This window comes from the organism of the source record quoted next, unplaced genomic scaffold (assembly GCF_019419815.1).
Source record: "Pyrus x bretschneideri cultivar Hongxiangsu unplaced genomic scaffold, Pyrus_bretschneideri_v1 Contig1, whole genome shotgun sequence".
Lineage (NCBI taxonomy): Eukaryota > Viridiplantae > Streptophyta > Magnoliopsida > Rosales > Rosaceae > Pyrus > Pyrus x bretschneideri.
In genome coordinates, this window is record NW_025999390.1 from 2,148,452 (window position 1) to 2,288,756 (window position 140,305).

Below are 140,305 nucleotides of genomic sequence, written 5' to 3' on the forward strand. Positions count from 1 at the left end.
TTACATAGTTCACAACACGTCAGGTGGATTACCCAAGAATAAAGAAACTCATGCAAGAAATAAAACTTAAAAGCTGAAACTTCAAGTAACCAACTCCACAATGAATTGAATACACCAAACAGCAGTACGACATATAAAGTGATACCGAAAGGCCAAGTACTGAAAATGCACACATGAGATTCTCATTGAGAAAGCAATTTAATGAAAAAAAACCCTCCGTGTGTCAAAACAGCAAACAACCCTACAAGTCCAAATTCACAAACCACATGAGGGTTTCTTGGACAGAAAAAATTCAAAATTCCTCATGACCACTTCTTGGTCACTTAGTGGAGTGATATATTTAAAACAAAATTTAAATCACATTAGACAAACAGATAAATAAAAAATAAAAAAATAAAAAAGAGAACCCTAAAAGACCAAAATTTACAACCCATTTGAAGGGTTCCTAGTGCAAAGAATAATTAGAATTTCCCACCACTTCTCGGTCACTCAGTGGAGTGATGTGTTTTCGACAAAGATAAAAACAAAAAAGCCATTTGTAAAAACAGCAAACCAACCCTAACAGGGTAAAATTCACAACTCATCTGAAGGGTTTCTTGTGCAGAAAAATTAAAATTTTCCCACCAATTCTGGTCACCCAGTGAAGTTATATGTTTAAGCTAAACCCACTACGAAAAGCACAAAACCTGTTGGTAAAAACAGCAAAACAACCCTAGAATCCTGAAATTACAACACATCTGAAGGGTTTCCTGAACAGAAAAAATCAGAATTTTCCCACCATTTCTTAGTTACAACTTAGTTAACTGATTGGTGTCTGATTGATGAACGCAAAGTGAAAACACACACAAAACCCTCTTAGCAAAAACAGAAAAAGAACCCTAGAAAGCTCAAAATTCTTTGAAGGGTTTCTTGGACATCAAAATTCAGTAAAATTCACAAACCATCTCTTTGCACTTAGTGAAGTGATATGTGAGTGTTTAATTAAGAATATATTAGCGTAATTAAAATGTGTTAAGAGAAGAGAGGGCGTTACCGGAGCTCAGTGGATCTGGGGGACCAATTATTTCGAAGGTGTGCCGGAAGCCCCCTGAATCCAAAACGCCCGAGTTTGGAGCGGGTTAGAGAAAGATGAAACGAAATACAATAAAATAAAAAATAAATGGAAAATAAAAAAGAAAAGCAGCGGTGAGTAGAGAGGGAGAGAAAGATGGGAAATGATTTTCTTACCCCTCGGACACTGTAGAGGATTTTCGGCGTGGAAACTCTGTTTACCTTGGGGGGACTTTATAAAGCTCTAATTTTGGGTTGCATGGAAATATTAAGGTTGTCGAAGGATCGTAAGGTCTTTTCACGTTACATATTATGGGCGAGGTTTCGAAATTTGTTTTATTTCGGGGACTTGAATATAATTTGGTTGAAGCTCGGGGACGTGGATTATTGTTTCATTATAATCATAGTAAATGTATTTTCAACACCATTAGAGGGTGTATTTTGTAATTATATTGCAAGTGTAGTTCTCTCTTTGTTAATGATTGTAGCTAGGTTTTCTTATTGTTTAATTTCTTGGTCATGAAGTATTATAGGTTTTGTTGCAATTTGAGCGCCAAATGGTGTACGTACAAACCAATATATCTGATTGAATTGAAAAATGAAAAGAGTTAATGCGGTTTTATCTTATTTTAGTAATGAATGTTGCAGTTGTTACGTGATAGTATACAAGTTAATGATCAGGGAATCATAAGATAATTTTGTATGTTCTATTTAAGCGAAGCGCTATGTTGTTTATATCATTAACTTTACCTTTTCAGTATGACGGCGTTGATTTCCAAATAATAGATATTATAGGATGCAACAATCACTCATTAATGTTTCACTTTCAAAAACACGTGATTTAGATACAGTTTGTATCAAACATGATACTAGTGGCATCGACAAAACACAATTGACACGTATTGAACGAATAAAGCTCATGTCAGTGATGACCGTTTTCAAAAAATATCTCAACAAAGCACATTTGACACATCTAAGTTGAGGTTAGAAGTTAACAATTATTTGAAATGATTTGACAACTAAGTAGTGTTACACCGATATCATGTCGTTATCAAGTTTGCTTATCCAACTGGAAAGTTAAATCGTTACTTTCTAATTGGTGAAATCAATGTATCATTGTCAACAAAATTTGAAGAATCTATGTAAATGTGGTGAGTAATAGAACATTAGACTTCACATCCAAGAAAGAACTTGGTCATGGGAATTTAACTCACAGCCCAAATAAAACAAGTACAAAAATGACAGAGAAAAAGTAAAGTACGACCCCTTGGTAACAAAAGCTGAAACATTGTGGACACATGCAAATTACTTAAAGCTTAAAGGACCATCTCGCAAATGTCCTTAAATTGTTTGTATTTATCTTCGAATTGCCCATCCGATGCAGAGGCGTTACATGTTGAGACACGAAGGACAACCGGGATTCCGCAATGCTCACAAATCTAGTTAAGATTTGGTTATTCATTTTGACAAGTGGATTTCACGCAGTGCATTCACAAACCTGAAACGTATTTAATTGGGAAAATATGAAAAAAGGGGACGCACTTACTCTTTTTCTACTTTTATTTCATGACCAATTTGAAATACTGTTTTTGTAACAAATAATTCAAATTGTAAACAAGCGTTCAATGCATATAACCGTTATAGTAAAATAAAATTTCTTTTCTTTTTATTTCCTGTAAATGGTCAGATTTTTATTTAAATTCCAATTAGGACAAAAGTACATGAATTTGGTAAATTGGGACGCATTTATAATATATACTTTCTATTTTCTTCTATGAGATAAATAGAAAATTAATATTCGAAATTGACTAAAATAAGTAATTAAGAAATTAAAATCTAAAAAGGTTGAAAGCCCAGGTCCAAACGTAGAAGCCCATATGAAGATGTCTGACTAAAATAAGCAAGCAAGGCCCCACGTGAATATAAAGTGGAATTAAAAAAGATGAAAAAACGGAATTATGCGGTGAAGGTGGATCGAACACCTGACCTTCAGATCTTCAGTCTGACGCTCTCCCAACTGAGCTATCCCCGCAAGTGTGATCTTACACCTTAGAAGTTACTTATTTCATTGTTCTCCAAAGGACGATGAGAAGACAAACACTTGTTTGGTTTAGATAAGTTCATGGTTCGATTTCCTGTAACATAACTGGTAAGAGCGGAACCACCTTTAGACCTGGTTCCACTCCAACCCAATTTTGAATTTAGATAAGTCATAGTTCAACTTCAGGTAAGAGTGGAACCACCTTTTGACCAAGGTCGACTCCAACTCATTTTTGAATTTAGATCAGTTCATAGTTCCAGTTTTGTGTAGTGTAACTGGTAAGGACGGAACCACCTTTAGACCAGGGTCGACTCCAACCCAATGCAAACATTGAATTAAATTGGCTTGGTGCTCATCCTTCAAATAAAATGTCTCCAAAATCTGCCAAAGATGCACTTCAAATTTCAACTCGGGGTGGAATCCGTTAGGTTTCGTTTTGGTCAGTTTCAGTGCAAAAAATTCCAATCCCATGCAACCAAAACGAATCATGTCCAGCAAATGAAACAAACTAAGAAGTAAGACGGAGGAAACAGCATAATATGAAAAACATCTGATGTATGTTGGAATTGTACAACTTAAAAAGTAAGTGAAAAACACTAGTTGAACGACACTTTACAAGGAAAAAAAAATATACCACTTCCATTTTTTCCTAAAGCAACTCTTCTTTGTTCTTTCAAAAGCATAAAAAATACTACCACAAATCTACACTAGAAGTCCTAAGCTACTGTCCGACGCCGCAACCCGACCCTGCTCTTGGTTTGATAAGAAGGCGGCAGCAGAATAAAATGACAGTCATGATATAACTTTCCAAGGTGTTTACGTATCAAGTATACAAACTGCATTCCATGGGGTAAATAGTCTCTTCAGGATGAATGCTTGGAGCTGATTAAGATTATCTGCGCAAAAACAGGCCTTCGATTCCCCATATGATGCGAGAAAACTCCCAAAACTGGTGAAAAGCAGAAATTCATTATAAAGACTAACACTATCTACCTATCTATCTGTTCAGAGGCTCTAACTGGACTTCCATTCTTCCTGACGATTGCGATTCTTTCTCTGAGTGTATTCCGTTCGGACTCAACAGATCAACAGAGTCATCTTCCTCAAGGTTCCCCAGCACCCAATTGCTTCTTCCAAAACTCCTATCCCTCCTCTGTTGTTTTTCACGGTATTCCAGATACATTACCATCAATGCACCCATCAAGAACCAAATTATCAATGCCCAATTAAGTCCGTGAACATTTTCACCGTCATATCTATCTCCTAAATGCTTCATTCCGCTGAAAAGTGCTGCAATTCCTACAACAAGGGCGCATCTCCCACTGATCACATGAAAGTACTCCCAGAGAATCCTTTTAGAGGAAACCTCCTCTCCATGACCTGGTCTTTTGGGCCTTAGGTATGCATTCACCGGTTGTACACAGACCAAAAGTAATGCAGCCATCCCAAACTTAACATGTAATGAGCTGACAAAGAAACCCCGAAGCTCAGCAACAGCAAAAAGAACGGCAAGTAGGATGATTGCCAAACCTGAGCACTGCAAGTAAACATGAATCTTGAACCAACCGTCACCCTTAACATGTTTCAAGTATCTAGCCGACAGTATTCCACCGGGAAGCAAGATACCCCAAGCGAGAAACATCATAAATCCATGTACAGCTAATACCGGCTGTAAATCCTGCTCCGCCTCTGCTGAACCACGTATAAGCATCACCCTAATAGGCCTACTGCTTGTAACGAAATGCATATTTTGTTCACTTAGATTCTCATCGGTCCACGTAGCACCCATTGCCCAAACAACTTTAAGTGGAGTAGTGGGATCTATTCTGTTTTTACACTCCGGTTTATCACTCTTACCACATGACGGTTTCAAAGGACGAGTGAACTCGAATGTAATGATGCCATTTTCTGACTTGCACCTCACATGAGTCAAATTCTCAGTTGTTGGATGTATACTCGAAGCATCCTTTCCATCAATCCAGTAAGTGTTTACCCGCCCTTTACCAATATTATCAATCCAACCCACATAGGAATAGCTGTTCACCATTCCTCTGCCAAACCCTATTGCTAAAAAACCGCTCTTCTTCTCACCACGAACAGCAATAGATATTGAGTGTTCTGACAATGTCCAGAACAAGGTAACTTGCTGATCATCCAAAACAGCACTGTTGTTAAACATATCAGGCAGACCCCCATCAACCACCTGCACTTTCCAACCCATTTTCTGCTCGTAAAGAGAATGATAATATACTTGGTCCGGGGTATTCCTATCCGGCGCCCAAACCAATTCCTTAGGACTTGCTTGAACTCCTTGAGCTTCAGGGCCTCCTGCATAAATAGTCTCGGTAGTATTCCTTAGTGTAGCATTCCCACCAAGCGGGTCGGAAGTAATGTACATCGCAACATCATGCCCTGCTTGTATCGAGAACTTGACGGGCACCCCTCTTTCCACTCTCAACACCGGAGCCTCTTTCTTGTTAATGTACAAAACTTTTGAAGGGTTTGGCGGGTCTGGATAATTTAACGCCGGGCTGGAAGTAACAACTAGCGAGGCCTTGGCATCAGCGATAATGAGATGCTGATCCTCCTTTTCATCTGCATCTAAAGGACCCAAACAGTCATTCACATTTTCAGAAACATTCAGCACCAAATGCCCAAAAACCACACTCTTCGGTCCACCATGGTTCTGGGGAAGATAGTAAGGCTGAAGAAGATCCGGTGGCCTAATCGGCCCTAATGCCCAAATGACCGTCATCTTCTCCGTATAATTCACCGCCAAATCGTACTTCTTGTCGTCGGAAACCAACGGCCTCTGGTACCTAATAAACGACACGGCGTCCCTCCTCTGCCCGTAAACCAATTTGGTATTGTTCACCTCTCTGCCATTCGGGCCGGACCCTTCGTATCTGGTATCGGGGCAAACCCCTTTCACCTCGCCATCCTTGGACAACGTACACTCACTGTACTTTGTGATGTAGAAATCGTTAGCAAACGGCATGCGGTCCTCTTTAAACCCGGCGACAGCGACATCAGCTCCGAGCATGAGCTCGGAAGTTGAATTCGGGTTGGCCCAGCCGAAAGCCATGTAATTCATGGTCCCTGTGGCGGCCTCCAATCCGATATCGATCGTATTCTCCTCAGCACTCAACGTCCATCGAACCCTATAATTCTTCGACAAAACCTTGCAATTCTCCAGCATCGTCGGCTCGGTATGAACCCGAACCCGATCCTTTCCGTTCCCTGAATTGGTTCCACTCGACGGCGACGGAGAAGGAGCCGATTCGGACGACGCGTTTCTGAAATCCCCGAGAATTACGTGCCCGAAGTCGGAAGCGGTGGGGACGTCCCACACGGCGAGGACCTGGATCCGTTCCCAGGTGACATTTTCCCTCAAGCGCACGATAAAGCTGGCGCTTTTGTACGTCTCGTTGAGCTTCTGATCGGAGACGACGAAGCCGGCGGTAAGGTTAGTGAAATCGGGAGCGGCAGCGCCCCACCAGTGAACGTCGGAGCCAGGGAGCATGTCGAAATCGGAGACCTTGAAGGAGCAATCATCGATTATCTGAATCGAGCCGCGGAGCTGATGCTGGAGCATTTTGAATTCGGATTCAGAGTTGACGAGGGGGCTGGTCTTGGGGCAACCCGGATCGGCATGGCTGAATGCGAGGAGGAGGAGGAGGACGGAGAGAAACCCTAGGAAATTGGGTTTGCGAGGCATGAGCGGTGCGAGATCCGGATCTGATCGGATCTTTGATGGGTTCGTGGGTTTCGATCCGAATCACTGGTTCTAATGTGTAATGCGAATTCAGAAAATTAAAGATAGTGAGTGAGCGAAGGGGATGATAAAATCACCTGGTGGCGGACGGTGGTGATGCTCGTCGTCGATGAGCTGTGCTGTGCTGTTTGGGAATTGGGAGTAGAGAGAGCGAGGAAAGCGGGGTGACTGAGAAGGAAGAGGAGGCCCAGATCGACGTGCGCGTACCTTTTTGAAAAAGCGGTCCGCCACGTTGCTCGATTGGAATTTTTTGGATTTTGGGGAAGAAACAATTTTGATTTAGTGATTTTTTTTTTTTTTTTTTGGTTATTTATTAGGCTTATTTTTTCTATGACCCGAAACTCTATTTTGATTTTGACTTCACTCGTAAAACTTAATTTTTGAGTCATTTTATTTCTTCAAGATGCTAGCATGTAATAATTGAGGCCCACGTATATTTGTGTGGAGATATTTTTTATTGTGTCAGGAACGTATAGAAAGTTATACAAGTATAGGAAGATTTTATTTTTAAGTGTTTTTTTATTTGTACATGAATATATAATGTATATGCACCGTGTTTTTGGAAAATCTCTCGTTTGTGTGATTTTATGTCATTGTCATTTCCAAGTGTATATAATAACATTAATTTTTTTTAACAAACAATATTATTTACATTAAAAAAAGATAGAAGTATCGATTAAGAAATATCATATTTATAAACCAAATAATGTATTACTAATAAAACAAACAAGCATGTTAATGGATATTTAATTAATACCTAATGATACACAACCATATCATTTAACTTAAAATTTTAATATAAAATTTTGATCTTACTACTCTTAAAAAATACATCACATGGCGCAGCCATATTTTGAATTCGATTGCAAAATTTCAAGTAAGTCATTTTTTATTTCTTTTTTCTTTTTTGGACCCAAAAACAAGCAGCAGAAAATAGGGTACAGCCAGGGTGTTTTTCTTCTTTTGCGTATTTTATGGTAATGTTAGGTGGTTATCTGGTTCCCAAGAGGATCCTCTCTGGATCTTATTAGTGAGTATCACGAGAATTTATGAATTGTATCCGTTCATTGTATATAGTTAGTTTTTATTTAGTACTATTTGTGTTTATTTTTAAATAAAAATATTTAAATAATTTCTGACCACACGATATACAATTTATTTGGTACTATTTGTGTTTATTTTTAAATAAAAATATTTAAAATAATTTCTGACCGTATAATGTACAATGAACCGATATAATTCATAGTTCCTCGGAATCATCACAAAGAGGATCCGAATTCATCTGTTTCCTACATGTATTCAACCTACAGTGGCACCAAATTTAATTAAGGAGATAATTTTTTGTGACAATTTAAAAAAAGTGTACGGAACTAAATTCAAGACTAGCGACTGATGATTTTGTTTGTGCTGAGTTAGCGGTTGATGTGGTTTGGCTTTTGAGCAACGACTTGATGTGGCATCGCTTTTGAGCGATAGTTTGATATGGTATCGTCTTCAAGTAATTATGTGTGATCTCGTTCTCTAACGATGACTTTGTGTGGCCTCCTCATCAGTGATGATTGATGTGTGCACATATATAAGTTTGTTGCATCTACTGTTCTTGTGACAAACTTGTGTTGGTGCACTTGTGCTTGTGATAGTCGTGTAAAGGTTTTAGATATTGCTTGTTTGTGCAAATTCATTCCAGATTAATATATTAATCACTGGAGCAATCTAACTAATTGGCACCCATATATTTGTTTGTTATGCTCAATGAAATACTACGAAAATGGAAAAACTAATTTCCAACAAATTGGAACCAAATTAATTATGTCGATGGTTGTGTCATAGCTGAAAATTGGTTTGAACATGCATTTGAGGATCTTGTCGTACTTCAGAATTTCTCAATAAAATGCGATATGACTAGCATTAGATATAGTACTGGATTTAAGAATATTTCGATAAAATGTGATACGTCTAGTATTATTAAAAACAAAGAAATATCAAGTTGCAGGAAGTTAAGATGCCAATTTCTAAGCCTTCGGCATGATGTTAAAATAATGCAGCCCATCTTTTATCATCGTCAACGCCACCCGCCCAGCTTAAGACTAGAGAGACCCAAATCAAATTTGTATTCTCAATTTCTTATGTGAACCGGATTTTGCACCGAAATTGTAGGAATGGAAATATGTCATCTGGAAAACGCACCAACACTTCTGAGAAATTTCAACTTTTGAGTCTCTCACAGTCGAGAATTTTCAAATCAAATTCAACATATGAACCAAATCAGCACTCTGCAAATTACTTAGATCATAGTACATAAAACCAGGAAATAAAATGACGACGAGAGTTGATGTTCGAGATTATTCCTTTACAAAACTGATACCCTGCAGGCTGCTGTGCTGCTTCTGCCGGTTTAATCCCGTTCCTGCCTGCCGTCGAAGGAGATGCAAAACCAGTGATGATTAGTTAAAAAATAACAAGAACAAGAATTCAACAATCTGGTCCCGAGATAGAGCTCTGAGGAGGAAAACACATTGAAGGGAAATTTCATAATCTTTTATTGAAACACTGACTTCAATAATATACAAGAAACTCAAAGCTACAGAGAACCAGTTAAGGTTTCCAGTTACAACAAAGCAAAGAGGAAAAGTTAAAACTAAAACAACAATTCTTTTGCGAACGGTGTACAGCGAGAACTACACATCTCTCACACTTAAATAGTCTACAAATGTTCATCAATCTTTCGACAATTACTTTCTTTCAATTAGTTACTCTGTCCATTCTCAACGCCAAGACCATACAGCACACCGGAATACTTCTCCGCTGAGCCACTGAAGAAGGTATCCCTCAACTTCCTAAAGGTACACGCTGTAAGCAAACTGTCGGAGCCTGCTTGATGGCACACACCAACTCTTTCCACTTCCAACAGTTCTGCAAGCTTGTTTAACCCACCGTGAAGGCTGTTGCAGAACTTCATCAGATGCTTGATATCATACAACACCGGGAAGTAAATCTTGATCAGATTAAAAAACTCCATTTGGTTCTCAGGCAAACTCCGACAAGTCAATAACTTAAGCAAGTATCCGAAGTCGTATCCACTATGGAAAGTAACCCAATGCACATTGTCGCTCAATACAAGCCCTGAAGACATCAAAGCCTCACCAAACCGATTCACATCAATCCCCTTCTCATTGTTCTTCTTAAAATCAATCCCACACTGGCGCAACAAGTCAATCGAATCGCTTGCAAATATGTCTTCGCTCACATTGAACTCGCGAAAGTTAAATTGCCAAATGTAATGGTTCTCGGTCCCCAAAGTGGGAAGGTTCCCGTTCTCATCAGAGAAAGTGAGACCCAACTGAATCAATTTCAACATATCAACATTGTCCTTCAGAGTCTTGTAGTGAAACTCATTAATGTTCTTAAAAGCCCCCACCGGGCGAAGAACCACGCCCGGGAACTCAGTGTCCATAGCCACATACGGATACTTCAAAACAATATCACGTATTAGAGCAAACTCTTCATCGAGATTATCGTCCCACACCTCTCGGATTTGAATCGAATCCCCTTTCGGTAAAAGCGACATTTCCAATTTACCAAATCGAGCAACAGAAGGACAAATACTAGTAAACCCAGATCTATAAACAGTGACCAAAGCGTTCGAGAACCCCCGAAAACCAAAACCCCCAACAGGATGCAATAAATAATTAGCAAATCAATCAAAAACCCCAGAACCTGAACTGGATCTTCTGGATTTTGAATTCCCAAAACGACAGCGAGTCGGGACTCTGCGATTCGACTCAGATCTGAAACAAAAACAACAAGAAAACCATCAAACGACGACGAACTAACAGTATTTAACTGCAGATAACAGTACGAGTAAGAACCCTAGAAACAAAATCGATTGGGGAAGAAAGTGCGACTGGGGGTTAAAGATCTGACCTTTGACTTGGAAAATTGGGACTGGAGGCGAACGGATCTGGGACTTGGAGAGAGTTATTCGGTGCTCTCCGGCAGAGGTTCTAGGTCAACGGAGCGGGAGAGGAGAGAGAGAGGGAGGAGAGAGAAGGGGGGAAAGAACGTGGTTTGGAGAGCTTTACTAGGTGGGTTCTTAACGACTGTGCGTAAGGAGAGAGCCGGAAGGAGAAAGTGACGTCGCCAAGGAATGGATGACGGTCGCCAACGCTGTCGTTTCGACTCTCAATAATTACCTTATGTCAATTAAATCCTTTACTTTGGAAACAAGACATATGAAGGCAATATTATAGGGCCCATAATCATATTACTATTTAAAATACAATTATTTGTAGCACAAATCTTGTCATGTATTTATACCACATGTTTAATATATTAGTGGATAAAGTGTTGAGTTTTTATACTTGCGTCACGAGTTTGAAACTCTCACTCTTCTAAAATTATTATAATAGTTTCAAATTTTTCTCCTCACCCTAATAATTTCAACAACAAAAAAAATCATAATTTGACGTTAATAATTCACTCATATTATATCACGTATATTATTGTACAAAACATTCTTGACCCACCACGAAGGTGGCCTCACACAAAAACTTGTCTGTCATGTAATCAATCAAACTTGATAGGCCACCGGCCGCCGGAAATGACGGAGTCTGCGGTCAACTCGTTAAGTCCTATCTCATTCATCTTCAACCAATGTATTTTGGACCGCCAAATTTTACTACGGCGACAACGAAATGACTCAAATCCTAATGAAAGTTGTGTGTGTAAACTGCAAAACTAATTTTGGGGTTTTGTTCTTTGGGTTTTTGTTAAAGATGTCCTAAACTGGACAGTATGATCAGGTTGAAAGACAGGCACCCGATGAAGCTCATCCTAACGTGGGTCCATGGAGCCAACCCAATAATGTACAAGCCACAACTTGTAACCTTTTCATTATTTTACCACTTTGTTAATTAATATATATGATGGAATATTAAGGCGATGTTAACTTTACATATAATATGAATTGTTTTTTTTTTTTAACAAACGATATTATCTACATTAATGAAGAGAAGGTGGGCTTAGTCTCATAATAGGCTAACAATAATGTGGTTCAAATTCGTCTTTGGCGAGAATTAAACCTTAGACATTTCACTTACAAATTAAGAGGAATTTCACTAGACTGTAGTACTAAGTGACGAATTGAAAACATTTTAATTACTGAGTTTTGTGCGTTTATTAAAATATGTGTAAAGGAATTTTTTAGTTCTTAATTTTTCTATGCGTTTATTTACATGTAAGTAATTGAAAAAGTGTAAATTTAAAAAAAAAAAATCTATAATCAAATACTTAAAATTTTAAATCATATTGACTAAGAAACTATTTTCATAAATCATAGATTCGCTTTCAAATATATTATAAAAATTTCCTTAATGCTCACTGTAAGATATTTAGAAAATAAAAATGTGCATTTTTTACAAAAAACATGGATTAACACCCATGGCTTTTAGTTGGTTTTGCAAATTCTTACGTAAATCACCATTCAATTGATTTATTTTCACATTCGCCGTCACTGTGAAGTTTTGAAAATTAAGGTAAGACTTTCCGTTGGGATTCTTGAGTGTATAACCCATTTGACAATGTTATGGGCCTCACAACTATGTCTTTCACTTAATTTTTTAGTGCTCAGTTTAAATATTCAACTAAATATATATATATATATATATATATATATATGTTGCTCAATAAATTGTAAAATTGCTTCCAAATTTCTTAAAAAGTATAACTTAATTCTCAGGAAAAATATCTAGTGAAAATAAAAAGTTTGCATTTTTGTCAAAAAATATGAGTGTTAGGCGGGCTTGACGCATGCAACACGAGGCGGACTTAGCTCACAGAACGAGGTGAACCAAGCACACCGAATAAGGCAGGCTCTGCTCCAAGAAAATGGTGTGGCCTTCAGGCACATAAAAGGAGACGAGCTTCATGCACATAAAACGAGGAGGGATACATTGCACACGTCGATGCTAGCCATGCGCAAGTAAAATGAGGTTGCCTTTATGTACGCCAAAATGATGCGGGCTCTGTGGATGCAAAAGGGGGCGGGCTTCTGCCACGAAAAATGATGCAAACACCTTACATGGAGAATGAGGCGAACCAGGCACATAAAATGAGGTGGTATTCGCGCATGCATAATGAGGCAAATTCCCGGGTGCTCATAAAATAAGTTGGGCTTCACGTCTGAAAAAATATATTTTGAAGAACAAGAATATGATATTTTGTTGTAGTGGTAAGAGAGAAAAGAAAAATGTTCAAAAATTATTATTCAAACTCATGACTCTCTGGCACCCAAAAAATTTGAATATCTTTTTGAATTTTTGTTAATTTTTCTTACCACTGCAACAAAATATTATATTCATGTTCTTCAAAATATATTTTTCCATGCAAAATCTAATATAATTCGTATTTAAGCACTTGTAATCAACGATTAAAAACCTTAGTTTAAAGACAGCAGTCCAATTTAGTGCGTCAAATGCAATTCGTTTACACAGTGGATTGAGAACAAGAAGAATGAGATCCTACGTGTATCTCTCGTTGTCCGCATGGCAGGTTTTGATACTAACTCGTCAAATTTTGGGAAAATGGATCATATCCGGATCCCTTTTAATCCAAAAAATCAGTCCGGACTATTAAAATTGGATCTAACGGCTATAAACAAGAGCTTACTTTAAAAGTTATAATAACTTTAGCTGTTAGATCAAATTTCAATGGTTTGGATCCCTTAATTTAATGGATTAGGAGAAAGTGATATGGAGATTGATCCTTTTCCAAATTTTGGGAACAAGTGTTTAAAAGGTGAACAAATCGTCAAGTACGAGAAATTTTTAGGTGTGCCGGGAACACCATGCCACGTGGTGTTCCCTCACACATAAAAATTCAAATTTATTTATTTATTGAAATAAAAATTGAAGTATATTCAAAATTTGAATTTTTATGTGTGAGGGAACACCACGTGGCATGGTGTTCCCGGCACACTGAAAAATTACTCGTCAAGTACAATTCTTTTACACGGTGGACTGGGAAGAAGAAGAAAGAGATCCTACGTGTATATCTCTGTGTCCACGTGCCAGATTTTGATAGGAAGAATGATGTCAAGACAGTGAGACGTCACAGTAACAGTTCAATCGTCTAAAACTGAAAAAAAAAAAAAAATTGAAAGAAATCCCAAAATTCCAAAATGTCGGAGACGAAGGCCGAGAGCAAGAACAAAAACCCTAAGAAGGTCAATCTCTCAGATCACAGCTCCATCAAGCATCTCCTCGACGAGTCCGTCTCCGAGGTCGGTCGATTTTTCCACAATTTTTTCATACATTTAATTTCACCAATTTACTGATTGCGCTTAAAATCTCACGTTTTCTTCAATTACCGAAAGATTCGACTATATGATTATCAGAATTTTTGCGATGTTTGATTTATTGTGTGATTTGTGGACTATGAGGCTGCTTGGAGTGATCAGTGATTGGATTAATTTAGTTAAATTGGTTTTGTAGATTGTTAAGAGTCGCGGGTATGTGGAGAATACGAGGCTGAGCAACTTGAAGTTGTTGATTGGAACCGTTGTAATAATCATTGCTCTGTTTGCTCAGTTCTACAACAAGAAATTTCCGGAAAACCGAGATTTCCTGCTTGGATGCATTGCATTATATCCTTTTTCCTTGGTGTTAATCTGACATTTTTTTAAAAAAAAAAATTAGGTACCAAATGGGCTCTGCTGTTTGTTTTTAACATGGTTTTATCGTGATTTCGCTTCGTAATTAGCATACTCGGTTAGTTCGTGTGTTTTTATAGGTACTTTTTTTTTATCTGAAAATTTGAGTTGAGACACATTTGATGTCATATTTATGTGCTATATCAGCAAACAAATGCTATTTGAACTATTTGGTTCTGAAGAATTGATGAATGAATTTTCAGAAGGGACCATGTGAGTCTGATTGAATAGTATATCTTTGTTTGAATGATTATTCCCGCAAGTTTGTTTCATCTTTGACTCTGGCAAGTATGTCATCGTTAATGGGATACTACAGGTGGTCTCATACACGAAGGATAAAAATGCAATCTTGTTCACTCATCCTCCTGCGGTAAGCTCATTTCTGTATCCTTGGTGAACATTTTCATATTTTTGTCGTTTAATGTTTGTATATATTTTTTAGTATTACCACCACATGGTCAATTAATGACACGGTTAAAGATAGTTTTGGGCTTAGTTAAGATGAGTTCTGCAGACATTTTGTTTAAGCTTTTAATACTACACGGGGTGTGAGGAAGAAGAGTTGAAGTCATTAGCAATGTGGTCTTATCTTTGATGCTTGAATTTTCAAATGTTGTTTTGGCATAGACTGTAGTTTGTAGATCCAGATACTTTAAACAAAGGTGTCATTCGTTTTCTTCGCTAATAACAAGGTACATCAGTTGCTGGAAATTTGGATTCTGCCAAATATGTCTGTCATAAAAAATTTCAGTATGATGGGGTCAGTCAATCTTGCAAATTTGGATTATCAAGTCGGTTTAATTTCAACTTTAACCAACTAAAAGAAACATAATATTTTTAGTTTTAAGGGCCACTGTATAATCACTTGGAATTTGGGGTAGCAGTTGATCATATCACCTGAAATGGATGCCCGTTAAGTTGATTCATGAAGAGAAATCGTATATGGCATTTTTGTCTAACATAGAAAATTGGTGGTGTTCATTTCTCATTAGTGATTCATATGTGCAGGGAGCCTTTAGCACTGGGCTGGTCGTGTCTTCCAAGTTACCAAGATTTTCTGACTTGTACACGCTTACAGTAGCCAGTGCAGATCCAGAATCAATATCTGCAAACAAACCGGTGGAATTCACAAAGAGCGTTACTCAATGGTCTGTCTCTTCCCCTCCCTTGTTCTTTCATGCGTGCACAGAGTTGCTAACACTGCTCACAAGCGTCTGTATTTGCTTACTGGAGTTTCGAATTGCGCTAATTCAAATTTCATGCTCTCTGTAACTGTTTCAGGTTTACTAAGGATGGATTGTTGGTGGAAGGCCTTTTCTGGAAGGAAGTAGACGGACTGATAAACGATTACGCAAAAGAACCTAAGAAGAGCAAGTGAATTCTGGCTTTTCGGGGAACCCCATCTGGTTCAGTTTTTACACAGAATGAACATTTTAAAGTTTTGTGATTTTAGTATGAACTTCTGAACTTGGTTGGATTATGGAAGTTTGGTAAAATTGTTTTTTCGCATCTTGGTTCGTAGCTACGTTTGGTAGAAAAAGTATAAAAGTGCTTATTCATGAAGCGCCACTTGGATTTGCAATTTTGGGCCCGTTTGGTGCATAAAATCACACCCTAAACCCGAAATAGAATTTTATAACTGATGCCTATGTTATTCCCACAAATCCTTTGTGTGTTAACAAATATGCTTATGCCAAAAGTGCTTTTAAGTTCTCTTAACATAAGCATTCTCAAGCGGAGTGCTTTCCAAAAGATTGACTCTTGTACAAAGAAAATGTCATTGTGACATGATTGTGTCCCTTTGCAAGTAAGTTTCTCTTGTATTTGGCAGCATTTCCAAGTGGGTCTTCATATACGTATATATCACTACATGACTAGTCAAATATTGTGACTTAGTACTACGGTTTAATGATATTTCTCTTTACTTGTAAGTGAGAGGTTTTGGATTCGATTCAGGTTCGATTCTTGCTAAAGACGAATTTGTAAGTGAGAGGTCATAGGTTCAATTCTCACCAAAGGACGAACTTGAAATACATTATTGCTAACCTATTGTGAGGTTAAGTCCATCTCCTTTCTTAGTGTGATATTAATAATTTAATATCATTTATTAAAAAAATTAAAAAAAAAAAAAAACTAGTCGAATACCGGATAGGCCCAAAATAATTGGGTCAGTTGGGCTCTGGTACAAAAAAAACGCGGGAAAAAAAAAACAGAAAGGAATAAATATTATTTGTCTCTTCTGGAACATTCTACAAGCTTCTATTGCCCCTTCCTCAAGTTTCTCCACACACTCTCTCTCGCTCACTGAATCCGAATATATTACATAAACCCTAAACAATCTCATACTCTGTTGAAATTGTTTGCCTTCATTTCATGGTCAAATGGCGAGCAGGAGAGTCACCACGACACTCACCAAGTCGGCCCTAATTCTGGCGTCCCTGAACGCCACTGAATCCTCGAGAATCCCTCTCTCTCGGAGTCGGGCAATCGCCGTCGCCGCATCCGCCCGGACCTTCGGCAGCTCTGCCGTTCCCTTCTCTCGCCCCAGCTTTGTTCCCGAGAGCAGAAATGTCGCTTCGGCCAAGTATTTGGTAAGCGCCTTCACTCGCAGCTTCCACTCTACGACTCCCAATTTCTCCTCCGCCACGAGCTCCTCTCAGGTCACGAAATCTCTGAAAATTTTCATATTTGATTGGAATTTAAAGAATACAAAAATCGGAGGCTAATTTTTGAATTTTTGTTCTGGATTGGAAATATCAGGCCAATCAAAATGAGTTCACTGAGATGGCGTGGGAGGACATTGTTGGTGCCGTTGACGCCGCCCGAAATAGCAAGCAGCAGGTGGTGGAGTCTGAGCACTTGATGAAAGCGCTTTTGGAGCAGAAAGATGGTTTGGCCCGGAGAATTTTCACGTAGGCTGGGCTCGACAACACTACGGTTCTTCAAGCACCCGACAACTTCATTGATAAGCAACCCAAGGTGCGTTTAATCGAAACCCGTTTCATTTTTCATCATAGATGTAATGGCAAAAACATATTTCGTTTCTCTAGAGTGCTTTTATTAGAAAATCGTCAAATTGCTTCATGGAAAAGCACTTGGAAGTAGGGTTTAGGGTTTTGGGGCAGAAGAACATTTTAAAGCTTTGCTGCCAAACGTAGTCATAGGGGCTTATGATTGTCAGAAAGCGCTTTTAGCTTCCCCAGAAGCAGTCCCAGACTCTACTTGAGATGACATTGTGAATAATTGAACATTGTGTTGTGGCAGGTGACGGGTGGCACCAGTGGCCCTATTATGGGTTCACATCTGGTTGGCTTGTTGGACAATGCTCGGCGGCAGAAGAAAGATATGAAAGATGATTTCGTTTCGGTGGAGCACCTTGTGTTGGCGTTTCAGGCTGATACGTGGTTTGGGCAGCAATTGTTCAGAAACCTCCAGCTTAGTGATAAGGATTTGAAGGAGGCTGTTAAAGATGTTCGTGGCAACCAGAGAGTCACTGATCAAAGTATGCTGTGCTTTACCTTGATTTGCCATTTTATAAGTTGTTTTATGTGTTGGACATTCTCTTATGCATTAAATAATGAATCCATAATGTATTTGCACATAGATCCTGAAGGAAAATATGAGGCCTTGGATAAGTACGGGAATGATTTGACTGAACTCACTAGGCGTGGCAAACTTGATCCTGTCATAGGCCGAGATGATGAAATACGGCGGTGTATCCAGATATTGTCTAGGAGAACGAAGAATAATCCTGTTATTATTGGTGAGCCTGGTGTGTGAAAAACAGCAATCGCTGAAGGGTATGTTTATTTGGGTGCATTGCAGGTTTCTGCTTTATCATGTTGTTTCAAAAAGTAACAAATATTGTAACCTAAAGCAATTTGATTTATTGGTGTACTTTGTCTTGACTTGATGCATTCATTCACCATTGACTAGATTAGGCATTGTTCATCCTATGCATTTTCTGCTTAAATATTTCATTTTAACTTTTATACTATCTGCAGATTAGCTCAACGAATTGTGCGTGCTGATGTTCCAGAACCGCTATTGAATAGAAAGGTAGGCGTTCATTTTAGTTTTATCTATCCATTCTAAAAGTTAATATATTTTTTTCCCGTAGGTAATAAGACTATTTCTTGGTGGAAAAATAGAAACCCTTAGGTATAGAAATCATTTTCTTGTTTGAAGATTGAATCCAGATTTGGCATTGTTATTCAAATCAGACCCAGGTTCAGTTTCTTTTACTTGGATCTCAATTCAAATTTGGCCATATCCACGCTGAAGTTAACTCATTGTAGAAGTATACTGCATTAATTGTGTGTTATGTTTCAAATGCAACAGGCTCTTCTTTGACATTCAAAATTGTGCATTAATTTCACATTTTCTCCTGTATTACACAGTTGATTTCTTTAGATATGGGATCGTTGGTTGCTGGTGCCAAATTTCGTGGGGATTTTGAGGAAAGATTGAAAGCTGTTCTGAAGGAAGTTACTGCTTCCAATGGGCAGATTATTTTATTTATTGATGAAATTCATACTGTTGTAGGAGCTGGTTTGTGCTCTTTTTTCTGATCAATCTATTGTGTTTTTGTAGTGTATCAGTCGTATTATCTCCTGATGTCCTTGTTAATGATTCTGTTAGGGGCTACAACTGGTGCGATGGATGCTGGGAACTTGTTGAAACCAATGCTTGGGCGAGGTGAGCTTCGGTGTATAGGAGCAACTACATTGAATGAGTACAGAAAAACATTGAGAAGGATGCTGCACTTGAGCGTAGATTTCAAGAAGTGCAGCAGTTCTCTCAGACAGATACATTACAGAACGTTTTTTGCCTGACAAAGGTAATAACACTTCCGTCTTACAGGAATTTTCTTGGTGGTGATGGGGGGCTGGTAGAAATGGGGTTTTCTTGTAAAAAATTCTTCATATTCTGTATTGGACTATCTGATTTTACAAAAATGAATCTGCTGCAGCCATTGATCTGGTTGATGAAGCTGATGCAAAGCTGAAGATGGAGATCACATCTAAGCCAACCGAGTTGGATGAGGTAGACCCAGCTGTGTTGAAGTTGGAGATGGAGAAGCTATCAGTGCAAAATGACACTGATAAATCATCGAAACAAAGGTTAAGCAAGTTGGAAAGTGACCTGGCAGTGCTGAAACAGAAACAGAAAGAACTAAATGAACAATGGGATCATGAGAAGGCTCTCATGACTCGCATACGATCAATTAAAGAAGAGGTACTCCTCCATATACTATGCACCTTTAACTTTGGAAAATTCCCTCATCTCTTGATTGGTTGATTCATATGTTTTTAAACTTTGTAGATTTGAGTAAATCAAGAGATGGAAGCTGCTGAACGAGACTACAACCTAAATCGTGCTGCTTACAATGCCAGTTAGACGAGGCTGAGAACAACCTGCCGAGTATCGGAAGTCTGGAAACTCTTTGCTTCGTGAAGAAGTCACAGATCTTGATATTGCTGAAATTGTAAGCAAATGGACTGGCATACCGTTGTCAAACCTTCAACAGTCAGAAAGAGACAAGCTCGTTATGCTGGAACAGGTTCTTCATAAGAGGGTGATTGGTCAAGATATAGCTGTGAAATCAGTAGCTGATGCAATTCGACGTTCAAGGGCAGGTCTATCTGACCCAAATCGACCAATAGCTAGTTTTATGTTTACGGGTCCTACTGGTGTGGGAAAAACCGAGCTTGCAAAGGCCTTGGCTAGCTATCTCTTTAACACTGAAAATGCTCGTCAGAATTGATATGAGTGAGTACATGGAAAAAACATGCGGTTTCACGCTTGGTTGGGGCACCACCTGGTTACGTCGGTTATGAAGAAGTTGGGCAGCTAACAGAAGTGGTTCGTCGAAGACCTTATTGTGTAGTGCTATTCGATTAAATTGAGAAAGCGCATCATGATGTCTTCAACATTTTGTTACAACTGTTGGATGATGGGAACTTTGGCGCAAGGCCGGTGAAGCGGGTGATACAACAGTTGGTTGAGAATGAAATTGCAATGGGAGTCCTGAGAGGAGATTTCAACGAGAAAGACTCGCTTATTGTCGATGCTGAGGCGTCCCCGTCCGCCAAACACCTTCCTCCCCAGAAGAGGTTGCGTATCAAGAAATTGGAGAGCACTTCTGCTGCAGATGCCATGGTTGTGAACGACTGATCCTTTTCGGTTCTTCGAATTGTAAATAAGTTTTAAGAAAAAGGTCAGTGCTTGTTTGTCTTAATTTGTGGGGTTACAGTTACAAGGAAATAGAACAAAGTTATCTTCGTATTTGGCTGTTAGATTCTTGATCAAATATTCAAGAGTAAATTCAAAAGAAAACTACCGAAAAAGCTTTGAAAATTTTGGATTTTAACAATGAGGATAAAATTAAGGGTACAGTGAATAGTATTATGATTGATTTTTTAATGTAAAAATATGATTTTTCGTTAAAGTAAACAACATCGAAAGTTTTTTTTGTTAAAGTTCTCTCAATTGTCAAAAGTTTGTGTAAGGGACACTGGAGCGTAATAGAATATTTTGACAATATTGACCTTAACGAAATGAAACCAAATCTAGCAAATCTTTAACTAGTGATGTGAACCTCATGTTGAAAATCGAACGGTCAGATTAGTCTGTGTGTGTACACGAAAGACGAAATAAACAGATGCAGGGTCGCAGGTCACATGGCAATTTCTCCACCTTAGCCTGCATGATCTGTATACGTACTTACAATCTATGAAACGAATCTAAGCTTACTTATGAATTGTAGACCCCACGTAAAAAATGTGTCACGCTTTCCACCTCCCCCCAGCCGGTTAGCGGATGGACATATTTGCATGGCCAACTATGGATCTGATTGTCGTTGTCGTACCAATTACTACTTTTTCAGATCTAATTAGTATTATGGTTTAGTATAATTTACCTTCACTTATAAATTAGGATTTTAAATTTTATTTACGTAGATAGCAAGTTTGATACCAAATTTCTCACATATGAGATACTCTTTTGGTAATTATGAATGCTAATCTTCCTCGTATTAGGCGATCTCCTGTCATATGTGAGAAATCTTTGATCGAATTCAAATATTTGTAGGCTGAAAGGTGGTGATGGATAAGACCATTAGGTCTTATTTGGTGTATAGATCGAATTAGAAAGTATAACTCATTAGATTCATAAGGGTGTGAAGTTATGTGACCGTGTCCTGTTCTTTATAAAGGTAATGTTTGGTGCGTCAGGACAAAAGCTTACGTAAAGGCACTCGGACTATGTCATCCGTAAGAAATTTAGACTTTCAAGGTATTTGGTTTTGCTCCTAATTCCGTTCATATTAAAGCTCGTCAATAAGTGTACTATAACCATTGAAACAATACTTAAGTTATCACAAAAATATGAGACTTGATATATTTTAATCTTATCTGACTCTACGCTAATTTCTCTCAATGTAAGAATTATCCTAATTAGACAAATGTACCCAATTTTTTAGTTACTGTATTTTCTGTCACGAGATTAATGTTTGACATGTTTTTAGGTTATTGTATGTTTTGGGCGTTTTCAATGGCTAATCAAGTATTAACCTTAATCAACTATTTTTTTAGCTCGCTATGTGACAATATTATCATCACGGAACAATACGCATGCAGCCCTAACATCCAGTCATTGTGCTCGATAGCCTTTCTACCCTAATCAGTCTACCTAACAACCATGCATCAATGTGTAAACTTAATAATAATAAAAAAGTACTTTGTGAGTCTGATTTTGTTTTACGTCGTTGACAATATTTGAAGTCATAATTTTTTCGATAAAAGTGGAAATAATATATAATTGATGATGCGACCATGGTGGGGATTAAATACGTACCAAGATACGTAAGTATGCTTGTTTTTTATCATTAAAATAAAACGTCATTTATACCCGAAGTTATAAGGAGCAATTTAGTTGATTTAGAGCACCCAAATTTACATTCAAGATTACAAATACCTTGTAGCTCAATTTATTAAAAGAATTAGTCGATACACAGACATTCTGCGTTCAATATTCTTTTTCATTTATTTTGTATGAACATACCAAACACCAAGCCCAAACTAAGATTTCACAAAAACAAATTTTTTTTTTATATATTTTAGTCTTATCTGACTTCACGCTAGTTTCATTCCATATAAAAATTGTCCTTATGAGACAAACGCACACAATTCTTTTGGATTACTGTATTTTTCGTCACGAATAATGTTTGACCTGCTTTTAAGTTATTGCATTTTTTGGGTGTATTCAATGGCTAATCAAGTACTAGCCTTAACCCACTATTATTTTTACTCGCTATGTGACAATATTATCATCACGGAACAATATGCATGCAACCCCAACAACCAATCATTGTGCCCCATAGCCTTTCTAGCCTAATCAATCTACCTAAGAACCATGCATCAATAATTTATGATGTGTAAACTTGATGAAAAACTACCATGTCAATTTGATTTTCTTTTAAGTCGTTGATAAAATTTGAACTCATAATTTTTTCGATAAAGTAGATACAATACATAATTGATGAAGTCAACTCATGTTATAGATCTCGACGAATATGAAATTAGGTTATGTGTATATTATGTTCTGAAATTGTCTTTAAAATAGAAATGACATCGTTACATCTTTTTAACAAGTAATAAGAGAGGGTATTCATATAAGTTGCGCGATATAATTGAAACCCAAAATAAATGTATTTTTAAGTAGACCGATAGCATTAGTTGATTAAATAGTTATTTGTTAGAAGCGAGGAAAATCAGTGAATATCAAATATGTACCATAGTATATAGACATGATTTTTTTTTGCTATTATGGTCATCTGTAAGCAACGTTATAGAGAACAATTCAGTTGATTTAGAGCACCCAAATTTACAATCAAGATTACAAATACCTTGTAACTCAATTTGTTAAAAACATTAGTCGGTACACTAACGTTTTGTGTTCGATTTTCCTTTTTATTTATTTTATATGAACATACCAAACACCAAGCCCAATTTAGAAACTTTACAAAATCCATCTAATCACCTAATTCCTTTAAAATTTATAATAACATTAACTGTTGGATTAAATTTTAAGATTTCGAATTAATTAATTTAATGAATTTAATAGAAGAAATCCAAAAACGATCCGTTTCCGAAATTTAGAACCCTTGAATAGTGCAACTCCCACCTCGAGAGAGAACTAGAGAAGCTTTGCACGCACTTCGATACCAAATACTCCTTCGCAGTTGCACCCTACTCTCTCCCCCACCCGACTTATCTTGCACCCCCGAATCAAACACTCCTCTGGGCCGCAACGAAACGACACGGAGGGCCCCGCGCGAAGCTTCTCTTATAGCTGGGAAGCATGATAAGTTATAGGACGGTAGCGACGGTGTTAGTACTATACACTGTAGCGAATAGTACCAATTACGCATTTCCCCATGCAAAAAACAAATGGCTTGCTTTGGAAGCCCCTTTATCTTTTTATTTATTTATTTTTTCTTGTATTTATCTCCCCAACACAAATTAGAATTATGACTTTTCCTTTTTTCAATAAGACTTTCTCTTTCTGTATTTATATTTATTTATTTTTGCAGCAAATGAGGATTTAGGAAGAAAATAAGCGTTAAATGTGGTAAAATTGCACGTTCTCTTGTTTTAAAAGGAACAAAAGGGACTGTTTGTGTTCCATGCTCGGCTCTCCTAGACTTTTCATAATTTTTTTTTACAAATTTTTGATATGACAAGATAACGTTCATTATAATAGATTTGAGGTTTTAGATTGTGGACGAAATTTGCAATGTTGGTTGTCCGTTCGTTGAAATAATGTGTTTATTTTATTGCGTTCGGATTTTCAAATCCGTAAAAATTATTGTAGCACAAATAGTCGGTCATTCATAATATTTAGTAGATTATGCTTTCAAAGTTCAAAACATATGAAGTGAATTTGGCCGTGTTATAATCCGTAGTACGTTATGCATTTAACGTGTGAAACTAACTTCTGATACGTGGAGTAAAATGTATGGAGTTCATAATGTGACATGGATTTTATGGTCAAAATCATAAACACGATTTTGTTGGTGGCATAAAAATCGATAATTTGTAATCCAAAATAGATTTCATTTTAAAAACGCAGAGTAAAAGTTTAAGACGTTACGTAAAAAGTCGACTATTGAAATCTTGTAATTCCAAAAGTGAAAAATTATTAGATTTGTCTAAAGATTTTATTGGTTACCCAATTAAATAAAAATATTTTTTGGTTAATCCTTTTTCAAATGATTTATAAAAAAAAAAGTATAATTTATAATTCTAAAAAAACAAAAATAACGAATACAAACAGGGACTTCAATATATATCACTCCTCCCTCTTTCTCAAATGTCAGTAGGAAAGAAGCGGAGTCTCTGCGACTGAGATTGAACTTTCTCACTATATAAACAAACAACCATACAAAAATTAACAAAAATCCAAAAGTTTTCAGAAACCTCTGCATCTGATCCCCTCTCTCTCTCTCTCTCTCTCTCTCGCATTTTTCTGGTTTTTCGGTGCAATGTAGGTGCTCCCCACTCGAGAAGAAGCAGAGAAGAATCGAAGAATAATGGCTAAGTTCCACCGAAACGATGTCGGATCCGTCGTCCTAGACCGCCCAACCACCACCTCCTCCGGCCATTCCCGGCCCTGGACCTCCTTCTCCGGCGCCTCATTCCGCCGGAAAATATTCGACGCCATCAGCTGCGGCGGCAGCTCCCGATACCGCCACCGCGACGGCGATAACAAAGCTGCTCCGATCAGTCTTCCGACTCTTCCGGCCACCGGAGCCACCACCATTAGATCGGTGACGATAGAAACGGCGACGACGCATTCGCAGCAGAAAGTTAAGGAGGCCGAGAAGGCTGAGAAGCCGAAAGTGAAGTCCGAGAAGCTCTCGGATCTTCTGAACCTCGCGGAGTTTTCGGAAGCGGAAAACGACGCCGCGACGAAGAAGAAGGTGGAGGAGCTGGAGGAGCTCAAGCGAGTGGCGAAGGACCTGCAGGCGGAAGACGACACGGTGAAGAGGAAGGAGGCGGCGAGCAAGGTGAGATTGCACGCCAAGGATGAATCGGAGGCCAGAGCCACGCTCGCGATGCTCGGCGTCATTCCTCCGCTTGTCGCCTTGCTCGACTCCGACGACGTCGTTTCTCAGATCGCGTCGCTCTACGCTCTGCTCAATCTCGGGATCGGAAACGACGTGTGAGTTGAAACAAACAGGATTAATTGGATTTCGATCTAATTTTGTTTTTATGTAATTTAATCGTCTTAATATCTCTTTCCAATTGTTCTTCGTGCATGCAAATTTTGGTTTAATCAGCTTATTAACCTTTAATTAATTGAGGAAAAATTGGGCTATTTTTTGTTTAATTCGTGTTTTTGTTCTCCGTCATTTTCATGCCATTATGTTTTATTCTCCATCATTTTCAATGCCTGCTTTTTCTTAAACGAAATTATTTTAATAATTATCCAAACTGTTGTTATCTTGGAGCTGTTGACAGTCTTGCATGTTGTGAAATGATGAACTCTGCTTTCTGCAGAAGCGCTTCTGTTGAGAGTGCTTTTCTTGGAAAACATGGAAATTTTTAGAGCTAAAATCCAAGTGCTTCACTGCTTTTTGAAGAAGCACTTAGGTGCTTCCCGACTCGTAACGGTTTTGAGTTTTTCTATCAAATGAAATCAGAAGTGCTTCTGGTTGTCATAAAGCACTTTTACCCTTTCAAAGAAGCACTCCCAATAGTTCAATTTTTTTTTTTTTTTTTGTGTGGTTATTTTCGCATTCTGGTGAAAAAAAATTCACGTTTGAGTTGTTTTAATCAGTTTGATTTATTTTTTATTTCTGAATGTGTAACCTTGTAAATGCCTTTTTGGACCACCTCTTTTTCTGCAGGAACAAAGCTGCTGTTCTCCAAGCAGGGGCTGTGCATAAAATGCTGAAGCTAATTGAATCCCCAAATCCTCCAGACCCATCAGTCTCAGAAGCAATAATTGCGAATTTCCTCGGCTTAAGCGCGTTGGACTCGAATAAACCGATCATTGGAGCTTCGGGCGCCATACCCTTCTTGGTTAAAACCCTCAAGAATTCTGACAATGCAAGTAGCTGCCAAGCCAAGCAAGACGCCTTGAGAGCGCTCTATAATCTCTCGATCTTCCCGTCCAATATTTCGTTCATATTGGAAACGGATTTGATCCCCTTTTTCTTGAAATCGCTCGGAGACATGGAAGTGAGCGAAAGAATCCTTGCAATTCTAAGCAACCTGGTTTCTGTCCCGAAGGTCGAAAGGCAATTAGCAGTGTAAAGGATGCATTTCCAATATTGGTAGATGCCTTGAATTGGAACGACTCGCCGGGATGCCAAGAGAAGGCATCGTACATTTTGATGGTAATGGCACACAAGGCGTTCGGGGATAGGCAAGCCATGATCGAGGCTGGAATGGTTTCAGCACTGCTCGAATTGACGCTTTTGGGTAGTACATTGGCGCAGAAGAGAGCCTCGAGGATCTTGGAGTGTTTGAGAGTAGATAAAGGAAAGCAGGTTTCGCAGAGCTTCGGCGGGAGTAGTATGGGGGCGGCAGTTTCTGCTCCCATTTGCGGGCCTTCCTCGTCTTCTTCAAACCCGAATGTGGGTTCCAAGGAGCGTATGGAGGAGGAGGAGGAGGACATGATGAGTGAGGAGAAGAAAGCCGTGAAGCAATTAGTCCAACAGAGTTTGCAAAACAACATGAGAAGGATTGTGAAGAGGGCGAATCTGCCCCAAGATTTTGTGCCGTCGGATCATTTCAAGTCGCTCACCTCGATGTCAACTTCGAAGAGCTTGCCGTTTTGAGGAAATTAGGGATGCCGATGAAGATTTGGAGATCGAAAGTGGCTGAAGTTAGTGGTCTTCTTTTCGTACTTCAATTCCAGCTTCGCTTTTGTACCTTTTGTTAGTGTATGAACTTGTTCAAATCTATATAGTGATCGTAATTATAATCTTAGTAGAAGTTTTCTTTGGGTATCTTCAATATGGATGAGAGAAACTTCGACAAGATCGTTTTACTAATTAATTGGTCCGATCATTAAATATTAGTATTAGTCAAAACCAACGCATATTAATGCATTTTTTCAACGATAACGATATTCATTGATGCGAGAAATCACGATAGCATACTACTTAAATTGAATCCGACGATCTTTATTAATTAATTTTCTTGATTTATCTTGTATAAATTAAAAGCTCTAATATCTCTTTCATACAAATCAATGACTCGAATTTTCTAAACCTTAATCTTCAGACAGTAAAGTTTAGAGAGGATCCAAATTTGTGGATATGCTTGTCACAAAAGTTTACGTAGCAAGCAATCATGCGATTTGACTCGAGTTTTCCCATAACATGATGAGAGCACTCTCCATAGAGATTTTTCTCTCAGTGGCAAAGAATGCAAAACGAAGAAAATCCGAGGGGTGATTTAGTCATAAAATAATTTTTTTCTGAGTATCCCTACAATCATGGGGTCAGTTTTCAACTCAGAGTACAGTTTTGTCCAACCCGGTGTCCCTACCCAAAAATTAAAATTTGCTAATTTAACACACAGCAATCGGAAGGGGTGTCAGTCATTTTCCAATGCATATGAAATAGTGACTGCTCAGGAACCTTTAACTTGAAGCATCTGAGAATCTTTCCCTTACTGTTTTTTGTAATTTTACGTCTGGAAAACCCATTAATTTATTAAACAGTGAGAACGTGGATTAGTAATGTTAATCCATCTTCTTCACTTCTCTCATTAGTTTAATGTTCTCTTAATTACCTTTTTAATTACAAACGCTTTGACCTTGTTTACTGAATTTTTTTATTAACAATTTGTTTAGAGTTCTGAAGAGAAGAACGAGAAGGTTTTTTTAGCCAAAATGTTTTCTAATATTTGAAATTAAAAAAATTCGGATTTAAACTTCTGGTATGTAATCCTTTAGTAGATTTAGTCTAGAAGTATTTATTCTGTTAAATGTTAGTTAAATACAAGGGTAAAATTTAGTCCAAAAGGAAGCAGCAGCTATTCCTCCTCAAAGCTAGATTCTTTTTCTTCTTTTAAATTTCAGCATAATCAACAAATAAAACTAAAATCCCCACAATAAAAATGATGGATGAATTGGAATAAAGGAATGAGATCCTTTTCGAACCCTTTTCTTCTAATCCATCAAATCAGAAAATTCATGTCATTGATATTTGATTCAACGATTACAAATAGGGGCTTACTTTAAAAGTTATAATAACTTCAACCATTAGATCAAATTTCAATAGCACGGATCCCCTGATGTGGTAGATTAGGAGGAAGGGATCTAGAGAGGATCCCTTTCCTGGAATAAAAATGTATAATTGGTACTAAAATATTGCTTTTCACTATACAACGTCAAAGTACAATTTTACTCATGCATTTAACGGGCATTTAAAGAAAAAATCATTTTTGGACTAAATTTTGCTAACAGACTACACCACAAGGATTTAAATCCTAATTTTTTTACTACATGGGCTATCTTCCGAATAATTTATAACCACAGGGACCATTTACCCGATTTGTCCTTCTTTGTTACAAGTGTATATTTAGTTATTGATGTGGAAGTGGGTGGGTTGAGCACTAGCCCCTCTGCAGTTTCTGAATTGTCTAGATATAAAATTACTGATATTTATTTAGTACCAATGTACAATGTTCATATTATACTAACAGATGATCACACATTCTGTGTGTGTAAACAACCGCCCACCTCCTTCCACGTTTTCCTCAAGTACAATTGCTTCAGTTCATTCAAATTATCCAAAAAATATCATGATTTCACTTACGTTTATGAAAAAATGATGGTGGGATATTTCTCTAAATAAATGCATATTTTTTATCTTATGTAAATATTTCGATATAAAATTACTATTTTGCTCATCTTATCTAAATATTGTGCATAAAAAATGAGAGTAAAATAGGAACAAAAGGGAAAAAGTTCAAAAATACAAAATTACTATTTTTCTCTCTTCATATGAACATCATACATTCAAAAGTGAGGACAAAATTCAAAGAAAATGGGGTAAAAATTTGACAAGCCCTCTTCTCTTAATATAATAGAATAGATTTAGCTAATGATGTGGAAGTGGGTAGGTTGAGCACTAGGCTCTCTGCAGCTTCTGAATTGTCCAGCAAAGTATGGTCTGATTTGAATTGTTTATAAATAAGCACATAAGCTCCAAACGCACGCGTAGCCGTATGTGTGGGTGCTTTCTCTCAAGGTAGGTCAAGACTTTAAATGCCATTACGTTTCTTAGTGAAGGATCTCCGCATCACCTTCGTAACGAAGCGGGACGTTAAGTTTAATCGATTTGCAGAGAATCGTGCGCCAACCATCACATAAAAAACGTGTTAACCGCTTAAACTAGAGTTCCAGAAAATTGACCTCATATGATGCGGATTAAATGCGGTTGTCTACAATGTACTTGCTATTATAATTGAACGAGACAAAATATCTGTATCTACAGGGGCTTTGGGTATATATTGTGGCTGTTTCCTCCACCGACTCGGAAAATATTGCAGACGCTGCAATTCACAAAATTTATTGAATATCAAGGACAGCTCACAGAGCAAAGCGCAAATGTAATGACCTTTTTGGGGTTTTCTCAAAAGGTCTGAAAAGGCGATTTGTGGCGCGGAGGGTTTCCTTATTATTTATGGGATTAAACCTTAAACCAAAAACTCTTTTGACAGGAAGTACTTTTTTTTACCGGAACTACAGTACGATGCATTTAGTGTTATACAATAATTAGTTGAAAGTATTATTTTTAATACACTAAAAAAAGAGAAATTTCAATATTCATTTCAACCACTCAACTAATCAAAATTAAACCTTTTTAATATGGCTCCCACCAAAGATGTGCCGTACTGCTGGTCTATATGCGAATTCGGTTGATTTTGCCAATATATTAGTTGGGAATTGAAATATCGTTTGGAAGTGTGTTAATGTTGGAGGGGTTAGTTTTATAGTCGCTATCCGCCATTATTTTCCTTCTCAATGAGTACACTTTTAGTTTGATCTTAATTAAGTTGTTCGTTATATTCTGCGAAACTTCGATAGAGCTGCACGCTTAGTTTAGCTTTTATTTTGGTGTGGGATCAAGGCCAAAACATGTGGTTGATATTTTTGTGAAAAGTGTCTTACAATTGACTTGACTAGGAAACTTACCTAAGTTTTCTTCGACGACAGATTTGGCAAGACCAAAATAAAGACAATTCATATTTTTGTAAGAGATGCTATACGAATGACGTTGTGAGACAGCCAAACTCATGTCCAAGTTTTTTTCATATCACATCACGCTTTTCCAATCTTTAACAACGATGGCTTTTTCTTAAAAATTGAGAATTAATATATAACTTTGAGGCCCGGTTAGTTAAAAACATTAAATCTTAAAGATTCCATGTTGGGTTCACCCACACTACCAACTATAACTATCATTCATACAAAAGAATTAAGTGAGGACCACCGGAACATGTAAAACACAAACGTTAGCCATGTACATGGAAAGGGACCGTGTGATTAGAGCAATGGATAGCTTTACGACAAGAAGGTAACTTGCTAATGTTATATAGGCTTCTAAGTCAAAACGGTTCTTAAGATTATCATGACTCTTCACTTTGATTTCTAAGATTTGAAATCAATAAAACTGGTTCCTGAGTTTGTCCACCATCAATCATTAAAATCTTCGTTAGATAAGGTAAAATGACAAAAATGCACTTAATTTTTGTCAAATCATTTTGGACCACTGTTTATTAAGTTGAGAGTATTTCTATAATTTTGATCCTTATTTAACATAGATTTTTTTTCTTCGGAATGACTCAAATGATTAACAATGGATAAACTCAGACATCACTCCTATTGATTTCAAATCTGAATGACTAAATTAAGGAGGTAACTATTACTTGATGTTGATACATGCTCGTGGGCATAATAAGCCGTTCCCTCTTCGTGTGAAGGTCTTTGTAACTTGACTTGGTGGAAAGTTCATAAAACAGGGAGAATCTATGAGCTGTATAAAAGGTCAAGAGGACATAAGATTTTTAGGCTTTTTCCTCAAATCAAACTACGCACTATGATTTGTGCATGAAAAGGTAAATCTTTCAATTATGTGATGAGCACTCATCCAAAGTCACCGTATTGGCGATGCCGCTTCTGCAACAACTAAAAATGCTTTCAGATGACCAACAACGTTTATATGAACATTTAATAGGAAAGCTAAAAACAACTTATGAATTATAAAAGCAGTATGCGGCTTTTAGTGCTTTAAGATAAAACACTTGGATCTTTGATAAATACAATGAGCGATCAATCAAGGTGGTGATTTTCAAACTCTTTTTTCGTGTAGTTGCTTCATGTTTTTCCAAATTTAGATTGAACAAATCAAAGAATAATCAACGGTACAAAAAATAAACCGAAAAATGCAAATGGAGAAAAAAGTAGAATGAAAATCACCACCCCCAACAAGTTGCACGGTAATGCATTTTCTTGGTGGAAAAGAAACAGTGTTGCATGCAAAGGACCACAATAATGCAGCATAATTGCTCTAACTTTTGAGCCCTAAAGTCGTTGGGTGCCCCGACAAAGGTCGAGTAAGGTCATCTCCAACCGAAAGATGGTCAGAGAACTCGTTTCAACTTTTTGATCCTCTAAGAAATTAATATTGTAATAAACAATGTAAGACCATATTTCTTATCATCTCCAACCGAGGGTTAAATCTAGCCGTTGGATTTGAATTTTTTTGAGCTATAAATAGGATGGATGTTGTATAATTTTTATGTTATTTAATGTTGTTTCATTTCATGTTACTTAATGTTATGTAATGTTTAATGGTTTGGGAAGCTGTAGGACCAAAAAAAGAATTTTACAATTTTTAAAACAAATTTTGTATAAAAATAAAAAATAATAAAAAAATAAAACCAACTGGCTAACGTCAACTAGTTACAGTTGGTTTTCAAATTTTGGCCCGGCCCAAGGCCAGCTAGCTCCTTTGGGCTGGCTAATTGGCCCTTTGACCCTTTTTATCTTGTGAGCCCACAAGCCTTTTAGCCTGACCCTCAGTCGAAGACAGTTTTCAGGCTATTTTCAACCCACTGTACCCTTCAGTTGGAAATGACCTAAGGTACTAATGGTCAGTGGAATATGATCACACAGTTATGACCCAAAAAGGTAAAGAGACCACACCATAAATCCTTGCAAACGGGCTTTCGACTCTGAAAGTAAAATTTACCCATTTGGACCGCGAGAGCCCTCAAGTGGGCCGGAAAAGCAGTCTAGTTTCAACCCATAACAGCATAAACTCTCATAAAATCACGAGTCCAAAAACCCCAATAAAATGACCAGTGTTCTGCTCATTGCAACTGTTAGACCATCTTCAAGAACGGCTAAAAGTTTCGATTACTAGCAACATAACACAAATACAGGGATTTATGAGGAAAACAGTATTAACAATATTAGCTAACAGATCGTAAATTGTAAAACATATTTTTCTTCATTGGAACATCCTACTATAACTGTTATGGGACCAGGTGTCAATTACCAAAACTTCCAAAACCCGTATACCTGTTTTCATAAGAGTGATTCATCCTAATGACCAACTTCTACTTAGTTTCAGTGACTGGAAGGTACACGCCTTCTGCTGCCAACCAAACATTGTCAGCGCGTTTATCTCTCACACCACAAACCTGCATTACGGCGAATGGATGGTATTTAGCATAATGTTAATAAATCAATGATGATAGCAAAAACATCAGCACGTAAAGTTCACCCGACACATTTCCGTACAAGAAACACATTTGTCTAAAACTTGCATAGATATGAAGTGTACCTAAAATATAATTTCTTGCACAGCTTAACTTCCAGAAAGACTGTCACTAACGACTTTCAAGAAGATCAGCGTTTGTTTATACTTAAGTTAATACCAAGATTCATATTCCATTAAACTGCAGAACCTTGTATAGTTGCTGCAATGATGAATACATACACCACCAGAAGATTTCATTATCAACAATAAGCTAATCCTCATCAGGACAATGGCTATAGTTCAAGTTATTAGACAAGATTTCTTAATTCCAAGCAATTGAATTCAATACAATCAATTAAACGTATACGGTATCTACAGACTCTACCAACTTATTATTCCACCAAATGAACAAAACGTGAAAATGCAAAACATCTAACTATCGAGTTTTGGACATAATCAATAATCAGCACCATTATCTAACAGTTCAGGATCAATACACACTTACAAATGAAACAAGTTACCAACAAATCTGTTGTTTCATTCTCAATTTCATAGATATGTAGTCGAGTTTTAAGTTATCTCACCTCCTGCTGTCCCCCAGCTATGCGGGTGTACTTCTTGTCATGACTATGTAAATAAACACCAGTGTCAATATGCTGAAGTCGAACCCTTTGATCTTGCTTCCAAGTCTTCCCGCTCCCTTCAATTGTAAGCCTACGAAATTCCATACAAACACAATGCATCAGAAACACTGATGACCAAGACAGGAAATTTTTTTTGAGAACATATCAATTTGCTACTCACCTCCAGTGATCACCAGTATCAGATTCATTTTCTCCCCCGAAGCAGCTGACCTACACCCACGTCAAATTGTACAAGTCATTAAACCTAATAATGATCCCAATTATACTTGGAACGAAAGACATTAAACTGTCAACCAATAATACCAAAACTTCGTACACAAAATCAGGTCAAGAAACTTTAAGCCATTCAGTGTCACGGTGTGTCACCAATTCACAATTACAAATCAATAACTAATTACAAACACAACCACAAACAAAAGATACAATAAAATTACTGCATGATAACAAAAATATAATGCATTGTGAAAATTTGGTACGATAAAGAAAGATTTGCCAAACCTCTTGGTTGCCAGTAATTGGGGATGCATGCAAATGGCTGTGCAGCCATTTCCTGGTCCTCATGTGCTGCAACCTGATGATTGTCCCGCTCGGAATGCTATCGCCTTGCTTGGCAGCTGTTTCCAGCTCAGGTTTAATAATCTGCCAAAAAACCCAGTTCAATATCTGCAACGAAACAACACCAAAGATAGAGAGACTGCGAGAAAGAGAAGAAAACGACATACCCAGTAGCTATTAGCGTCGTCGACATTGGGAAAACCAGTGACCGACTGCTGGCCACTACCAGAGCCATACGGCACGTCGTGTGAATGCAAGCGAAACTTGGTCTTCTCGTGCATCAGCTTCAGTACGGTGCCGTATGTGATCTGCCCACCCAATTCATTGTATCAAAATCTCTATCAAAATTTCCAAACAAAACATTAATCGGAAATGAGCGGCGGAGACGAACCTCGACGCCCTCGGATGTGGGAGCGGTGGCGGCGTAGCTGGTGTCGAGATCGAGGCTGTAGATGAGGAACATAGCTAAGCAGAAAAAGCCGATCGCCATAACGAAGAGTAATCCTATGAACCAGTTCTGCTGCCAGAAGGGGAACTCAGGCTCTGAAGCCCGCCTGGGTATTGTGAAACGCCCCACGACCCGACCTGGCTCGGCGGACGACGACGGCGTGGATGAATTGAAGTGTTTTCTTCGCGTCAAACTCGGCGAGCCCGAAGACGCCACCGTGAGACTTCCCTAAAAAGGGAAATGGAATTCTGGATTTGGGAATTAGGGATTTGGATTGCGAATTTATGAATTGTGGGTTTCTCTCTCTCTGGTCGTCTGTGACCGGCTATGTTTTTCTGTACGGCAGGCACTCTTACTGTGACGTGTATACTCGAATCGGAGGTTGACACGTAACCGTCGGAATGACGTGGAGTGTTGTCAATGGTCGGGTAGTGTAAAGCCACGTCGCGGCTTAAAGACTTCCAACTTCTTGATTCTTCAGAGTAGTTCCACCAAAGGTGGACTTGCCCAGCACTCTGTCCAAAACCTCCAGCCCGCAAAACAGCCTGGCGCCCAACCCAAGCTAGGCAACAAACCAGCCCATTTCAGACAGACCCATAAGCCAGCTTATTTGGCTGGCGCGTGCACAACACTCGCGACTGGGCGCGAGTAGGAGACAAGGTTGCAGGCGGCGGGGCCCGCGCATCAGGCCACTTGCATTTACCCGGCTGAGGGCTACGTGGCCCTCCTCGGAGTCGTTGGATTTCCAACGGCTAGTTTTTGTAGGCCGTTGGATTTCCAACGGTAAAAAAAATTTAAATTTGACTTTTAAAATAGACCGTCCGATCACAGATCAACCGTCCACGTTTTTTTCACCAAAAATAGAAATAAAACAAAAAAAAAAAGGCAACGGTCATAATTTTGACCGTTGGCCACGTGGCAGCTGGTTGGCTGTTGGATTTGATTATTTTTCAAATCCAACGGTCCAAATTAATTATAACATTAAAATTAATTAAAAATTATGAAATTTTTTAAAAAATACAGAAAATTTTAAAAAAATTAATTAATTTTTTTCTATAAATACCTAACCCTCATCTTCCACCTTACACCACATTTCAATTTTTTCTACACTTTCTACATTTGAATATTTTGTACACTTTGAAAGAAAAAAATGACTTCGTGGAAACTTATTGAAGATGTTACGTTGTGTGAATGTTGGGTTCACACTACTCATGACCCGATTAGGGATAATGAGATGGATAAGCGAGAAATGTGGAGTAAAATTACGAAATCCTTTTGTGATGTACATGGAAAAGATGCCAGATCTAGTCAAGGTCTTCAAGGTCGTTGGAAAAAACTCAACGCATCCTTTACTTGTTGGAAAAATGTCATCTCTCATGCTTCTGGTAATCTGCATAGTGGGACAAGTTTAGCGGATTAGGTAACAATATTTTATTTATATGCATTCCACCCACATCAATATTTTAATTTATTTAATTTCTTATGTAATTTTTATGTAATTTATATGCATTCCACGCCAATCAATATTTTAATTTATTTATATGCATTCCACCCACATCAATATTTTAATTTTTTTAATTTCTTATGTAATTTATATGCATTCCACGCCCATCAATATTTTAATTTATTTATTTGTGTTACACCCGTATTTTTTAATACCATCTTATCCCACATTTTTATAGACACTACAAGCACAAGCATTCTACAATGCAAAGAACCGTAACAAAACATTCAACAAATGGGAATGTTGGCAAATTGTCAAAGATTGCCCTAGATACAAAATTGTGGCAACCGGTCCAGAAGTTGTCATGCACGGTGTGGGTCTACACAGTTCGCCAGAAGCAAACACAGCCGAACAAGAAGCCAACACATTTGAAGACACAGAAGGGATACCTGAAGAAGTGCAGGAGACCCAACCGACTTGTCAGTCCCTTAGGCCTCAAGGTAAAAAAGCATCAAAGAAAAAAGGTAGTTCTTCCAAAAATGACTACACTAAATATATGGAGGAACTTGCTCGCCAAGGTGAACTGAACATGGCATGAGAAAAGGCTAGAGATGAGAAAAAAGCTACTGATATGACAGCAATAATAGCAACTACTGAGGCTCGTGGTGCGGTGGCTAAAAGACAAAGAGAAATAGTTAATCGAGAGAACGAGATGATTAGAGAAGCACTTCATCGAGAGAATAAGATGCTTAGAGAAGAAAGGATGGCTCAAGCAGATCGTGACACTATGAACAAGTCTCTAGTAGGACAATCTCCGAATTCAAAATATTTTTGGACATCAGAAAAAAGAGATGTCGTGCGAATGAGGCGTGCAAGAGATGCCGAAACAAGTCAAAGGAGTTCCAGCTACAGAAATCCTAGCAACCAAGATCCTAGCACCACATATCCTAACTCCAGAGACTTTGAATAATTTCGTATTTATTTGTACTACTTTATTTAATTTGTTATGTAATTTCTTAACATTTTTAGAACTTTATTTAATTTCTTATTTATTTTTAGAACTTTATTTAATTTCTTATGTAATTTTTGTACTTTATTTAAATATTTGAATAAGATTACATAAACTCACCAAATAAACATTTAAAAAAACACCAAATAAAATTACATAACCTCACCATATAAACTTAAAAAAAAAAAAAAAACACACTAAATAAGATTACTTAAAAAACAATACACTTTATTCTTCAACCACAAGACTTATTTTAATTATCTTCGCCTTCGTGCAATCCCTACTGGTGGTCAATCAAGTCATTCTGGCGGGTTATGTGCTAGTATGGCTCTTGCAATGAAGTGTACCGTTGAACGATCAATTCATTGTAACGTCCATCCCATTCTAACGACTCGTGTTGCACAAGACCTTCGATTCGGTCATGAGCATAGTAGATTTATGTTCTTGAGTTGTTCATCGAATCCGGCTCGTATTCATCGACGACATCATAATCATACTCGTCTTCAACAATCATGTTGTGGAGAATAATACACGTCATTATGATGGATCGAAGAGCCTTGACATCAAACATTCTAGCTGCAGCCCTGACAATCGCCCAACGAGCTTGCAGGATACCAAAACAACGCTCGACATCCTTCCTACACCCTTCTTGACACTTTGCGAAGTGTTTTTCTTTTTCACTCTGTGGATGTGGCACTGTTTTGACAAATGTTGACCACCTTGGGTAAATACCATCTGCAAGGTAGTATGGTCCATCGTATTTATTACCATTAACCCAATATGTGCATCTCGGCCCATTTCCTTGTAGCAGTTCGTCAAACACTGGAGATTGGGCAAGGACATTTAGGTCATTCTGAGCTCTTGGAACACCAAAAAAAGCATGCCAAATCCATGTATCAAAAGAAGCCACCGCTTCCAAAATGATTATTTTGGCTCATTTTCTATTGCCATAAGCTCATTGCCACGCATTTGGACAGTTTTTCCATGTCCAGTGCATGCATTCGATACTTCCAATCATGCCAGGGAAGCCTCGCATCTCACCCTTCCTCAGAAGCCTTCACATGTCCCTTGACGTGGGTTTCCAAAGGTACTCATTGGTGTAGAGGGCTTCAATTGCAGAGCAAAACCGCATCAGGGACTCCAGAACTGTTGTTTTTCCCATCCTTGCGATCTCATCCACTTGATCTACAGATGCTCCATATGCAAGCATTCACAAGGCAGTCAGTAATTTTTTGCTTAGGAAGAAAACCTATAACATGAAAAGCATCATCTTTTTGCACAAAATATGGATCATGGTTGCAAACAGCACTCATGATTTTATCGAACAAACTTCGTTGCATTCTAAAACGACGTCTAAAAACATGATCAGGGAAAACGCTGTTGGGAATAAAATAATCTTCCAAGAGGTCTTTACCTCGTTTTTCCCTTCTTTTATCGATGTTTGCCGCACGTCTGGGTTTAGCTATCTGACCCACAAGCTTCCATGATACGGCAGGAATATAAGGCCCTCTGCCTTCTATGGTGATCATCCTCATCCTTCTTCATTGCGAAAGCCTTATCTCCACCTCCACCTTCGTCAAGATTGACCAATTCTTCTTGTTGTGCCAACAACTTTTTCTTCTGCTTTTGCAACTGTTTATACACTCTCCTTGAAGAAGACATTGTAAGAACTCAAGATTTGAAAACGATAAAGAAGAATTTTGAGCAAAAAAAAAAATTTGAGTTTAGTGTGAGGATGAATGTAGGGTTTATATGGACAAAAAAATAGAATATGAGGTTCTGGACAATGCCACGTGGCACTACGTGATTGGTTGAAAATCTTATCGAAATCTTGGCTAAACTATTGTAAATAGGAAGTGACACGTGGCGTGTCGGGATTGGTTGAAAATCTTATCCGAAATTAAAACTATTTTTTAAATTTATTATTTTATAAAAAAAATTATTTAATATTTTAAATGGACTGGGTGCCAGCGCATTTTGTAAGGGTGGAGATCGTTTATGCCAACGCATTTTTAGACTGGGTGCCAGCACATTTTTTTTTGGGGTGGAGATGCTTTGGCCTATTATTGTTCATTAGGGTCTATTACTGTTCACTGAAGTGGATAAATGGGCTAGGTGTTGGCACAAAGTCTTTAGGGGTGGAGTTGCTCTCAACTTCTTTATGAAATCTCGTGCAAAAAGATTGGACTGCCTTGTTGGGCCTATTGATGGACTGGGTTAGACCCAAGCCCATTATCTTCGAACTAGGTTAGACAACGAGGATCTAATCAACTTCAATTACTTTTACTTTTCAAGTTTAGGGTTAACGTTTGGGATCTAATCAACTTTTATGGCTTTATTTGTATGTTATTAAATTGATTTTAATATTATTCTTGGAGCGAAAATAATCATTTCTAGAAAATTTAGTCGATATATGAGCGAACTCAATATATCCATAAATTTTTAACAAATAACGAACCGTGTACATGCATAGTTTGAAAATGCACATAAGTAATAGCATTTATTAATACACTCGAGGTGTTGCATAACTTGTGTTGATATGACTCCTCACAATATAATTTGTTTCTTAAATTAAGTAATAGTTCCTAACTTTCTATTATTCGCCACCGAATAGACAGGCGGTACCATAAATGTCACATCCCCGCCTGGGGAAAACACTTCCCGGGCCCGCTTCACCACCGTAGCACGATATTGTCCGCTTTGGGCTTACCATTCCTTACGGTTTTGTTTTTGGGAACTCACGAGCAACTTCCCAGTGGGTCACCCATCATGGGATTGCTTTAGCCTCCTTCTCGCTTAACTTCGGAGTTCCCATAGAACTTGAAGTCAGTGAGCTCCCAAAAGGCCTCGTGCTAGGTAGAGATGGGAATATACATATAAGGATCACTCCCCTGGGCGATGTGGGAGGCGGATCACTTCCCGGGCCCGCTCCACCACCATAACACGATATTGTCCGCTTTGGGCTTACCATTCCCTCACAATTTTGTTTTTGGGAACTCACGAGCAACTTCCCAGTGGGTCATCCATCATGGGATTGCTCTAGCCCCTTTCTCGCTTAACTTCTGAGTTCCTACGAAACCCGAAGCCAATGAGATCCCAAAAAGCCTCGTGCTAGGTCGGATGAGAATATACATATAAGGATCACTCCCCCTGGGCGATGTGGGATGTCACAATCCACCCCCCTTAGGGGCTCCACGTCCTCGTCGGCACACTCGCGACCAGGGTTAGGCTCTGATACCAAATTGTCACATCTCCGCCCGGAGGAAACACTTCCCGGCCCCGCTCATTCACCATAGTATAATATTGTCCGCTTTGGGCTTACCATTCCCTCACGGTTTTGTTTTTGGGAACTCACGAGCAACTTCCCAATAGATCACCCATCATGGGATTGCTCTAGTCTCTTTCTCACTTAACTTCGGGGTTCCTATGGAACTCGAAGCCAGTGAGCTCCCAAAAGGCCTCGCGCTAGGTAGAGATGGGAATATACATATAAGGATTACTCCCTTAGGCGATGTGGGATGTTACAATAAACGTTACATGACTATTGTCATGTTGCGATGTAACATACACATAATATTCAAGAAATTATAATTAAATTGAAGTATAATAATTAATAGCTCTCGTTTTACGTTATCCTACAAACATTAGAAAAAGAAAAATCGAAAGAATTTCCAATTTTATAAAGAAGTTTTTCCTAATAATAGTTTTGGTAATAAAAGTTTTCACAATTGATAGATATCCCTCCTCCTTAAATACACATGGATTTGACTATTCATTCCTTTTCCCGCCCAAAATTTCATACTTTCTTCTTTACTTAGAAATTAGAAATTTAGAATTTGGTTAATATGCTAACATACCGTTGGGCTATGGATATAATTCCAATCTTTATCTTGATTTTATATACTTATCGACAAAAAATTTCTAAATGCATTTGAATAATTGTAAGAAATCGCACCACATTATATTCTATTTTAAATTAGTTTAAATGGTAAGAAAAAAATTGAACTTGGTTTCACAGCGGAGAGCGCATTTATTTGAACCAATGCAGCTACACTCTTTTGCGTGATGCAAAATTTGATCACACATATACAGGACTATGACATGACATGGCATTTACCACGTATTTGTAACAATATGTTTGATACAACCGATATTAAATGAGGTGGATAATTCAAACAAAAAACCTTCAATATAACAGTAAACGTTGTTGATCACCTCAACTATAAATCTTCTTGCATAAGAGCTCAACAAATCTATTATAATAATATATGTTTCAAATGTGCATTCGTTATAAGTAAATTACATTTTACCACTCCAACTTCGGGTCACATAATAAACTCATGCCTCGTGTTTTAAACATTGTAATGATATATATCAACTAACCAATTCATTGCAATATCATATTTCTATATTGCGAGCTTCGCCTCCCTTGTTGTCCACTCCTTCCTCCCAACGCCAACCTTGTTGACTCTTTCCCCACCATCATTTGCCGCCTCCCCAACCTCACCCACCTTTCACTACAACAACTTCATCAATTCCATACTTCCTCCATCTTCACGTGTCAAACTCTCGAGCACATCGACCTCGCCCGTAACCTTCTCATAGGCCCTTTCCCCGCCAACCTCCCCAACCTCATATACCTCGACCTCACCGGAAACGTCACAACCTCGTTGGTACATCACTAATGTCACCGACAAAGCTCCCAACAAGTTTTGTAAAATTTAGTTTGTGAAGTTGTTGATCCTGGTCCAATTCGATGGATCATAGTGCAACGAGTCCAAATCGATGAGGAAATCTACAAGGCGTTTAAAGGGATGCTGGTGAGAAAAAGCGCAAGGATAATCGCAACGATTAGAGTCGAGGTTGACGAGATCGAGAGGTGGATTTGAAGATACAGACGGTGAATTGATGATCACGATGATCAAATTCAGAAAAGGCATAGAGGTGAGTGTCATGAAAATTATATATATATATATATTAATTTTTTTCAGAGAAGGGGGGACTAAAGCTACCCTACACATGGGTACAAGATGTGAAAGAACCACTGTACTGTATTATGAGGACAAGGGTGGTAAAAAATTCTTAATTTAGTAATATTTAATTAATTTTTCATCTTAAGCGAGGGAGTAAGCTCTACGCATGCCACGTAAGCAGTTAACTTGAAAAAGTAACGAACGAGAAGTTAAAGGTTAGATGTTGCAAGATTAACAAAATGAGGTATGTATGTGATGTTAGTGACTCACATCAAAACGAGGTATGTATGTGTGTTAGTGGCCCATCAATTTATCCATTGGTTTTTCTGTATGTTTCAAATTTCAGTGGGGCACAATTAAAAAAAAAAATAGAAAATTCATCGATTTCAAAAATTTAGTCGCCTAACAAAAAAAAAAAAAATCTTCCCAAGAAAAAGGAAAAGCAGCATTAAACCTACGGATCAAATACGCCAGGTGGTCCCCAAGGGAAAGATCCAAAGGCGGATTTGAAATCCGAAATTGAACTCGAATTCACAATCCCGCGGATTCCGAGCGCTGCTCCGTTGGATTCTCTTTTAAAAGCGCACAAAAAAAATACTCGAGATGTGAGAGCGAGCGAAAATATAAAATACCAGAGCGATCCATCGATTGACAAATTATTATTATTTTTATTAGCAAAAATAAAATCGAGCAACTCTCTCTCTATCTCTCTCACTCACTTTCTCTCTCCAAAAAGAAAACCCTAACTTTCTCTCTCCAAACATTTTTTTTTTCCGCTTTCTCTCTCTTGGATTCGTGTGGTTCTGGGCCTTCAATGGTGTGAGATTAGGGCTAGACCTGCGAGATTGTCAAGGATCTAGAGCAAAGAAACAGGAGAGGGGAGGAACAATGGCGTCGGCAGAGAAAGAGCTCGAAGCACAGCTTACGGAAGCTGGGAATCAGCTCTTGGAACCTCCGTCTTCCGTCCCTGACCTCCTTGATGTTCTCGACGTAAGCCCTAATTCCTCTTCGAATTGTTGGGTTTTCTTCTTCTTTTCGTATTGTGCGTCTCAGTTGCTTTCGTTCCGTGTTTAATTTCAGAGGTTCTGTTAATTAAACTGTTTTTTGTGTGGTTATTTGTTAATTTAGTGAATTGGGGTTTGAATGTTGTTGTTGTGAAAGCTTCTGATGTGAGATTCAAGTGGGTTTTAACATTTCCGTGTTATTTTTTTTGTGATTTGTGCCAAGTTTTTTTCCCCATTTAAATCCTGATGCTTGTATTAAGGGGCAGTACTTTCATATGCCATGCATGAAGTTCTAGCTATCCTTTCAATGCTGGAATTTTGTGTTTTAATGAGGTTGGGGACGAAGGGTTGAGTCTCTATGTCGCTTTCCTTTCTAGCTTCTTAGCTACGGGATTCGTTATTAATTATATCTCTCATTGTGCGCACAGCACACGGGTTAAGTCAGTTATGACTGGGCATAAAAAGCAAGACAAGAATGCATATCTTCGTGAGTTCTGTGTTGGTTTGTAAATGGTATTCTGCATTTAACAATTACCGTATAAGTTATAATTTGTAAGAATGATGAAAGGTTTTAGGTGTTTTAAGGTTAGTCTTTGTTATATACAACAAAGGAAGTTCAAATGATCTCCTGATATGCATATGAAGGTAAATTATTAATGTTCACCGTGACTAAGAATTCAAATTGAAGGATGGTCATTTCAAATTCAATTATATTTCATTAATGCTCTTGAAGCTGGGCATTTAAGATAGTGGAAAGTCATTTCATATGTGATTTTTTTCCCTGCTTGCTCAAGCCGAGATTTGGAAAGAGTATAATGGAATTTTTTTTGGATGCTTGGAATTACATTTTCCTTAAAAAGGATATTTGATATACACAAGCTTGGCATAACAGTTTCCCAAAAAGGTTTTCCTTGCTCTTCATTCCTTCATATCTTCATGAAATCAAGTTTATGTGTCAATAAATTTATTATCTGTACCTTTCCAAAAACTAAGAGTATTTATTTATTTTTCTTATATTAAAGTTTGTTACTGATGCGTGTTTTCTTTTCCATGTTCTGGTGACTGTAGATTTTTTTTTTTTAATTTTAATTTAAAAAAAATATAAACTCACCTGTCATGTTGATCTCTTTTCCCTCTGGTTTCTGATCTAGCTAATTCAATTTTGTCTGCACAGTTTTGGCATAGATTGAATCATAAAATTCTTCTTGTGCCAGTGTATTGTTCTTTCCCTAATATTTTATTGTTCGTTTCCTAATATTGAATTGTTCTTTACCTGGTGATATATTAGAGAGTTGAGAATTTTCTATCGAAGGTAGAACAATCACCTACAAGGTCAATGCAAACTGCACTTTCCCCATCACAGAATGCATTGGTTGCTGAGGAACTTTTTAGGCACTCAAATCCTGATGTCAAAGTTGGAGTTGCAGCTTGCATCAGTGAGATAACAAGAATAACTGCACCTGATGCACCTTATGATGATGAGCAAATGAAGGTACCTGGGATTTGGATCACTAAACTGATTTTTTTTTTTTTTTTTTTGGTAGAGTCTGCTCATGTTATATTAGAAAAAAATTCAATAAACCTTCTAAATCTTATGCATGCAGGAAGTCTTTCATCTTATTGTATCATCCTTTGAAAATCTACATGACAAGTCGAGCCGATCATACGCAAAGAGGGCTTCCATTCTTGAAACTGTTGCGAAGGTCAGATCGTGTGTGGTGATGTTGGACCTTGAATGTGATGCATTGATCGTTGAAATGTTTCAACATTTTCTTAAGGCGATAAGGTACAAAGTCATGAGTAGAGTTGGAGTCACCACTTTATGTGTGTCTAGACTATAGATACTATATTTATTATTTGTTTCTACTGGTGGAGTAAGACTTGGAAGCTGATTTGTTCTAGAAAACACAACACTATATATTTTCATTTTTATATATTTCAGGGATTATCACCCAGAGAACGTTTTTTCATCCATGGAGACTATTATGACTCTTGTTTTAGAAGAAAGTGAAGAAGTATCTACTGAGCTCCTATCTACCTTATTAGCTAGTGTGAAAAACGACAATGAGGTGAACAATTGTTTTTGATTGACAATTAGTACCTTCTACATGCTGTTTTATTTTTCATTTTCGAACTAATTTTTTTCTTGTAGGACATTCTACCAATTGGACGGAAGTTGGGGGAGAGAGTACTTGAAAGCTGTGCTACTAAACTTAAGGATTACCTGATAGATGAAGTAAAAAGCTTGGGCATTGTTTTTAATGATTATAGTAAAGTTCTAGCATCAATATGCCAAAAGGCAGGTGACGATGCTGAGCAGAATGAAGGCCGTGATGCTGAGCAGAATGAAGTCCGTGATTCTGATGAAAATGTGGTATGATGTCCAGAGTTGCAAGATTAAGACATTTTCTATGCATTCTTCTATTCATAATGATAATTATGTAAAGCTTCATAGTTTTCTCTTTTCTCAGCAAAGGTTATCTTTTTTTATCTTTATCCTCTCTCTCATTCAGTAACTTGTTCAATAACATTGGTGTTTATAAAAGACTCCATTTTTTTCCCATTTTCTTCTCTGGGGGCTGGGGTTGGTTTGGTTACTTTGGTATGACCAGTTTGGTTGTTCCTTCATGCACGGCGTCAAACAGCCTGTTGTTGGCTGGTGATAATATTACATTGATTTGTCTTTGCAAGCCAAGTCGGCAACTTGGGATTCTTCTCCTCTGTTGTATTAACTATTGCTACTGCAGGCTGCCGAGGAGAAGTCAGCAATTAGGGAATCTTCCAATGAGGTGGCCCAGGTGAGTTTCTTCTGTGAATTTTTTTTTTCCCTTTCTATGTTTTATGTCCTTTATGCTTCTATTAGTAAAAAAAATTATTTGATTGAAGTGGGTTATTTCACCAGTTCTATTTGTCCTTGCAGGTAGATAAAGAAAAGGCAGAAGCACCAGTTTCTCCTGAACGAGATGATCCAGCTGTTGACAGATCTTCAAAGTTAGTTGTGAACAATGGTAATGCAGAGACTGGAGAAGATGACTCTGTTGCTGAGTCAAATGCCTTGAAGAAGGAAGAGGAGGGCAACGATACTGAGGATCAGAAAGATCCAAATGCATCAAGCAATGCTGAACCTGATAGTTTGGAGACTGAGAAAGCTGCTGAGGCAGAGCAAATTCCAGAAATATCTACCAAAGAAAGAGCTGGGAATTCTGATTTGTCAACAAAATCAACACAACCTTCAGACAATTGTCAAGCTGATAATGAGGAAGATACTGAGATACAGCCAGAACATAAGCGTGAAACAGAAGATATTCCCAGCTCACCTTGTGAGGATCCTTCTGTGGAGGCAGCTGTGCAATCGAAAAATGAGAAAGTATCTGATGTTAACATCTCTTCCAAGCCATTGGAAAAGGAACCTGCTGCTGTTGCCTCTCCATCTCCAAGTGAGAGCCTTCCTGGTGAAAGTCTCTCCAAAATGGCTGGACGGAATAAGAAGAAAGATAGTTCTAATAAAGGAGCAGCACCATTGCCAGATGATGAACCCAAAAAGGTAACTGACGGAACCAGTGATTCAGAATTAAAACCAAGTAGACGCTCTGGGAAAAAGGCGTCTGCTGGAGTTTCTAATGAGAATAAAAGTCCAATTGTGGTGGAGGCATCTAGAAAGGAAAGTGGCACCACAAGCGATTCAGAAGCAAAACAGAAGTCAGTTAAGAAGGTAGATGGGAACACTAAAACTAGCGGTGGGTCTTCTATAAAGCAAGCAGAAGATAAGAAAAAGCGGGGTCGAGGAAAAGTTACTCCGGCAAAGGCTGCAACAAAACCTTCAGCTAAGGATGATGACAAAGTACTTTCCTATTGGCTTTGCAGCTATTTCTTTGATGCTGTCACTTGTTTCTGTTGTTAAATACATTTTTAATAAAATTACTGTTGTTATTTAGGAGATGGTGTCAACACCAAAGTCAGCCCCAAAATTAACTAAGGATGAATCTCCCCAAGAGGCGACCCCTAAGACAAATTCAAAAAGGAAGCGTGCTTCAGGAAAAGAGAAGGTATGCATGCTTTGTTCTATGCTAAAATTTGTATTTTTCGTTAAAAGAATTGTGTGCTTTCCCCTTGATATTAGCATTTTCTGTTTATGGATGCTAGTGCCTCGCATTTTGCAAGATTTTGGATTATTATTGTTAGTTTTGTTTGTTGTGTTGTAGTGGACTTATGGTGATTAGATATCTATGACTATGCGGTCTCTTATGTTAGTGCTCCTTATTATTATTTTTATTGTTGTTCTGCGATCCGAACCAATAATTTCTTCATGCCTTTTTTTGGAGATGAAGATTAATTTATGCCATTAACAATCATGTTATGAACTTATCTTGACTTATTCCATCACCTGCTGTTGGCCTTTCATTTTTAGGCTCTTTCAGGGTTCCATTCTGTTCTTGAAGTCATGCTTGTATTCAACTTTTGATTTTACCTCCTTTTGTATACATTCTCACTGTTTTTTTTTCTATTAAGGAATCTGATGACAAAGATTATGGCGAGGATATGGTTGGATCAAAGATTAAAGTTTGGTGGCCAAAAGATCGTACGTAAGTACTGACCTTGCGTTCGGTATATCCTCAATGCATTTCTTGCAATGCTGCAGGAGTTTACACATGAATGTTTGGCTTTCAAATTTGGTTCTCTTTTGCACTGACCTTTCCTTTTATTCTCATATATTTTTTCATTTTCTATGGGGGGTGGGGATACAGATATCCTGCTAAAGTTTCATTTTAGATGGATTATTAAACTACTACTAGAAAACTCTTTGAATTTTTCCAGAACTTTTTTTTTTTTTTTAAAGAACTAGATTAAGGAATTTGTTTATGGTTGTAACGTTCGAAATTTTAGTTTGTCATTTAATATTTTATTGACAAATTTTACAGGTTTTATGAAGGTGTTGTCGCATCTTTTGATTCTGCTAAAAAGAAGCATAAGGTGAGATGCCAACTTTGGAAGTCTCCATCCTTATTTCAAGCACTTTATTCTTTCATTTTTAATTGAATTAATCGCCAAAAAGAATCATCGTTGATTTTCCTTTTTCATTTTAAAATGAAACTTGATATACTTAAATTCTTTGTACTTGTTCGATTATTTCGTAGGTATCATATACTGATGGTGATAAAGAAACACTAAATCTTAAAAAAGAGAGGTGGGAGTTTGTAGCAGATGACCCTGACTCAGATGAGGTTAGTCGCTGCCATTCTTTTACTACTTTAAATCATTCTATGCTCAATTTTTGTGCTGAAACATTTCTGTTGACAGGAGCAAGGAAATGATCAATCGAGTCATGATGCTTCTTCTGACGTGTATGTATTATTTACTTTTGATGTGTACTTTATACATACGACTTTAAGACTAGTCCTTAAACTTCATAGTTTCTGGATTATTGTCTGCACCATGCTGTAGGTTGAATGTGATATCAAGATTATGTTCTAAAATCTTTGTATTCTATTGAATTTCTGATGACTGTCACCCTTGTGTACTTAGTTTGTTCACGTGTCGTTGACTTGTCTTGAAAATGGTGCTAGTTGATGATTAATCATTGTTTAGGATTTAACTTAAAATCCACAATACCGGAGTTTTGAATTCCTGAGTTGTCTGTAAAGTTTTGCTACAATTATTTTGCATGTTTGTTTTTTGTGAGTTGTGATCATATCCTCTTTAATGTTTTGCTGTTGCAACCAGGCCTTTGAAGAAGAAAGTGAAAAAAAATCCTGATGACCCAACTAAGAAGGAAAAGATGGACACTTCACCCAAATCGTGAGTGTAATTTATGTTACTTAAATGTTGATGTCATTATTTCTGTAGTTGTCTAAATTCAAGTCAATTTTCTAGGGGTGGAGGAGCTTCCTCCAGCAAATTGAAGGTGCAAGAACTAAATTTGGTCGCAAATCGAAAGAAAGCAGTAAATCTGATGGCAGATCCAAAGGTGCTTCTGGCAAAATGGATGACGAAAGTATTGGAAAATTAAAGGATCACACTCCCAAAAGTAGTGGTAAATCGGTTGATATTGCTCGGAAGACATCCAGCAAATTGAAGAACAATGATACCCAGACGCCTAAAAGCACCAAATCCAAGGAAGATGACAGCAGCGCACAAAAAGCTTCCACCAAGTCCAAGCAAGACGCACAGAAGGCTGGGAAGTCGAATCAGAGCACATCAAAGACGGCCTCCGTATCCAAGGTTAAATCGTCTGCTAGCGGCAGCAAAGCAAATGCCAATGGTACGGGCAAGGCAAAATCTGCATCAAAGCCGACAAAAGAAGATGAGGATATGAAGGAAGCCTCAAGTGATACTGAGAAAGCACCAGAAAGTACACCAAAGGGGAAGTCCCCAACTTTAGCCAAGGCACTGGCAAGTGAGACCAAGTCTGGTAAGAAACGGCGAAGAGGAAGCAAAAGTTAATCATCTAGTCTCGCTGGTGACCGAGCATTAGTTTTTCCGTCAATATTGGAATGATCCCCAGATTTGTGGCTAGAATTGTTATCTTTAAGTTCGGTAGTCTAGCGTATGCCAGTTTGTAGGGGTTACCTAGTTAGCTATTTATGTCGATATTCTAGATGGAATTAATGTTATTTTGGGGGTCAGACGGTCGACAACCTTTCGAGTTAGCTAAGCCTTATGTTGAAGAGATGTTTTTATAGATAATGTCATAATTTTCGCAAAACATGCTGCCGTGCCATCTTTCAGGCTGCCGCTGGTTAATGATAACTTTGATATGAGGTTTTGTGGTTTTGTTTGTTAGTTGCGATGGCCAATCGATTTCCGTTATTGTATCCAGTGTAGATTAGTTGGCCTAGGTTTTGTGGTTCTGTTTGGCACTTAAGTTTGAATCTCTTGTATTTAGAGTATATAACATCTTATGGGAGATGTATAAGTTCGGGTGCCTACACAGCGTGTGTTGGTTTGTCATCATTAAGCTTTAGAGACTAGTGTAGTTCTGTGCTTGTTATCATAGGGATTAGTTTTAAAGAAAAACTAATGCAAAGGGTTTGAAAATTTTGAGTTTTAACGATAAAGACAAAATAAAGGGTAAAGTGAATAGTATCATGATTGATTTTTTATTGTAAAAATATAGTTTTTCATTAGAGTGAATAATACTAAGAGATTTTCGTTAAAGTTCTCTAGTTTTAATAGAATTGCGTCACTTGCCTTGATTAAATGGCTCGCTAGACGGTCTTAACAAGACCTCTCCCCCCCCCCCCCCCCCCCTCCCGAAAAGTAGAGGACCACAAAGACCATCGTTAGTAGTCTCGTCTGCTTCGCTTCACCAAAACTTGGTAGCGTGGATCGATTGGCTGTGCTCTTCTTCGAGCGAATATAAATGTATGATTGAAGTTTCGAACAATGTCAATGTTTTATGTGCTAATGCGAATATAAAGGCAAGTCCACATATTGAGTCAAAGTTGAAGAAATGAGAAGAAGAAAAAAAAACATATAGTTTAGTTCTTGACATGATGAACACAAGTGAGTTTGTATCGAGTGATTTCAAAAACTGCATTGAAGTTGGCAGTGATGAAACATGACAAGCTTATGTGCAAGTTCAAATCCTATTTTATTTACTAATTAGTTGTATTATTCTCAATATTGACACATGCTAAATTTTTGTATTGCTTTGTTGATTTAATCTTAGGAATATAAAGATGCGGAGGGATGGAGAAGCAAACATTTTCCACTTTATGATAGATTTGCATATATTTGAAAAGGATTGTGTTACGAGTAATGTAGCTGAAATCCATGCTGAAATGATGGAGGAGCAAAGCCATAATAAGGTTAATGCAAATGCTGTTGGAGTTGAAAATGATGTTTCTCCAACGAACCAGCAAAGTCAATAAAGCAACCAATCTACAAGTAGTCAAAGAAAGAGGAAAAGATTTTATGTTGAAAGTGGGAAAATGATGCAAATGGTAACAAAAGTTATAGTTCGAGGTACTGCAGATCATAATGTATCTAAAGAACTTAAAGCAATGAGTCTTTCTCCTATGGATTAAATTAAAGGATTGAGTCGTATTTTGGAAAGCCACAAAATGTGGGGGTTTCAAGCCATTAGATGCCGAATTCAAAAATGCGTTCATCCAAAAGCTTCAAAGCAATAAAGCAAGCAATGATTATATTATAGGGGTGTGCCTTTTTACTTCTCACACATCCCTTATTAATTTATGTCCGTTGATCTTCTTCAATTCATCCGATCCAACGGCCGAAAACTAAAAAGGTGTGGGAGAAGTAAAAAGGGGTATGTGGATATCACATCCCATATTATATGGTGTCTTTTGATATAGATTGCATTTTGTTAATTGTACAACACTAGGTCGATGCTTCCAACTTAGTCTTGCAATGCGAAATACTTTGGCTAATGTTAACTTATTTTTGTGAATTATGAGGATTTACTTTTGAATGATAATAATAATATTGTAGCTATCTATTATGTTATCTGTTTACTCTTGAATTATGATATTTCTTTTGTTGGAAGAAATTAGGATTCTATTTTAATTTCTTTTTATTATTGATAATATCTTTAATAGATCTTAATAGAAAAGAAATTAAAATAGAACAATGATTTAGTCGATGTTTGAGCAAACATCAAATTGAGGACAATACTATTTTCATTGTCTTGTTTTTTAGTCTAACACTGCACAAACACCTCACTAAGTCAGTCCATCTTAATCTATTTTAAACCAGTTAAACTTTGCTCATAAAACTAGTCAAATTTGAGATAATTCAGTGTAACAAATGCACGTACAAGACTTACACGTGCGATTGGATGACTCGTGGTTCTGCTGCTAGTTACATCTAATAATTTCTGAGTCTTTTTAAGGTTGGACTGCATCTGAATTTCATTGCATAATAAAACATATTACAGTTGCAATATCAAAGCGGAAAGATGAACAAGTTTGGGCCTCCAACGGTGGTCGCGTCTAATTTATATATTGCAGGATTGGACTTTCCATGCTGTAAATAAAATCAACATTACATTTTTTGAAGGAAACAAAAATCTAACCCTCTTTTGGTCTCCATCGGTCCATCCAATTTTGTAAAATAATTAAGGATTTTGACCTTTCATGCTCCACCCTACAAAACCAAATAAAAAAAAGAAAGAAAGAAGAGAAATTGACTTTTGTGGCATTGCATCTTCTTGTCAAAGCCGCATGTCAAGTTGCCATACTATTTGCCCACTTTATCAAAGTTTATGCCACTAGCACCTTCAAGAAAACTTTCTCCATCTATATAGGTCAAATATTGAGAATATTTGCTCCATCTTTATGTACTAGTTTACGTAGTGAGAGTGAATTTGCTCTTAAGATTGAGAATATATTCTCATGTGTTTGTGACACTTGATTTCTTCATATGTTAACTTATCTATAGGGAGAGAATCAACTCTTCAATTGAGAGTATATCCCCTTGTGTTTAGTATTGAGATAAAACCAGCTCTTTGATCGTGCGTGTATCCCCTTGTCCTTGTTTTTACATCACATGATTTCTTCATATCTTAGTTTGCATGTTGTGTTAACTTACGTATTGAGAGAGAATCTGCTCTTCAATCAGAGTATATCCTCTTGTATTTACTCTTTGGTTTCTTCATATTTAATCCTACATATGAAAAAAAAAAAATATGCTATTCAATCAAGAGTACATACCTATCCGCACACGCGCACGACATCTACTGGTCATCTATTTGTCCCCCACTTTAGGTAGTAGTTTTTGGGAAATTAGTGGCTTGCAAATTGTTGGTGGTGGTTGAAACTTAAACTCTCAATTCCCTTTCGCCAAATGCTGCCTGCCCTTATTGTTTATATATTTCTGGCTCTTTTCCCTGCACCTTACAATTTTGGTCAAATGTTACTGCAAAGGTGCAATTTCATGTCGTGTTTTGTAATCTTTAAAGAAAGAACCACAAAACACTTGAAGATATGGTTCATGTAGCGAAAGTGGCTTTCCTTGTCATCTAGCAAAAATACTTATTATGTTTTAATTCAAAAGCATTTGTATATATAGCACGGATACATTGTTTCTATAACTTTTCGTGACATGAAATTGTTAAACTCTTTACAATACTGTACATACATCTCTCTCTAGTTCCAAACGAAGAAAGTTGAGTTTCCACCATAAAATCAATTGACAATATAGGGAGTAACCCATTTTCTTATAAGAACATGCAAAGTCCTTACTTTCTCCGATGTGGTATTGATACCCTCACCACACCCCCTTATAAGGAATCTTCAAGCCTAGCACGTAGACAACACAAATTGGGTGACTTGGAGCACGTGTGGGCGTTAGAATTCACAGGAGGGATAACTTGCTCTGATACTATGAAAAAAATTGAAAGTCCATAAAATCAATTGACAATATAAAAAGTAGCTCAATTACTAAAAAAGTATATGTAAGGTCCCTACTTTTTCCGATAGATTGATACACTCGACTTATTGGCTTATATGTTTTCCCAACTAGTTTCCTTTCCAAAATATGATTACTGTTAGGTATAGTTATCCGCATGTATTATACATATCAAATTTCTATGTATAAAGATAATCCGTACCCAAAAAATGAAATGTATTTTACTCATTTAAATCTGAATCCCTTCTACAACTTTGTGATACATAATTGTTTGAAAAAATAGCAGTATCGTGTGTATAGAAAGAGATCAAGCAAACTTTGTTGGGTGCATACCTGTGTCATTATTTAATAATTAAGCTTAGAAATGTATTAAGGGTGATCAATAGAGATCATTAGAAGCATGTCACAAACAAAAAGAGAAATTTTATCTGCTCAACAATTCTCTTTCTACACTCAACAAAAATAAAATTGTTTCGAAAATAAAATAAAATAAAGTAAATAAATAATTATCCAGCAATAGGTAACTCTAGCCACCCCATCTCTCTAAAACCCCAATCACTCCAATTTCTACCCTCCCTAACCCCTACCGTCACCTCCCCTACCATCCACAATTTGAAAATTAGGAGTACCTTATCCCTCTCCAAGGTTCTAAAAGACGCTAGGTGCTAGTCGGGCGGCAAGTTGGGGCTAGTGCCTAGGCGGCTAGACAAGGCCTAGGCGGATTTAAGCAAATATATTATATTACGTGTAAATAAGTGTTAGTTTATACATAATATATATATATATATATAATTTCATCATAAACTACAAAATAGAATGACATATATATTATGAAGTATTGGAACATAATGAAAACATAGGGAACAAGCATATAATGTGTGTTCATTTTAGGGTTCAACAAGATCTTACAATTGATTGAAAAAAATAAAATGCAAAATAAAAGTTATCTATTTCCTATCTAAGTGAGTCGTAGCCCAGGTGGGTGCTTAGGCAGGTCTAGCAGGCTAGACAGGTACCTAGGCGGTCTAGGCGGGTGCCTCAGCATGTCTAGGCGGGTACCTCAACAGGTCTAGGTGCCATTTCTTAATTTTCAAATGCCTAAGCATTAATCGAGGCGGCTGGCCACCGCTTAGCGCCTAGGCGGCGCTAGGCGGATATTTTTAGAACAGTGTACCTCTAACAACCCACCATTAAAAATCCCAAAAGAAATTCATGAAAATATTTTATTTTATTTTTGGAAAAATTCATGATAATATTAAAATTGTGATTCTACACATTTATTGTACACTAAATGCTAACACAGTTAGATTAGACTGGTCGATAGTTTTCGGCTAAGTTCAGACATGTTAAAAGGATTGCATGAGAGAGAGAGTTGTTGTGCCGCAGGGGAAAGGTAGAGACATAGATAGTGATGGCTGAGATCTTGGAGTTTTCATTGTGGGTGGTAGGGGAGGTGGCAGTGGTGGAGCCAAAAATTTACAACGTTGGGGTCAGAAATTTACCCTCGGTCAGTGACATCATCATCGAAGTACTGGACACCGACATCTGGCCTAAGAGCAAGAGCTTCAATGACACTGGATTTGGACTCATGCCCATGTATTTGCTTCCCCCAATAACTAGATTCGCACCCACCCAAATTAGCACAGGAAGAAAGCACACTAACATAAGTAGCTTCATTTGACTTCATAAAACAACCCATCACATTCTCATGATTCATCATCATCTGAAAAAACTGAATTCCCTTGCTAAAACACCAATTTCTCCCAAACCCGTTTATAACGCTTGTCCATGAAACCACGTCCCTTTTTGGCATGCTTTCAAATAGCAAAACAGCAGAACCCATATCCCTATTCTTCACAAACTCATCAATCATCGCATTCCACGCAACCACACATGGTTCAAATTCCTCAAACACCTTACGCGTCTTGCACAACTTAGTAAGCTCAGCATAGAAGCTCACAAACGAGGTCTGTATAAAAGGGTCGCACAAAGTGTATGAGACCCATCGATGAGTCCAAAGAATCCAAATCCCCGCGTTACAACGACGGAGTGCCGGTCGATTCGACGCCCTAGACCTGGGCAGGCCGAAAACGCTAGGTCTAACGATTTGGAGGCTGCCAGGTGGTAGATTCACGGTGGTGGGAAGATTTAGCAGGGGGAGAAGAGATGCTGATGGAGTGATCGCTAACAAATGGAGCAATATCTCCTTTTTCTTCTTCTTGTTTGGGGCTGTCGGCACAAGGTTATTGGGGTCAAGGAATCCCATTGCCCCCACCTTGGCTTCGCTACTGGGTTAGGAAGTGTAGAAATTGGGGTGGTTAGGGTTTTGGAGAGATAGGGTGGCTGGAGTTTCTTACTGCGAAATTTTATTTTTGGTTTTAGTTGGGTGTAAAAAGAGAATAAATGGATTTGAATAAAATTTCCCTATCAAAATAAGTACGTAAAAAAAGCCTCTCACACTGCTTGCATGTGTCTAAACTACTTCACATTTGATCAATATGTTGTTTATTATAAAATAATGTAAAAAAGTCAATTACCACACACGTGAAAATGCATAGCTATTATCTCTATTAATTAATGACGCTCTCTTTGTGAACCAAAAAGAGGGTGAAAAAACTACTTAGTCTTCTATTACACAAAAAAATGATGGGCAATAATGTAATTTCACAGGTCCAAATTTTACTGTTTTTTATTGAAGCCTCACCTAGATGTGATGTTAAAATACCTCCAATATTAAAATAAAAAAAAATAAAAAACCTCCCACTCCCTCCATGTTCTCTCTTTCTCTCCCTTTCTCTCCTTCTCATTTTCTAAAAAAAATTTGTTCATATACATAAAGTGTGTAGGCAAATACTAGTATATATAAAAGAAACATTAGAAGATGATGGATATGTTCTTAGGGAAATGAAACAAACACATTATTCTTTTTCTTTTGCACGCTTTTCCTATTCTCTCCCGACCCTCCTTTGTTTAAAAAAAAAAAAATCCAAAAATAAGGAGAGGTGTGTGGAGAAAGAAATAAAGGTGTAAAATTAAACAAAGATTAAACCCTAAGTAATCGGGGTCATGGTCAAATTTTAATAATTTCACGTACGTACGAATTGGAGGAAGCATTAGAACTAAACAAAGATTAAGGATTCCATTTGTAACTGAAAATGAAGATCAAGGGTTATCAAGGGTTCCACTTGCATATGCACATTGCATTTCTGACAGTTGACACATGGCGTTGGGTGCATTTCGCACTTCGTAAAGATTCCTAGACAAAATAATATCCCCATTAGCCTTCAATTGTGGGGATGGGAATTGGGAAACAAAAGATTCCTTAATTATATTTTAACTGTCTTGTGTATACATGAAATTAGGAAATTAATATTTTTGTGGCTCTCATTCTGTAACTTCTTTTAAGGATCTGAATTATTTATATTTTAATTCATCATTCATAGATCATTTTTGCAAATAATTAGATAATTCAAAACTATTAAGATATTTAATTGCAATGAAGGAAAGTAATGAATACGGCTACACAAAGAAATACTAAACTTAACCTAATGATTGTATGACTTTGGATCTGAGTTATTTTTTTAGAGAAAATATCTGAGAAAGGACATAAAAGATGAGCGGTTGAATTATTAAAATACATTACAGGATGATCCTCACATAATATGTATCAAAATGTGTGTTAAAAGTTTGTGTCTCCGGATCTTATCTCGTATATAAGTTTTAAGTGTTCAGAGTTGACTTGAATGATATTTGAAGGTGGGGTGGGTAGTGATAGGTTATGCTATACGTCCTCTCACATGTTACAAGTCACAACACATCAATAATGGTTATTGTTTTTCCATGTTCAATAATGGTTATCTTTAGGACTGAAGTAGAAATTCATCTTATCGACATCTCACATTTTTTAGGAAAATGATCTCCACACTTTTTTTTTTCTCTTCAACGTATTTTTATTTTAAAATGTCCAATTCTTTAATTCTTCTTTGATTTTGCGTTTATAATAACCTTATTAATTCCTTATTATTTTCTTGTTTAATTTTATACGAGTGTTAATATGATTGACACAATAGAGTGGACACAGACTTAATCACCACAAAGAAGACTATTATTGACGTAATAGAGTAGAAAAATAAAAAGAGGGAGCAGAGGGGAGGAGGAAAAGCAGAAGTGCTTCTCTGTTCTCCTCTTCCTACGACAACTTTTCTCTGGAGGCTAGTTAAAAAATATAATGAATTACCAAAAAAAAAAATTGTTAGGAAAGGCTCGAATTTTTTTTCTAGATTTCATATTTGATAATTGATATATTTTTTAGCAATCCGACATTTTACTACTTGAGGAATACAATTTGAACTCCATTGCAAATACTAACCTAGCACTGCAATAATTGATCACTCAAGAAAAAGATCTAGACCGTAGTAACTTACCTGAATTGCTGTGAGCTTAATCTTTTTTTGAGGTAGCTAAGAGCTTAGTTTTATATAAGGACAAGATTGAATGAAAATGATCTTTGAAATTTTGGATGGGGACACCTTGAAGTTATGAGTGGTCCAAGAATGATGAGTGATGACCCCCTAAATATGTGATTAAGCTAATACTAGTATTTAAATGGAAAGAAAAGGAAGTTAGATGGTTCATGGTTGGGAACTTGGGAGGACATTAGTCATTAGCCATTAGAGGGGCTTTAAGGGCGTGGTCTCTCCTTCCCATAAATCTATACACCAATTATTTCCTGCATGCTGTGACTACCTTTAGTTTTTCAACATTCATAGTAATTGCAAAACTAGCTAGATCATTACTTAATATCATTTTTCTTAGGTAATATATTTAAGGAATTGTTATTAGGCACTCCAAAAATCTCATTCTACACTCCAAACTTTCCATATTGGGAAAGAAAAATACACTTGTGAGGAGTGTATAATAAGATTTTTTGAGTGCCAATAACACTTCCCTATGTTTAATGGATACATAAGATGGTTAGAGCCGTGTGCTCCGTTCTTTGCATTCAACTTCAAATTCCCTTGTTCTTACTTTAGATGAAGGGTAGTGCTAGGGAGACTAAATTTGTGGACGAAATTTGCAACTAAATAATGTATTACCAATAGGAATGAACATGTTTATCAACACTTAAGTAATAATTCATTCATAAACTTTTATGTCATTTAATTTACAAAATTTTATCTACAAATTTAGTTTCCTAACGTTACTCTTACATGAATTATCTACCCATCGTTAGTGTAATTTGTAAACACGAAAAATTCCTGAAAACAAGAAACAAGAATACGTGTACAAAATAATATTTTTTCGTTTAATGATTTTGGGGTTACGATCTCTCAAATTTGGTCATCTGATTCGATCTCCGTAAGATGTAGATTTGTTGATCCAAGGGCCGTCGAGGCTTGATCTTGGATAAACAGTTGTAAGTTTCTTCAAGGGCCTTCGTGGCTTTGATCTTGAAGGTTGATGGAAGTTTCTTCAAGGGTCTTCGGGGCTTGATCTTGAAGGTTGATGGATGAACGGATCTTCAAGGGCTTTTGGGCTTGATCTTGAAGAACGGTTGGTTTTCTTCAAGGGCCGTCGAGGCTTGATCTTGAATGAACAGTTGGTTTTCTTAAAGGGCTTTTGGGCTTGATCTTGAAGAATAGATATGTGGATTTGTTTGTTGATCCAAGGGCCGTTGGGGCTTGATCTTGGATGAACAGTTGATGAATGGATCTTCAAGGGGCGTTGGGCTTGATCTTGAAGAATGGGTGTATGGGTTTGTTGATCCAAAGGGCCGTTGGGGCTTGATCTTAAGATGAACGGATGATGAATGATGAACACTTTCTTCAAGGGGCCGTCGGGGCTTGATCTTGAGTTGGTGGGAGTTCTTCAAGGGCCGTTGGGGCTTGATCTTGAAGGAGGATTTGACGAAGAACGAAGAGTGCTTTCTTGATCCTTCGGGATTTTCTTGAGAGCTTTAGAACTTTAAGGCTTCAAGGTTTTGGTGTGTGGGTTTGTTGAGGTTGTTGATCCAAAGGGCCGTTGGGACTTAATCTTAGGATGAACGGATGATGAATGATGAACACTTTCTTCAAGGGCCGTCGAGGCTTGATCTTGAATAATGGTTGTGTGGATTTCTTCAAGGGCTTTTGGGCTTGATCTTGAAGGTTGATGGATGAGCGGATCTTCAAGGGCTTTTGGGCTTAATCTTGAAGAACGATTGGATGTGTGGATTTGTTTGTGCTATTGATCCAAAGGGTCGTTGGGGCTTGATCTTAGGATGAACGATGAACACTTTCTTCAAGGGCCGTCGGGGCTTAATCTTGAAGGAGGATTTGACGAAGAATGAAGAGTGCTTTCTCCATTCTTCGGGATTCTTGGGAATTTGGGGGTTGGATGCTTGAGAGCTTTAGAGTTTCAAAGCTTCAAGGATTTTGGATGTGTGGAGAGTATTCTCTTCCATTTTGGGAGTAGAGAAATGTATTTGTGAATTGGTCTCCCTTCCTCTTGATGGAGAAACCTATTTATAGGCTTTGGGAGTGAATCACCACCATTCATTTTTTTGGTGAAGTAAGTGGATGATGTAGGTGAAGTGAATGGAGGTTGTAGGTGAAGTGAGTGGAGGTTTGTAGGTGAAGTAAGTGGATGTTGTAGGTGAAGTAAGTGGATAATGTAGGTGAAATGAGTGGAAGTTGTAGGTAAAGTAAATGGATGATGTAGGTGAAATGAGTGGAGGTTGTTGGTGAAGTGAGGGAATGATATAGGTGAAATAAGTGTTGTAATTTTAATACATTGGTTAACATTTACTTCACTGAAATTTCGATGTCTACATAATTATCTAGCTATTGTTTGTCGAAAAAGAAAAGAAAAGTAAAAGATTTAACAATACTTCTGTTTTGTTCTTTATTTTTGGTCTTACATCTTTTCTTTTCTGATGAAGTTAACCAAAATAATTCTGAAAATATATTACAACTTAATATTCGGGGCAGATGCTGAAGAAAGACAAAAGGAACAATAATCAAGAGTAAATGGGAATGAGACTAATCAGTCCCTGGCCGTTAACCACACGCCGTTGGCACTAATTAACCATACACCTAAAAACAATTTAACGTTTGAGTTCTTGGTCAAATGATATCTTCTGCAGTATTATGTGCATTGCTTCCTCCAGGATGCAGGATGCAACAATTCTAGGATCCATTTTGTTTTTTGTTTTTTGTTTTTCTGTGTGGAAGAGCTTAATTATTTTGTTTATTTGTACAAGTGATATTGGACGAAAAAATAATTAAACATAAGAGTATAATTATTTCTTACTACTGAAATACAAGTCATTTGCATATTGATACACAACTTGTTCTGCCATCCCTAATTCTCTAGGTAGGTGATTCTCACAGGTAACACATTAATTAGGAGATGATGAATTTGGATTTTATATATATACTTTAAACAATTTTTCTTTTTCAACAATTATGGGTTATGAAATCGAACTCGAACTTCTTTTAGCAAGTGAAAATTGAGAGCAAGGATTTGAGTTTTAAGATTTAAGAATAACAACAACAACAAAATTTTTTTCACTACGTATGGTCGTTTGTATGAATTATGGAATGCCACTACGTTCGGTTTTGTGCTATGTTTTCCGTTGGCTCCAAGTACTCCATGTCTCTTCTTAGAGTCATTTTCCAAGTCTTCATAGGTCTCCCTCTACTCTTATGCCCTGAACCTCTGTCTCATCCTCACATAGATCTGTAGGTCTTCTATTCACATGTCTAAACTACCTTAACCGATTTTCTCTCATCTCATCTTCAATTGGGGCTACGCCTATTTTACCTCAGAGATTCTTGTTCCTAATCGTGTCCTTTCTCGTGTGCGCATACATCCACCGAAGCATTCTCATCTCCGCTACACTCATTTTGTGCTCGTGTTGATGTATGACTGCCCAACATTCCGTGCCACAAAGCAGTGTTGGCCTTATTGCTATCCTAGAAAATTTCCCCTTGGGTTTTAGTGGCATACAACAGTCACACAACACACCTGAAGTACTCTTCCACTTCATCCATCCAGCTTGTATTCTATGGTTAAAATCTCCATCTAATTCTCTGTTTTCTTGCAAGATAGATCTGAGATAGTAAAAGCGTTCACTCTTAGGTCTGATCTCCAATCCTCACTCTTAATTCATTTGAACCCCTGCTTCACTGAACTTGCACTTCATATACTCTGTCTTTGACTTATTTAGGCTCCAACGCTTCCCACCAAAGATTAAGCTTTGCATTTACCCCCTCTTAAGTTTCATCTATCAACACTATATTATCTGTGAAAAGCATGCACCAAAGGATGTCATCTCGGATATGTCCCATGAGCTCATCCATTATGAATGTAAAAATGTACAAGTTTAAAGCTGAGCTTTGGTGTAACCCTAAGGTTTTGGGAAGCTTTTGGTTTGTCCTTTATGTGTTTTTACTGTGGCCCTTACTCCATCATACATATCCTTTATTGCTTGGGAAAAAAAAAATTCATACATACCATTATTTGTAAACCTGTAAAAATACAAGAATATGAGTTTTGCATTAGTGAAAATAAACTCGTTGTGCATGATCATTAAACACGAAAATTTTACGGTGCTTCAAGTATTCTGTATTTTTGAAAATTTAACTGTTATCTCTTGGTTAATGTATATTTAATTAATTAACTATGAATCTCTATGAATCTAAACGTTAAAAACCTAAAAATAATTCGTCGCCAATTCACACATTTTTTTTTACTTATGGTTGAAATCATTCATTTTATAAAACACTCTTTAAAGATAATCATTCTCAACATGATTTGAATACCTTTATTAAATTTTTTTTTTTTTTAACAAATGATAGTATTTATACTAAGGGGGTGGGGGAATGAGCTAAGGTTTGCACTGGGTAGCCATAAGAATGTGGTTCAAATTTGTCTTTGACTAGAATTGAACTTAAAACCTCTGACTTACAAGTGAAAATGAATACTACTAGACCGTAATACTAAATTACAATTATAAATTATACCCCATTATAAGCAGAAAGTTCAATAAATAGGTGATAAACTGTATTTGTATAGGAATTCTTCCACAATAATGTGGAGCCAAATATATCTGGATCTAGAAGTATAATCGCTGTTCAAAAACAACAAAGAGTCGTTAGTGTTTGCTTGATCTTTTAGTTATTGATAAATGTGAATCTCGCATGCTTTGAGGATTAAGAATCATCCAGGCACGTGTCGGGAAACATCAGAAAGCAAATGAGGAGGAGGGGTAGGATTTTATGCTGGTGTGACAATATTGCCCTCGGGAAGGGAAACAGTGAATGGTGGACGTGGGCGGTTGGCATGGCAAAGAAGGGAAAAGCACCAGAGGTAGGGAGCTTGTCTCCCTCGATGGCGCAGTCCCTTTCAGCCACTCACCCCAATTTCCAAGTAGACATCCGTCCAGAGTAGCTGACCCTACTATCATTGCAATCTGAAGGCAGGGATACGGCAGGTTTCATACTCAAACCCTTACCGATATCAATCAATGGCTATAAACCCATCACAAGTTCAGTGATTCAACTAGTGGAAATCAACTTCAGTAAAAATGCTTCACTGGGATAGCTCTGAGGTGAAACCAGGGTGAAATTAATTAACACCTATTTACAAGAATATTATGTTTTTGTGAGCGTGACTAACCAGTTATATGTGATCATAAACTGCCTTATCGTAGTTTTTTATTAAGAAGTGCTAACGTTTAAACACATATTACCCTACTTAATTTCAACGGATGCATTGTCAAACCATGGTGCTATGGGGTCAGGATTTTCTTGGTGGGATTCAGCTCCCAATTTAATATCGTGATTGGTTGGCTATATGCTCATTTACCGTTTTTTATAGTCATTTCAGGTCTTTCTTGTATTCTTTTAGCTACTAAGCTAGGTTTGGTTTCATGTCTTCCTTGCTTTCGGCTTTTGTGTTTTGGTGTTTGCTATCTCATTTTATTTCCTGCTCCTCTTCTTTCATCACCCTTACTATTGTCGTTTCTTAAAAAGAAAAAAGAGAGAGACTTATACAGTGACATTAATCTCTTCACAATCCACTAGAATGTTTTTCAATATAGCTGATAATTATCATAGGTGCTACCAATTCATATCATGCATTTAGACTTTTTCTCTTTTTTATGCAAGTAGGAGAATGAGAATTAAGCTTAAAACCTCGTTTTTAAAGATAAATATGTTTAATTATTTGAGTTATAAATTCTTATGATCAATGAATCCAAATTAAGTTCATAATATAAAAAATCAACAACAAAATGATAATATTATGTAACGGTGTAATTGACGCAATCATAAAACTCTCGCCTCACCCATGTGTTGTAAAGACTAAAGAACACTACACGTTACCCTCAAACAATCTCAGCCAACCAGTTGTACATCTCAACACACCACACACATAGAGAATACTAATCAGGGGTCGTCTCAGTCTCTTGGTTAATCTTTAGGTTTAGTCTCAGACTTCGTTTTTCTTTTTCCCGAAAAAGCTTTATTTGTCTTCCCAAAAAACCAATCAACACATATCCCTGTCTCTTCCTCTCCTCCCACCTCAAAGCTTCAAAAGAGTACTCTCTCTGTCTCTCTCTCAAACATCAAGTCATGAGGACTTTCCTTATTTGGCCGTTCCGGGGTTCGCCTCCCGCACTGTGGATTCACTCAGGCTCCTTCTCTGGCTACGTGTTACCGACAACTGTACGTCCCTTTCTGCATGATAGAGAGAGAAAAAGAGAAAGGCAAGGAGGAGATAAGATCATAAATATGAGAGTCAATGAAGAGAGAGACATACAGAAACACAGAGACACACAGAGAGAGAAAGAAAGGGTAGCAGATAGCAGCAGTAGTAGTAGCAGTACAGCTTCTTTTCGTATTGGGGTTTGTGGTGGTTGTTTTCATTTTTTCTTCTCTTTTATTTACTTTTTGTCATTGAACAAAACCCTAAATTTCCTTCGCACCAAAAGATTATTATTCGTTGATTATTCCGGCATTTTGGTATCTTTCCTTATTTGGGCTTTTCTTCTCTCCTTCTGGGTTCTCAGATCTGACTCATTTGTACCGATCTTTTTATTTATCTCTCTCTTTCAAGTTCTACTTTCTTCCCAATCTTTTTTTTCTTATTAATTATCAAAAATTCAGTATTGGGTAGTTATATATTCTTGTGTTTAGAAATTTAATCTGGTTGGGACTTAGGGTAGAAATTGACAGAAGAGAGTGAGCACACAGAGGCACTTGCCATAAAGCGTATGCCATTGCTTTTGCGTGCTCATGTCTCTTTCTGTCAGCTTCCCCATTTCCACTGCCGGATTAATATTAATTTTTTCATTTCTTCCTTCACACCCCCTCCCTTCTTCTCGTCTCTCTCTTTAATTTGTTTCACCAGTTCTCTTCTCTCTCTCAAAATGTTTTATTTATGGTGCTTAATTAACTGCTCAAGGGGGATTCAAACTTCAAAGAAACTGAACCCCTAAGCCTGGCCTAGCTAAGAGAGCATGCTCCTGTTACTCCTTTGAAATCGGTAAGTGATTATATGCATATTGTATCAATTGTTTTTATGTTATCTAAGCAGCTGAAACTATTACCTTGAGAGCGTTACTTTTGATATTGTTTTATATATGAGAAGGTACATATACCTGTTTACTGTGCGAAATTAGCGGCAAAAACCAGGTTATCAAGCATATAGCATATCATGGGACCATTATTCTCGCTCTATCTCTATAGTATGGTCCTCCCTTTCCTTCCCTCCCTTCCTCACTCATCATCTTGAAACCCTGATCTAGTCCGAGAATTGGTAATTTTGATCCTTTTTTAATTCTTACGCATGCGATGCTAACTTGAAAACTGGTTCTTTTTGGACCTTTCTTGTATTTTGTTTAATAAATGGGTTTCTGCAGAACCCTATTTAGTAGCCTGAATATGGTTGCTTTGCTTCGTGTTCGTACTACTGGTTACAAATGTTTTTCCTAATAACTAGTTTTTGGTCTAGATTTTGCTTTTAAAATTCTATTGTGAATGCACATATTTCTTATAATTCTATTGTGATTTAATGTGATGATCTAAGATAAAATGAGTATGGTTTTGTTATCTGTTTATCTCTAGTTTTAATTATGCAGGTTAGCCTTATGGATTGATATAACAGTCCATTGTCAAGTTGTAAGTTTTTTCTTCTTTTTTTTTTCTTTTGGGCATGTGTATACAGCTATCTTTCAAGTTTCATCAGATGACAGCTTGTTAAACAGGTTTGAATTTGCTTTCCCAATGATCAAAATCAATTTGGTGGTTCATTTCTTGCACCAAATTTATGTATATATCTCTATATGTGTGATCTATGACATATATTTATTTGGATTTTATTTTCAGAGTTGTTTCTCTAATTAGAGGCCGCTGGTAAGTATTTCTAACCCAAATACCCGATGGCCTTATTAATCTGTATGCATACCACAGTAACATGAATAATTTCGATCTGTGTTTATATCTCGCAGTAAAATTTGTTCCATATCTATGTCCACAAACTGGAAGAGGCTGTTCCCAAACAATAATGACTGGGATACACTGGTAAGTTATTTTAAGCATGGATTAATCTCATTTTAATTTTAGAATTACATGTCATGTATTCCTTATTGCATGAAGTTCACTTTGAGTTTGACGTTGCTACAGAATTTAAGCCTGTTTTAGTGGCTTAACTATGAATGATGCCCAAAATTGTATTAGTTCTTGTATTTAGTGACTAGATAATTGTACCGGTGACACGAATATAAAATGGTAACCATTACTTAGTTAATTTTATGTTAATGTTTGTTGTATATTTGTCATGACGTTTGTTTAGCAAATTGTTTTGTGATTACTTTTTCATGTATTTATAGAATGTAGACTTTGTGGTCATTCTTTTTTATTTTTCTGTCGACGTTCCAGTAAGTTAATATATATTGCATTTGGTTTGCCAAGTATCTAGTATGTTGACTTCGTGTGGCCATATGAACAAAATATTATTTGACAGAATTTCTACGGTTATTACCAAACACCAGCCACATCCCGTTCTTCAGTCCACTTCGTCAATGTTATGAAGGCATGAGTCAACAGATTGATTCCAGCAAATACGCATGGAAATTATATGTCAAAATGGTGTGGATTTAACTAACTTGCATGTGCATGCGAGATGCTGCATGTTAGGCTTTTGATGGAATTTATAAGATTCTCATGTTAGGAGAATGTACGTATAGATCTGCATATTGTTTTTTTTATTACGTTTTGTGGTCCAGATTCACTAAACCGAGCAACATAAGCATTTTTTTGACATTTCTGGCTGGAATAATACCCTTTTGAAGGTAAGAGGGTTTTTACAATGTATACTTAGGTTGTCAATTACAAATTGTTGATCAGTAAAATTCAGAAACTTACCGAGTATGGATATTTCCAATTTTAGGAAGCGGAGGAGATCAGATAATCTCTTCATGGGAAATGATTTATGTACTCCCATTTTCTTCTCTGATTTTTTCAAACGGCTAGGAACAAAGAGAGGAGTGGAGGGGAGAGAATTATAAGGGAGTGTGGAAATCATTTCCCTCTTTTTATCTTGTGATTGGTATGCCAGTTAAAGATGGCTTCAGCCTTATATTTCCAAAGTACAAACAAAATAGAAAAAGTTGTTTGGCTTCGCTTCATATTGGGCTGGTTTGTTGTGTTCTTTGTGCACTAATTGTCTTACTACACCAATCACATGATACTATCATCAAGGTCCAAGCTTGGGGGTTGGAACTTTGTAGTACTGCATGCGCTGGGATTTACAACCTCCATGTACATTGTCTGGGGTGACCACTTCATCTTCTGGGTATGGACTATTCTGTTGAAGCGTTCCATCAGCACTTACTGATTGTGAAAAGCGGCAGTGAAAGCTTGGGGGTCGTTTTTCAGCAACCTCACCAAGTAAACAAAAAGGAAAGCTCCACATACCTAGAAAAGATTAAGAGATTATGCTCATTTCTGATCTATTTTGTTCTATTTGGTTGTTTGTTGTGTGGGTATGAGGTGTTGATGATTATCTATATCTTTTTAAAATTCATTAATTATTGTTAGAAACATTAAAGTATTTCGTGACTAGTGCTTCACTCTTCATAGGGAGCAATTCAACCAGTGCAAATTGGTGGATTTGGAATGAGTAATATATCTGTTAAATAATTGATTTGCACACTATTGAAAATATAGTATGGATATTTCTAATTTGACTACTCAGTTGATGATATTTTGATTGATTTTTCTTGTGCTGAGGTCATTGTTCATTTAGGTGAACTATATGAAAGAATGTGTACTCCATTATGTCCTTGAAATAAGTCTAAGTTGGTCGTTATCATATTCATTTTATACAAAAGTATATAACTTCTATATATGATTTTTCCTGAAGTGCATATTGTGCTAATGTTACTAAATGATTGTGGTTAAAGGATTTTAAAATTATAGCTTGATAAAATTTTAAACCCTTGATAAAAATTTAAACCTAGTCCTTATTGTATGTCAATGCTAAAATCTCTTTTTTATTAATTCCTTACTCGGGAGTTGATGAATTATTGATTGATTGATTGATTAGAAAATGTTAAATATTGTTCATATTTTTTTAAGTCACAATGGTCAATATTTGAACCCATCTATTTTTTAAGTCACATTGTTCCATAGTCATACTAAACACATGGAGATTGATGTGCATTTTGTTCATGAAAGAGTTCGGTGTCAAGATCTTCAAGCTCATCACAATTCTTGCTCTGAACAACTTGCATACATCATGACAAAAATACTGCATTCTCCTCGGTACTTATATCTTCGAAACAGTCTCATGATAGAGAGTCCTAGTATGAGATTGAGGGAGGGCATTAGATAGCCTTATGCCATATCAATATAATATATACTGATGTGGTGTCTGTTTAACTATAGCTGTGTTGGTTTAGACTGTTAAAGTGTAAATACTAAAGGCTTAATTATGTCATTCAGGAAAGTGTACACACACACACACACGCACACACACGCACGCATATAGTCTGCCTTCAGTTGTAGATTTAGTTTTAATGAGAAGAAGCTTTGTTATAAGCCCAAGAATTTCTTTGCTTATTTCTGAATCAATTGGCGAATCTCAGTCCAGATGATATGAATTCGTTTCAAGATCATAACGCCAATCAGTAAGTTTGGTTGTTTTCTTAGGTCAACTATACATCCGGGGAGTTGGCGTGAAATATGCTTATAGCTATATATATGGAAGGGAAGCTTTGGAATCACTTATGAGATTAAGGCCTGCTTCTGGTCTATATATAGTCGTATATAATTCCCCCTGGTAGCTAAGACTGTTTCTTTGATGATTGCTTGTTATTTTGTGTCGGGGTTTTTGCTGAGGTTTTGATCAGGAGCTGATATATACACATATATAATCCAAATTGTTGTGAAAATATTGCAGGATACTATTGATTCATCACCACAATATATAATATATCACATCTGGCTTTGAGTTCATCATCCGCACATGGCGCTTCAGAGCTTAAGCTATTCTCCTCCACAATGAATGGTGGGATATTTCCGCGATAATGGAATCCCCCTTTTTTTTATTCGAGTGGGGGATCTGTATTTGCCACTTTCCGTAGGTTTTGAGAGCGTGGAGTTCGACCAGAAATGCTTTCCCAGATTTTTGGAACCCACCTTCTTCATATGTAGTTCATCCTCTCTGCAATATTCATTATTATTTATTGATAAATGCCTTTTTTACAAGATTTAATGGAAAAGTACTGTATCATATGTTCTTTTATATTTCTGAAGAAATAAATTATGGAGATGGTTTTTCAAATTATTAGAAGCAAGGAAAAGTATAGTATGTAGAAATTTGCCTTTGCTGAGTATATGGCTACTACTTATTTTCTCCTCTTCGAAAACGGTTCTCTTCACTTCTTCCTTCGTCCGAATATCAGTATTCAAACTGCCGGTGCAGGGCTTCAGGTTTAAGAATTAAGATTAATTCAGGAACTCCGTTTGAGATTGTTTCGCTCCGACCAGCTGGTTTACGTATGCTATTCAATGGACGTTATTGATTATATTGGGGTGGGAAAATATCAAAATTCCTGTCCTTTCTCCAAAATTATGAGCTTAATTATGTGTTATGTCCTTCTGCTTGTACTGATCAATCGATCGACTTTATGCACAAGTACTGCATCTATCGCTGTTGTTGGGTTTTATTTTTGGTCAGAAAAAGTGACATTTCATGGTCCCAAAAGAACTGTTCCTTGAGTGCATATTTTACTATGCCCAAGTACCGTCCTTTTACTGTTATTCACAGTTAGAAATTCGAGTTCAAGTTTTACCCTAGGAAGGTATTAGTATTAGATCAATTATTCATCTACTTCTCACGGAGAATTAAAGTATTTTACTAAAAATTATATGTAAAACGTTTGTATGTGGTCTAATATTTTAATGAACAAGCATTGAGTTTTCCACATGTGTAACCCATGATTGAAACTCCCCCTCCTCGAAATTATAGCAATAGTTTAAAACTCTCCTCCTCCTCTCTCAATTAGCAATAATCTTTCACCCATTAGCAAGTCAATTGGGGTTTCTTCCTTACACTATTGAGTTTGAAGTATTTTACTTTACAATTTAATATTATTAAGGACATACATGTGAAAAGTTCGACGAGTGTCCAAATAGCTACATGTGAAAAGTTCAACGAACGTCAAAAATTAGCTACATATAGTACAATTATCAGCACAACGGCTATAGCTTTAGGCCTTGTTTGGTGGGTTGAATGGGATAGGTTGTGATTAATTAAAATTGAGTTGAGTCTAATTCATTGTTTGCTGTGTCAAAATGTGAGATGGACTGGACATGATGGATTATGAATTCGAAATAGAGTGAGTTATCCAACTTATCCTTATAAATGGGTTACAAGTTTATGCCAATTCAATCATATCCATAAGGTTCAATGTCATCCAGTCCACCAAACTTTAATGTGATGGATTAGTGCTAGTCGTTCACGTTAATACAACAATATATTAAAAATAACGTATGATAACAATTGATATGGTGTAGTCAGGATGGCCGAGTGGTCTAAGGCGCCAGACTCAAGTTCTGGTCCTCTAACGAGGGCGTGGGTTCAAATCCCACTTCTGACATTTCTTTTCACATTTTTTTCCCTTTTTCTCATATTTTCCTTTATTTTTACGATAACGAGTCTTCATGTTTAATTATTCGGCAAAATGATGAATGGAAAATCATACCATATATCGGACTCAATTTTTCTTTCCTTGTGTGTTACTAAACGTAAAAAATGTGAGTGATACTCATACGTTGCACTTCCATTTTTGTTAAATAAACGTATCCTTCTCTTATTCTCTCTCTTGCGGAAAAAAGAATTTGATCGTAATCTCACAATCCCATTCAAATTTCAAAATATCTTGTTTGGCTTGAGGTTGGGAGATTCTGAATTACCATGAACATTCTGACTGCTGGGTTAAAAACACAAATAGAAATTGTTTCTTGTACAACAAAGAACCGTTGAAGCCATGAAAACCCTACTTAAGAGACCTGATAAGAGTGCGACGTCAAGGGTTTTCTGTCATCATTTACTCCAGAATTTCTCCCCTGAGCGTGGCGCGCTGCGCATGGGTTGCGCATGCGGGTTTAACGCTCATCACATCTGTTCATCTTAGGGCCTTCGAAGTGGAAGGCCAGGATTTGATTTCCAAGATACCATGCACACTTGAGCACGTGTGTTGTTCGCAGCAGAGAAAAGCTCCATATACTCGGAGCCATTTGTCCGGAAGGGATTGAACAAAACTGAACTTTATGCAAAATGTATCCAGGGACAATAAAGGACACCATTTAACTGTTACAAAATCTGTCATTGTGTCATGACAAGCAAGGTGCCTTACCGAATGTGGCACAGAGGAGCGTTGGACGGGCAGGTCACAAGACCGAAGAGGGAGGAGAAAGGCCGACGTCTTGTACAGCAAGCTACAATACCTTTCCTCGAGTTAGATCAAGCCTAAAGGGAGTGATTTATACAGTTTTTGAGAGAACCCCGGAAGCAAATAGAAGGTTTCTTCGAGAAAACTGCATCATAAACATTAAATGAATTATCAACTCTTCATAATTATTGAGTAGAGATAAGTTACTGTTATTTACAATTTGTACATTTACCCGTAACGAATGGACAGGAGTAGACTTCGTCGGCAAAGTCTTCAATTATCTCAATCTGCTGGTATTTCCGCTTTTGCTGATCAAAACCATAATGTTAGTGAAATCACTTTGTTTACAGAAACGCATAAGAAAGAGAGAGGAACTGAGGAACTCACTTTTCTTCAGTTCTTGGCAACTTTGTACTTGCAGTTACGTCCCATAGTTTTACAGTGCAATCGGCAGATCCAGAAGCAAGAAGCGAACCGTCCCCACTGACATATCATAAATCATACTAAGACAGTTTTCTACACACGGAATATTATGGTATGAGAAAGAAAAGATGATCCACCTGAAATCAAGTGTCCATACACATGAGGTGTGACCCGTCAAAAATGTAACGCAGCGGCCACTTGAAAGGTCCCACATCATGATTGCTCCATCTTCATCACCAGAAGCCATGTAATGGCCGTCAGGTGACATTGCCAGAGACAAAACCATACTCCTGTGACCAATAAATATTCGGACACACTCTCCAGTCTGTACATCCCACAATCGAACTGTTTTGTCACTCGAACCAGTGGCAATGTAGTTGCAGTTGACATGCCATTGCACACACTAAAAAAAAATGCAACACATCAGAATTTTTGTTGGATGGATTATGGCACAAGGCAGTAATTCAATAAAAAACTGAACGCTTCAGTTTTACAAAATACAGATGCGGACATAAAGTGAGAGTTACTGACATCAACATCAGATAAGTGTCCGGCCATTAACCTCAAAGGCTGCATTCTGTCCATAGACCATATCCTTGCTGTTCGATCATGGGAAGCACTGGCAAAATAATGACCTACAGGGCTAAACTGCATAAGAAGAACACCTATACCATTAGCGTAGAATTAAAAGAGGTATTGAAGTGGAGACAGAAGTAAGAAAATACATCCCATGTGACCAGAAATCAAGATTTAAAATCTGTTGCTAGAAAATGTGAGCGGACTGTGGTTATGTCAAGTTCGACCAGATATACCCGAACATCCCATACTGGGTAATTATGACCCTTGTAGCAAACAAGATTTGCATTTAGTTTTGTGCTCCACAACCGAACTGCACCATAGCGAGGGAGTTTCTTACCAACTAGTTTATTGGTACAAGAGAGGGGAAGGATGGGGGAGAGAGAGATATAGAACAGCTAAGGACAACATACCAGTTGAGTCTGCTGAAGAGGAAAGTATAAAATCCCCAAGGGGATTGAAAGTAGCTGAATAAACTGGCCCTGAATGACCCTGAAACAAAGTATATGGTTTTTCCCACCATTTGACAGAACTTGTTCACTTGAAGTGGTGGTACCATTCTCAACCTGCAAAGCTGCTGCACAAGCATAGTTCAATATACTTGCACATTTGCATATTTCAAGAACAGGTAAAAAAAATCGTCACACAAAAACTGAAATTTGGAACTTACAATCAAGGCTTTGTTGCCCAATCTTTGCCATATCCCATACCTGTCAAAGAATGCTTCAACATTAGCTCACACTTGAAGAGCAATATGCACAAGAAGAAAGTAATAAGATAAGATGAAACCTTCAGCGACGAGTCTGAAAATCTACCAGCAACCATGGATCCATCATGGGATATAGACGAACAGTTTATCCTGGAAAATTGTTGAACAAAAAGATGAGTAATGGAGTAGAAAATGGAACCCAGTGTTGGTCAGAGACAAAGAGAGTTAAGGGAATTACCCATTGTGCGTGCTGATGAATGTATAAAAGCTGACAGATGGCAGCGCAGCACTACTCAATTGCACACGGTTTCACAAGTCTTCAAGAATAGACTGTTCAACCTCTGTGGGACTGAAGGAATCAACAAAAGATTAGTAAGCAACCTGCATTTGATCTTAAGCATGGACTAACAACTTCCTATACCAAGACGCTGAACAAACATGCAGCGAAGGCTTCACTTAACAAAATATTATCCAATGAGCCCACGCTGAAAATTACTCTCTGTCAATCAACACCTCACATACTGGTAGCTGACAAATCAACTTCCTTTTGATATATGTAGTAGCTTTGCATGGAACTGAAAATACTCATAAAACTCAAGCTATGTACATTGATCCCAACTTTACTGACTTCTAGTTTAACAAGACTCATTTAAACAAATTGGAACCAATATTATATTTCATCTAAACGTACAGTTCTACCATTACCTACATCCAAAGTCAAAAGAAAAGGAGGAGAAGGGAGGGGGTTGGATTCCAGAAACTACATTACTGGCAAAGTAAGCTCTGGTTTGACTCTTGGTACTGCAGTTACAGGGGTTGCCTCAGGGCGTGCGCTTTTCGCTGCACCAGCAGCCTTGTCCTTTTTCAACTTTTTGTTCGAAGCCCCCTGTTTAGCTCCTTCACTTAATTTTTTCTGAACAAAAAACAGATTGACAAAAGTCAATGATATACCAGCCAATAGTTACAAGCACATTACTTCAAAAAATTGTACTCTGAAGCTGTGAAGTTGTTACAGGATTTCAAAGTATATTTGCACCTTATTCTCATTCCTGTCCCCTTCTTTGCTTTCTCCTTCTGCCTTTTCAGAGTCTAAGGCCTCAGCCTTGTCCAAGCGTTCTTCCAAGGAATCTTCGAGCAACTGCAACAAAATATATGATTGCACAGAAATTCAGGAAACTGCAAATGAGTCAGCATGTTTTATGCACGTTTGGTCAAAAAACTTACCAGTTATTTCAATAAACATATTTTAAGTGATTATTAAAATATAAAGCAGCAGCTTTGGGTAACATGTTAATCGAAAATGCAAAAGCAAAAGAAACTTTACCTTTCTAATAGCAGGCAGATACTTTCAATATGCAACAAAATGAGTACTATTAAAAATTCTTGAAAAATCTTCATGCAGCTTCTAAAAGAAGTTTATTCATTTTCATCAGAGAAATTCAAATACGCACAAGAACCAGTTTGACATACACACTATATAGTCAGCATTCTTGACTCACCCCCCAATGTATTTCCTTCTGGTTTATCTGATTGGCTGAATCCAGGCTACTTCCGGTAAGTGTTACAGCCTCAGCATCATCAAAAATTGAGCTGGGTTGTCCAGGAGAAACTACAAAACCAATTAAAACATTAGATATGAACATATTGTTATGTAGCATATCACACCTTCAACCAGACATCAAACCAATATACCTTGGAAGTTAATATGCTCATTGATAATCCCAAGCACTGTGGCAGACTGCGACTTGTGTAGAAACTGCAGCAGAAGCTCATACGAGTACTGGAAAGATAATTGACCCAAAAATATGCTGTTCAACTATTTATATATATGGTTATATACACAGCCTACAAAAACAACTAAAAGAAGAACCAGAATATTACCTGGCATATCTTTATGTTGACTTTTCTCTGCCTAAGAGAATGAGCGAATTCCATCTCCTGAGTAACAACAGAAACATGAGAAACTTTCTTAAGGTGCTGATGTAATCATAAATCTAAAATGCAATACTGAGAATGTTCCAGAAGTTAACACCTCCAAATGAGAGGGAGAAAGAACGCCTTCCAACTTCTGTAGATCTCGTTGGTGCATCATTTCGTGGTTTTCACGGAAGCTGTTGAAAAATGTCCGAGCTGGTAATATGAACAAAGGACAGGTGTTCACTCATTGAACAGTAATTACACCAGAAGTTTAAGCCTCAAGAGAGTAAGAAATCAACGACAATCACATAAATCTAACAAGACATGACAAGAAGTAAGAGATATACCTTCTTGAATATGACCTTTAGCAACCAGATCCATGAAACAATGAATAAATACTGGATAGAGAACACGAAGCAACTCATGCTGCATAAATAAGGTTGTTTTAAGTATGCGGAAAATATAAAACATTAAAATATAAGAAGTAAAATCCATAGACAAATTAACACATAAAGGTAAGTTACCCTGTACAAATCTAGTGAACTGTAAGTCCACGACCTCAACTTGGCATATGCATCTTGGTACTGTGCTGGACCTTCCTCATATCTGTAAAACAAATAATGCCAACTAAATAATTAAAAGAAACCTCAAACCAAAAACACTAGAATGAACAAACAGAAACATAAGCATTTACATGTCCACGTAAATCGAATGCTCCTATTTCAGCTTTTCCCATCGTCTTAGAAACACTGACATTGAAGCCGTGTGCTTAATCAATCATATAATGATCCGACTTCCAAACTCTAATTTTCTTTTTTGTATAATTCCCATACAGTTAATCATTGAACCCAATATACCTAATTTTTCATAATAGCCGGAATCCTTAGTAGTGAACTCTTCTCGGTGATGCCTTTATCCTACTGGGATTAGTTCTCAGCTCTACAACAATCTCAATTCTAGTCATGCCTAAAGTCCGAACTTCACCCCACTAAAACACCAATCGAAATTCCACCGTACGGTTTCCATACAGAAATTAGTGGACTTAAGGCACCCAAATTTTCACAAAATCCGGAGACCTTCGTGCTGAACTCATGTCGGCAATGCTTTAAACCTACTGGAAACTAGTACTTCGCTCTCTGAAATTCCCAATTCTATTAATGCCAAAGTCCGAAATTTGCCCCACTAAAACACCAATCAAAATTCCACTGAGTAATACTAAAACCTCAGCTTCTAAGTTCAAATAAAAACTACAGCTAAACCCCGCATGTATCACGTATAACCATTATAACCCAAAAATCAACAACAAATATCAAATGGAAGTGCGAGAAGAACGAGAGAGATAGTACTGAGAGAATGATAGGATGTGCTTGGAGACGTCGGGGTCCAATTTGGAATTGAAAGAGATCGGGGACGAAGAGCTGTTGTTATTCTTGTTTAGTTCGTCTTGAAAAGCGTTCTCCGTCTGCTTGAAGCCTTTCTTCGTCAAGTAAGCCGCCACGAACTTCCGCACGCTCTCCTCGTCCACCGCCTCGGCCATCTCCGCCACCGCTTTTTGCAGTCGCTGTTTCTCTCTGTTCGAAACTGTGAACGGAATACCCCTCAGCGATTCAGTCCCTCTTGTCTCGTCCTGGCCTTCAAATTCCCGGTCTTTGTAATCGTTGGGTCAGGGGACCCACAAACTTGGAATCAACTATCCGAAGTCGTTCGGAATTTTGGGCTCCAAACGTACTTGTTATTTTTAAGAGTAAATTGTAGCAATGATCCTTCGATTCTAATCAAATTGGAGTAATGATCTCTCAATTAAAAATTCATTACTATTGGTCCCTTAACTTATCAAAATGTGTAGCTATAGGCTTTTTTCATCAATTTCGTCAAAATTTTGTCAAAATAAGTTATGTTAGAATGATCATTTATACAAGTAGGTTCTCTCAACTCATCAAAGTGTGTAATTATGGTCATTTTCGTCAGCTACATCAAAATTTTTGTCAAAACGAGTTATGTTGGAAGGGTCATTGCTACGATTGGGTTAAAGTTAATGGACCATTTCTCCAGTTGAATTAAAGTTGAGGGACCAATAGTAATAAATTTTTAGTTGAGAAACCATAGCTGCTTGTTTTGATGAGTTGAGGGACCAATGGTAATGAGATTTTGGTTGAATAGACCATTGTTCCAATTGAGTTAAAATTAAGGGACCATAGCTATAATTTACTCTATTTTCAATTAGTTGGCCCAAACTTGGAACTGTTTTTTATACTAAATTGGTTTGGGCCTTGTTTTTGTGAATTAGGATTGTGACACATTGACGAATGAGAACTAGAGTTTTTAGTACCTTTGCAAGTGGTGGAGTGTCAAAGTAAATTTTTGTATTCAACTAATTGTGTCTTAAATTGTGTTTTGGGTTTAAACCCTCATTCTTAGATAATTAGAGTAGATCATACTATGGTTTGTCAAAAAGTAAAGTGAGTCGTCATTTCATGTACAAGACAGTATCATTTCCTCCTAAACATTTAGACACCAAGTTCCCCTTATCTAGATAAGCAACAGTTAGATTTGAACATCGCTAGACAATTTCGTTTCTATCAAAATTCCACCACTTGTCGCTCACTCTGCCATGAGAACAAAGAGACGCACAATATCTCATTGTAGCTTTGTTTGCCACCCTTTGGTAAGATGATGAAAAACATAGGCTCTTTTGGTAGGTTGGATGAGATATGTTATGGATCTTTAAATGGACTTGAGTCCAAGATCATTCTTTGATACGTTTAAAGAGCATCACAATTTAGATTTTTATTTTGGATCCAAATCTAGAATAACACAGGATTCTTAACCCGTTAGGCCATCTCCAACCGAAGGGTCCAGAGGGCTAGAGGGCCGAATATAGCCCGAAAACCGTCTCCAACCGAGGACTAAGCCAAAGGGCTCTAGAATCAGAGAGCTGACTTCAGCTAACCGTTGTATTTAAATTTTTTTTTTTATAGTTTTATTATTATTTTTTATTTACAAAATTTTTCCTATAACTTCTATTTTTATTTTTTTTTTTAAATTCTATTTTTTCCTATAACTTTTATTTTACAAAATTTGTTTCATTTTTTTTTTTAAATTCCATTTTTTCCTATAACTTCTAGTTCACATAGTTGCTTTATTTTTTTTTAAATTCTATTTTTATCCTATAACTTCTATTTCACAAAATTTGTTTCATATTTTTTTTAAATTATATTTTTTTTTCTATAACTTCCTAAGCCATTATACAACATTGAATTAAATTAAGTAACATGAAACAACATTAAACAATATGAAATAACATTAACCAACATACAAATTATACAACATAAAAAAAAACATTTAACAACATGAAACTTAAACAACATTTTAAAAAATATTTAATAACATGAAACTTAAACGCTTACTCCATGCTTCTTTTGGCCCAAAGATGTGCAACAAGATCATGTTGTAGGCACTTGTTTGTGGCACGAGAACATATCATTCTATAGCCTCATGTACTTATTTATAGAGATACTACCAGTTCTTAGATTGAAAGGCAAATTAGGCCCATCATATATTTTTGCACGAGCCCTTCTTGACCTATTTAGATCTTCTTGGTCGTCATCGGACTCTCAATCAATATACTCATCTCGCTTATCCTCCACTATCATATTGTGTAATATGATGCAAGACATTATGATGGAGTCCAAGTTTTCTCGACTCCACCCTCTTGCCGATTCGCTAATAATCTTCCACCGTGCTTGTAGAATACCGAAAGCTCTCTCAGCATATTTCCGGTATGCCTCTTGGTGTAAGGTAAACAACTTTTCTGCGTCATTCATAGGGTTTGGAAATGCTTGGACAAGTGTCGCCCATTTTGGGTAGATGTCATCTGCCAAGTAATACCCCATATTATATTGACGGTTGTTGATATAGTAGTAAAGTTGAGGTGCTTTACCTTCCGTCAAGTTATTGAAGAGGGGTGAACGCCCAAGAACTGTAATGTCATTTTGGGATCCAGGGACTCTAAAGAAAGCATGTCAAATCCATGTGTTATATGAGGCAACCACCTCTAACACAACAGTTGGCTTTCTTTACCTTCCGCTAAAGCCTCATTGCTATCCGGTGGGACAGTTCTTCCAATCCCAATGCATGCAGTCTAATAACCCTGTCATGCCCGGAAACCTACGGTCTTCAGTTTTGCGAATGAGCCGATTCAAATCTTCTTGATTTGGCTCGCAGAGGTACTCGTCTTTGTGAACCTGAACAATTGTGTCACATAATTGTTGAAAAGTATCAAGGCATGTAGACTCAGACATACTATGGGTTTCATCCATTGAATCAGCTGGGGAGCCATAGGCCATCATTCGAAGTGCAACAGTAACCTTCTGATGAGGTGAGAAACCAGGGTAGCCTGCTCTGTCCATCTTCTGTCGAAAGTATGGATTGACTTGCTGGACATCACGAAGTAAATGCTCGAATACATGACGCCTCATCTAGAAACAACGTCTGAAATCCTCTTCTGTGTACACCGAGTTGGGGTTAAAGTAGTTGTTCATCAGATTGGCATGCGACATCGCTCTGTTTCGTCGTTTGTAAGAGCGACCAGTAATAGAGCCACCCTATTGAGGTTGTTCTTCAGTTGGCTGACACACTATGGCCGCAGCCATGGCTGCTGCCATGTTTTGTTTGTTGCGCCTTACTTGTACTTCTTCATCACACTCCTCATCTTCTTATCTCATTTGCGCCCATTTTACTTCCAATTTGGAATTGGATGAGGACCCCCAGTTGGAATCCGAAAATGATCCAAAGTTGGAATTCATTGCAAACTTGAATTGAAATAGATTGAATTCAAAGTTGTGTGAATTATAGTCCAATATCCACCCTATTTATAACAAAAGAAAAATTCAAATCCAACGGCTAGCTGACGTCAACATGATGTCAGCTACCAACAGCTAGCTGACATCACTTAGCCGTTGGATTTGAATTTAAGTTGTAGTTATTAAATAATAAATTATGTTTAGCCGTATGACCCTTTGGCCCTCGGTTGGAGACGGTTTTTTGTGGCAGGGCTAAAATGAGCCCTCTGGCCCTCAGTTGGAGACTGAGGCAAATATGGCCCTATAATGTTCATTAAAATATTAAATCTTGAAGAATCTTGGAGGGCCAAAGGGATAAAACGAACCATCTGGCCAGCCATCGGTTGGAGATGGCCTCGGTGGACATGGGTTACGAATCCTTAATGCTTCCTCATTTTCCATTTACCATTTTCCTCTCATCTCTATGTCGTCATCGTCATCTCTTTCTCTATGGGTCGTACAACTATAGGAATGGGTCACGAGCGCCATTGTCAGGTTTTCAAGAGCACCATCGTTGGATTTGGCGTCGTCGCAAGCAGCGACATTGTCAAGTCCGTCATGTGCACCATCCTGGGCAGGTGAAAGGGCGTTGTGAATGGTGGTGAATGGGTGGATCACACCTTTCTTTTTCCGTTACGCCAATTTAGTTTTGAATCTAATATAATCTTATTGAGCAAGTCTACACCAAATAGTGAACACAAAACCCAACATATTATCTATACTAAAAAGAATTGTTATTAAAATTTCAAAAATCTTATTTGGCACTCCAAACTTTCTTTAATTAGAAAAAAAAATACATTTGTGAGGAGTGTAGAATGAGATTTTTGGAGTTCTAATAATAATTTCTTACTCTAAAACCCAGTAAACAATTGTTTCACCAACAGTGAAAATACCTAAATGCACTTAATTTCCACTCCATATGCTGTCATTTCCACCCTTGTACAATTAAATTACCCAACTGCCCATAATGTCCACGTGGTGATCATCATGGATGGGTCTACTTCGAGTACAAAACTAATCTAGTCGATCAATAAATACAAAAATTCAATCATATCCTCTTCACCAAATGTGCCCTAAAGTCGCCTTCGCCCACAAGCTGTGCAGTGTGTGTTAGGGTTGTCATTGGGTTAAGTTTGTGTATGTGTGTATAATTTCTCGTGAGTGAGGACGTAATCAATAATTGGACACTCTACACAGTTGAATTTTCTCAAGCTGGAAGGGGCCAACACAGTCTACATACATGCATCGGTGTCGTTTAATAATCTGATTACATTATTATTGAGAATTTTTATTAGCATTTTAAAATTCTCATTTAACATTTGAAATTTTTTATTTTTAGAAAGAAAAATACACTTGTGAGGAATGTCAAATGAAATTTTTGAAGTGCCAATAATAGATCTCTTATTATTTATATACAATATCCATTAAACATTAAACATTCCTTCACGAGAATAAATTGTTGCACATACGCAATTAATGGTTTCAAAAGTCATGTTCAATTTCTTAAGTCCAATTATTTGAAGACTAATCCTAATTTGAAACATATTATCTCATTAATCTCTCTCTCTCCGCTTGAGCCAACTTCGAAACCGACCTGTTTCTCTTGATTCGACTTGGTTAACATAAGTACAGTGCAAAAGGATTAGACATTTATAACGGACACATATACAGGGACGGGGCTATAAACTTTTTTTAATGGGGCACCGAAAACGAGCTAACAAAACTTTTTGTATGACCTATACCCTATATGATAATGGGAATAATTTAAATGATGATATACCACAATTTCAATGTTCAACGGTACAAAAAGTTCAGTGTTGTAATGAAAAATGGCAAAGTAAAGAAAAAAGTATTAATATATGAGAGGTAGTAGATGGATTTTTCTGTTTGAATAATAGAACAATAACACTTTTGCTCATATTATATTTGATATGGAGGAATGCTTGATAATAACAAGTGTATGTATATAACTGCAATCTGCAACTTAATATTGAATTACTTGAGTGAGAGCATCTTCATTAGCTCCGTCCATGCACACATATGATTCCAAAATTCATGCGCGTAAGTGGTTCCTTCAAGTCACATAATACTTAACATGCTAAACCCTAAACTTACCATGTCCTAAAATGAATAGAACCTCCGAATAATAACCAACCAATAATAAAAAGGTTGTACCTAAATCAACGTCACTAAATAGTTTAATGTTAGGTTTATCAAATAAATTAAATTTAATTACGTATATATGCAATATTCCACTGGACCAACCCCAACGGTATTTTGGCTCTTGCATGCGTCCTTGTTGTATTATTAATTTTTATAAGCCCAAATTAAGGTTTAATTATTAGTCCGTCCACATGCATGATATAATTCTTTTGCAAAAGTACATAATATACTAAAAAAAAGTACATAATATAAGAAAAATATACAAATATTATTATGAAATTTTTATAGGCAATACTTGCAAAATATGCAATTAAAATGTTTATTTTGTGTACGAAAAGAAGAGATAATTGATTAACTTTTTATGTAGCTGCTTTAATTAAATAAGGTTATGCATCACTTAAGAAGAGGTTCTGTTGCAAATATTGTTTCTTTCAATCGACATGTGATTAAGCATGGTACTTGTCTGGTTTATGGGACCAGAAGGTCATTATATTGCTTCAAGGGGCCATAGGTTAATAATTCAAGATGATCGTGTGGTCTCCAGAAGCTCTTACTTTCTTGGCAGAATTTTGTAGCCGTTGGATTAATTAAGATGCATAATAATTGTGATTTAAATATGTTTATAAATGGAAGATGATGCTATGCAGCTACACAAACATGATCAAGAAATAGCAAACCCATTGGGCGGTCGCAAGAATGATGAAATATATTAAATTTCCACTCAAGCTTGTCTATAGAATCTTTTTCTCCAATATGCTCGTCTCTGTGTCCTATTTTATTAAGCAAAAGAAGAAACATTTGAGTTTAAATCTTTTGCAATCGTTTTTTCATTTTTTTTATTTTGTGTAATTTCTCTATGACTTTTATCATTAATTGATCCTTGTTAAGTTTGTAACAAGGATAATGCTAGGGATATCAAATTTTTAAACCAAATTATGTGTCACCAATAAAAAAAATAAGCACGTTAAACGGTACTTAGTTAATAATTCAATCATCTACAACTACATCATTTGGTTTGAAAATCTAGTTTAAAAAATTTGGTCTTCCTAGCATTACCCTTATGACAACAAAATTAAGAATGATTAAATTTATTAACACGTGTTAGTTGATGATAGAGACCACAAAGAGATCACAAACAAAATGAGTACAAAAACTTCGAACTCGAAAAATGTACGTGAGCTAATTTTCTTGACAAGAAAACATGAAGTAGGTAAATAGCACTTCGTTTGAGGAACCATCGGATAAGATTTTTGATGTAATCCTAAAAAATTGTTGTACTTTGAAAATTTTGTTGCAATTTGTACGTGAAACTCTTTTTTCTTGATTAGGTTGAAGCCTGAGGATTTTAGATGAATTATGCTTTCTTATACGCTAATTATATTGACGTATCAATGAAGAAATTCGACATCTCAACCTTTCATCCAAAATACCTAACTGATTGTGGACTCTTTCACATCCGTAAATCGAGATCTCGTTCCTAAAGTGTTTTTTGTTACTTGAATTAGGGAGCGTTTTCTCATGCAAGGTTTCTTATATTTGCGTTAGAGAGTATCAAACCCTACTTTTCACTTACTTTAATCCCAGGGCAAGAGGATTTAACTTTTGGTTAGGCATTAAATCTGTGCGATCCTGTCTACCACTTGTGGGAGACTTTTCAATCTGAAGAAAAAAAACCAAATACGACCATTCGAATTTGGAAAACCCTAACATTATGTTTGGGTGAAGAAATTTAAGATTAATAAGGAATTTAAAAATGATGGAAATTGAAATGACGAGATTTCATTTTCTAGAATTTGTAAATTTTCTTGTTTGGTTAACCTAAAAGAACAATAGAATTAAATGCAGAATTTGTTATTTTTAAACTCTCAATCATAAAAATTGAGAAATGACACCTATTTACAAGGAATTTGAACTTGGGATTTGGAGGTCCCAAATTCCAAGTTTTTTTTCCATGCGGAAATTCTAAATTTCTATATTTATGAATCCAAATAAGAGAATTGATGCCTGTCAATTTATAAATTATGACTGTTACCAAAATTCCATGTTTATTTCCCTCATCTAAACATAGTGTAATTCAACTTTGAATTTCTATTTAAAAGTCAACTCTTCCACTTGTTACTGGTCGTGTTATTCAAACACTTCGACCGAATTGAAGAATTTACATGGCTAATTGATATTGATACTAATCAAATACTGTTTTGGGAGCAACTCAGTTCGTTCACAACTTGCAAAGGGAGTTTTTTTCTAGGTCGACAGCAACATGTTTGAATTTTATCAATTTTTTTTTAATACAGGACGGATCTGTGTCATTACTATTTTACATAATTTATGGCATTTGTTTTTATGGTATATGCTTCGTAATGCATTTTAATGATTTGAACCGTCTATTTTTTAGATCTTCCTCAAAGATCATGTCTATAAAAAAGTTACTCAAATTTGAAATCATATGGATTAAGGGTTTAGGATTACTTTGTTAGAACTGTATTCATATATTTTATTCTGTACAAATGAATGTCTAATGGTTTTGGATTTGTCTAAGTTTTTACAAAAATGATTTATGAATAATATTTTAAAAAATAAACGGTTTGGATCGTTAAATTTCATAAAGGAAAGAAATCAACAAATACTTGTGTAAAAATTATGAAAAAATGATGTTACTAATCTGCTTTTTTTTCATTGATAATTTTATGAAAGTAATGATAGAGAGTCTAAAATTTTAAATCAAATAATTTGTCACCAATAGAAAATAAGATGTTAATTAACGCTTAAATAATAATTTAATCATCTACAACCATATTATTTAATTTACAAATTTAATTTAAAAAATTTCGTCTCCCTCCCTTATCCCTTTTATGATTGTTATTTTCTAGCAATAAAAATCTTGGGAAAGATATTTCCCATATGCAAAAGCTAAAGTGATGTACAAGAATTAAAGCGGTGGTGGGAAAATGAACGCGGAAAGACTTCGATTACTTGCATGTTACTTTGAGGAAATTAGAATCTCCCACGTCTTTTTAACCTTCAGTTTATTTATCTCCTGTATTTATTATTTGCTACTTAATATATAAAGACCTTATTAAGGCTATAAATATAAAAATAAATGGAAATTTAAAAGGAAGCTGTTTTGACAGAAACTAGAATGTCTATATTAAAGAAAATAGTAGGTTTGGCCTCATAATGAATTAATAATAATATAGTTCAAATTCGTTTTTTGGCAAATTCAAACCTAAGACATCTTGAAGAAGAATACTACTAGACCATAGTACTAAGTTGCTATAAATTAGCAATATTTAGTATTTAATATGATTACAATATATATATTGTAGTGACTTTGATATTAAGTTGTGATCTATTGGAATTCGAACAAATTAAAATTAATTAAGTGCAGTATACTAATCAAATATTGATGACATTATCCACCAAATGTTGACCAAATCATGAAAAATGATCCTTACAACAATTGCGTTGCGATTTGTAATTTAATTATTCGGCCGATTTCCTTTGTTTGTTTCTCGTAGAAATCGGTGGAAACTTTGAGGAAAGAAAATTAAATGGACCCAACCGGCCAATCCTCTTTCAAAGCATAAACCCTAGCCACAAACAGAGCAACAAATAAATACAATAAAAATTCTAACTGAAACAAACAAAGGAAAAAATTTGAGGGAAAAAAAAACCAAATATGAAATGTTAATTATACAAATAAAGACTTGACTCCTGAAAGATTGGAAAGAAACTTGTCCTCAAAATTCTTTGCTTATTTACAAAATTTCGTATTCATCAAATCATATCATATTAGGATGATTATAAATACGAAATGAGTTTTTATCATAAATAATTTCTGAAATTGACCCACTTAAGATGATCTCTGAAATTGAAAATCGATCAATGTAGTCCTTAAAAATGACTGTCGCAAATCAATGTGATCATTCCGTCACAATCCTGTTAAAAATTCTGTTAAGTGTTGATATGACATATAAATGGATTCCACAAATTTAATTAAATATATTTTTTAACTATAAAAAATAAAAATTGTTTTTTATTATTTAAATATTTTTAATTTACATAATAATATTTAATTAAATTTATGAGACCATATATGTGCCACATCAGCACATAACATAATTTTTGACAGAATTGTGACGAAATGACTACATTGATTTGCAAGACGGAAGGACTACATTGATTTGCAACACTCAATTTCAGGGACTATATTGATCGATTTTTACACTAGAAAGAGAGGAAGTTCGGTTAAGCCACACAATATGCAGTCTAATTTAGTATCGAATTCACCATCAATAAGATTCAATCCTAAAACAGATCACTTTTAAACAAAAAGAAATGCCACCAATAAGGCAATAACTTCTCCTCAATTTTAAAGAGCGAGTTCTTGTGAATTACATAAATCCATGGAAATAAAAAATATCGAGTGCATTTTTACTCACCATTATTTAGTGTGATGTATGTTCACCATCTTATTTAACATCATTAGATGAATTTAAATTTTGAGATTTGTGCTTATTTACTACACAAATCTCGAAATTCAAACTCATATAACGATAATAAATAGAATGACGAGCAAACATCAAAATAAATAATGGTGAGCAAAAATTGTTCCCAAGGTATTAGGGCTTGTTATTTTCTGAGACCAAAAAACTCGTCCACTTGTTACTTGTAATCTTGCTCACCACACCCTCCCGGTATAAAAACCCACGATATTTTCTTCATTCTGTGTGCGTCCCAAGTATGAAAGAGAGCATTCCAGGTTCTCCAATGGTGTCAAGGCATTCATCCCCCTCTCTCTCCTCTTTCTTTTTCCAAATCCAAACCTCCCTCTAGCCTTAAACCCCTTGAATGGAATCCATTATAATCAGCTTCTCAGCCATTCTCTCTTGGATTCCACCACACGATGAGCCCAACTCCCCAAATCAACCAAAACCCATTTCAGATCCCCTCTTTGATTTCTATAATTTCTCATAGATTTGGTGTTTAATTTGCCAAATCCCAACTACCCAACTCAAAATCCCTTATTTAATCGCACTCCCAAGTTACTATTTTGCATCAATGGAGGAAAGGACGGTGCTTTTCGGGAAGTACGAGGTGGGGAAGCTGCTGGGCAAGGGGACCTTCGCGAAGGTCTACCATGGCAGACAAATCGCGACGAACGAGAGCGTGGCGATTAAGGTGATCAGCAAGGACCAGGTGAAGAAGGAAGGGATGATGGAGCAGATCAAGCGGGAAATCGAAGTGATGCGTTTAGTCCGCCACCCGAACATTGTGGAGCTGAAAGAAGTCATGGCGACCAAGACCAAGATCTTCGTCGTCATGGAGTACGTCAAGGGTGGCGAGCTCTTCACCAAGGTGGCGAAGGGGAAGCTGAAGGAGGATCAGGCACGGAAGTACTTCCAGCAGCTAATCTCCGCCATCGATTTCTGCCACAGCAGGGGCGTTTCCCACCGCGATTTGAAGCCGGAGAATCTGTTGATCGACGAAAACGAGGATTTGAAGATTTCAGACTTCGGACTCTCCTCCCTGCCGGAGCAGCTCCGGAACGACGGGCTACTGCACACCCAGTGTGGGACCCCTGCTTACGTGGCGCCGGAGGTGCTGAGGAAAAAGGGGTACGACGGATCTAAGGCGGATCTCTGGTCGTGCGGAGTTGTGCTGTTCGTTTTGCTCGCTGGATTTCTGCCGTTTCAGGACGAGAATCTGATGAGGATGTACAGGAAGATTTTCAAGGCGGAGTTCGAATGTCCGCCGTGGTTTTCGACGGAGGCGAAGCGGTTGATCTCGAAGCTGTTGGTTTCCGACCCGGAGAAGCGAATCACCATTCCGGCGATCATGCGCGTGCCGTGGTTTCGCAAGGGGATGAAGAAACCGGAGGAGTTTTTGGGACACCCGGAAGGTGTTTGCGAAAAGTCCGAAGAGACCGATGCTCAAAGCGACGTACAAAACGAAAGCAATAAGTCGTCCTCGCCGAAGTTCTTCAATGCGTTTGAGTTTATTTCGTCGATGTCGTCCGGGTTCGACTTGTCGAATTTGTTCGAGACGAAGCGGAAGGCGGGGTCGATGTTCACGTCCAAGTGCTCGGCCGCGGCAATCATGACGAAGATTGAGGTGGCGGCGAAGGGGCTGAGCTTTAAAGTGAGGAAAGTGAAGGACTTCAAAGTAAGGATGCAAGGGCCAAATGAAGGGCGAAAAGGGCGGCTTTCGGTAACCGCGGAGGTGTTCACGGTGGCACCGGAGGTGGCGGTGGTGGAGTTTATAAAGTCGTCCGGGGATACCTTGGAGTATGCCAAGTTTTGTGAGGAAGATGTTAGGCCAGCATTGAAAGACATTGTATGGACATGGCAAGGTGACGGTGACGGGAAAGTCGACTGCGATCAACTTCAACAGTGATGAAACAAAGATTAATGATGTTAAAAGTGAATTAATAGTAACAATCTTGGAAATTCTGACCCTAATTTTGGGGTTTTTGGTTTTCACTTTTGTAGTTGGTTTTTTGTTTTTTTGTTTCTTTTGTTTTGGATTGCTTTTGGTTTTTAGTAAAGAATAGGAGGATTAATTTGTGATTAGAATGCTAATTAGTATTATGGGTTTGAAACTTTGAAAACACAGATAGGAATAGGATGAGCAAGTTTATACAAGCAAGCAATGAACCAGCTGGTTTTGTTGGCTGTTTTTCCTTTGACGCATCTGTTTCTGTTAGGTGCTGCCTTCTAATTGTTTCCAGATTTATGTCAAATTTGGTTTTGATCGACAAAGAAAGACGTGCCAAACGAAAAGCCATGGAGAGATGTGACTTTTGGGACCATCAACGTTGAAAAGTTGAAAAACCTTGTAAAGATTTGGAGTTTGCCAAGTTCTTTATTATCAATTGATTTAGGATAAAACTTTCTTGAACTTTTTTTCAACTTTCTACCGACAGATAAATGAATATCTTCCTTTTGTTTTTGTGTTTTTTCAATATCATAACAGTAATTACATAGTATTCTTGCGTGACTCATCTTTACTTTTATGTAAAATTGTGAGTAAAATTAAAAGGAAAATTAATGAAAATAGTTTGAAAACTTTGAGTTTTAACGATAAGGAGAAAATAAATGGTAAATTGAATAGTACCAGAATTAACTTTTTAATGTAAAAATATGATTTTTTGTTAAAATAAACAGATGTTTTTCATTAAAGTTCTCTAAAATTAATTGTTTTTATTGGATCCTCACATTTGAACATGGATTTTAGTTGCGACTCATCCTAAGTGAAATAGTGACGAAATAGCGTGTTTCAGTGAATATCACAGTATAATTAATTAGTTTGTCCGCTCATATGCTGACAATGTAGACTTTAACCATTTTTCTCTTCCTCAAGACAAGTAAAATCACACCCCTAAATTGACAAATTGACGAGGATAATGCTTGCATTTTTTTGGGGAACGAGCTCATTTCTTAACACACAAAGATAACATATATTTATTGTTAAAGCGTTATAATCGAAACCACTAAATCTCTTAATCTTTCATTTGAAGATTATTTTAACAAAAAATCATTTAAATAAAAAATCGTTTAATCATCTAAATGTATTAAACAAATTAAACAGTTTATCATGAATATGCTATTTGATACCTATACCATTAATTTGTTATGATATATATGAATAACTATGATTTTTTGTAGACATGTCTTCAGACAGAGATTAAAGATTGAGTTGTTCTGACTATGAATTTTGTACGGTGGGAATTTGTGTGAACTCATCCCACGTATACAAGTATTATCCAATTGACAATTAACCATCCATATCACTTTAACCCAATCGCATAAGCCAAAAGCACTTTGGATGCATATCACTTTTTAAGTCACTCTATTATATGTTTTATTTTGTTAAATTTCTAATAATACATGGGGAAGACCAAGAAAATAATGCTCAAAGACTTGTAGTTTTCCTAATAAGGTAAAATCTGGCACCAAATGAAAGAAAATTAAGCTCATTTGTCATCTTAAAAATGGTTAATTTATACACGTTGACAATATAGTTGCGCCTAATTAAAATAGCTAATAGCCTATCAGCTTTTGGGACTGGTAGTTGGAAAATGAAAAGAAAAGAAAAGAATAGAATATTAAGGTGGAGGCAGTTGTGCTTTCTTTCTCAGTTGTGTGTGTTTTGGTCCAACAAGCTGATAGGATTTACAAAAGCTGCTTCTTGGAAGAGAAAGCACTTATGGTAAGTTTGGTTATTGATGGATATCACTCGCTATATATATAACAATAAGCTGATAGGATTCAGTTTGGTTATTGATGGATATCACTCGCTATATATATATATATATAATCACTTTTGGTAATTGAGATATGCCCTAATACCTCACTTTTAATTAATTGTGAGAGCAATTTTGGAAAATTGACTGCTTTGGCATATATTAATTGGTCCATATACAAGAGAGATTGCCTTGCAAGTAACAATTTTTACCGAATAATATGTTGGGAGAAAAGAACATGAGCAAAATTGTCCGACCACGATAAATACAAAAGTCATTCTCATAAGGTATGAGATTCAATGTTAGTCTCACAAACTCTGTGCTGATCGTAATCGGTGAGAATTGCCTCAATCAGATGGTCTTACTAGAAGTTTTTTTTGTGATTGAATGATATTGCATGAAGACCTGCTTGCTTAATTGGGTGGTGAAGAATGCAAGGTATGTGTATTTTTCATCTCCACCATAATGCGTATACGACCCTAATTTAAGAGATATTGCCTTGCACGTAAGTGCATCACCCAATAATTTGAATTTATGGTATTGCTAATTAAACAATTGCTAGACAAGTAAGTGCATCACCCAATAACATGAATTTATAGTATTGCTAATTAAACAATTGCTTAGGTGTGGTTGTGGCTCTCAGTTATTGATCTAATAATAATATAGAGAAATATTTATGTACGTAGAGTTACGTACATGCGCATCAATGGTTGTTAATTGTTGTTAGTGATATAGTATTTGTTTTAATAGTTGAAAACTACTCACATACAAATAAACGATTGTTGGTAACATGACTCGTGAGAATGACATATGGGTAAATAAAACATTATTTATGAACATGCACCTCGAGATTTCCAAACTTAGGCAATAGTGATAGAGTAATAAGAGTTCCGTTAGATAGAGTAAATTTATAAACTAAATTTGAAAACTATACGATGTGTAACTAATAAAAAATAAGTACATTAATTAACACTTAATCAATAATCTAATCATCAATTTTTATATTAGTTAGTTTATAAAATTTAGTCTTTTAACATTACCCAAGTGATATTAATTAAAAATCACTCATGCAAATAACCGTTTGTCAATAACACGACTCGTGACAATGATATATGTTTATGACGCAAGCTTATAGAACAATTTTTGTGGAAACCTCGAGATATCCAAAACGTAGGCTGTAGGGGCAGAGTGATGTATATATACATACTCCACATTAAGGCTAGAGTCCAACTCTTGTCTTTGCCCCTGATTATTCTTTATTGAATCAAATTCAAAAACAAATGGCAATTTCAGATTTGCATATATATGTGTGTGTGTGTGTGTGTGTGGATTTACATCGACAGTTAAAGAGTGTGCACCTCAAATAATTGATCAGAGAGAGAGAGAGAGAGAGAGAGAGAGAGATCGAGTGCAGAAAAAATCTTCTGAGAGTGCATGCATGCATGACATAAGCAATAAGCATTGGCTACGTGAAAGTTTCAACGGTCGTTTTTGTCGCGTACTGGGGCAACAGAAAATTAGATCAATGCTTAAACACATGAAGTTTAACAAACTTAGGTTTAGTGAATGCTTAATCATGTTTGGAGGATGAAGAAAATAAAGATGACGTGGCCAACTCCATTACAAAAACAAAAACTTATCTGTCGCGTTCCTTACTGTGTGTGTTCTAGCTAGAACATTGGAGATGCATGCAGGTCGACCAAGGAGGAGGCACCACATACGTCAACACAAGATAAGATAAGGTTTTCACTTTAGGGGTGGATTGTCAAACTACCGTTTATTTTTGTCAAACTACATAAATTATAATCTTTCAAGTTTCTTAATGACTGTTTTGTTAACATTCATACACTCTATGTTAATTGTCAACAAATGATTACAATAATTGATGTAATAAGTGAATTTTGTATGTTAGGCAATGTAAACTTGTGATGAGGTTGGGGTCTAAAAATATGATCTCTATAGCGATGGTCTATGCTTTGTAGATGTCTATAATTTAGAATTCATTTTTGAAACCATATTTATATAATTCTTAGATGAACTCTTTTTCAAAAATATTAGGATCCGTCACGCACGCTGGTACGTGCATATGCAACTTATCTTAAACATTCTTAACAAATGACACACAAAATGATAATCGTTACAATTAGCACTCCTCTTTCAGATAGAGAAATATAGGTTTGACTAGTGGTTAGGAAACAAACACTAAATTGGAAAAAAGTGGGCCACAAGGGCCCAAAACAATCAACTAACAGGCCCTTTTCACGGCGAGAAGGTGTCCATTTGGGTTTTAATTACAAATGGAATCAGAGTCCGCGATGACTGATAGGCCTGAACATTTCAATCCATCTCAGCAGAAGAAGCGGCATCGGTGTGTCCACCTGATCCATTGGGCTGGAGAACGGAAGGAAAACCAATAAGTGGTTTTTCTTTTCTAGATAGAACTACTTTTTAAATCACATTTGTAATTCATACGATGTGTCATCAATAAAAAATAAACACATTAAGCAACACATAAGTAATAATTCAATCATCAACAATTAAGTCATACGATTTATAAAATATAATTTAAATAGATGGTATTCCTAGCGTTATCCTTTTAGAAGAGAAATGCTAAGGAGACTCTCTAAAAAATGGGACTTTCCATGGATTCTTTGCCACCTCATGTTTATAGCACAATTCATGTGCCAACATTATAAAACATTGTGCCAAAAACATAAGATGGCGGAGAGTCCATGGAGAGTCCTACTTTGAGGTATTATCCTTAGCATTTCTCTTTGGAAAATTGGTTTGAAGACATCATATAAAAGAGGTTAGAAACGACGACATAATGGAGATTTAAGTTAAGAAAATTCAGTCATATCCCAATCTATATGTAATGCGCAAAAGATATAATTCAGACACATTTTATTTGTAATATGCACCTATTTTTAATCATTAATTTCCTTATAATTTTGTATAATTCTTGTACATGTACCCTACTTTGTTTAATATTGCAACTTAAATGAGAACGGAAAAATTCTTATCGTTACCCAACTTATGTATTATAATAAAAACGGATAAAAAAAATTCATATTTATATGCATAGTTTAGATATTATAACATTAATATCTCGTGGTGGGTGTGGGTGACAGCCACTCCAAAACAACTTTTCAAATGGGAAACGAACCACACTTGTGAAATCCCAAGTGTAGTTGGCGACTATGATATTTTACTTAGTCCTTGTCATCTTTAGTATCCAAACAAAAACCCAATGGCCCTCTCGATCGATCGAGAAACTCCAGAAGAAGAAAGTGTTGGAATTTTGGCTCTGAAAAGAAAAACGCAAAACACGTACATTATCCTCATCGACAACAAAACGGGTGAAAAGCAACCTCACAAATAACATGTACAAAAGAAGTAGGTCCGATGACGTGAATATGCTGATGTAAATTCAGTGCCTCACATGAAAAGAAAAGAAAAAGAATATTTAGGTGGCAGTTCAGATGACGTGGCCTTTTTTCATATGCAAATTAGGCAAGATTCGGCTTGACTTACCAACTTCTAGTCTTCTTGTTACATGTTTTAATTGTACTTGATTTATATATCTTAGATGACTAATTAACATGTAATGATTGCATAAATAATAGACAAAGTTATGTACAATTTGGTATTTTGAAATTCTTAATAACATTGTGGTCACTTTATATAGATAATGACATGCATGGTGTTGTAATATTTTTCTGTAGAACCCTCCCAATAATATGAGTAGCTTCCTAGCAAAGACAAATTAAAATTGGTTAAGTTGTGGACAATTTAAGATTTCTACCTAATAGAAACAGAATTTCTCATAAAACACGTGTGGATAGTTGTGAACCATAATTGATTTGTTTGACTCGTAAATCATGATTATATCAGTCAGAAAGCTACTAGTTATTAATTTATATGCATGCGTATATAATTGAGGATGCTAATATTCCTCAACATTTTGCGCTAGTATATGATTTGTACACGTTGAAAATGTCCAAACAATAGACGTACACGATGCCATGTGTATATAGATGGAAAACCATTTTTCATGTCTTTCTGTCTTTGTTTAGTGCATGACAATCCTAATTTAATCAAACAACAGATGAACTCAGTTTCGATTCATTAACATTTCTCCCTGGCAAAGGTGTTCGTTCGGTTAATTTCCTGGAAATTTCAATGAAGTTGACGAGTGAATATATATAACATCATATAAAACCAAAAAAATGATGACGTACACAGGCTTACGTTATGCAACATATGACTTTGGATAAACATATGACATGGATACGAGGAAAACTTTTTACCTCTTACCGACTTGAGATTATGAACACGATCGATACACGGTTGCTTGCTTGAAGCCTTTTCACCTTATAAAATAGCAAGAAACTACAATTAATTTTCTATCTTGAATATTATATTGACTTCATGCATTATGGCGCTTTATTATATTAAATACTAGCTCTTTTGAATGCGTTCTTATATATGTTAGTTGACTTTATCATGTTGTTTTTTATATAAATTGTGATTATCTTTGTTAAATTATTTAAATTTTAATAATTCACTCTTTCATATATTAATTGTTTATTTGATTATTAAATTTTATTAAATTTACCTTTTATTATATGGAATTCTGCTTTGAAAATTTTGAAAGTTTCACCCTAGCTATCCATGGTGAAATTTGGTTGGTATGAGCATGAAAACTCCGATTCAAGATTGTCCTTACCATATTTAGTAGAGGGAAAGATAGAGGGATGGAGACCCATCAATAAAACAAGGCTAGTCGACCCCTTTAAATACGTTTTCACGTATATCAATTGGCTTATTACATGTAATTTCTTATGAAAATTGAGGTCGTTTTTGTTTAATTATTTAAATTTTAATAATTTACCTTTATTATATTGAATTCCACTTTGAAAATTTTGAAAGCTTCACCAAAATTTTGTTTATATATATGTATCTTGGTCTTAAAAAAATAATGTCTACCAACCTTCTATGTAAAACTAATTTAAATTTGAAATTTGTCATACGTGTCGTATCGTGCATACAACCGACATAACCAATCACTACAAATGGTTGGAATCTTTGTGTACAACACCATCTCGCATTCACTCCTGAATTGGATCGTACAATAATCATGGTCTAAAGACTCTGACATAGTTAAAGCAAAAGAAAGACTTGTATTTGGTCCGTGGTTTTCCTCCACGTTGTGATGGACTTTTCTTCTCTTCCTCTTCGTGCCAAATGACATAAGATCACTATGAGAATCGTCACAAGGATATTATTCTTTTGTAAATATTAGTTTACTATCCTTATCCTTATGTTTTGTGATTTTTAACATTTCATACATCAATTTTTTTTTTCATTCCAGAGTCATACCTAAAGTGTAAATTTTGTGACCAGAGTCATACTTAAAGTGTAAATTTTATGACAATCTCATATATGTGTTAGGTAAACTGTTAAATCTTCCGGTAACTAATGATGTAGAGCTTACGTAAACAATAACTAGGACGACACATGTTATTAAAATAATTAATAAAATAAAAAATTAAAAACCCGAGAGCCCCCTTCGTCTTCCCCACCTCTCCACCCCTCACCCACCGACACCCTTCCTCTTCTCTGATACCCACCCCTACCACCAAGCCTTTTCTCCTTCCCCAAAAACCCAGCCCCTTCCCTTCCCCCAAAATTCCCTCCCTCCCTCCCTCTTCCCTGCTCGACAGTAATGTACTTCTTCTCACCCTCCATTTTTGTACAATCCTAATGAATTCCGATCCAAATACAATCAGGCTTCCAAACAAAGGATCCGGATATGCATCGGACAACACAAACGAATCAAACCCAGATAACCCTTTCGGGTCTGGGTTCTGGATTTTGATACAAACACAAAAGCAAATCAAAATCCTGCAATTTGAATAATTCCAGAAGGGAGGGAGGGAATTTTGGAGGAAGGGAAGGGGCTGGGTTTTTGGGGAAGGAGAAAAGGCTTGGTGGTAGGGGTGGGTATCAGGGAAGAGGAAGGGTGTCGGTGGGTGAGGGGTGGAGAGGGTGGAGGGGATTGAGGGGTGGAGAGGTAGGGAAGACAAAGGGGTTCTGGGTTTCTTTTTTTTTTTTTTTTTAAATTAATTATTTTAATATTTTTAATAGCACATGACGTCATGCCACGTCATTAGTTAATGAAAGACTTAATAAACTTAATAGTTTGACTAACAGTTGTATGAGATTGTCCCAAAATTTACATTTTAGGTATGATTCTACGACGAAAAAAGTTAATGTAGTAAATATTGAAAATCAGGAAACATAAAAGTAATAAACTAATATTTACTCTATTCTTTTTATAATGTATGAAATTATATCAACTTGAAAAATATTGAAAGACTAACACACACTAGCAGGGAAAGACAAAATAAAAAAAATAAAAAAAAAAAACAAACAAACAAAGGGGAAAGGCAATGACATTAGGTGGCCGACGAACAAACTACTACACTACTTGTGTTCATGTACACTTATTTGTGTTCTTTAGAGGACATAATTTCTTTTGTTCTGCGTTTATGCACGGTGAAATTAATTTTAAGTGGTCGGTCATTTATTAGGGCGTGCACGAGTAACTGTTGCTGGGTAAATACTGTTGGCTTGGTTACCAAAATGTAAAACCTGACAGGCGAGGAGTTGAGGATTAAACTCCAAGTCATAGGGACATCACGATATACAGGCATATTAACTTACAAGGAATAGAGTAAGGAAAAATCGGTATCATTTCTATTCATTTATTTACAAACGACTAAAAAATAAAAAAAAACGTGTGGATCCTGTAGGTTTTACGTATAATTTACCAAAAAAATAAATGTATGTAGAGGGACTATTTATCTCATACTCATTTATTCTCATACTTATTCATTCTTATGTCCATACCACGTAAGTAACAAGTTCTAAAAAGAGAATCCTAGTACTAATGAGTAAGGATATTTCGTAATTCGTATTAGTTGAGAATCAAATGAAATCATCACTGAATTCCACATATCATCTTCGGATTCAGCTCCTAAGTTAACTAGGTCATCTAAGACCATTATATGGGGACTCACGACCCCTCCTTTATGGTATGCAATTCTAGGATTAGAACTTTGCTCTAAAATACTAAATAACTTTGCTCTAAAATACTCGACTGAATTACACATTTAAAGGCCCTTGAATTACACTACACTGGTGTGCTCCCGATAGCTCCTCATTTTTTTTTAGAACTCTAGAGAATAACATGCATGCCCGGTCACGCCCAATTGATTTGGAGGAATTGCCTGACGTGAACCTCAATAAGTCACCTTATTTTTTTAGGGTAATGATAGTTAGGGATATCAAAATTTTAAACCAAACTTTGTAAACAATATAACAATTGTTGATGATTGATTTATTACTTAAGTATTAATTAACGCACTTAATTTTTATTAATGACACATCATATGATTTGCAAATTTAATTTAAAATTTTGAATTAACTAGCATTATTCTATTTTTTTACCAACTTGAGGCACAAATAGAGACAAACATATCACTTTCTGTTTTTAAAAATAAGTCATAAACGAGGGGAGTAGCTGTCAACATCTTCAGTTTCTGGCAACCTAATTTTGCTAACGAGTTCACACTTCACATGCAATGCACCTGATTTCAAGTCAGTTGAGGTCGAGCTGGGTCAAATATTCATCGATCCTTTCAGAAACGTACACTTGTAGTTGTTTCACCACATCCAAAATTTTCAAGGCAACCTTTACTAGTGATTTGACTTTTAGGATAATCAAAAACCATATTTGATAAAAATTGACATTTCCAAATTATTAATTGGTAATTACAGTACTACTACTCTCTTGAATGAAATTTTATTATACTTTTCACACTTGCATGTATCAAATGGATTTCCTGCATTCACACTCTGTCTCGGGGTTTCATGGTTAAGTTGCTTTTCGACTTTTGCTTCAGTTGCTTTTCGGCTTTTGCTTCCAGTTGTTTAAGAGACCATAAACACATGAAATTGATCATTGTGCCCTAGTAATTAATCCAGAAACGGAGATAATCAACTTCGTTACGAGTTCAAATCAATGTAAATTAGCAAGTAATTATCACAAGATTTGTTTAACCGGTCAACGTGCATGAGTCTCCGACTCTATGATAATTGAGTGGTGTGTATATACACTAAATATTTTAAAGAAAAATTTGTGTGGGGGTCACTGGACAATGATAAGTAGCACTACCATCCATTCAAAACGTGTCACTTAGTAAGTATTATCTACAATATTTATTGTAGTTTAATATTTAATTTTTTCTTAATAGATTTTTCTACTAAATAATTACACCTCCCATTTTTTTTCCTCAATTCCTCCTTTCCTTTTTCTCGTCAAATTTTCTTCCAAGCCGCGTATCGCCTCTTTTCTTTGAAAAATCTGAAGAAAATAAGAACCCACCTTCTCTCACTTTTCATATCATGGAATCAACCGATTTTGTCCTTTTTTTTCAATTAAGTATAGAAAAAGTTCATATAAAGTAAGGTGTGGTTGATTGTCTTGTCTAAGGCTGACTGTACCTAGTGCTTTGCATATAAGGATTGTCTAATCTTCCACTTCTGGTGCCCTTTTGCGCTTTTCTGTTTTGTGTGGTCACAGTTAAGCCACGTCAATATTTTATATTATTTTTTATAGAGATAATAAGATAAAAATAAATAGTAATATAAAATGTTAACGTGGCTTAACTGTGACCACACAAACAAAAGAGCACGAAAGGGCACCGGAAGTTGAAGGGCAGACAATCCTTGTCTGCGCTTTGCTTGGTTAGTCGTTGCTTTGGAAAACGGTTCAGAAGTAGCTCTTATAAAAGGGATCCTAATACACAAATCTTTTTTTTTTTTTTTTTTTTTCTAATAAATGAGCTATCGATAATTATAGCAAAAAACATGGGGTATTTATGCGACTGGTGTCCTTCTTTTGATCCTACGAAAAGGGAGAAGCTCCTCAACAAACTACTGAATAGTAGGGAAGGGGGATTTTATCATATGAACTTGGCTTGATTAACACACAAATATCTAATATCCAACAAAGATGATACAAATTGAATCTACCATTTTTAAATGGTAATTCCTCATAATTTGCTGTACAGAAATTCAAACCCCATAAGAAGAGATAAAGATGCTTCCATGATTCTATTGGTTCATTCAAAATGTATGTAGGCGATGGTTTTATAGGATGGTTGATTTTCTCAATCACAACACGGTTGATGGTTTCTTTGGTTCTAAAGTGAAATCTTTTTTTTTTCTCCTAATGATGCATATATTTCTGAAGAAATGCAAGGAAAGGAGTGGGGCAAGCTGAGAAGGAAAGGAAAATTATATAAAATATGGTAAAAATTATATTTAAAGCTTACCACGTGGCAAGTTTTGAATGGATTGTAATGTTACTCAGCATCGTTCAGCGGTAAACCAAGCTCCACACAAGTTTTTCTTTCCCCCAACCAAAATCAAATGTTAATTAGCACCTAGCAGTCAAACATTCAAGTTGCAATATAAAAACACGACGGAAAATATGTATATGGTTTAATTTTAACTATTCCCATATATTCACACTTAATCCCTTAATACTTTATTTTGTCTCAAATTATGTATGTACTCATCCTGTGTGTCTTATACATTTTATTTTATCAATTGAGTTGAAGAATACATTAGGTTCAGACGTGGTAGGAGCTTTTTGGTTTCATAGCCAATTTTTACATTTGAGATCTGAAACAACAAAAATCACAATGGCACGAAAAACCAGAAAACCTCGCCAATAGGGTGAAACCAAATATTGAATAAGAGAATTATTGAACCAAATACAAGATTCATCATATAAATGTCCTGAGAAAGCTAAGCCATCATCAACTATATTTACTTTCTGAAAAATATGCCGGATAAATAACGATGATATGATCCATTCAATACCAAACGGGAAGAAAATAATCATCTAGCAAGAACTCATTGATCCATAACTGCATGCAACACACTTGGGTTATGTCGACTGCTACAAACGGTTAACTGATCTTAAAAGGACCACGTGAAAATTAATTGAAAAAGCTATGGAGATATGAACAGATAAAAAGTCTAAGGTTGGTTGAAAGTTGGAAGGTACTCTAAGCTAGCACACAAGTGCCCGACAATTTCAAAACCGTGTTGTGCCTTTCTGATCATTTCATGCGTGTGTAAGCTGTGGCTTTCTTGAAATCTTGATCAGTCAACATATTGACAAACAAGACCAAACCAAACCTAATTAAGCAGCTTTATATAAAAATTTAAAACTAGCTACTCTATCCTCTATAGTAATTCTTTGGTATATTTATAATATAGTTATGTGACATTAGTTCACTTATTTTTTATTTTTTATTAATACACTTTAGCAATAAAACATGTTTATATTGTGTAATTTTATTACAACACGTAAAATAATAAATCACGCAACTTATATTTCATGTAGCCATAAAAATTTCTCCATATTTACAACTAGTTACAAGGAAGGAGTGCTAAACATGCCGACTTATATATATATATCTTATCTAGAAAAGTGGGAGCCTTGACCTTGACCATAAGAATTTCAAGACCGACAAGGCAACATGGCTTTTATAGCCTTTTCCTGTTTACTCCTTCATCGCCATCTCTCTACATAAAATATCAATTTCTAGACAGATAAATCATGAAGTGACAAATCTTAAGAAAATACCTTGAATGTCTTCGCTCTCTCTTCTTGCTATTTCCTCCCTCTTTCCTTTCCTGCAGCATATTCTTATTGATAGTATTGTCTTTGCCCTCCTCATAGCTGTAGCTATATATATGCATTGCACAGCGCCTGAGTCCTGAAAATTCAGAAAGATTATTTGCTCTACTACTTCCAAGCCTTTTTATCTTCATCAACAATGGACTCAACGTGGGTGAACACTTCTCTCGGCCTTAATCTTGTTCCGTTATGCAGTGCCGATGATCATCAAGCTCCTGCCACTGTAAGTAGTATTATGAATTCAAGCTTTTTGTTGTTGTTGTTGTTGCTGTTGTTAATATCATTCTTTGATGCCTTGTTTCTGGGTTTGACCTAATTTTCTTGGTAAATAAGTTATACGTGTACATATTGGAACGTCTACTTAATCTCCAAATTAATCTGCTTTGAAATCAGATGCAACACGAGCTTGAACGGGATTATGCTCAATTCCAAGGGAATAACGCATTGGTGAAAGAAGAGGTGAGTTAAATTTGTTCTACGTGTTATATATAGAATGAAACTAAATGAAACTATGGGGACAGATTTTGCACATCCTTTTACCTTAGGCATAACCCTATTAATTTTGACCATTAATTTCTCTTTAATTAATTTGTTCAATCCAATAATTAGAAAAAGAGAGATTGAGGGAGGTGAGAAAACGTGTGTAGAAATCATTTTCCTAACACTATTTGTCACCATTAATTAATGACGAAACTAATTAAATTGGTCTTCTAAATTTGATCATGTTGTAGCAGGTAGCTAGTCATCATGATGTGTGGGCTGAAGAGTTGAATAGGATAAGTGTGGAGAACAAGAAGCTGACTGAGACGCTAACTGCCCTCTGCGAGAATTACAACTCTTTGCAATCCCATCTGAGAGAATTGATGATCACCAAGCAGCAGCAAAACAACTCATCTGATATTTATAGGAAGCGAAAGGCAGGCAGTGAAGACTACAACAACGTGATTGGATTAATTAGTCCCGGGACTAATACTGACACCAGCTCCATCAGTGATGATCAAGAGTACTCATGCAAGAGGCCAAAGGAGCACACCAACTTAAAGATTTCTAGGGTATATGTTCGCACCGATGCATCCGATACACGCCTGGTAAGTCCTATTCATCAAATTAACCCTATCCCACTGCTCCACTGCATCACTTGAGATTTCTAGGGTTGTTTTTCTTCATATACTATGGACTTCCATTAAAAATTTATTTGATTTTGATTTAATGCAGATTGTGAAGGATGGATACCAATGGAGAAAATATGGTCAGAAGGTCACAAGAGATAACCCGTCACCTAGGGCTTACTACAAGTGTTCCTTTGCCCCAAGTTGCCCTGTTAAAAAGAAGGTATATATTAATTCATTACTTGAACCCCAATCTTCCTTCTTACCAATATATATGAACTTCCAGAGAGAAAAAAGAAAGTGAGATTTCTTCTTTGGATACAACTATATTGTATTTGGGGTGTGGGATTTGGCGACACGACAAGGTAGCTATATATATATGGGAGTTAAACCTCAAACTTTTCACTTACAAAGTAAAAAGAACTACTAGAGATCATAGTATTAGTTCAAAATATGAGATTATATACTGATATTCTTACTAAAATCTCAGGTGCAAAAAAGTGCTGAAAATCCATGCGTACTGGTAGCTACATATGAAGGAGAACACAACCACATGCACCCTGAAAGCCGAGCTGAAATTACACTAATAGCCCCAGTATCTCCAAATCAGAACCAGCAGCTTATTACTAGTACTCCACTTTCCGTTTCACCATCCATGGCAAAGAGATCTGCACCTCCAACTTTTTCACTGTGACATTAACCGGATAAGTCCCAATACTACTATGTGCCCCCAAGAAACTGAAGCTGCGGCGTTCCAACAGTTTTTGATACAACAAATGGCTTCTTCCTTGACCAAAGATCCCAATTTCACATCTGCTCTTGCTGCTGCCATTTCAGGAAGAATTTCAGACCACTCATGATCCGAAAATGGTGAAAAGTGAAAAACCCTAATTAGAGTTACCTTGTTATCACTTGGGGAGAGAGAGAGAGAGAGAGTCATGTGGTTTCCCCCTTTTATTTTTTATTTACATCACATATTATTTGAGAGTTTTAATTAAAGTGTAAGGATGTAAATAGTTACCAATTATTCACTCACATGTATGCAATTAGTATGAGAATCTGAAGAGTCATCGCATATCAAGAAGTTAACGAATCTTGCATAGACTTATAATCCAGTTCCAATTGGTTAGGCGCGTGAGGATTTGAAGAGTTGTTCTTAAAGTTAATGCACCTAGTAGGGGCAACTCCTCACATATGACAAATTGGTTTTCGAAAACCTCAACTTCCTTAAGTGCTCTAAATATGTATTGTTCGTCACATATGGATATAGTTAACTTCCAGATAAGTTGATCAAGACTTCTATTGAAGCACACTTGTACTAAGTAGTGTATGGATTCTTTACACATATTGGGTTGGAATTGCAAACATTTAAAGAAAGAATATATATCAACGATGATTCAACATGTAGGGGATTCGCTTGTGGGAATAATTAATGTCACAAACAAAGATCAACAGAAATCAAACAGAAATTGCAAAGAAAAATACAGAAATCCAAATTATAAGATTTTATATGGAACGACTTGAAGGTGCTGGTTGTATCAGGAAAAAAAAAAGTTTAATAATATTAAGGCCGGAATATTGGACAAAACGAATTCAAAGCAACCATATTAATAAGTTCATCACTTGGAGTAGCTTATCGGAATATGAAAACAGTACATGATCAACGTCGTGGACAGGATAGGATAAAAAATGGACAAGAAAATAATGGGCTTAAAAAATTGGGAGTTTTAACAAAAAGTTTGCGGTACTGTTAATTTTAACGAAAAATCACATTTTTACGCTAAAAAGTCAATTCTGGTACTATTCACTTTACCCTTTATTTTATCTTTATTGTTAAAACTCAAAGTTTTCAAACCCCTTTCATTAATTTTCCTTAAAAAATTTCTAGAAAAGTTTAACTAGTGGAATATATAGTCGTGCGTGATGCAGCCGTATAAATTGACTAATTAAAGAACTACTGCGCACTCTTCAATTTTTATTTTTTATATAACAAAATAAAATAGAAATGCTAAGAAGACTCTTTAAAAGTTAGACATTTTATGAATTCTCTATCACCTCACAATTTAACGTTAATTTCAGTGTCAACATTATAAAATGTTGTGCAAAAAAATGAGGTAATAGAGCGTTCATGGAAAGCCTCACTTTTGAGATAGTCTCTTTAACATTTCTCTAAAATTCAACATGTAATTAATACCGCTAATTGTTTTGGTTTTTTTTCTTTCGAACTTAGAATACAAAAGTCAATGCGCTTAATTAACCGATTGCTACTAGCCCTTTTGTAATCAATCAATTAGCAAGGTAGGAAAGTCTTTGGAGTGTAATTAATGATATGTGTCTCGTATTGGCGTCTAGGTCTTATTTATTTATGACCAGAGAAAGTCTTCACACGTGAAAATGATTTGCAGTTTGCAGTGGCGCTTTTCTGTAGTAACTGGGGACGAGCACCTGTCCCAACTCTCCCAAGTGGTCGTTTGGCACTAGCTAGTACGTACCCCACTAGCATGTGATATGATATTTTTCTCAAAGGATAAAGAAAAAATATTTGTTTTATAGCACAAAGATGTGAATCATGTGATCGTCATACCATTACTCTTGTTTATGTAAATAATTAAACAAATAACATTGGCATATATAATGAGTATTCGAGCTTAATGGAAAGAGGATGATTTTGTTACTGCATACTCTTGCCCAATTATGAGTAATGTGTTGATTTACTCTATATGTATATTTCGATATTTTTTTGTTTGTTTATTTCTTCAGTTAAAAAATTAAAATAAACAAATAATATTTATAAAAAAAATTAACGTATGAAAATCACTTTTTAAAATAGAGCACTAAATTAGTAATAAAGTTAATTAGTGACCGGGTGAATATATTACAAGAACGAATTATAAGTAGATATATATGAGAAATTATATATTTTTTTCGCTTGTATCATCACGAGTTATAAAATAAATAAAAGAATATGAAAAAAAATATAATTTTTTAGACTTATATTCTAACATATAAAATACCGTTAATATTTCATACTTTTAAGAAAGTATCTCGAGATATATGGTAAAGGAAGAGGGAAGAGAGTCGCGCGGTGAAGTGGGTGGTACCGTGGTGGGGAAGTTTCGTACATGGACTGGTCCCTGGCCAGCTTCTCCTTTGTAGGTTAATTTGTCCCTTTCGTCTGTGTACGTTTAGACTTCGACGACCATTGACCTATGAATATGTGAAAAAACAACGACTTTTGGGTTTCTCTGAGGTGGCATGCTGCAACCTTACCATGTTCCCATTGCCACTTAGCAAATATTACTCTTCTTCCAATTCCATTTTTAATTACCACAACGATTAGCTAGCCATATGAAAGTAAATTTTAATTAATCAGGGTAAATAATTAGGGGATTAGAGAAGACTCGTTTAAAATTAATGAAAACTATTTTCCAAGATGTTTTATGTAGTGTTAAGTTGAAATATACAGTCAAAGACGTTCATGAGCTTGACATGGCCCTTACAATCTACATATATGAGATCTCCCTGAGATGGAAAAGCTCTTTGCCTTCTGCCATTAACATCAAAAAAAGAAACCATGGATGATAGGTTCTTGTTTCAAGCCTATTGCGAGAAAGAAAACTTTGATGCCTACATGTTATATGTATATTTTTTTTCTCTTTTAATTGGTAAAATACAACCAAAACTCTAAGGAAATTAAATTCCAAATATAACATCATCAATTCACCAAAATTTGGGTTCGTAACCGTTGCTGCCAACTAGCTTTTAATTTGGTCGTATTTTTCTTTCTAAAGTTTGAATCTTCATTTCTGTTGATAAAAAGATACGTTTTTAAAAGTCTTCGAAAAAGGTTGTTAGAAGATGAATATATAAACAAAATGCACATTTAAATAATAGAATCATTTTTATGGTAATTAGGTGCTTACAACAATAATACGTTTACACCCTAAAAGCAAATCTAAACAAGCCACGTTTCTTTTTCTTTCCTTGTTTTATAAGCAGAGCGTCAAGATTCTCGAACAAACATATTGGACCCCATCGCCAGGCCAAAAAGAAACATTCGCAGCACTACTTACGTACGACGTCTCCAATGTGCTGACGTTGCAGGTTACGTGTTTTATCAGAACGTCACTCGTGATCATTTCATACATATTTTTCCAACACACGGATTTGATTTCAATATTATTCAATTTAAATTCTCCTCATATGTTCAGCCAGGACGGCAATTAAAGCCATTAACACCTGCGTTGAATCAATTGTGAAATTTCCTTCAATTTAACGGATAAGATTCAAGACCTATATATATATGTGTGTGTGTGTGTGTAGGTTAAGGATCTTTGGTTATATACCCGTCTGCAGATAGCATATTGTGTTCCTTCCCAGCTAGCAGAACAGTCTAGTTAATTATATCAGCAACCTGCAGGCTTTTGAATCTTTACATCAACTTATCTGTATCTATAAACATGGATGCTCGTACGCCTAACAAACAAAAGGTAATGAATTTGATTTTATATTAGTGTTCTTCATTTCTGGGTAATAACCGAGCGAATAAAACCTTGAACCCCGGACATAGTGATTTTCACACACTCGTCTTTATTTATAGTCATCGAATTGAATAAATCAAGCAAAATCAACAACCAGAATTAAAAGAGTGTGTGAAAATCATGTATCTGCGTTATTTATTTTGTAAGCCTAACAAGCATAATCTTAACTCATTTACCCACGGACTTTCATCCATGCTTCGCACGACCAGGGTTGAATAATTATGATAATTTGAATGATTTTGCCTTTGTATTATTGTTGATGATCATGATCAGGTTGTGGATAGTGTTCAAGAAGACTTACAACGTTTGAGGAATGAGAATGCAACCCTAAGATTCCTGCTTCAAGCTATGACCACCAGATGCTCTATACTTGAGCAGAAGCACCACCAACACCATCAAATGCATATCCAACAACAACCGTGTGATCATCAGCAAATGCTCAACAGTGCGATTACGAGCAAGAGACCGAGAACTGATGATCATTGCGATCAGTTTCCGGCATCCCACCATAAGACATCACAGTTCCTTGTAAAAACCGACTCTAAAGACAACAGCCTGGTAAGTCAAGTCCTCCCTTTATATATAATATTGAAAATTATATATAAACCTAAAAGCATTAGGGTTCATTTATTAATATTAATTGTGATTTTGTGAATTCAATTGGACTAAATTATAGATTGTGAAAGATGGATATCAATGGAGGAAATATGGACAGAAGGTCACCAAAGACAACCCTTCATCCCCTCGAGCTTATTTCAGGTGTTCCTTCGCTCCTCGATGCCCTGTCAAAAAGAAGGTACCAATAAACGATTCATTTGTCCAAAGAATTTAAGATTTTTATTGATTTATGTACTAATCACACAGACACAAACACACACTTCAGTAAACACAAGGCAATTACAAATAAATCCACTAATATTTTGTTCTTTAAGCTAAACTTGTTTATCCTGTGTTTTCCGCTGCGTCAATTTTAGGTACAGAGATCCATGGAGGATAACTCCTTCCTCATGGTGACATACGAAGGAGAGCACAACCACGACACCATTAATGATTCACTACTATTTGGACAATTTGCATGTTCAGTAGCTGCCGGTGCTGATCTTAAGAACATTATTATGCCCATTAGTGTTCCTTCAAGTAGTATCGAGCCTCATAATGACGTGATTAATATAAGTCCCTCTCCGCCGGAGCCTGTAACCCTTGATCTTAATCTCTCGGGCTCGACTAATCAAGAAAATGGAGGATTAGGAAGCCCTCAAAGCATGAATTGCGACAGAAGAGTTGAGGATTTCATTGCTTCGTTAACCAAGGATCCCAATTTCACACAGGCTTTAGCTGCGGCAGTTGCACGCTCGATTACAGGACCTGCAGACAGACCAAATTAATAACCGATTAGGATCGTAATCCATGGATTAATGATGATTTATGTAATTATCGTCGTAGACTGTAGTACTTTCTCAAAAATGAGGAAATGAATGAGAATGAGAACGATCGTTCGTTTAAGTTTTACTTAACCTGTCATGTCCATTAACGAAAACCTAGTACTGTCAAGTGTCAAGTACATGAGGAGGATTGAAGTTTTTGATGAACTAAGGCATAATTAAAGTTGGTCTCTCCTAATCATCTCATGACGTGAAGAGCACATAATAAGTGATTATGACATGATTAAATTGATTCAGATAACTCTTTATATTTAATAGGAATGATATGAAAGTTTTTTATCGAACTTAAAGGTAGAGCATGAATTACTCATTAAGAAATTTATCATTTTCAACACAAAAATCTGATAAATAAGATTGTAAATAAAAAACTGTCAAACTCCCGAGACATAAAGGAACTCTGCCAAATTCAGCTACTCAAATCTTTAATTCAGGCTTTTGGGGCAAAAATGCCATAAACAAATTACTGTTTTTAAAGACTTTTCCACCTCCAGTACACAAAATTATAATCAATTAGCCGCCACATTTTTCTGCGTTGAATTTGATTGGCCGTCCTTCCACAATCAGCAGGTTTTAAGGTTTACATCTTTTAAGGTTTACAAGCAAATGACAACGTGATAGAAAGGATTGTAAAAGATAAGTTTTCTAATTTGTTTTGATCCATTTAAAATGAAAAATCGCTCACTCCTTCTTTTCGACTTACACGGTATTTTATGAGTTACGCACTTCAATTCAGTCATAATCATTAAACGAAGCATTAATATCAAAAGAGTTGTAGCTCAAGTTGTTGAACATACTCATTCACTCGAAGTCCTATCTTCAAATTTACAATTCTCGAGAACCTCAAACTTAAACACGTGTGCACAGAATGACATCAGAGTGGGAACGTCATGCAAAATTGGATTAGGGTGTTGATTATATCACACTATTAACCATGGTTACCATGTCATTTCCCATTTAGTTGAATAATGGTACGGGTGGCAACCTAAAGTTGTGGACCACAAACGCAGTTGACTAGAGCATCAAGACAAAGACCAACACCTACCCAAAAAAGCATGGCTCTGGTTGTTGTCCTTTCCTCCATACCAAGAGCCGTTGGGAGAGCAAATGGCAGTTCTCGATTATGCTCAGGTGTATCTTATTCATCGAATTTTCTACCGTTACATCTAATAAAAAGAAACCCCAACACGTAAGTTATGTTAAAGCATACTACACTTTTTGTCATTCACATAGCCCTTTTCTCAATTTTTATTTATTATATTGCCTTTTTCTATTCTCTTGTATCAAAGATTTACATCCCTACAACTAAAACAAAATATACATAAGAAATAACACAGCTAAAATTAGTGACGGGAAAATCCGAAAAGGAAACCTAAAAGGCTAGCTACTGCGGTATATTTATACAGCAAAAATTCTTCAGTCGTATCGTACTAGTGGCTTGTCGAACCGGACTCCGTAAGCCCTCCAGCATCTCTGCTCCAGAAAACATTAAACCGTGTCAACAAAAACAAAGAAATCACAAGAGACTGATCAGAAGTTCCTAAAACAAAATTAGAGCACGAAATGGGCTTACTACTTAAGGTGGATCTCTGCCTTCTGTATACCACCAGCTTTACTTTAAAACGATGAGGAAAACATTCTTCTGCACGTCACTAGAATCGGATGTCCCAGTCGTATTAGTGTTCTTGATCCTTTGAACCGATTTCATCCGTGGAGTGAAGAAATATGTCCACTGGAGAACAGCTTTGGTTGCTGAAGGGAATATGGTAATATATATCACTATGACTTAATGTTGGCACTCTTAAACTGAGTCCGTATCAAGCGCTCGGACCCCTTTTTGGAAAGATTTCCCGCTTTCATCTTCTCGTTTTCTGCCTCCTTGAGTGCTTTCTTCTTTTCAAATTCAAGCTGCTTACAGTTTTCCCCGTGTGCTCGGACAAACAACCTCACAAAGTTGAGCAGTGTAGATACAACTGCATGACAAATTTCAAAACTCAATTAGAAAATGCGATAATGCAGTTGAAGAGTAAATATTGTCAGAGAAATCACATTACTTCATTCTTAGCATCTAGTAAGAGGATCAATAAACAGTTTGCATGTTCCAAAGAATGCTCGACACTCAACGCAGAGGGTATAGACCAGGACTACTTCTGAATCATCAGAGAGTATTTATGGATGATAGAATTACTTATGATTCGTAGAGAACCAGAAGCACAACAAAGTTGGAAATAATGTACCTTGCTCAAATGGGCAACGAGCAGGATCTTCCCCAAAATAAAGAGCCAACGCATCTGCGTTTCTCCCCTGAAGACAACCGCATTGAAAGTAAGTTTAACAATGGTTTCTTAGATGTCACAAGCAAACCCAACAGTTTAACAAAAGTTGATACATACCACACTAGAATAAAGGGACGCCAACGACCTCACTTCAGCTTCAGCATGACCGAGGAACTCCTTTAGTGTCTGAAATTTCTCAGCAGATAAAATAAATTAGCATCAAAATAGATTTACAAGAAACAGGATGAAATCACAAGCAACAAATGATCTTAGTAAAACAACTTGAATGAGAGGCAGTTGATGAACTTTGCTATCAGTGGTCAAGTGTTTATTATCAAAACCTTTAGGATGTTCATTTATGATGGTCTATAAATTTTACATGTGAGCCAATTATGTCATCTAATTTAGTTTCTTCAAGCCAAATATGCCCAAAACTTTATGCATGTCACCTTGCAAAACGTTTCTGACACAGGACCATCATTTTCTGAGGCAGTCAACTCTTGCACAACCTTCTCTAGCCCTTTACTAATGGCTTGCATTTCCTCTGCCAAATATTTCAATTGTACCTACATCATAATTAAAATTTAGCCCAGTCACACCAAATGTATAAGTGTTCACTGTACCTACAAGAATAACGAGAAAAAAGAGAGATTATACCTTTGTTGAAGCCTCCAAACTTACAAGGTCTTTTGGAAAATCAAGAAGTTCTGGGAGCTTTTCCGCAAGCACCTGCAGTTTGTTGGAGATGAATAGAATTGTCAAAGTTCAAAATTCTACACTTACAGAACAACTCTATAAGAGTTTGGGACTTAATCAAATAAATGTTTTCTATATGCTTAAACTTCTCCAGCTCAAAATGCACAAAGGGAAGGAGAAGAAGTTCCACAAAAGATTAAAACAATGGACTAAGGGGCGTAAAGAAATCACCTTACAGAGGTAATGCATGAGAGTCATCTTGCTATTCCGGGCTCGTGTATCAGTGAGCTTAAGTAGACTATCCAATCGAAATCCGATAGCAGAACCTACAGGTATAATTAAAAAAAAAACCTAACTGCAGCACAAAGAAAGAATACAAGATACTGGAGCTTCTAGTAAAAAGATTAAGAACAAAATAATCACCACAAAACAAGGAATGCAGTAGTCAATGAATGCAGTGATTCACCACATGTTCAAACAATATACATCATGATGATGTATTAACACAAAATGGTAACCAACAAAATCCACTCACCTCTTGCGGTCCCATGATTCAGGGCATTACCCAAAGAAAGAATGGTTTGCATGATCCTTTTCAGCTTTTCCGAACTTCTGATCTGATAAGCACATTAGTGGAAATTGATTAAGAGGTGAATATTGCAACCACAAATGAAAACATACATACTAAAAATTGAAAACTGCTTGCCTCATCAGCCACTGAATTGATGGTGTTCAAATTCTTTCTGAGGTCAGAAACCTGACAAATTGCAACACCATAGACAAGTGAATAACACGAAGCACAACAGAAACAGAGAGCATTGGGAATAAATTGATTAGAAATACAGTCCCCTCACCTGGGTGTGGAATTGTATTTTAAATGAGAAAACTCTGAGCTTGGGCTCTACCCGTGGCACTTTCATTAATTCAAGGAAAAACTGTCATGAAGTGCACAAAGCAATTAATTAAAGCATAAAATGTAGAGAGAGACACTGGGGGATGGGTGAAGAAGAGTTAGGATGCTTATCAAAGTGATTTCTCCCAAATAGTTCAATACTAATACAAAACTAAGACTCTAAATAGAAAGAGCAGCTTAAGAGTTATGCAGTTGACACCAAAATATATTTTATTTCAGCTGAACGATAAGCAACAGCAAGCTATGCATATTATTAAAATGCACAGAACTATAAATTATTAAGTCAGCACTTGCCTTGCTGTCAACAAAATGAATTCTCAATTGAAAAGAAAGTAGATGTAAGGGAAAGAGGGAAAACGTGAAATCCACTCACCTGTTCACATTTTCCCAAGTTTTCCTTGTCTCCATTGTAACCCTGAGCACCAAAGCATGATTTGTTACTCAGAAAACAGAAGCCTTATATACTATTGTAAGCAATTTCAAGTAAAAAGTAACAAGGGCGTATTTATAGAACCTCCAAGAGTGGCATGGAGCAGAAGATTACAACTAGATATAAGTACCTTGAGTAATTCCATCTCTTCTTTTGTTGGACAAAATTTTATGAGGTTCTCAACCTGATCAATATCTAATGCAGAATCGTCCAAGGCAAGCACTGAACTCTGAAAGATGTCGGTTGAAAAGGAACAAATTAGAAAAGCTACATTAAAGTAGGAACTTTTGTACTAAGATCATTGCACCCAACATCCAAAAATCAGAACAAAAGTTGATATCATGCATCTTTTCAGCAAAGAAACAGCCACTACTTAGTTGCTAGTATGTGAAGTTTTGAATTGTAACATTAATCAGCATTTAACTCTCATCTATTTGTTTACAGAACCACAGACTCAACTCAAACTGTTGAGAATATACAAGAAAACGTGTGCATTTAGATTTAGCTTACCGTCAAATCAGGCAAAGGAATTTTAACTTTAGTAAGCATTATTTCACAATTATATGCCCGCCTTAGCTCAATCTGCAAGAACCAGTAAATTTCTCATTAGAACTGAGGTGGCAAAGGAAGACTATATTCAATTAATTCAATAAAACAAAATAAGGTACAATAGCCAACGCGCTAGATAGATCCTCACTTCAAGCCAGTTAACTAGCAATAACATATTTACCAGATTTTTTCCAAAATGCAAAAAAATGACAAAAAGGAGAGCTCCTGCGAGCAATATAGACTTTGACCAAGCACAATTGCTATTGGTTCTGTACATACTATGAAGTTCCACTTTGCACATACTGCTGAATTAATAATTTGCTCCATTATATACAAGTTACATCAAAAGTCTCCTTGAGGGACCAGGTGAGGAACATTACTGATGTAAGCTAGGTCAGGGAAGCCCACCCTGTATTAACAGATCGACACAACTCTAGTTACCCACAAATGAAGTAAAACCAGTATGCAATGCAAATTACCAGCTGAACTTTTTCAGATTTGGGTCCTTTGGTACGACCACCAGATTTTCCTCCTGTATTCCCATGGTCTGAATTTGTACTAGCCGCAGAAAAAAGACTCTCAAGTTCTTTCATGTCAAACTCTGGAGGCCTGGAGCAGAGTAAACAGATTCAGAATAGGGTGCAAACTGTACGAATTTATAAAAACTAATAAATTATTTACAGAAGTGGCATACTTGGTTGCTTCATCAGCTTTTTGTGCTTCAGCCCATAAGCTTCCGTGCATCGCTCTTGTTAATTTTAGCCAATGATATGGCTTCAGATTGGCCTTTTTGGGTTGAGGCTGATTTCTGGAACGTGGACTCATTAGGCCCCGTCCCTTCAGACTAAACGGAACTCCACAAGGTGGTCCAGGAATTGAAGGAATATTACCGTTACTATCGCTGGAGTTGGATGTGGGTGAACCACCAGACTTTGATACACCATTAGGAAGAGGAGGAGGTGGAACAGGTGGCACAGGTGCAGCATTCTGGGATAAGGATTCCTTTGGTGCCAAAGCTGGAGGAGGGGGCAGTGGTGGAGCAGAAGGTGTTACATTCGAAGTTGAGGCAGGGCCTGGACGTAGAGGAGGTGGAGGAGGTGGAGGGGGAGGGGAAGCTGCAATGGAGGGGGCCTTGACTGTGGATGATGGTGGTCTTCCTGAAAAAGGAGGTGGAGGAGGGGGAGATGGGGTTGTAACTGAGTTCTTGACAGAGGATGACATTCCCTGGAAGGAAGGGGGAGGTGGAGGGGGAGTGGGCGGTGAGACTGAGTCCTTGAGAGAGGTTGATGGTCCTGGAAAGGATGAAGGAGGAGGAGCAAGGGGAGCTGAACTTGAGTTCTTGAGAGAGGATGATGGAGATTCCTCCAAGAAAGAACGGAGCAGAGGAAGAGGAGGGGGAGATGAAATTAGAATTTTGACAAAGAGAGATGGAGATGACCCTGAAAAAGATGGGGGTGGAGGAGGGGGAGGGGGCGCTGAAATTAAGTTCTTGACCGGGGAAGATGGAGATGGCCCTGAAAAATGAGGTGCAGGGGGAGGAGGAATTGAAACTGTGCCCTTGCTATCAGAGGATGAAGATGTCACTAACTGATTACGAGTTGGAGGTGGAGGTGGAGGTGGACGGTGGAGAGGAAAAGATGCTGACTGACCTCTACCCTGTAATGTAGTTTTAGTATGTTCGGTAAGCAAATACTCTGGGGAATTTGAAGCTTGTTGTGGAAGTTCTGGTGGCAGAGGAGAAGGTGGAGTAGCAACAGAAATCTTTTCTACAGTTGCATGCCCAGAAAATTGCAACGAGGAAGGTGGTGGTGCAGGAAAAGACAACTTACCAGGCTGCAGAGGTTTAGGTAGAGACCTTAGAGTTAAATCAGGAGCTGATGGGGCAAGTGATACGGGAGATACAGTTTCAGGCTGTCGGATTTCTTCTTCCTTATGATCCTGCAACAGAGCTGTAATGCCGAGGGCTGAGGGTGCACTTTGATATCTTGATATTGGCACAGGCGATCCTTGCAAGGAATTACAATATGAAACTGGTGCAGATAGGGAACCTTGACGTGCATGCTGAGATATGATTTTAGAATGGATAGGGCGTAGGAGAGCAGCTTGTAGGTCTTGGGGTTCAATCTTTTTTCTGATTATACCGCTGTCTAGAGACGGTTGAATGTTGGAGATAGATAGTTTCCCAAGAGCCATATATGGTGGACTCTGGATACTATTTTCTGATGCCTTTGGTTCTGTTTTACGGCATTCGGGAAGTGATTCTACCAGCAAGTTCGCTGTCTCTGTAGCATGAGCAAAAGCAGTACCATGTTTCCCCTGAGCCACAGATACGGTACTCTTGATAGCAGTTGCTGATGAGTTCATTTCTGATTTAATAATATTTTCTGTTGCCTTTGGTTCTAATTTAACTCTTCCAGGAAGTGATTCTACCAATAAGTTGCCTGCCTCTGTGGTATGAGCAGAAGCACCATCATGCTTCCCCTGAGCCACAGATGTGAGACTCCGGACATCATTTTCTATTGATTTAACTTCTGAACTAAGTGTTTCAGGAATTGATTCCACCAAAAAGCTCCCTGTCTCTGTAGTATAACCAGAAGCACTATCATGTTTCCCCTGAGGCATGAATGTGAGACTCTTGATATCATTTTCTGATGACTTCACTTCTGATTTAAGTATTTCAGGAGTTGATTGCAGCAACAAGCTGCCTGTTTCTATGTTATGCAAAGAAGTACTATCCAGTTTATGAGGAGCACCTGACGAGGCAATCTTCTGGAGTACATGTGTTACATCTGACTTTGGATCTAGCCAACCCACGCTGCTAAACATCTCCTGAACCTTTGCAAAAGCTTCCACAGGAAGGCCATCTTTCTCCTCCATACCAGGCAAATCAATATCTATAAGAGAAGAAGCAGCATCCATCTCCGAGAAAAGAACCTTCATCCAGATAAAATTATTAACAGTTGTGATAATGATTTAATTTGCTCCTGAAAATGAGGTTGAAATTTCACTAAACAAAAAGATAAAGGAGAACGCAAAGGGTAGATGAGTACCTCTGCTCTGAAATCCTTGGGAAATTGATCCTTAACATTCCATAAGATGTCTATGTCCTCACGATTAAGCATCAAAATATTGGACCTTATAAAGGCCGTATTGAACATGATCCGGAACAGCATCTCTTCGCGTTCCAGATCGCTATCCAGACTAATACACTCTAGAACCACATCACCTTGGATATGGCAATGTATATCAATTTTAACTAGTTCACAATCTGCCTGCACCAAGAAGTTAAGAATTAAAATGAAGTTCAAGGCAAAGCATCAACATATAGATAAATGAAACCATGATATGCAAATATCCTACTTAAGCTAATAGGACACAAGAACAGACTTCCAGCAACTTCCAATAGTACAATTAAGAACTTAAGAGTACAATTGTGGGAAGAGTAAACGATCCAAGCACACGAGAACAAATTACCAACAAAAAACTCTTTCTTGTTCAGGAAGAGAAAACTACAATCTACAATTACCAAAGGAAAAAACATATAAATGAGAGTAAAATGACTTAAACCACCTGCTTGTAATGTCGTACTAGTTTGCTCCTTTTTGGTGTTGAGAATAAAACTTTAGGAGTTCTATCAGCAGCCATAAAAGGGTCCTGTCCATATATTCTAAATATTGGACGGCAACCTCCCTCTCTGTCCATATTAGGAATGAATCTAATGATGATGCAGTCCAACGTAAGCGCCCTATCCAGTGGAGGCCATTCTGATCCCACATTTCTTCTTGTTATATACTGCAAATACCTCAGTTGTGAAGGCATTGGATTCAATGGTGACATTAACTGCAAAAGTTCCCTAGGTGCTTGCTTGTAAATCATGTCCAACGTCTTGTGCTCCTCAGTGTACTGCTTCCTGTAAATCAAGAGTGCAGCCAGCATGAATGCCAATACCAACCACCCACCTCGTTCACAATGCATCAAGAGCACATTCTGTTGCCCGAGTGAAAGCCAGCTTTCACTTGATCTCAGGCAGTGGTGGATCGCTTCCATTGTAAGAAGTGGGCAACCTTCATAGTGGCGAGGATAGTCCATTACTGTCATGTCATGCTCAGACAATATGTTGGAAAGCAAGCTTTGGTGTTCTCCATCTCGAAGGTTAAAGACCATGAATGAAGCATCAGGAAACTGGTCACGCAGTTGACCTGCTATGCCTCCTATGTAGACTTTATATTCATCTTCCTCCATAATGTCGGTGGTAAAACAGCAATCAAAAACTACATGTGCAGAGAAACAATTACCAACATGTAAATACATGTAGTTTAAATTCTTCTGCAGCGTAAGTGCATAACTACAGACAGAACTCGTGAACAAACCAGCAAATACAAAACAAATTGTTTCCTTCTGAAACATTCATCAGCGTTCAACTGTTGAAGGATATGCATATAAGCATGTATATACAGAGCATAAAAAATGGATAAATTCCACATTAGTGCACACATTGTATTGAGCAAAATTTGTATATCACCGCACCAAAATAAAAAATTTCATAATTTGTGACTGAGTGGAAATGAAGTACTGACTTTAGATTCATTTCTTCTATCAACTTTAGAGTTAAATGCCAGTAAAAAAGTGTCCGGCATGTGCCCACAAATCAACCCTGAACCCAATTCCCAGGACATAGTAACGGAGCCTCCCCAAAGTTTGTATCGGTCAAACTAGTGCAGTTCCATTCATGCATATTCTGTCCAACTAATGCAGTTAACTTCATTCTTAGGAATCCCAAAAGACACAGTAAATATGCATCTCCAAATATAGACATCTTCAAATTGCAAACAAGCAGCTCTTAGTTGAGATTCTAATAACAAAACACGAAAAAACGAACATAAAGAACGAAAAGTCCCAGTAACACCAACCACATTCAAGCATTACGCAAATTTAACAAACATCATCTTCAATAAACCAAATTTGAAAGAAATTAAAGCCCAGAAAAGCATACCATAAACGCTCTCAGATATCTCCAAAAGCCCGTCCGGCGGCTTCCGGTAGAAGAACTTCCTAAACAACGCCATTGTTCCTCAAGATCCGAAAACACCCCACGAAAAACCAACTCCCAAAACCCCTCCAATTCAACCCGCATTGCTCCGAAACGTAAAACCCATCTCAGCTCGAATACCCAACTCACGAAATCCCCAGAGGAATTAAATAACCAGGCCCCATGAGAGAGAGAGAGAGAGAGAGAGAGAGAGAGTGAATGTTGAGGAACCAGAAGGAATGGATTTTGCTGGGTTTCTACGGAAAGTGCTTCTGAGAGACTTAGCTTTCACATTCACACACTTATTTGTTGTGTGTATCAGAGAGAGAGAGAGAGACTTAGCCTTCAATCAACAATGGGGTATCTTCTTCCTACGTTGTATTAGAAAAAATGTAGAGAGAGAAAGAGAGAAAGATGAGAGAGAAAGAGAGAGGGGGATCTGGGGTTTGTCTCTGTCTCTGTTTGCGTCTAACGGGTTTAGGAGAGAGAAAGGATGGAATTAGAAAAGAATGATGATTATGATGTGTCTGTCTTTGAATTTTATTTCTTTTCTGTTTTTTTTCTTCTGACTTTTTAAATAATTATTTTGCTTGCTTTGGTGGCACATCATCGCACGTGTGTTGTCATGAACTAATAAAACTATGAAATGACGACGCAAGTCATATTGCTGGTCGCAGCTTTGTAACAAACAACGGTCCTTCATGCCTTAAAATTTTCCTTCAGAATGCAGTTATAACATACTTCTTTTAAATTTATATATTAAATAAAGTCGTACACCCAACACTGCCTAATTTGTGAACTCCTACACAACACGTGAAATTAGCTATCTCCCTCAACAAAACCCTAGCCGGCTACCTCTATCGCCGCCGGCCTCTGGCTATGGCTGGGGGGCCGGTGGTGGTAGCTTCCCTCCTAGTCTTTTCTCCCTTCCTCTTCCCCCATTTTTTCTCCTTTTTCCCATCCCAGCCTTCCCCCCTTTACACAACTTCCTTTCCTCTAACACCACACGACTTCTCCTTTCTGGCCTTCACCTACCTCATCTCCCTTCCCTTGCTTCTCTCCCACCATTTTGTGTGTAGCATTCCTCGAATTTATGCCTTGGATCTAGGCCATGCCCCTTTCAATATTTTTTTTTTTTTTTTGGTTTGGCATTGGCTTTTCTTGATGTGGGGTGGATTCGGGCTGCAGGTGGGTTGGATCCACCTTCGTCAACTCTTTTACGGGGTGGTATCACCTTCCTCGTCTGGTTCTGGTGGCTACACTGAAGTGTGCACTTAGATTTGGCGGCTTGGCTTGTTCTGCCGACTCGACTTGATCTGGTGGCTAGGCTTGTGCGGCTCGGAGCCTGTTGCGACTAGCCCTTTTGGTGCTCGATGTGTGGATGCCAGTACCTCACTCCGGCAAATTTGTAGGTAGTCTTAGCATGTGTGCCTCGTCCCCCGGTGATGAGTGGACCAGCGGATCCCTTCTCGGAGTAGTGTAGTTGTTTTCACTCGCCTTATGTGCACCGTGGTGGCGCTATTGTTTTGGCTAGATTGGTCTTCACCTTTGTGCGATGCGTTATGTAGTCTCATCTGTCAACGGTGACTTGATGTGGTTTTACTCTACTGCGATGACTTTATGTGGCCTCGTTATTCAGCGATGACCATTGTGGCTGCCGGTATTGCTTTGTTGCGGCTATCGTTTGTTGTGACAGATCTGTACTAGTGACACTTGTGCGCTTGGCGATTGTGTGTTCATGCTTGTGGTAGTTTACTAGGGGTTTACTCTTATTTGTCTGTTTGCGCAAATTCACTCCAAATCAAATTATTAGTCACTAAAGCATTATACCCAATGACACTCTTGTATTTGTTTGTATTGATTAATAAAATACCACACTATTATTTATTGTCGACCAAAAAAAAAAAAAAAAGCCACGTGAAATTGAGATTACAACAACGTTCAAAATCACGACGGCTTACAACGATGGTGGTGCTAGAGGTCGAATTCGTGTTCTTCGGTTGGTTTGTCCATAATACTATGATTCGTGATGCAATACTTTGTAATGCAAACCCCACTATCTAAATTGCAATGTTTCTAACTTAAATCGTTAAATATACAAGGAAAATTTCTTGAAATAAGGAAATTATAAATCTAGTTACTTAATTTTTTTAATATTTAATCGATATGTCGTAATTATTTGATTATGATCAATATAATAGTTAGACTTTGTATATTATTAATTTATTATTTTCAACGTAAGAATGCGCTATGCCTCAAACTTTCGAATGACGTCATTGAGCTTAACAAACCAATATATTATGCCTTTATTTTATTTTGCTAATGGATGAGTATCTTATATTCGTTGGTAAACAAAGTACTTATAATGTAGATATAATTTATATGGCACTATAGATGAGTATTATCAATTTGGATTGGTTTACTTTTTTAGTTCAAGTCGCACAAATGTAAAGTAATGTAGCAATCTTATCATTTGAGATATTTCGTTCTATCTTATGGACTCTCATTCTCATCCTGTAATGTTGTTTGATGATCAAAACCGTCTACTTTATAGATTACTTTTCATCTAAATGAACTAAATTCTAAATCATTTGGTCATCTAATTGTTATCTAATAAATAGACGAACCATGTTTCTCACTTAAACACTGAAGTTTTGACAATGTCAATTGAACAATTAAACGATTTTTGCTTTGGTTGATTTTTTGCAAAGTGAAAAGGGTACATAAAAAATGGACAATTCTAGTCATCAAGCAACATTGCAAGATAATTAATAGAGCCGAGAAGGTTTAAGTTAGAAAGTTGCTAGCATTCTCCCAATATGAATGCCTAACGATAGAGATCATACATTCCAAATCTGCAGTTAACAAAAACTAAAGTATAAAATATAAATATTCATACAATTTGAAAACAAAGTATTTACATTAGCTTAATGTTCATATTGATTAGTTGCATAGTTCATGAGGCATTAAAAAAAGGAAGTCAACTAGTAGTTTCACTACGCCAATCTATCATTTTAGGGTCTGGGATCAACCAAAAAGTCTATGTCGTTCCACACTGCCTGGACAAATGTGATGATACAACTTGTTTTTTTGCTTCATTTTTTTACTTACTGTTTAAAGAAGTTGGATTTTGTAATATTTTTCAACGTCAGTAACTTGTTACTGTTAAATTCAATCACGGTAAAACAAAACTGAGTGACGCCATGGAAATTATTTAGTTAAGAGGAACTGTAATACCACCAAAATTTAACCTGAAGAATGAGAGGAAGCATACCAGATTGGTCAAACATAAACATTTTTCCAACTAATTTTCATTGACCAACAAAAAAAGCACGGATTATATTTTTTTTAAACGGAACATAATTACGGATTTTCAATAATTTGGATGTCCACAATTCCGACCATCCGTCCAGAATTCGTAAATTTGTACATGGATATAAGATAATTAAAATTAAGACAACTAATCAAATAATTGAGAAGCACTCTAATAGATTTTCATTATTTGGTTGGCCGTATGTCGTTATCACGACGAACATGTTGCACAAAACTTGGGGCGACAAAGCAATAGCTCGAAACCTAACAAGCGAACCAATTATTTGTATTTTTCAAGACTTTAATATGAAACGGAGACGATAAAGTAGCGGTGTTCAAAATTATTCGTGCAATGCTTTATGAATGTGGGTTCATGGTACTTGAATATCTTAGAATATATGGTGTTGAGTTTCTACCCATACGTTTCAAGTTTGAAACTTTCGCTTCCTCTCAATAATAATATTTTTTTTTTTAAATGGTACTTGAATTTTTAATAAAAATTTTGACGTACTTCTAATAAGTTGCTTATAAGAAAAAACGCTTTATTGAAGAAAATTGCTTCTAAATCAAGCATGTAACGTGAGTCCATGGTGATATATATAGGGTATTGCTTCTTCATTTATGGTCGTAAGATCAAATGAATTAAAAAAAATCAAATGACAGAAATTAACAAAGATTGTGTGGAAGTACCATCCAATATATATGTGTATGTATCGATTAAATTGGAGTAGTGTTTAACTTTTTTCTCCAACCAACTATGTGGATGGAATGGTTGTATCAATTCATATGGTTTAGTTTTGGGTAAATTACACAAAACAACCTCAACTATTGGGTCAAACATAGTTTCATATCCCGTCTTTAACAAATCTCAATGTCATACCTTATCTACGAATTTGTTGCAATGTCATAACTCCCATCAGTTTGTCTGTCAATTTTTCCGTTAAATGCTGATGTGACTTAAAAAAATTAATATTAAAAACTAAAAAAATAAATTTTTTTTTTTTTTTTTTGCATGGGGACCCACCCCTTATCCCCCTCACCTTTCCTCCCCGCTCTCATCTTCCCCCAACCCAAACCCAATAACCCATCGGTGGGTAGGGACTGATTCAAAAGAATGGTGGTGAAGATGATGAGGTAGCGACCATGGCCACCTCTAACGATGAGGTCAGGCTGGAGGGTTGGGATATGGTAAAGGAGGGTGCAGGCGGGGCCGGTTCACAAGACAAAGAAAAAGAGGAGAAGTGGACGGTGGAGATTAGGTGGAAGGGATCCAAGGTGAAGGTCGGGACCGACGATGCTGCTGTTGCAGCGTGAAAGGGAGAGAGATTACGGGATGAAAGGGGAGAGCGAGGGGAGGGATGGTTCTGGGCACGGCGAGGGAGAGAAGTGGGGGAAGAAGGTGGGTGAGGTTGGTTTTTTATTAGGGTGGTCCCCCATGCAAAAAAAATAAAAATAAATGATTTTATTTTTTTAAGTTTTAATATTTAATTAATTTTTTAAAACCACATCAGCATGTAACAGATGATTTGGATTTGATAGACAAACTGACAAAATGTATAACATTGCAAAAAATTCGTAGATAAGGTATGACATTGAAATTTTTTTAATACAGGATATGAAACTGTGGTTAACTAAATAGTTGAAGTAGTTTTGTGTAATTTACTATTTAGTTTTCTATTAATTTTATTCATTTAGAAATAGTTTTTGTTTGTTTGTTGGATTTATAATAAATTAATTAGCTAATGACCAGGAATTGTCATGACGTGAATTTTGTACTTGTGGAATTGTTGTCAAACGCGGCAAGCATCATTTCATATTCTTTAATCAAAATAATTCCAAATAATTTTAAAAAATGCACACATCAGAATTAGAAATCTTATAAACCCTAGGGACGTGTGCAGCCTCCTGACCCCATTGATGAGCTTCCCTCCATTTTTCAACACAATTTGAATCTATCTCTCTCTCTCTCTCTCTCTCTCCCCTCACTTTCTCTCTCTACACACTGTCACTGGTTCGTCTCATTTAATTCAGATGAGGAAGAAGAGGAAGGACGACCACTATCCCTTCTTTAAAACCCTAAACATTCTCCCCCCTTTCCGTTATTCCAAGACCCGCCACATCCGCATCGCCGACATTCTCGTTGATGATGAATTGCAATCCGAAACCGACGGCTACGATTGCTCCGGAGACTTCAATATGGTTGGACACCCACTCCACCTCCCCGAGGACGACGACGACGACGACAGATTCATGGCCTTACAGTGGTCCTCCCCGCGCCGTATCATTTCCCGATTTTTGTCGACTCTGAAGCGAGGCAAACGGAGGCGATGCGACGCCACACGGAGCCAGAAGAGACCGAAAGAGGTTGCAACGACGGAGAGGGAGACTGGAGACGAGTCAACGCACGCCACCTGTTCGACGAATGGATTGAACGGCGGTGGCGAGGAAACAGAACCAAGTAAGCAAACCAGAATTTGAATTTCTTGATATAATTGTCGAGTTTTTGAAGATTTTAGTACTAATTATTGAATTTTGTAAAATCCAGGACAGATTGTGAAAGATACGAGCTCAGTCAATTTGGGAGTTGCGTGCGGTTTGGTGTATCTGATTGTCGCCAGTAAAAATGAGCTTGCAAAGACGGCGGAGTTGCGGGCGGAGATGGAGCAGTTGCTTCAAAATGCAAAAGAGGAATTGCAGAGCAAGAATTCGCGTTTCGCTTCCAGGCCGGTGGAGTCGAATGAGATGAATTTTGCTTCTTCCACAACCGATCTCCAACAGGCTTCGAGTTCGAGCTCTGAGAGCCGGTTTTCACTTCGATCTGGCATGGGTCGGGAAGTGTGCTCGGAATATGTTAGAAATGGAGAAGGGGAAGTAGAAAGGGATAATGCGTGGAGGGAATGGATGAACTCGAGGCAGAGCTTGAAGCGGAGTTGGAACAATTGCAGCTCCGCTTAGAATTGGATTCGGAAAATCATTCATCCAATTCTAACTACCCGCAGCAGCAAAGATTAAAGGTACGGAGTGATTTATCATTGATTGAATTCAACTGTTGTTTTGATTGATTAATCTTATGAAACGAATGCTTGAATGTGAAAATGACAGGCTGTTCAAGACACAGCTCATGGAACAGGCGATGACGGTATCTCAGATTTTGGAGAAGAAATCGACACTCATGAAGCAGCACCAGCAGATTATAACGAAATGCCCTGTGACTTCAGAGTACCTGCACTCGAACTCGAGAGAAGGCTGCACGAACTGCTGGAAGCAAGTCAGGAAGAACGGATAAAGGAACTCGAAGTTGCATTAGAGTACATGAAGGACAAGCTTCACGAGAAGGAAATGGAGGTTTCGTGGTGGAGACAAAATGCGTCTGCAGCACTAACATCGCACCACCATCTAGATCCTTCATCGTCGGGTGCTTCCCAGCGCAGTTCGGAGAGTACATTTCACTTGTTTAGGTGAGAAAACCAAACTGTACAGTGGCTTTTGAATTCTGTTACCAATTGGCTTTGTTAGAAGTGTTACATATGTTTTGGTTCTGCTTTTACATGTTATGTGCATCCTTGTTCTCTCAATCAAAACTCCTGAACTTGCAAAACTCCTGACTTGTGTTCGATTATTCATCACGATAGAATGAGCAGCTCTCGGTGGTCCCTCGTTTGATTATTGCGTAGTTACGTTGAACTTTTTCCTCTTATGTCACCCGAAAAAAGTTGTGATTCAGCTAGAGACGGGCTTCGTGAATGTATGTCACTTTTATTTTATGCGTATCTTTTACAGGGTAATTATCGCATAATGCGATGGTATTTCTGCTTTGAAGCCATAAACCCAATTAATAGCATAGCATCCAGAAAGAGTAAGGATACCAGAACCACCAGTAGCCAAGGGTGAGGTTGAATAAACTGGTTTGTGATTACTATTACAGGGGAGTCTTCATACCGACAGCAGTAACACCAAAGCACGATTTGAGGCTTCCCACGGATGAAAATTTGCTCAGCCAGGTGAAACCAAGAGGCTGTTTAGAGTAGTTTTCTTCGAACACAAGCAATTGATGTGTTTTCTCGAGGCGTTTTCTTTGAACACAAGCAATTGACGTGTTTTCTTGAGGCGCTTTCTTCGAACACAGGCAATCAATTTTGTGCTTCTTGTGTGATTCTGATTTGAGATGGGTTTGCAGGGGACATTGGGCCAAAGATCTAAAATTTCAGTTCACACCTCTTCTCTAAACGCTGCTGCTGCAAGTAATGCAATTGGATGTGAAGGAGCCCGCATAATGTTGTTTGGGCTTTGGACACAATTTTTTTTTTTGTCAGAAGGTGTTAGGTACGGTGGTATCAAGCACAAAACTTCGGTCCAGGTACATACGCTTTAAACTGTTTGGGCTATAAATTCTTTAAGAACATAATATAATATTTGAATGATCTAATTGGGAATAACATTTCTTATGAGTAGTCGGTGGATTGTACAGTTGGGTAACAGACCGCTCACATCTTATAAGACGCACTGAAAGGTCATTTGAAAATAAAATTTAAAAAAAATTAGAGACCAGTTGATGTTACATATGCTGTGACATAGACATAGTCTTAGTTTCAAATCTGAGATTTCAGTTTCAAACTACAGCATCTTTAGCAGTTGGGAAGTAAATGGATTTAAAATGTGACTTAGCATACAAACAACACATGTAATATAATTTGGGTCTATAATATTAAGGTTTATGGTGGTACAATAATTGGATGATTTCGCTTAGAAGCTTCCCCCGATATATAATTTCTATGACACCGTCATATCGTTATTTTAATGTCTCATGCAATGATAAAATTATGTACATGAAATTTTCTAACTCCAACCCACTATTCAACTAATTCTTCAAGTTTTATCGTTTACTTTACAATATCTTAACTTTGTTTTATTTTGTGGTGTCCAATTTTTATTTTGAAACACTTTATTAAAATCTCTTCTCCATATTTGATTACACTGAAAAATCTCTCGTCACTGTTCCAATCATTGTGTTCTATGTTTTTATTTTATTTTTTTAGTTTTTATCACAAGTAGTCTCTAAAACACTTTATTAAAATCTCTTATGCATTTTCGATTACACTAAAAATCTCTCGTCACTGTTCCGATCATTGTGTTCTACATTTTTATTTTATTTTTTAGTTTTTATTACAAGTAATCTCTGAAGTTGACCCATACCATCATGATGATTCTTGAAAATGAAAATCAATCAATGTAGTATCTAAATACGAGTCTCTCAAATCAATGAGGTCTTTTCAAATTCCGTTAAACTATATGTTATTATGCTGATATGACACATATATGGACTTACAAGTCTATTAAATGTTGCCACATGTGTGCAACATTTAATAGACTAGTAGGTACACATATATGCCACATCAGCATATTAACAGATATTTTGACAGAATTTTAACGAAAATACTACATTGATTTGCGACACTCATATTCAAAGACTACGTTAATTGGTTTTCATTTTTAAAGATCATCATCATGATAATATGGGTCAATTTAGATTATGACTAGCATATGGGTACACATAAAGTATGTGAGAAAATTTATTATTTTTGTTTTTGAAGTAGAAGGAGAGAGGAAGAGAGTGATAGAGAATGTGGGACTACGAAGTTTTTTTATTTTATTTTATTTTTTTAAATTAGAGATATGTTAGGATTATATGTAGGTGAGGCTTTAAAAAAAACAAAATTTAGTTGTGTTAAATTACATTGATGCCTCATATTTCTTATTCATGCTCTGTTTTAATTAAAAGATTAAACTGGTAATTTTGGTTGACAATGAATGTTTTATTAATTGGTAGAGATAATAATTTTTTTTTATTTTGTTATGATTGAATATCCGACTTCTTGTTGACTCTACAGTCTACATATCCAACGGTTGAGAGAGAGGGACCGTGCCTTGACGTCGACGGTTAAAATTCGGTGAACCCGCGTGTGACCCTTGCAGCTGGCCCCCACTAACCGAGAAAGGCGCCGTGCAATCACGTCGCGACACGTTATGGCTAGATTCCCACGCTGAACAATCACGTCACCGCGTGTACGCAAGTGGTCCCCCACCCCCTCCCGCTCTGTTTTTCCGTCAGCTTAAAAAACCCTCCATCACCACCTCTTCCCTCTCATTCCCACTAAGCAAAGATTCCAAATTTTCCTTTCCGCTCTTTCTAACTTTCTGTTTGTTTCCCGAGAAAATCACCCGAGAAAAAAAAGTGCGCTGTCCACAGTTTCCCTACATTTTATACACATTGAAATGGCCGCTGAATCGAACTCCAAGAGTGATATTTTGACGCTTGAGAAAGTGAGAGAGGCGTTGATTAAACAAGAAGACACCATAATTTCCCGGCTGATTCAGAGAGCAAACTTCCCTTTGAATTCTCCGGCGTACGACGAGGGAAAGTTTCCATCTTTTCCTGGTTCTCTCCTTCAATTCGTTGTCAAGGAGACAGAAGCCCTCCAATCCAAGGTAATTATACTCATTTTGCATTTCGATAATCTCCGTCTCGAGATTAATTTCCGATAAACTGGGATATCACGGTGACGGTATTTTTAATTCAATTTCAATCGTGCATTGTCGTGCGATTAAAATAATGATGGTATGTAATTGGCTTGAATATCACTTTGTGACGTGACATCCCGCAAGTTTCTCTCTCGGATTCTTCGTAATCACGTGGATTGTTTTGTTTTCTCCGTTTCTTGTTCTGTACATTTTGGGAAAATCCGAGGTGACAATGATTATTTATGTCTGTCACTAACGTTATCTCTTGATTAACAGGTTGGTCGGTATGAAAGTCCAGAAGAACATCCGTTTTTCCCGGAAAGTTTACCCCCTTCGTTGCTGCCCCTTCCGGCAAATCCACCGGTGATTGGATTTACCCATAAAGTTTTAATTCTTTCGTTTGAATGTTATAATTTTTGGGAAAATAATTTGGTTAAATTTTGTATAGGTATTGCATCCTGCTGCAGGTTCGATTAACATAAACGAAAAGATTTGGGAGTTCTATTTCGACGAATTGCTTCCTCTGTTTGCTGCCCCGGGCGACGATGGAAGCTATGCATCAACTGCTTCTAGTGATCTTGATTGCTTACAGGTAAAGCTGATTTTTTATTATTTTCTGTGTAGGAATAATATAATGCTATTGCGGTTGGTGAAGTGTTTGTGCCACTAATATTTAGTTTGTAAAGTGATTCTCATGTACAGAAGCACTTACGTTTATGTTTATAAGCTCGAATTGGATCCCATCCGGAACCATTTTATGGGTATTAGGATCCTCATATCTTAATCATTTATCATGTATCGTCAGGTCAGAAATCATCTGATTTTTTATTATTTAAAATTAAATATGGTATCTGATGAAAATTAATTGCACGTTGTACGATAAATAACTAGGATATATGAATCTCTAAGATCCTTAAAAGTGAATCCGAAGAAGATCATTTTTCCTTTTTGTAAAAGCACTTGTACTTTGGTAAAAGTACTTCTCCGTTGTTATCTAAAAAAACAATCGTACTTTTTTTGCCGAACTCATGAGTGCTTTGTAAAAGCACTTTTCAAACTCACATGTTACATATTGTAAGATTTGTTTAAGAATCAAGGATGGGCTCTTAGTCACAAAAGGGAATCTACTCTTTTTTCTTCCAAAACCTTTCTTTTTTCGGTATGCCGCTCCGCGAGCAAGGGGTGCCGCGCACGAGCGGAGCGATGACCTAGAAAGAAGCAGTCATTGCTTCAAATTCTCAATTCAGATGAACTGATCATAGATGTATTTTCATTGAACTGAATGTTGTTTCACCTGTAGGCCATCTCTAGACGGATTCATTACGGATACTATGTAGCCGAGGTTAAATTCAAGGGTTCCCCTCAAGACTACGAACCAGCGATTCACGATCAGGTTGGTTGGTTGATGGTAATTTAACAGGTGGAAGTTGAGCTTGGCGTATTTTATACATTGACCGCTTGTGGATTACATTTCGGGAAGTGTTTTGTAGAGCAGAAAATTAAATGAAAATAGGGTTTGAATTTTTCAGGATAGGGACAGTTTGATGAAATTGTTGACATTTGTGGATGTGGAAGAGATGGTGAAGAAACGAGTTGAGAAGAAGGCAAAGGTGTTTGGGCAAGAAGTAAGCCTAGTTGACAATGCCAACGCTAAAACCGACAAACACAACGCAAGTGAAAAATACAAGGTTGATCCATCGGTAGTTTCTCGCCTCTACGAAGAATGGATAATGCCGCTCACAAAGCTTGTTCAAGTTGAGTATCTCCTTCGTCGGCTAGACTAGATTCAAAGTTTGATGAATTTTGTGTGTCGTACATTGTCAATCATTCTCGGACTTTGATGACATGATTATATAATAATACTAAGTTCGTAATGTATCCTTGTGTGTTTGGAGATGTGTATTTGCCATTTTAGCTAGCGGGAATTTTTTACAACAGAAGGAATCAAATTCGTATTTTACCACTGAAACGTTCTAAAGAGACTAAATTTTAGGATCATATTTTATAGACCACGAGATGAAGCCATTGATGATTGAGTTTCATTTTATATAATAAAAAAAATGAGCCCAACCACATGATGTGGAAAATTTAACCGTATCTTGTCATAATTGATATGATCTAAATTAAGTGGAGCGAATCATGAGTTTTAGGGTGCAGAATGAAAATATTTTTGTTTCAGAAAAAGACATTACCCAAAAACAAGCCTAATTAATAGGGTTGCTACTTTTTCCAAACTTGCTCATTGTCCACGGCCCGTTATAAGAAAGCCCAAACCATTTACCCAGAAAGAATACGTCGTCGTCGTGACTCGTAAGCGGAAAAATAATAATTAACACCACGAAAATGGAGGAGCTGAGAGCTCAGTTGTCACTACTGCTGACTGGTACGTTACAACAATCCAAACTCTCCTCTCTCTTTCTTCTCAACGCAGCGAGTGAGAGATTGAAAAAAAAATCCCCAAAAATCTGACATGCATTGCTTGTAAACCCTAATTTTGGAGAGTTCGAAGCCAGCATTTCTACTGTCAGCGGGTTTAGGGTTCATTTTTCACTCCGATCGAGCTCACTGTAAGTACGTATTCATCTCTCTGTTTATAATTATTTTTCTTTCTGTTATTTTTCCGGCCATGAGTTTCTTCTAAGAGCAGAGCTGTTTGATGATAAATTTGTGAATTTATCTGTTTTATTTTTTTATTTTTGAGCATTTCTGGAGGAATTCACGTGTTTTTTTTTATGTGTTTGGTCAGGTAGGTTTAAGCTTTGCTAATTTGATATTATTTATCTTGTTCATCATCTTATGCTTTGCTTAACAGACAGATTTTGAATCCAATGGGGGCGTCTTCGAATGCCAAGGGAGATATCGGTATGAGCAGCAAGGGAGAAAGTTTTACAAATGGTGTTGACATGGACATCGATGATAGTGACTATGATGATGAACACGATTACTCGACTAGCCTTAACGACCTGGGGGAAGGACTTCTGATGAATTTCTGTAAGGAGGCAGCAACGTCATTCTTCGTTGAGTATGGCCTCATTAGTCATCAAATCAACTCATACAATGACTTTATAAAAAATGGCATACAAAGGGTCTTCAGTTCTTTTGGTGAGATTGTGGTTGAGCCTGGCTATGACCCGTCGAAGAAGGGAGATAACGAATGGCGCTATGCTTTAGTGAAGTTTGGGACTGTTACCCTTGGCAGGCCAAGTTTTTGGGGTGGTTCTGACAATGATAAGGAGTATAATATGTTGCCTAGGCATGCTCGACTTCAGAACATGACATACTGCTCTAAGATGAAAGTGAATATCACCGTCGAGGTAAATGAATTTGATAATTAAGTTAAGTAGATGCATGAAATTAATTTTAGTGCAGTTCTGCTGTCTCATTTGACATTTTTTTCATGCTGTAGATAGTCCAACTTATCTAGTTATGATTTCGAGCTCTACTTCGCTAAAGTGTTTAACATGAATTTTACTTGACATACTACACTTACAAATCATGATACCATAGTTTGATTTATCATGCAGCTGTATCATAGAATATGGTGGGTGTCCTTTTTGTGTAGTTTCTGTGTTGACAACCAATTTGGAGGATAATAATCTTAAAATATTTCCTTTTATCTCTCCATTTCATAATGTCTCATAATATATGGAATATTTGTAATCTGTCAGGTATATAATCAACGACTTGTCAGCAGCGATAAGTTTAAGACTGGAAAAGAACGATTTCTTGACAAGGAAATTTTAAGTACAGATACCAGAGACATTACAATTGGTAGTGTCCCTGTGATGGTGAAGTCTGACTTATGCTGGATGAAGGACGTTGAGAAAGGTGACTGTGATTTTGATCATGGAGGCTATTTTATAATCAAGGGTGCAGAGAAGGTGAGCCCAAAACTTACTTTAATTTCTGACATGGAGATGACTCATTATTTCTGGTTGCAAATGAAGTTTGCAGATGATCTAAGTGTAGAAATGACAGTTTTTTCACCTTTCTGGATTTTTGTTTGTTCAAAGTTACTTGGTGCCTTTAAAATTGTTTAATGGAACTCTGCTATGCAATGTAATGTTTCTTTTCATACGGAGTTTTAGTGACATTTGTATAATGTATAATGCAGACATTTATTGCACAAGAACAGAGCTGTCTGAAGAAACTTCTCATCACAAATAATCAGGGTCTGACAGTAGCATATAGGTCAGAGGTGAAGAGGCATAGGTTAATAATTAGGCTAGTTGGAATTTCTAAACTTGAAAACATTGAAGGAGTAGAGAAAGTCCTTACTGTTTACTTCATGTCGACAGAAATCCCTGTGTGGGTATGGTTTTTTGCGCTTGGCATTTCATCGGATAGAGAAGTTATTGATCTGATTGATTATGGTAGTGAAGATGCCAGCATTTTGAACATACTTTTTGCCTCAATCCGCGATGCCGATAAAGCTACTGAAAAAGTGGATGGGGGCTTCCGTAGGGGGAAGAATGCCCTCAAATATGTGGATGATGTGATAAAGAAAACTGCATTTCCACCTGGGGAAAGCATCGAAGAGTGCATTAGCTTGTATCTTTTTCCCAATCTCAGAGGCCTAAAGCAAAAGGCTCGCTTTCTTGGGTATATGGTGAAGTCCCTGTTACAAGCCTCCGCTGGTCGCAGGAAATGCGACAATAGGGATGACTTTAGGAACAAGAGGTTGGACTTGGCAGGTGAGCTTCTCGAACGAGAGCTAAAGGCGCATATCGGACATGCGAGGCGGCGCATGGCAAAGGCCTTGCAGAGAGACCTTTACGGTGATCGGGTTGTGCGGCCAATTGAACACTACCTAGATGCCTCCATAGTTACTAATGGCATCTCGAGAGCATTCTCAACTGGAGCATGGTGTCATCCCTTCAAGAGAATGGAGAGGATGTCTGGTGTAGTGGCTAATGTTGGGCGAGCGAATCCGCTGCAGACAATGATTGATATGCGGAAGACAAGGCAGCAGGTTCAATATACAGGGAAGGTTGGAGATGCAAGATACCCGTGAGTAACTTTTAACTTATCTCAACTTTTGTCTCCTGCTGTCGTGCAATAGCTTTATCCTAGTAGGCGGTTCAAAGAATATAGCTTTAGCTTAAAAATGCTCTGCTCATAGATATTTCTTCTTTTTTTTTTTTTTTTTCAGCTGAAAGTTCTTCCTTACACTATTAGAACCTTTGTTATTCCATTCCATACATCAACACCAAAAACACATTAAGTTCTTTTTTGTTGTAAATGAGTTTAGATTTCATTGGGATGAAATTATTTACTTTAAGCTGTTTGCCATTCTCTTACTAACTACATGCTCTATAAAATATCTGCTGCATTAAATCCTTGGGGGCTTTACTGCTTTTTTGTTTGCAAGATATTTGGACAAATTGAAATTGTGGCTTACAGAACCTTGTGGATGCAGGCATCCTTCTCACTGGGGTAAAGTTTGCTTTCTCTCAACCCCAGATGGTGAGAATTGTGGGCTTGTAAAAAATTTGGCTACCACTGGATTAGTAAGTACGAATATATTGGAATCTCTACTACCTGAATTGTCTCTCTGTGGAATGGAGAAATTGGTGGATGATACTTCTACCTCACTGCAAGGGAAGCTCAAAGTTTTTCTGAATGGGGACTGGGTTGGAGTTTGTGAAGATTCCCTCTCATTTGTCTCGGAACTCAGGAGGATGCGACGTAGGAAAAAGTTGCCACCTCAGGTTTTCTCTTGTTCAATCCCATTGATGAGTTTCAAATTTCAAATTGCTTTGGTCTTGTTATGATGGCCATAATTTATTTTTGCTTCAGTTTAGGCAGACATTTGAATTACAATGTGTAAACATGACCTTCAGACAATAATCTTGTACTACAGCTTTAGAAGCAATGTTGATCACAGTATTTCGTGTTTTAGTATAACCTTTTTCTTATTTTGGTTGGTCTCTTGATTACATGTTTATACATCATAATTGTGTTTTATTTGATTCCCAAGAAGCTAGCCATTGTTGAATGCTTTCCTGATCTATTTGCATTTGCTTTATTAAGTTGGTTGTTATTTCCTTCCAGTTTGATACTTCTGTCTTTTAATTAGGGATTTCAATTTGCTCACTCTTTGCTGATAAGTAATCAACCTTTATGTGATTCTCAAAGTTTTAGTTACCTGCTAATTCTATGATAGTTTTAATTAGTAGTAAGCAGATAGATGATGTATGTCTGCATTATTGGAAAAAATTTAGTTTAACTGCTCCTCATACATTTTTTTTTTTTCACTAGGAAGCAACATGTACTTTTGATGCATATCTCAGTTATTAGAATCAGTTCATATCACCTGTTATTTATACAGTTATTTTCCTTTGCTAATAAGCAATTAGCGTGCATTTTTATGATGGATACCAAACACTGGTCAATTTTGTCTTAGGTGGAAATCAAAAGAGATGAAAAGCAAGGAGAAGTACGAGTATATTCTGATGCTGGAAGGATCCTACGCCCTCTCTTGGTAGTTGAGAATTTGAACAAGATAAAAGCATTTAAAGGGGGAAAGTATCCATTCCAGTATTTTCTTGACAAGGGAATAATCGAGCTTATTGGAGCTGAAGAAGAGGAAGACTGTAGTACTGCATGGGGCATTAGTTATCTGTTCATGGAAGAAAAGGGAAAATCAGCTGTAAAGTACACACACTGTGAGCTGGACATGTCATTCCTGTTGGGTTTAAGCTGTAGCATTATCCCATTTGCGAATCATGACCATGCAAGGAGGGTCCTCTACCAGGCCCAGAAGCACTCGGCGCAGGCTATTGGGTTTTCGACCACAAATCCTAACCTTCGAGTGGATACGCTGTCTCACCAACTGCACTACCCCCAGAGGCCACTTTTTCAGACAATGACGTCTGACTGCCTTGGCAAACCAGGACACCAACTGGGTCAAAACAGAGTTTTGCCAAAGCCCGAATTGCACAATGGTCAGAATGCGATTGTGGCAGTCAATGTTCACTTGGGATTCAACCAAGAAGACAGCATAGTAATGAACCGGGCATCATTGGAACGTGGTATGTTCCGATCTGAGCATATCAGAAGTTACAAGGCTGAGGTTGACAACAAGGACTCCCTGGAAAAAAGGCGGAAGCCTGATGATTGTGTCAATTTTGGCAAGATGCAGAGCAAGTTTGGCCGGGTTGACAATCTCGATGAGGACGGCTTTCCATACGTCGGTGCAAACTTGCAGAGTGGTGATATCATCATCGGGAGGTGCAGTGAATCAGGAGCTGATCATAGCATCAAACTGAAGCACACCGAAAGGGGAATGGTTCAGAAGGTTGTGCTTTCTTCTAATGACGACGGAAAAAACTTTGCTGTTGTTTCTATGAGACAGGTAAATCTTACAGTGAAATAATTTTTTAAGGCATGCCTATTGTTTTTATTCCAGTTTAAGAATTTCCATTCACTAATTATATTGTAACTTTTTGAACAGGTTCGCTCACCGTGTCTTGGAGACAAGTTCTCGAGCATGCATGGGCAAAAGGGGGTTCTAGGTTTTCTGGAGTCCCAAGAGAACTTCCCTTTCACAGTACAGGGGATAGTTCCAGATATTGTTATAAATCCCCATGCATTTCCGTCAAGACAAACTCCTGGTCAACTCTTAGAAGCTGCTTTAGGGAAGGGAATCGCCTCTGGTGGTCAGAAGAGATGTGCCACCCCATTCTCTACTCTCTCTGTCGATGACATCGCAAAACAACTGCATAGGTAACTGTGTCGTTCTATTTCATGACTTATATACTTCCACTGCACTGTAAAACAGTACATTTTAATTTCACATTCCACCCTGACATCATTTTACTTCTCAGACTCTCAGCCCTGGCATTTTCTTTTGAAATTTCTCTCTCTGGGCATTTGGCATGCTAAATTAGTTTGAATTTTTACTGAATGTTTGTTGCTATATAAAAGAATGTTAAAATCTTTCTTCATTGGGTTGTTCTAAGTATGTGCCAGGGTACCCTGCATAACTTCACTGCCATGCTTTCCCTTAATGTTTCTGAGTACAATCATTTTGACCCTTCGTTTTTCAGTTATCGGTTCCATTTTAAATTTAGATGTATTAGTTGGTACTTGGTAGGTCACATGTCTATGAATTGTTCTCGCATACAAGCAGATGGTCTTTCCTATTTTCCCCGTAGAATGGATTAGAGTTGTTCATGTGTCGTTTAATATCTATGTCAGGGCTGGATTTTCAAGATGCGGAAAAGAGAGAGTGTACAGTGGTGGAACCGGTCAAATGGTTCGTTCCCTCATATTCATGGGCCCCACCTTTTATCAGCGCCTGATTCACATGTCTGAAGACAAAGTAAAGTTCCGGAACACTGGGCCAGTCCACCCTCTCACCCGTCAGCCAGTGGCAGATCGGAAGCGATTTGGAGGGATCAAGTTTGGAGAAATGGAACGTGACTGCCTAATAGCACACGGAGCTTCGGCAAACTTACATGAGCGCCTATTCACTCTCAGTGACTCCTCCCAGGTGTATATCTGCCAGAAATGCGAACACGTAGCTAATGTGATCCAACGGTCGGTTGAAGGAGGACGTAAGATCAGGGGTCCGTACTGCCGGAATTGCAATTCTGCAGATGATCTTGTGAAGGCAAACGTCCCGTATGGAGCGAAGTTACTGTGCCAGGAGCTGTTCAGCATGGGGATCAGTTTGAAGTTCGAGACTCGGTTTTCTTAAGAGTGAAGGAGTAGTTGTGGAATGGGGGAACCTAAATCTGACTGATGAATATTTTGATTAGTACCAATCGGCAGCGTTTGTATAATTTGTTGCTACAACTTGTTATTAGGACATCTGAAATTCTAATGGTCTCTTTAGAGAATCTGAAAATGTGGGCTAGTCCACTTGACAAGGACAATGTGCTCGCCCTCTTGCATTCAGGTTCAAATCTTTCGCCCCCATAAATTTGATGGATCACTTGTTTGTTTGGATCACTTTACATTTGTATTCTTATGCTTTAAGTCCCAAAAATCATTTTTACGAAAAAATCACAAAAATCGAAAATTATATCACCGTTAAATCAAATGGTGGTCATTTTAGTTTCTTTGAATGATTGTATTCGTCTGTTCTTATCATTACAATTAGATGCCTTAATGGTTTTAGATTTATTTAATTTTTTGCAAGTATGATCGGTTTCGATTCGGGAGTAATCCTCAAATGTTCTTCAAATAAGATTATTTGAAGAATCACTCAATGGAAGGGGACTTTAATTTATCCAACTACTCTCGACGAAACAAGCGTTTGCATAAGTTCCGTATCATTTTTTGGGTGAATCCGTCCCTTGCATAAATGGCTCCCGCATAGCTGTCGGCAGCTTCAGCTCCGGCTCAACTTCGGGAAGTGGCAAGAAATAGCAATCAACCATGTCTTTGGACACATCCTTGAAACTAGTTGGGTTCCACTGCAGAATTGGATGAAAATCAATTAAATGATCACAGCTTGAGAAAAAAAATTTCAAAAAGGTTGTAATTTTCTCCGACTGGAAGTAAACTAGGTACCTTGGGTGCGAAGTCCTTGTCTACCAATCTTGCTCGAACGCCCTACAGATAGATATAAACGGGGCAATGTAATAGCAGATTAAAAGACGTTCACTCCATTGTTAACCAAAAAACGAAAGAAGAGGTTCACTCCATTGAACTTTGAGAATCACATACCTCAGAGAAATCACTAGAGACCCGGTTGGAAATTGCAGCAAGAGATGTACGATATTCACGAGCCTGACACTGATCAAGAGGTTGAAATCTGCCCTCACGTATCTGGATGCACGAATGAAAGTCAGGCATAGAGTGTAAAATCAATACAGGTCCAACTCCATAAACTGCTAACTCACCGATTGTAAAGAAACTATCAAACTCAAAGGGGAGGCTTCTTTTATTTTCTTGAGGACTGTTTTGCACCATTCATCATAAGAGTCAGCAGCTTCCTTTTCCTGTTCAATTAATTTATTTTCTTTTCAAAAATATTTACCAAAGTAAATTGTATAATGCATTCGATAAAAACATGGTAATGTATTTGAAAACTGATAGGCTGAATAATGGCATTATTATCATCAACCTTTTTCATTAGAACGACATCTCATACCTACCAACGCATCGAAAATTTCCTCAATCGTGTCATGGCTGAAACATCTATCAATAACGTCAAGCCTGAGTTGACATAAGAAAATGAAGATAAATAAAGTCAGACGCATAGATCGATGGTACTAGAAGTAGTTTCTCTGGAACTGATAAATCTTCGTGCTATTGCTGCAGTACCAAGAACGAAAATTACTTAGAAAGTATACTCCTCCTGTCTAGATAAACAAGGTCACCATATTGTTGTGCAAGAGCTGTTTCTATTACAGAAGGTTCATCCGTAACTAAATTTCCAAGGCGTTCTTCAACCATAGCAAGTCTCGGGCAGGAAGAGTTTTGGTGACTGTCAGATGCAGATTAACGATGAAATATTGAAACAAAGAAACAGAAGAATAAGGTGCAGTTTAAACAAACCGCATTTAACGTATAGTGCGTAGCAAGGCGACAGGCGATCATCTCTACACCATTCTCCTGCAAAAAAAAAAATGAAACCTGAAAACATAATTCTTTTTTTTTTTTTCGGTAATCGAAAACATGATCTTTTAGATATATGTAGAACTTGAAATTGTGATAAAGGCTGGACATCTCAAATGTACAAAAGTATATGATACCTAGGTAGCCAGGTAGACGAGACGGATAAAAGGAAGCCCCTGCATCAGGATGGAAACCTATCTGAGCCTCTGGATTGGAAAATATCTGCAAAAATCAAGCACACTTGAAAAGAATTGACAGAGACTTCATTTAAGACACGACAGGTAGAAAAGAAAAAGGAAGAGTTGTTTTCTTTTTCAGAATACTGGAAGATGCTTCTCTCAAGATGACAAAAAGCATACCTACGAGAGTCTTTGACGCGTAAGGATTTCTCCAAACTTGAAAATGATTTCATAGCAAAAAAACGTCACTTTTCCTAATATAGCAATAGTTCATCTTATTTACAGAATAATGTTGCACTATGTATGCATTGTAAAACTTGCACTTAGGATATTCAGCATTTCAAACTCTCAAGTATACGTGAACCAATTAACCATCTCCGCCCGCCCCCCCCCCCCCCCCCCCCAATATTCATATCTTCAACAAAGTTTAATGTCAAAACTTCAAATCACAACACCTAAAAAGTGGTGTGATCCAATCAGAAACAGAATAGGTGTCACACAATACATGGTTTCGCTAAAATCTTCTTGATGAATATATGAAATAATTCAGCCTTCAACAAAAACCACAACACCAGCATCTAGTACAACTGATTTGCAAAGTAAGAAGCAGCACATACAGTTTTATCAGTCACCACCCGAAGCATTCCTGGGATTGCAATTCCAGCCCCAGCTCCCATGGTGATACCATCCATGATAGCTACCTGCACAAATATGATCAAGTGATTATCAAAAGTGACATGTAAGTATTGACAGGAACCTGAAAAGGATATTTCTATGCATAACATATGTTTAACTTTGGTGTGCAACTCAGGTCGTAAATTCTGTAATACGATTACACGACACTGATTCACTGCTAGTATGGTACAAAGCACACTGGTTTAGAAAAGCTCAACACTCACATGCGGCTTCAGGTACGTTCCTTGAATACATACAAACTTATACAATGTCTCAAAAAACTTCTTACATTCATCAACATCCCCTGCACATAGTTAATGCATTTGATAAAACCAACAATGCCATGTAAGTATCAAACACTTAAGACCAGAAAGACTACGCTCCAAACAGCGTGAAAATGTGCATGAACAGTACCACAAAAAAAGGGTCTAATCAAAGTGATGCAACTTAAATCAGCCCAAAAGACAAGCAAGAAATAAGCTGTGAAGAAAAGGTTCAGTACTAGAAAGTAGAAATGGCATTCCCAAATCAGTTGAACGTTTATGATCGAATTTTAAAATACGTCATTATGTATACTAAAAATACAGTATCGAAGAATTTGTTCTCATTATGTCAATGAAACTAGAAAACAATCAATCTTGAGTTGATGCCCT

General features: G+C 37.0%; 19 protein-coding genes, 1 long non-coding RNA gene and 2 other non-coding genes across 27 annotated transcripts in view; 12 read left to right on the forward strand and 10 right to left on the reverse strand.

The window, feature by feature from the left end:
- The window catches only part of LOC103953785 (CHD3-type chromatin-remodeling factor PICKLE), a 15,249-nt gene extending 14,060 nt beyond the window's left edge, over window positions 1-1,189 (reverse strand). Inside the window, exon 1 of the mRNA XM_009365594.3 lies at window positions 1,034-1,189. The gene's annotated coding sequence lies outside the window, so the exon portion shown is untranslated. The remainder of the gene's footprint in view (window positions 1-1,033) is intronic.
- Window positions 1,190-3,009: 1,820 nt separating this feature from the next.
- On the reverse strand, window positions 3,010-3,082 carry TRNAF-GAA. The gene has a single exon. It is a non-coding gene; the product is annotated as a tRNA-Phe (tRNA).
- Window positions 3,083-3,626: 544 nt separating this feature from the next.
- Window positions 3,627-6,940, reverse strand: LOC103953776 (cytochrome b561, DM13 and DOMON domain-containing protein At5g54830). Its single transcript, XM_009365575.3, has one exon. The coding sequence runs from the start codon at window positions 6,807-6,809 to the stop codon at window positions 4,089-4,091; it is 2,721 nt and encodes a 906-aa protein (XP_009363850.2). The 5' UTR covers window positions 6,810-6,940; the 3' UTR covers window positions 3,627-4,088.
- Window positions 6,941-9,382: 2,442 nt separating this feature from the next.
- On the reverse strand, window positions 9,383-11,078 carry LOC125474699 (probable CCR4-associated factor 1 homolog 7). The gene is made up of 2 exons (XM_048578678.1): window positions 10,791-11,078; window positions 9,383-10,654 (listed from the first exon to the last, which is right to left on the reverse strand). Exon 2 carries the CDS (start codon window positions 10,432-10,434, stop codon window positions 9,613-9,615), a length of 822 nt encoding a protein of 273 aa, XP_048434635.1. The 5' UTR covers window positions 10,435-10,654; window positions 10,791-11,078; the 3' UTR covers window positions 9,383-9,612.
- Window positions 11,079-13,984: 2,906 nt separating this feature from the next.
- Window positions 13,985-16,083, forward strand: LOC103953760 (signal peptidase complex subunit 2). The gene is made up of 5 exons (XM_009365553.2): window positions 13,985-14,145; window positions 14,357-14,508; window positions 14,863-14,944; window positions 15,583-15,722; window positions 15,856-16,083. Exons 1-5 carry the CDS (start codon window positions 14,044-14,046, stop codon window positions 15,950-15,952), a joined length of 573 nt encoding a protein of 190 aa, XP_009363828.2. The 5' UTR covers window positions 13,985-14,043; the 3' UTR covers window positions 15,953-16,083.
- A 149-nt stretch (window positions 16,084-16,232) lies between these two features.
- Window positions 16,233-20,873, forward strand: LOC103953752 (chaperone protein ClpB3, mitochondrial). The gene is given in 15 exon segments (XM_009365541.3): window positions 16,233-17,234; window positions 17,335-17,553; window positions 17,839-18,076; window positions 18,179-18,374; window positions 18,579-18,633; window positions 18,975-19,125; window positions 19,216-19,317; window positions 19,320-19,355; window positions 19,358-19,414; window positions 19,547-19,812; window positions 19,900-19,954; window positions 19,957-19,989; window positions 19,992-20,328; window positions 20,330-20,360; window positions 20,362-20,873. Coding segments are annotated over 15 exon segments (2,445 nt in total). The 5' UTR covers window positions 16,233-16,955; the 3' UTR covers window positions 20,752-20,873.
- A 4,060-nt stretch (window positions 20,874-24,933) lies between these two features.
- Window positions 24,934-27,575, forward strand: LOC103953744 (U-box domain-containing protein 7). Its single transcript, XM_009365527.3, is given in 3 exon segments — window positions 24,934-25,800; window positions 26,489-26,862; window positions 26,865-27,575. Coding segments are annotated over 3 exon segments (1,566 nt in total). The 5' UTR covers window positions 24,934-25,168; the 3' UTR covers window positions 27,425-27,575.
- Window positions 27,576-32,997: 5,422 nt separating this feature from the next.
- On the reverse strand, window positions 32,998-35,319 carry LOC103953734 (stromal cell-derived factor 2-like protein). The gene is made up of 6 exons (XM_009365518.3): window positions 34,958-35,319; window positions 34,734-34,874; window positions 34,510-34,650; window positions 34,172-34,221; window positions 33,952-34,081; window positions 32,998-33,308 (listed from the first exon to the last, which is right to left on the reverse strand). The coding sequence occupies exons 1-6, from the start codon at window positions 35,054-35,056 to the stop codon at window positions 33,225-33,227; spliced, it is 645 nt and encodes a 214-aa protein (XP_009363793.1). The 5' UTR covers window positions 35,057-35,319; the 3' UTR covers window positions 32,998-33,224.
- A 7,732-nt stretch (window positions 35,320-43,051) lies between these two features.
- LOC103953722 (sister chromatid cohesion protein PDS5 homolog C) lies at window positions 43,052-50,215 on the forward strand. 2 transcript variants are annotated; one of them, XM_009365507.3, is made up of 14 exons: window positions 43,054-43,430; window positions 44,733-44,936; window positions 45,049-45,230; window positions 45,387-45,513; window positions 45,597-45,818; window positions 46,192-46,242; window positions 46,365-47,285; window positions 47,380-47,490; window positions 47,954-48,027; window positions 48,364-48,415; window positions 48,580-48,666; window positions 48,743-48,786; window positions 49,166-49,240; window positions 49,316-50,215. In XM_009365507.3, the coding sequence occupies exons 1-14, from the start codon at window positions 43,329-43,331 to the stop codon at window positions 49,449-49,451; spliced, it is 2,388 nt and encodes a 795-aa protein (XP_009363782.2). In that variant the 5' UTR covers window positions 43,054-43,328; the 3' UTR covers window positions 49,452-50,215. The 2 variants fall into 2 exon arrangements, 1 of the variants encoding a protein (XP_009363782.2); XR_007256150.1 differs by lacking the exon at window positions 49,316-50,215 and having other exon boundaries at window positions 43,052-43,430; window positions 47,954-48,023.
- A 5,095-nt stretch (window positions 50,216-55,310) lies between these two features.
- On the reverse strand, window positions 55,311-56,078 carry LOC125480069 (putative pentatricopeptide repeat-containing protein At1g10330). Its single transcript, XM_048590350.1, has one exon. The coding sequence runs from the start codon at window positions 56,076-56,078 to the stop codon at window positions 55,311-55,313; it is 768 nt and encodes a 255-aa protein (XP_048446307.1).
- An 8,212-nt stretch (window positions 56,079-64,290) lies between these two features.
- LOC125474732 lies at window positions 64,291-69,594 on the forward strand. 3 transcript variants are annotated; one of them, XR_007256155.1, is made up of 5 exons: window positions 64,291-65,341; window positions 66,023-66,062; window positions 66,184-66,210; window positions 66,306-66,378; window positions 69,260-69,594. It is a non-coding gene; the product is annotated as an uncharacterized LOC125474732 (long non-coding RNA). The 3 variants fall into 3 exon arrangements; XR_007256157.1 differs by having other exon boundaries at window positions 64,291-66,210; XR_007256156.1 differs by having other exon boundaries at window positions 64,291-66,378.
- Window positions 69,595-70,877: 1,283 nt separating this feature from the next.
- On the forward strand, window positions 70,878-70,961 carry TRNAL-CAA. Its single transcript has one exon. It is a non-coding gene; the product is annotated as a tRNA-Leu (tRNA).
- A 312-nt stretch (window positions 70,962-71,273) lies between these two features.
- Window positions 71,274-77,055, reverse strand: LOC103953704 (transcription initiation factor TFIID subunit 5). The gene is given in 20 exon segments (XM_018648992.2): window positions 71,274-71,901; window positions 71,989-72,064; window positions 72,144-72,239; window positions 72,317-72,582; window positions 72,711-72,827; window positions 72,992-73,068; window positions 73,169-73,264; window positions 73,267-73,329; window positions 73,426-73,465; window positions 73,545-73,614; window positions 73,703-73,813; window positions 74,229-74,377; window positions 74,501-74,602; window positions 74,964-75,073; window positions 75,157-75,244; window positions 75,346-75,402; window positions 75,497-75,594; window positions 75,729-75,807; window positions 75,906-75,987; window positions 76,728-77,055. Coding segments are annotated over 20 exon segments (2,022 nt in total). The 5' UTR covers window positions 76,919-77,055; the 3' UTR covers window positions 71,274-71,847.
- A 2,426-nt stretch (window positions 77,056-79,481) lies between these two features.
- Window positions 79,482-79,859, reverse strand: LOC125480072. Its single transcript, XM_048590354.1, has one exon. The coding sequence runs from the start codon at window positions 79,857-79,859 to the stop codon at window positions 79,482-79,484; it is 378 nt and encodes a 125-aa protein (XP_048446311.1).
- Window positions 79,860-87,100: 7,241 nt separating this feature from the next.
- LOC103953715 (CBL-interacting serine/threonine-protein kinase 5) lies at window positions 87,101-89,077 on the forward strand. The gene has a single exon (XM_048578719.1). The coding sequence runs from the start codon at window positions 87,447-87,449 to the stop codon at window positions 88,779-88,781; it is 1,335 nt and encodes a 444-aa protein (XP_048434676.1). The 5' UTR covers window positions 87,101-87,446; the 3' UTR covers window positions 88,782-89,077.
- Window positions 89,078-101,329: 12,252 nt separating this feature from the next.
- On the forward strand, window positions 101,330-103,615 carry LOC103953663 (probable WRKY transcription factor 40). Its single transcript, XM_018648983.2, is given in 6 exon segments — window positions 101,330-101,636; window positions 101,807-101,872; window positions 102,145-102,501; window positions 102,629-102,745; window positions 103,013-103,210; window positions 103,212-103,615. Coding segments are annotated over 6 exon segments (993 nt in total). The 5' UTR covers window positions 101,330-101,552; the 3' UTR covers window positions 103,383-103,615.
- Window positions 103,616-106,733: 3,118 nt separating this feature from the next.
- Window positions 106,734-108,572, forward strand: LOC103953687 (WRKY transcription factor 18). The gene is made up of 4 exons (XM_009365459.3): window positions 106,734-107,012; window positions 107,337-107,621; window positions 107,740-107,859; window positions 108,038-108,572. Exons 1-4 carry the CDS (start codon window positions 106,983-106,985, stop codon window positions 108,446-108,448), a joined length of 846 nt encoding a protein of 281 aa, XP_009363734.2. The 5' UTR covers window positions 106,734-106,982; the 3' UTR covers window positions 108,449-108,572.
- Window positions 108,573-109,696: 1,124 nt separating this feature from the next.
- On the reverse strand, window positions 109,697-118,725 carry LOC103953696 (formin-like protein 18). 2 transcript variants are annotated; one of them, XM_009365471.3, is made up of 18 exons: window positions 118,360-118,725; window positions 116,937-117,637; window positions 116,417-116,638; window positions 114,061-116,300; window positions 113,846-113,975; window positions 113,328-113,399; window positions 112,948-113,046; window positions 112,761-112,802; window positions 112,329-112,409; window positions 112,181-112,231; window positions 112,010-112,091; window positions 111,706-111,800; window positions 111,436-111,507; window positions 111,228-111,344; window positions 110,896-110,964; window positions 110,740-110,806; window positions 110,076-110,475; window positions 109,697-109,975 (listed from the first exon to the last, which is right to left on the reverse strand). In XM_009365471.3, exons 1-17 carry the CDS (start codon window positions 118,430-118,432, stop codon window positions 110,282-110,284), a joined length of 4,407 nt encoding a protein of 1,468 aa, XP_009363746.2. In that variant the 5' UTR covers window positions 118,433-118,725; the 3' UTR covers window positions 109,697-109,975; window positions 110,076-110,281. The 2 variants fall into 2 exon arrangements, with proteins under 2 accessions (XP_009363746.2, XP_048434693.1); XM_048578736.1 differs by lacking the exon at window positions 118,360-118,725 and having other exon boundaries at window positions 116,417-116,634; window positions 116,937-117,078.
- Window positions 118,726-123,518: 4,793 nt separating this feature from the next.
- On the forward strand, window positions 123,519-127,922 carry LOC103953591 (protein POLAR-like 1). The gene is given in 6 exon segments (XM_048578760.1): window positions 123,519-124,165; window positions 124,253-124,588; window positions 124,591-124,721; window positions 124,810-125,165; window positions 125,633-125,708; window positions 125,885-127,922. Coding segments are annotated over 6 exon segments (1,521 nt in total). The 5' UTR covers window positions 123,519-123,738; the 3' UTR covers window positions 126,080-127,922.
- Window positions 127,923-127,964: 42 nt separating this feature from the next.
- Window positions 127,965-130,104, forward strand: LOC103953601 (chorismate mutase 2). Its single transcript, XM_009365366.3, has 5 exons — window positions 127,965-128,193; window positions 128,503-128,589; window positions 128,675-128,818; window positions 129,527-129,619; window positions 129,756-130,104. The coding sequence occupies exons 1-5, from the start codon at window positions 127,981-127,983 to the stop codon at window positions 130,008-130,010; spliced, it is 792 nt and encodes a 263-aa protein (XP_009363641.1). The 5' UTR covers window positions 127,965-127,980; the 3' UTR covers window positions 130,011-130,104.
- Window positions 130,105-130,553: 449 nt separating this feature from the next.
- LOC103953611 (DNA-directed RNA polymerases IV and V subunit 2-like) lies at window positions 130,554-137,184 on the forward strand. 2 transcript variants are annotated; one of them, XM_009365392.3, is made up of 8 exons: window positions 130,554-130,797; window positions 131,039-131,540; window positions 131,895-132,107; window positions 132,341-133,236; window positions 133,646-133,937; window positions 134,633-135,583; window positions 135,683-135,954; window positions 136,429-137,184. In XM_009365392.3, the coding sequence occupies exons 2-8, from the start codon at window positions 131,055-131,057 to the stop codon at window positions 136,928-136,930; spliced, it is 3,612 nt and encodes a 1,203-aa protein (XP_009363667.2). In that variant the 5' UTR covers window positions 130,554-130,797; window positions 131,039-131,054; the 3' UTR covers window positions 136,931-137,184. The 2 variants fall into 2 exon arrangements, with proteins under 2 accessions (XP_009363667.2, XP_009363676.2); XM_009365401.3 differs by having other exon boundaries at window positions 130,554-130,793.
- Window positions 137,185-137,265: 81 nt separating this feature from the next.
- The window catches only part of LOC103953637 (3-hydroxyisobutyryl-CoA hydrolase-like protein 2, mitochondrial), a 3,939-nt gene continuing 899 nt past the window's right edge, over window positions 137,266-140,305 (reverse strand). The window contains exons 6-15 of the mRNA XM_048590360.1: window positions 139,877-139,956; window positions 139,595-139,678; window positions 138,909-139,020; window positions 138,741-138,797; window positions 138,521-138,647; window positions 138,336-138,396; window positions 138,081-138,179; window positions 137,905-138,006; window positions 137,749-137,790; window positions 137,266-137,651 (exon numbers count right to left, since the gene is read on the reverse strand). Coding sequence (XP_048446317.1) covers window positions 137,508-137,651; window positions 137,749-137,790; window positions 137,905-138,006; window positions 138,081-138,179; window positions 138,336-138,396; window positions 138,521-138,647; window positions 138,741-138,797; window positions 138,909-139,020; window positions 139,595-139,678; window positions 139,877-139,956 — 908 coding nt within the window. The 3' untranslated portion in view covers window positions 137,266-137,507. The remainder of the gene's footprint in view (window positions 137,652-137,748; window positions 137,791-137,904; window positions 138,007-138,080; window positions 138,180-138,335; window positions 138,397-138,520; window positions 138,648-138,740; window positions 138,798-138,908; window positions 139,021-139,594; window positions 139,679-139,876; window positions 139,957-140,305) is intronic.

Coding starts and splice junctions, on each gene's coding strand:
- LOC103953776 (XM_009365575.3), bottom strand. CDS start 6,809: ATGCCTCGCAAACCCAATTTCCTAGGGTTTCTCTCCGTCCTCCTCCTC.
- LOC125474699 (XM_048578678.1), bottom strand. CDS start 10,434: ATGTCGCTTTTACCGAAAGGGGATTCGATTCAAATCCGAGAGGTGTGG.
- LOC103953760 (XM_009365553.2), top strand. CDS start 14,044: ATGTCGGAGACGAAGGCCGAGAGCAAGAACAAAAACCCTAAGAAGGTC. Junction 14,146..14,356: donor TCGACGAGTCCGTCTCCGAG/GTCGGTCGATTT, acceptor TTGGTTTTGTAG/ATTGTTAAGAGTCGCGGGTA. Junction 15,723..15,855: donor ACAAAGAGCGTTACTCAATG/GTCTGTCTCTTC, acceptor TAACTGTTTCAG/GTTTACTAAGGATGGATTGT.
- LOC103953734 (XM_009365518.3), bottom strand. CDS start 35,056: ATGGCGATCGGCTTTTTCTGCTTAGCTATGTTCCTCATCTACAGCCTC. Junction 34,875..34,957: donor CCACATCCGAGGGCGTCGAG/GTTCGTCTCCGC, acceptor TTGGGTGGGCAG/ATCACATACGGCACCGTACT. Junction 34,082..34,171: donor GATACTGGTGATCACTGGAG/GTGAGTAGCAAA, acceptor GGAATTTCGTAG/GCTTACAATTGAAGGGAGCG.
- LOC103953722 (XM_009365507.3), top strand. CDS start 43,329: ATGGCGTCGGCAGAGAAAGAGCTCGAAGCACAGCTTACGGAAGCTGGG. Junction 46,243..46,364: donor CTTCCAATGAGGTGGCCCAG/GTGAGTTTCTTC, acceptor TTGTCCTTGCAG/GTAGATAAAGAAAAGGCAGA. Junction 49,241..49,315: donor ATGGACACTTCACCCAAATC/GTGAGTGTAATT, acceptor TCAATTTTCTAG/GGGTGGAGGAGCTTCCTCCA.
- LOC125480069 (XM_048590350.1), bottom strand. CDS start 56,078: ATGGGATTCCTTGACCCCAATAACCTTGTGCCGACAGCCCCAAACAAG.
- LOC125480072 (XM_048590354.1), bottom strand. CDS start 79,859: ATGAGGCGTCATGTATTCGAGCATTTACTTCGTGATGTCCAGCAAGTC.
- LOC103953715 (XM_048578719.1), top strand. CDS start 87,447: ATGGAGGAAAGGACGGTGCTTTTCGGGAAGTACGAGGTGGGGAAGCTG.
- LOC103953687 (XM_009365459.3), top strand. CDS start 106,983: ATGGATGCTCGTACGCCTAACAAACAAAAG. Junction 107,622..107,739: donor ACTCTAAAGACAACAGCCTG/GTAAGTCAAGTC, acceptor ACTAAATTATAG/ATTGTGAAAGATGGATATCA. Junction 107,860..108,037: donor GATGCCCTGTCAAAAAGAAG/GTACCAATAAAC, acceptor CGTCAATTTTAG/GTACAGAGATCCATGGAGGA.
- LOC103953696 (XM_009365471.3), bottom strand. CDS start 118,432: ATGGCGTTGTTTAGGAAGTTCTTCTACCGGAAGCCGCCGGACGGGCTT. Junction 116,639..116,936: donor TAGTACGACATTACAAGCAG/GTGGTTTAAGTC, acceptor TTCTTGGTGCAG/GCAGATTGTGAACTAGTTAA. Junction 110,807..110,895: donor CGTCCCTTTATTCTAGTGTG/GTATGTATCAAC, acceptor GGTTGTCTTCAG/GGGAGAAACGCAGATGCGTT.
- LOC103953601 (XM_009365366.3), top strand. CDS start 127,981: ATGGCCGCTGAATCGAACTCCAAGAGTGATATTTTGACGCTTGAGAAA. Junction 128,194..128,502: donor CAGAAGCCCTCCAATCCAAG/GTAATTATACTC, acceptor CTTGATTAACAG/GTTGGTCGGTATGAAAGTCC. Junction 128,819..129,526: donor GTGATCTTGATTGCTTACAG/GTAAAGCTGATT, acceptor TTTCACCTGTAG/GCCATCTCTAGACGGATTCA.
- LOC103953611 (XM_009365392.3), top strand. CDS start 131,055: ATGGGGGCGTCTTCGAATGCCAAGGGAGATATCGGTATGAGCAGCAAG. Junction 131,541..131,894: donor AAGTGAATATCACCGTCGAG/GTAAATGAATTT, acceptor GTAATCTGTCAG/GTATATAATCAACGACTTGT. Junction 135,955..136,428: donor ATCGCAAAACAACTGCATAG/GTAACTGTGTCG, acceptor TATCTATGTCAG/GGCTGGATTTTCAAGATGCG.